General features: G+C 42.8%; 5 protein-coding genes across 5 annotated transcripts; 4 read left to right on the top strand and 1 right to left on the bottom strand.

Moving 5' to 3' along the window:
- Window positions 1-37,100: 37,100 nt before the first annotated feature.
- Window positions 37,101-40,385, top strand: LOC128708150 (conserved oligomeric Golgi complex subunit 1). Its single transcript, XM_053803110.1, has 3 exons — window positions 37,101-37,246; window positions 37,318-39,772; window positions 40,212-40,385. The coding sequence occupies exons 1-3, from the start codon at window positions 37,107-37,109 to the stop codon at window positions 40,383-40,385; spliced, it is 2,769 nt and encodes a 922-aa protein (XP_053659085.1). The 5' UTR covers window positions 37,101-37,106.
- Window positions 40,386-42,651: 2,266 nt separating this feature from the next.
- LOC128716891 (erythroid differentiation-related factor 1) lies at window positions 42,652-46,806 on the bottom strand. Its single transcript, XM_053811393.1, has 4 exons — window positions 45,297-46,806; window positions 43,796-45,230; window positions 43,375-43,707; window positions 42,652-43,303 (listed from the first exon to the last, which is right to left on the bottom strand). The coding sequence occupies exons 1-4, from the start codon at window positions 46,804-46,806 to the stop codon at window positions 42,652-42,654; spliced, it is 3,930 nt and encodes a 1,309-aa protein (XP_053667368.1).
- A 1,171-nt stretch (window positions 46,807-47,977) lies between these two features.
- Window positions 47,978-51,461, top strand: LOC128718867 (peroxiredoxin-5, mitochondrial). The gene is made up of 2 exons (XM_053812483.1): window positions 47,978-48,103; window positions 51,003-51,461. Exons 1-2 carry the CDS (start codon window positions 47,978-47,980, stop codon window positions 51,459-51,461), a joined length of 585 nt encoding a protein of 194 aa, XP_053668458.1.
- Window positions 51,462-52,679: 1,218 nt separating this feature from the next.
- Window positions 52,680-53,361, top strand: LOC128716875 (DNA polymerase zeta subunit 2). The gene is made up of 2 exons (XM_053811391.1): window positions 52,680-52,704; window positions 52,772-53,361. The coding sequence occupies exons 1-2, from the start codon at window positions 52,680-52,682 to the stop codon at window positions 53,359-53,361; spliced, it is 615 nt and encodes a 204-aa protein (XP_053667366.1).
- A 2,357-nt stretch (window positions 53,362-55,718) lies between these two features.
- Window positions 55,719-91,049, top strand: LOC128710407 (E3 ubiquitin-protein ligase TRIM33). The gene is made up of 12 exons (XM_053805461.1): window positions 55,719-55,865; window positions 83,023-83,523; window positions 86,765-87,079; window positions 87,165-87,417; window positions 87,481-87,954; window positions 88,492-88,994; window positions 89,081-89,303; window positions 89,376-89,833; window positions 89,928-90,378; window positions 90,444-90,600; window positions 90,688-90,811; window positions 90,894-91,049. The coding sequence occupies exons 1-12, from the start codon at window positions 55,719-55,721 to the stop codon at window positions 91,047-91,049; spliced, it is 3,762 nt and encodes a 1,253-aa protein (XP_053661436.1).
- The last annotated feature ends 13,548 nt before the right edge of the window (window positions 91,050-104,597 follow it).

Below are 104,597 nucleotides of genomic sequence, written 5' to 3'. Positions count from 1 at the left end.
CAATTCCACTCTTATTGGGCTGCCCAATAACATCCTTATTGGGCCACCCAATAACAGTCCGAATAACACTCTTATTGGGCCACCCAATAACAGTCCCACTAACATCCTTATCGGGCTGCCCAATAACAGTCCGAATAACACCCTTTTTGGGCCACCCAATAACAGTCCGAATAACACTCTTATTGGGCCACCCAATAACAGTCCCAATAACATCCTTATTGGGCTGCCCAATTACAGTCCGAATAACACCCTTATTGGGCCACCCAATAACAGTCCCAATACCACTCTTATTGGGCTGCCCAATAACATCCTTATTAGGCCACCCAATAACAGTCCGAATAACACTCTTATTGGGCCACCCAATAACAGTCCCAATAACATCCTTATCGGGCTGCCCAATAACAGTCCGAATAACACCCTTATTGGGACACCCAATAACAGTCCGAATAACACTCTTATTGGGCCACCCAATAACAATCCCAATAACATCCTTATCGGGCTGCCCAATAACAGTCCGAATAACACCCTTATTGGGCTGCCCAATAACAGTCCGAATAACACTCTTATTGGGCTGCCCAATAACAGTCCGAATAACACTCTTATTGGGCTGCCCAATAACAGTCCGAATAACACTCTTATTGGGCTGCCCAATAACAGTCCGAATAACACCCTTATTGGGCTGCCCAATAACAGTCCCAATAACACTCTTATTAGGCTGCCCAATAACATCCTTATTGGGCTGCCCAATAGCAGTCCCAATAACACTCTTATTGGGCCACCCAATAACAGTCCCAATAACATCCTTATCGGGCTGCCCAATAACAGTCCGAATAACACCCTTATCGGGCTGCCCAATAACAGTCCGAATAACACCCTTATTGGGCCACCCAATAACAGTCCGAATAACACTTTTATTGGGCTGCCCAATAACAGTCCGAATAACTTTCTTATTGGGCTGCCCAATAACAGTCCGAATAACACTCTTATTGGGCTGCCCAATAACAGTCCCAATAACACTCTTATTGGGCCACCGAATGACAGTCCCAATAACACTCTTATTGGGCCACCCAATAACAGTCGCAATAACACTCTTATTGGGCCACCCAATAACAGTCCCAATAACACCCTTATTGGGCCACCCAATAACAGTCCCAATAACATCCTTATCAGACTGCCCAATAACATCCTTATTGGGCCACCCAATAACAGTCCCAATAACACTCTTATTGGGCCACCCAATAACAGTCCCAATAACATCCTTATTGGCCTGCCAAATAACAGTCCGAATAACACTCTTATTGGGCCACCCAATAACAGTCCCAATAACATCCTTATCGGGCTGCCCAATAACAGTCCGAATAACACCCTTATTGGGCCACCCAATAACAGTCCGAATAACACTCTTATTGGGCTGCCCAATAACAGTCCCAATAACACTCTTATTGGGCCATCGAATGATAGTCCCAATAACACTCTTATTGGGCCACCCAATAACAGTCCCAATAACATCCTTATCGGGCTGCCCAATAACAGTCCCAATAACACCCTTATTGGGCCACCCAATAACAGTCCCAATAACAACTTTATCGGGCTGCCCAATAACATCCTTATTGGGCCACCCAACAACAGTCCCAATAACACTCTTATTTTGCCACCCAATAACAGTCCCAATAACATCCTTTTTGGCCTGCCCAATAACAGTCCGAATAACACTCTTATTGGGCCACCCAATAACAGTCCCAATAACATCCTTATCGGGCTGCCCAATAACAGTCCCAATAACACCCTTATTGGGCCACCCAATAACAGTCCCAATAACACTCTTATTGGGCCATCCAATAACATCCTTATCGGGCTGCCCAATAACATTCCCAATAACATCCCTATTGGGAAACCCAATAACAGTCCCAATAACATCCTTATCGGGCTGCCCAATAACAGTCCCAATAACACGCTTATTGGGCCACAAAATAACAGTCCCAATAACAACTTTATCGGGCTAACCAATAACATCCTTATTGGGCCACCCAACAACAGTCCCAATAACACTCTTATTGGGCCACCCAATAACAGTCCCAATAACACTCTTATTGGGCCACCCAATAACAGTCCCAATAACACTCTTATTGGGCCACCCAATAACAGTCCCAATAACATCCTTATCGGGCTGCCCAATAACAGTCCGAATAACACCCTTATTGGGCCACCCAATAACATTCCCAATAACATCCTTATCGGGCTGCCCAATAACAGTCATAATAACATCCTTATTTTGCCACCCAATAACAGTCCCAAAAACATCCTTATCGAGCTGCCCAATAACATCCTTATTGGGCTGCCCAATAACAGTCCGAATAACACCCTTATTGAGCCACCCAATAACAGTCCCAATAACACTCTTATTGGGCCACCCAATAACAGTCCCAATAACACTCTTATTGGGCCACCCAATAACAGTCCCAATAACAGCCTTTTGGGGTGCCCAATAACAGTCCCAATAACATCCTTATTAGGCCACCCAATAACAGTCCCAATAACACCCTTATTGGGCCACCCAATAACAGTCCCAATAACAACCTTTTTGGGCCACCCAATAACAGTCCCAATAACACTCTTATTGGGCCACCTAATAACAGTCCCAATAACATCCTTATCGGGCTGCCCAATAACAGTCCGAATAACACCCTTATTGGGCCACCCAATAACAGTCCCAATAACACCCTTATGGAGCCACCCAATAACAGTCCCAATAACATCCTTATCGGGCTGCCCAATAACAGTCCGTATAACACCCTTATTGGGCCACCCAATAACAGTCCCAATACCATCCTTATCGGGCTGCCCAATAGAAGTCCCAATAACAACCTTATTGGGCTGCCCAATAACAGTCCCAATAACACTCTTATTGGGCTACCCAATAACATCCTTATTGGGCTGCAAAACAACAGTCCCAATAACACTCTTATTGGGCCACCCAATAACAGTCCCAATAACATCCTTATCGGGCTGCCCAATACCAATCCCAATAACACCTTTATTGAACCACCCAATAACAGTCCCAATAACACTCTTATTGGGCCACCCAATAACAGTCGCAATAACACTCTTATTGGGCCACCCAATAACAGTCCGAATAACACTCTTATTTGGCCAATTAATAACAGTCCCAATAACATCCTTATCAGGCTGCCCAATAACAGTCCGAATAACACCCTTATTGGGCCACCCAATAACAGTCCCAATTCCACTCTTATTGGGCTGCCCAATAACATCCTTATTGGGCCACCCAATAACAGTCCGAATAACACTCTTATTGGGCCACCCAATAACAAACCCAATAACATCCTTATTGGGATGCCCAATAACAGTCCGAATAACACCCTTATTGGGCCACCCAATAACAGTCCCAATACCACTCTTATTGGGCTGCCCAATAACATCCTTATTGGGCCACCCAATAACAGTCCGAATAACACTCTTATTGGGCCACCCAATAACAGTCCCAATAACATCCTTATCGGGCTGCCCAATAACAGTCCGAATAACACCCTTATTGGGCCACCCAATAACAGTCCCAATAACACTCTTATTGGGCCACCCAATAACAATCCCAATAACATCCTTATCGGGCTGCCCAATAACAGTCCGAATAACACCCTTATTGGGCCACCCAATAACAGTCCGAATAACACCCTTATTGGGCCACCCAATAACAGTCCCAATACCACTCTTATTGGGCTGCCCAATAACATCCTTATTGGGCCACCCAATAACAGTCCGAATAACACTCTTATTGGGCCACCCAATAACAGTCCCAATAACACCCTTATTGGGCTGCACAATAACAGTCCCAATAACACCCTTATTGGGCCACCCAATAACAGTCCCAATAACATCCTTATCGGGCTGCCCAATAACAGTCCGAATAACACCCTTATTGGGCCACCCAATAACAGTCCGAATAACACTTTTATTGGGCTGCCCAATAACAGTCCGAATAACACTCTTATTGGGCTGCCCAATAACAGTCCGAATAACACTCCTATTGGGCTGCCCAATAACAGTCCGAATAACACTCTTATTGGGCTGCCTAATAACAGTCCCAATAACATCCTTATCGGGCTGCCCAATAACAGTCCGAATAACACCCTTATTGGGCCATCCAATAACAGTCCGAATAACACCCTTATTGAGCCACCCAATAACAGTCCCAATAACACTCTTATTGGGCCACCCAATAACAGTCCCAATAACACTCTTATTGGGCCACCCAATAACAGTCCCAATAACATCCTTTTGGGCTGCCCAATAACAGTCCGAATAACACCCTTATTGGGCCACCCAATAACAGTCCCAATAACACTCTTATTGGGCTGCCCAATAACATCCTTATTGGGCTGCCCAATAACAGTCCCAATAACACTCTTATTGGGCCACCCAATAACAGTCCCAATCACATCCTTATCGGGCTGCCCAATAACAGTCCGAATAACACCCTTATCGGGCTGCCCAATAACAGTCCGAATAACACCCTTATTGGGCCACCCAATTACAGTCCGAATAACACTTTTATTTTGCTGCTAAATAACAGTCCGAATAACACTCTTATTGGGCTGCCCAATAACAGTCCGAATAACACTCTTATTGGGCTGCCCAATAACAGTCCGAATAACACTCTTATTGGGCTGCCCAATAACAGTCCGAATAACACCCTTATTGGGCCACCCAATAACAGTCCCAATAACACTCTTATTGGGCTGCCCAATAACATCCTTATTGGGCTGCCCAATAACAGTCCCAATAACACTCTTATTGGGCCACCCAATAACAGTCCCAATAACATCCTTATCGGGCTACCCAATAACAGTCCGAATAACACCCTTATCGGGCTGCCCAATAACAGTCCGAATAACACCCTTATTGGGCCACCCAATAACAGTCCGAATAACACTTTTATTGGGCTGCCCAATAACAGTCCGAATAACTTTCTTATTGGGCTGCCCAATAACAGTCCGAATAACACTCTTATTGGGCTGCCCAATAACAGTCCGAATAACACTCTTATTGGGCTGCCCAATAACAGTCCGAATAACATCCTTATTGGGCCACCTAATAACGGTCCAAATAACACCCTTATTGGGCCACCCAATAACAGTCCGAATAACACCCTTATTGGGCCACCCAATAACAGTCCCAATAACATCCTTATAGGGCTGCCCAATAACAGTCCGAATAACTTTCTTATTGGTGGCCCATTAAGGGTGTTATTCGGACTATTATTGGGCAACCCAATAAGGATGTTATTGGGACTGATATTGGGTGGCCCAATAAGAATGTTATTCGGACTGTTATTGGGTGGCCCGATAAGGATGTTACTGGGACTGTTATTGGGTGGCCCAATAAGAGTGTTATTCGGACTGTTGTTGGGCAGCCCAATAAGGATGTTATAGGGATTGTTATTGGGTGGCCCAATAAGGGTGTTATTCAGACTGTTATTGGGTGGCCCAATAAGGGTGTTATTGGGACTGTTATTAGGTGGCCCAATAAGGATGTTATTCGGACTGTTATTGGGCAGCCCAATAAGAGTGTTATTCGGACTGTTATTGGGCAGCCCAATAAGAGTGTTATTCGGACTGTTATTGGGCAGCCCAATAAGAGTGTTATTCGGACTGTTATTGGGTGGCCCAATAAGGGTGTTATTCGGACTGTTATTGGGCAGCCCAATAAAAGTGTTATTCGGACTGTTATTGGGTGGCCCAATAAGGGTGTTATTCGGACTGTTATTGGGCAGCCCGATAAGGGTGTTATTCGGACTGTTATTGGGCAGCCCAATAAGGATGTTATTCGGACTGTTATTGGATGGCCCAATAAGGGTGTTATTCGGACTGTTATTGGGTGGCCCAATAAGGGTGTTATTGGGACTTTTATTAGGTGGCCCAATAAGGATGTTATTCGGACTGTTATTGGTCAGCCCAATAAGAGTGTTATTCGGACTGTTATTGGGCAGCCCAATAAGAGTGTTATTCGTACTGTTATTGGGCAGCCCAATAAGAGTGTTATTCGGACTGTTATTGGGCAGCCCAATAAAAGTGTTATTCGGACTGTTATTGGGTGGCCCAATAAGGGTGTTATTCGGACTGTTATTGGGCAGCCCAATAAGAGTGTTATTCGGACTGTTATTGGGCAGCCCAATAAGAAAGTTATTCGGACTTTTATTGGGTGGCCCAATAAGGGTGTTATTCGGACTGTTATTGGGCAGCCCAATAAGAAAGTTATTCGGACTGTTATTGGGCAGCCCGATAAGGATGTTATTGGGACTGTTATTGGGTGGCCCAATAAGAGTGTTATTCGGACTGTTATTGGGCAGCCCTATAAGAATGTTATTTGGAATGTTATTGGGTGGCCCAATAAGGGTGTTATTCGGACTGTTATTGGGTGGCCCAATAAGAGTGTTATTTGGACCGTTATAAGGTGGCCCAATAAGGATGTTATTCGGACTGTTATTGGGCAGCCCAATAAGAGTGTTATTCGGACTGTTATTGGGCAGCCCAATAAGGATGTTATTCGGACTGTTATTGGGCAGCCCAATAAGAGTGTTATTCGGACTGTTATTGGGCAGCCCAATAAGAAAGTTATTCGGACTGTTATTGGGCAGCCCAATAAAAGTGTTATTCGGACTGTTATTGGGTGGCCCAATAAGGGTGTTATTCGGACTGTTATTGGGCAGCCCGATAAGGGTGTTATTTGGACTGTTATTGGGCAGACCGATAAGGATGTTATTGGGACTGTTATTGGGTGGCCCAATAAGAGTGTTATTGGGACTGTTATTAGGTGGCCCAATAAGGATGTTATTCGGACTGTTATTGGGCAGCCCAATAAGAGTGTTATTCGGACTGTTATTGGGCAGCCCAATAAGAGTGTTATTCGGACTGTTATTGGGCAGCCCAATAAGAGTGTTATTCGGACTGTTATTGGGTGGCCCAATAAGGGTGTTATTCGGACTGTTATTGGGCAGCCCAATAAAAGTGTTATTCGGACTGTTATTGGGCAGCCCAATAAGAGTGTTATTCGGACTGTTATTGGGTGGCCCAATAAGGATGTTATTCGGACTGTTATTGGGTGGCCCAATAAGAGTGTTATTCGGACTGTTATTGGGCAGCCCAATAAGGATGTTATTGGGCAGCCCAATAAAAGTGTTATTGGGACTGTTATTGGGTGGCCCAATAAGGGTGTTATTCGGACTGTTATTGGGCAGCCCGATAAGGTTGTTATTTTGACTGTTATTGGGTGGCCCAATAAGGGTGTTATTCGGACTGTTATTGGGTGGCCCAATAAGGGTGTTATTGGGACTGTTATTAGGTGGCCCAATAAGGATGTTATTCGGACTGTTATTGGTCAGCCCAATAAGAGTGTTATTCGGACTGTTATTGGGCAGCCCAATAAGAGTGTTATTCGGACTGTTATTGGGCAGCCCAATAAGAGTGTTATTCGGACTGTTATTGGGCAGCCCAATAAAAGTGTTATTCGGACTGTTATTGGGTGGCCCAATAAGGGTGTTATTCGGACTGTTATTGGGCAGCCCAATAAGAGTGTTATTCGGACTGTTATTGGGCAGCCCAATAAGGGTGTTATTCGGACTGTTATTGGGTGGCCCAATAAGGGTGTTATTCGGACTGTTATTGGGCAGCCCAATAAGAAAGTTATTCGGACTTTTATTGGGCAGCCCGATAAGGATGTTATTGGGACTGTTATTGGGTGGCCCAATAAGAGTGTTATTCGGACTGTTATTGGGCAGCCCTATAAGAATGTTATTTGGAATGTTATTGGGTGGCCCAATAAGGGTGTTATTCGGACTGTTATTGGGTGGCCCAATGAGGGTGTTATTTGGACCGTTATTAGGTGGCCCAATAAGGATGTTATTCGGACTGTTATTGGGCAGCCCAATAAGAGTGTTATTCGGACTGTTATTGGGCAGCCCAATAAGAGTGTTATTCGGACTGTTATTGGGCAGCCCAATAAGAGTGTTATTCGGACTGTTATTGGGCAGCCCAATAAGAAAGTTATTCGGACTGTTATTGGGCAGCCCAATAAAAGTGTTATTCGGACTGTTATTGGGTGGCCCAATAAGGGTGTTATTCGGACTGTTATTGGGCAGCCCGAAAAGGGTGTTATTTGGACTGTTATTGGGCAGCCCAATAAGAGTGTTATTGGGACTGTTATTGGGTGGCCCAATAAGGGTGTTATTCGGACTGTTATTGGGCATCCCAAAAGGATGTTATTGGGACTGTTATTGGGTGGCCCAATAAGAGTGTTATTGGGACTGTTATTGGGTGGCCCAATAAGAGTGTTATTGGGACTGTTATTGGGTGGCTCAATAAGGGTGTTATTCGGACTGTTATTGGGCAGCCGAATAAGGATGTTATTGGGTGGCCCAATAAGGGTGTTATTCGGACTGTTATTGGGCAACCCGATAAGGATGTTATTGGGACTGTTATTAGATGGCCCAATAAGGGTGTTATTCGGACTGTTATTGGGCAGCCCGATAAGGATGTTATTGGGACTGTTATTGGGCAGCCCAATAAGAGTGTTATTCGGACTGTTATTAGGCAGCCCAATAAGAGTGTTATTCGGACTGTTATTGGGCAGCCCAATAAGAGATTTATTCGGACTGTTATTGGGCAGCCCAATAAAAGTGTTATTCGGACTGTTATTGGGTGGCCCAATAAGGGTGTTATTCGGACTGTTATTGGGCAGCCCGATAAGGATGTTATTGGGACTGTTATTGGGTGGCCCAATAAGGGTGTTATTCGGACTGTTATTGGGCAGCTCGATAAGGATGTTATTGGGACTGTTATTGGGTGGCCCAATAAGGGTGTTATTGGGACTGTTATTGGGCAGCCCAATAAGGATGTTATTGGGACTGTTATTGGGTGGCCCAATAAGGGTTTTATTGGGACTGTTATTAGGTGGCCCAATAAGGATGTTATTCAGACTGTTATTGGGCAGCCCAAAAAGGTTGTTATTTTGACTGTTATTGGGTGGCCCAATAAGGGTGTTATTGGGACTGTTACTGGGTGGCCCAATAAGAGTGTTATTGGGACTGTTATTAGTTGGCCCAATAAGAGTTTTATTGGGACTGTTATTGGGTGGCCCAATAAGAGTGTTATTCGGACTGTTATTGGGCAGCCCAATAAGGATGTTATTTGGCAGCCCAATAAAAGTGTTATTGGGACTGTTATTGGGTGGCCCAATAAGGGTGTTATTCGGACTGTTATTGGGCAGCCCGATAAGGATGTTATTGGGACTGTTACTGGGTGGCCCAATAAGAGTGTTATTGGGACTGTTATTGGGTGGCCCAATAAGAGTGTTATAGGGACTGTTATTGGGTGGCCCAATAAGAGTGTTATTCGGACTGTTATTGGGTGGCCCAATAAGAGTGTTATTTGGCAGCCCAATAAAAGTGTTATTGGGACTGTTATTAGGTGGCCCAATAAGAGTGTTATTCGGACTGTTATTGGGCAGCTCAATAAGAGTGTTATTCGGACTGTTATTGGGCAGCCCAATAAGAAAGTTATTCGGACTTTTATTGGGTGGCCCAATAAGGGTGTTATTCGGACTGTTATTGGGCAGCCCAATAAGAAAGTTATTCGGACTGTTATTGGGCAGCCCGATAAGGATGTTATTGGGACTGTTATTGGGTGGCCCAATAAGAGTGTTATTCGGACTGTTATTGGGCAGCCCTATAAGAATGTTATTTGGAATGTTATTGGGTGGCCCAATAAGGGTGTTATTCGGACTGTTATTGGGTGGCCCAATAAGAGTGTTATTTGGACCGTTATAAGGTGGCCCAATAAGGATGTTATTCGGACTGTTATTGGGCAGCCCAATAAGAGTGTTATTCGGACTGTTATTGGGCAGCCCAATAAGGATGTTATTCGGACTGTTATTGGGCAGCCCAATAAGAGTGTTATTCGGACTGTTATTGGGCAGCCCAATAAGAAAGTTATTCGGACTGTTATTGGGCAGCCCAATAAAAGTGTTATTCGGACTGTTATTGGGTGGCCCAATAAGGGTGTTATTCGGACTGTTATTGGGCAGCCCGATAAGGGTGTTATTTGGACTGTTATTGGGCAGACCGATAAGGATGTTATTGGGACTGTTATTGGGTGGCCCAATAAGAGTGTTATTGGGACTGTTATTAGGTGGCCAAATTAGGATGTTATTCGGACTGTTATTGGGCAGCCCAATAAGAGTGTTATTCGGACTGTTATTGGGCAGCCCAATAAGAGTGTTATTCGGACTGTTATTGGGCAGCCCAATAAGAGTGTTATTCGGACTGTTATTGGGTGGCCCAATAAGGGTGTTATTCGGACTGTTATTGGGCAGCCCAATAAAAGTGTTATTCGGACTGTTATTGGGCAGCCCAATAAGAGTGTTATTCGGACTGTTATTGGGTGGCCCAATAAGGATGTTATTCGGACTGTTATTGGGTGGCCCAATAAGAGTGTTATTCGGACTGTTATTGGGCAGCCCAATAAGGATGTTATTGGGCAGCCCAATAAAAGTGTTATTGGGACTGTTATTGGGTGGCCCAATAAGGGTGTTATTCGGACTGTTATTGGGCAGCCCGATAAGGTTGTTATTTTGACTGTTATTGGGTGGCCCAATAAGGGTGTTATTCAGACTGTTATTGGGTGGCCCAATAAGGGTGTTATTGGGACTGTTATTAGGTTTCCAATAAGGATGTTATTCGGACTGTTATTGGGCAGCCCAATAAGAGTGTTATTCGGACTGTTATTGGGCAGCCCAATAAGAGTGTTATTCGGACTGTTATTGGGCAGCCCAATAAGAGTGTTATTCGGACTGTTATTGGGTGGCCCAATAAGGGTGTTATTCGGACTGTTATTGGGCAGCCCAATAAAAGTGTTATTCGGACTGTTATTGGGTGGCCCAATAAGGGTGTTATTCGGACTGTTATTGGGCAGCCCGATAAGGGTGTTATTCGGACTGTTATTGGGCAGCCAAATAAGGATGTTATTCGGACTGTTATTGGGTGGCCCAATAAGGGTGTTATTCGGACTGTTATTGGGTGGCCCAATAAGGGTGTTATTGGGACTGTTATTAGGTGGCCCAATAAGGATGTTATTCGGACTGTTATTGGTCAGCCCAATAAGAGTGTTATTCGGACTGTTATTGGGCAGCCCAATAAGAGTGTTATTCGGACTGTTATTGGGCAGCCCAATAAGAGTGTTATTCGGACTGTTATTGGGCAGCCCAATAAAAGTGTTATTCGGACTGTTATTGGGTGGCCCAATAAGGGTGTTATTCGGACTGTTATTGGGCAGCCCAATAAGAGTGTTATTCGGACTGTTATTGGGCAGCCCAATAAGGGTGTTATTCGGACTGTTATTGGGTGGCCCAATAAGGGTGTTATTCGGACTGTTATTGGGCAGCCCAATAAGAAAGTTATTCGGACTTTTATTGGGCAGCCCGATAAGGATGTTATTGGGACTGTTATTGGGTGGCCCAATAAGAGTGTTATTCGGACTGTTATTGGGCAGCCCTATAAGAATGTTATTTGGAATGTTATTGGGTGGCCCAATAAGGGTGTTATTCGGACTGTTATTGGGTGGCCCAATGAGGGTGTTATTTGGACCGTTATTAGGTGGCCCAATAAGGATGTTATTCGGACTGTTATTGGGCAGCCCAATAAGAGTGTTATTCGGACTGTTATTGGGCAGCCCAATAAGAGTGTTATTCGGACTGTTATTGGGCAGCCCAATAAGAGTGTTATTCGGACTGTTATTGGGCAGCCCAATAAGAAAGTTATTCGGACTGTTATTGGGCAGCCCAATAAAAGTGTTATTCGGACTGTTATTGGGTGGCCCAATAAGGGTGTTATTCGGACTGTTATTGGGCAGCCCGAAAAGGGTGTTATTTGGACTGTTATTGGGCAGCCCAATAAGAGTGTTATTGGGACTGTTATTGGGTGGCCCAATAAGGGTGTTATTCGGACTGTTATTGGGCATCCCAAAAGGATGTTATTGGGACTGTTATTGGGTGGCCCAATAAGAGTGTTATTGGGACTGTTATTGGGTGGCCCAATAAGAGTGTTATTGGGACTGTTATTGGGTGGCTCAATAAGGGTGTTATTCGGACTGTTATTGGGCAGCCGAATAAGGATGTTATTGGGTGGCCCAATAAGGGTGTTATTCGGACTGTTATTGGGCAACCCGATAAGGATGTTAATGGGACTGTTATTAGATGGCCCAATAAGGGTGTTATTCGGACTGTTATTGGGCAGCTCGATAAGGATGTTATTGGGACTGTTATTGGGCAGCCCAATAAGAGTGTTATTCGGACTGTTATTAGGCAGCCCAATAAGAGTGTTATTCGGACTGTTATTGGGCAGCCCAATAAGAGATTTATTCGGACTGTTATTGGGCAGCCCAATAAAAGTGTTATTCGGACTGTTATTGGGTGGCCCAATAAGGGTGTTATTCGGACTGTTATTGGGCAGCCCGATAAGGATGTTATTGGGACTGTTATTGGGTGGCCCAATAAGGGTGTTATTCGGACTGTTATTGGGCAGCTCGATAAGGATGTTATTGGGACTGTTATTGGGTGGCCCAATAAGGGTGTTATTGGGACTGTTATTGGGCAGCCCAATAAGGATGTTATTGGGACTGTTATTGGGTGGCCCAATAAGGGTTTTATTGGGACTGTTATTAGGTGGCCCAATAAGGATGTTATTCAGACTGTTATTGGGCAGCCCAAAAAGGTTGTTATTTTGACTGTTATTGGGTGGCCCAATAAGGGTGTTATTGGGACTGTTACTGGGTGGCCCAATAAGAGTGTTATTGGGACTGTTATTAGTTGGCCCAATAAGAGTTTTATTGGGACTGTTATTGGGTGGCCCAATAAGAGTGTTATTCGGACTGTTATTGGGCAGCCCAATATAAATGTTATTTGGCAGCCCAATAAAAGTGTTATTGGGACTGTTATTGGGTGGCCCAATAAGGGTGTTATTCGGACTGTTATTGGGCAGCCCGATAAGGATGTTATTGGGACTGTTACTGGGTGGCCCAATAAGAGTGTTATTGGGACTGTTATTGGGTGGCCCAATAAGAGTGTTATAGGGACTGTTATTGGGTGGCCCAATAAGAGTGTTATTCGGACTGTTATTGGGTGGCCCAATAAGAGTGTTATTTGGCAGCCCAATAAAAGTGTTATTGGGACTGTTATTAGGTGGCCCAATAAGAGTGTTATTCGGACTGTTATTGGGCAGCTCAATAAGGATGTTATTTTGCAGCCTGATAAGAGTGTTATTGGGTGGCCCAATAAGGGTGTTATTGGGACTATTATTGGGCAGCCCGATAAGGATGTTATTGGGAATGTTATTGGGTGGCCCAATAAGAGTGTTATTCGGACTGTTATTGGGCAGCCCGAAAAGGATGTTATTGGGACTGTTATTGGGTGGCCCAATAAGGTTGTTATTGGGACTGTTATTGGGTGGCCCAATAAGGGTGTTATTGGGTCTGTCATTAGGTGGCCCAATAAGAGTTTTATTGGGACTGTTATTGGGTGGCCCAATAAGAGTGTTATTCGGACTGTTATTGGGTGGCCCAATAAGGATGTTATTGGGCAGCCCAATAAAAGTGTTATTGGGACTGTTATTGGGTGGCCCAATAAGGGTGTTATTCGGACTGTTATTGGGCAGCCCAATAAGGATGTTATTGGGACTGTTATTGGGACTGTTATTGGGTGGCCCAATAAGGGTGTTATTCGGACTATTATTGGGCAGACCAATAAGGATGTTAGTGGGACTGTTATTGGGTGGCCCAATAAGGGTGTTATTGGGACTGTTATTGGGTGGCCCAAAAAGGTTGTTATTGGGACTGTTATTGGGTGGCCCAATAAGGGTGTTATTGGGACTGTTATTGGGTGGCCCAATAAGAGTGTTATTGGGACTGTTATTGGGTGGCCCAATAAGAGTGTTATTCAGACTGTTATTGGGTGGCCCAATTAGGGTGCTATTCGGACTGTTGTTGGGCAGCCCAATAAGGATTTTATTGGGCAGCTCGATAAGGATGTTATTGGGACTGTTATTTTGTGGCCCAATAAGAGTGTTATTTTGACTGTTATTAGGTGGCCCAATAAGGATGTTATTCGGACTGTTATTGGGCAGCCCGATAAGAGTGTTATTCGGACTGTTATTGGGCAGCCCAATAAGAGTGTTATTCGGACTGTTATTGGTTAGCCCAATAAGGATGTTATTGGGACTGTTATTGGGTGGCCCAATAAGGGTGTTATTGGGACTGTTATTGGGTGGCCCAATAAGAGTGTTATTGGGACTGTTATTCGGAGGCCCAATAAGAGTGTTATTGGGACTGTTATTGGGTGGCCTAATAAGAGTGTTATTCAGACTGTTATTGGGTGGCAAAATTAGGGTGTTATTCGGACTGTTATTGGGCAGCCCAATAAGAATTTTATTGGGCAGCTCGATAAGTATGTTATTGGGACTGTAATTGGGTGGCCCAATAAGGGTGTTATTGGGACTGTTATTGGGCATTCCAATAAGGATGTTATTGGGACTGTTATTGGGTGGCCCAATAAGAGTGTTATTGGGACTGTTATTGGGCAGCCCAATAAGGATGTTATTGGGCAGCCCAATAAGAGTGTTATTGGGACTGTTATTGGGTGGCCCAATAAGGGTGTTATTCGGACTGTTATTGGGCATCCCAAAAGGATGTTATTGGGACTGTTATTGGGTGGCCCAATAAGAGTGTTATTGGGACTGTTATTGGGTGGCTCAATAAGGGTGTTATTCGGACTGTTATTGGGCAGCCCAATAAAGATGTTATTGGGAAGCCCAATAAGGGTGTTATTCGGACTGTTATTGGGCAGCCCGATAAGGATGTTATTGGGACTGTTATTGGATGGCCCAATAAGGGTGTTATTCGGACTGTTATTGGGCAGCCCGAAAAGGATGTTATTGGGACTGTTATTGGGCAGCCCAATAAGAGTGTTATTCGGACTGTTATTGGGCAGCCCAATAAGGATGTTATTTGGCAGCCCAATAAAAGTGTTATTGGGACTGTTATTGGGTGGCCCAATAAGGGTGTTATTCGGACTGTTATTGGGCAGCCCAATAAGAAAGTTATTCGGACTGTTATTGGGCAGCCCGATAAGGATGTTATTGGGACTGTTATTGGGTGGCCCAATAAGAGTGTTATTCGGACTGTTATTGGGCAGCCCTATAAGAATGTTGGTTGGAATGTTATTGGGTGGCCCAATAAGGGTGTTATTCGGACTGTTATTGGGTGGCCCAATAAGAGTGTTATTTGGACCGTTATTAGGTGGCCCAATAAGGATGTTATTCGGACTGTTATTGGGCAGCCCAATAAGAGTGTTATTCGGACTGTTATTGGGCAGCCCAATAAGAGTGTTATTCGGACTGTTATTGGGCAGCCCAATAAGAGTGTTATTCGGACTGTTATTGGGCAGCCCAATAAGAAAGTTATTCGGACTGTTATTGGGCAGCCCAATAAAAGTGTTATTCGGACTGTTATTGGGTGGCCCAATAAGGGTGTTATTCGGACTGTTATTGGGCAGCCCGATAAGGGTGTTATTTGGACTGTTATTGGGCAGACCGATAAGGATGTTATTGGGACTGTTATTGGGTGGCCCAATAAGAGTGTTATTGGGACTGTTATTGGGCAGCCCAATAAGGATGTTATTGGGCAGCCCAATAAGAGTGTTATTGGGACTGTTATTGGGTGGCCCAATAAGGGTGTTATTCGGACTGTTATTGGGCATCCCAAAAGGATGTTATTGGGACTGTTATTGGGTGGCCCAATAAGGGTGTTATTGGGACTGTTATTGGGTGGCCCAATAAGAGTGTTATTGGGACTGTTATTGGGTGGCTCAATAAGGGTGTTATTCGGACTGTTATTGGGCAGCCGAATAAGGATGTTATTGGGTGGCCCAATAAGGGTGTTATTCGGACTGTTATTGGGCAACCCGATAAGGATGTTATTGGGACTGTTATTAGATGGCCCAATAAGGGTGTTATTCGGACTGTTATTGGGCAGCCCGATAAGGATGTTATTGGGACTGTTATTGGGCAGCCCAATAAGAGTGTTATTCGGACTGTTATTAGGCAGTCCAATAAGAGTGTTATTCGTACTGTTATTGGGCAGCCCAATAAGAGTGTTATTCGGACTGTTATTGGGCAGCCCAATAAAAGTGTTATTCGGACTGTTATTGGGTGGCCCAATAAGGGTGTTATTCGGACTGTTATTGGGCAGCCCGATAAGGATGTTATTGGGACTGTTATTGGGTGGCCCAATAAGGGTGTTATTCGGACTGTTATTGGGCAGCTCGATAAGGATGTTATTGGGACTGTTATTGGGTGGCTCAATAAGGGTGTTATTGGGACTGTTATTGGGCAGCCCAATAAGGATGTTATTGGGACTGTTATTGGGTGGCCCAATAAGGGTTTTATTGGGACTGTTATTAGGTGGCCCAATAAGGATGTTATTCAGACTGTTATTGGGCAGCCCAAAAAGGTTGTTATTTTGACTGTTATTGGGTGGCCCAATAAGGGTGTTATTGGGACTGTTATTGGGTGGCCCAATAAGAGTGTTATTGGGACTGTTATTAGTTGGCCCAATGAGAGTTTTATTGGGACTGTTATTGGGTGGCCCAATAAGAGTGTTATTCGGACTGTTATTGGGCAGCCCAATAAGGATGTTATTTGGCAGCCCAATAAAAGTGTTATTGGGACTGTTATTGGGTGGCCCAATAAGGGTGTTATTCGGACTGTTATTGGGCAGCCCGATAAGGATGTTATTGGGACTGTTACTGGGTGGCCCAATAAGAGTGTTATTGGGACTGTTATTGGGTGGCCCAATAAGAGTGTTATTGGGACTGTTATTAGGTGGCCCAATAAGGATGTTATTCGGACTGTTATTGGGCAGCCCAATAAGAGTGTTATTCGGACTGTTATTGGGCAGCCCAATAAGAGTGTTATTCGGACTTTTATTGGGCAGCCCAATAAGAGTGTTATTCGGACTGTTATTGGGTGACCCAATAAGGGTGTTATTCGGACTGTTATTGGGCAGCCCAATAAAAGTGTTATTCGGACTGTTATTGGGCAGCCCAATAAGAGTGTTATTCGGACTGTTATTGGGTGGCCCAATAAGGATGTTATTCGGACTGTTATTGGGTGGCCCAATAAGAGTGTTATTCGGACTGTTATTGGGCAGCCCAATAAGGATGTTATTGGGCAGCCCAATAAAAGTGTTATTGGGACTGTTATTGGGTGGCCCAATAAGGGTGTTATTCGGACTGTTATTGGGCAGCCCGATAAGGTTGTTATTTTGACTGTTATTGGGTGGCCCAATAAGGGTGTTATTCAGACTGTTATTGGGTGGCCCAATAAGGGTGTTATTGGGACTGTTATTAGGTGGCCAAATAAGGATGTTATTCGGACTGTTATTGGGCAGCCCAATAAGAGTGTTATTCGGACTGTTATTGGGCAGCCCAATAAGAGTGTTATTCGGACTGTTATTGGGCAGCCCAATAAGAGTGTTATTCGGACTGTTATTGGGTGGCCCAATAAGGGTGTTATTCGGACTGTTATTGGGCAGCCCAATAAAAGTGTTATTCGGACTGTTATTGGGTGGCCCAATAAGGGTGTTATTCGGACTGTTATTGGGCAGCCCGATAAGGGTGTTATTCGGACTGTTATTGGGCAGCCCAATAAGGATGTTATTCGGACTGTTATTGGGTGGCCCAATAAGGGTGTTATTCGGACTGTTATTGGGTGGCCCAATAAGGGTGTTATTGGGACTGTTATTAGGTGGCCCAATAAGGATGTTATTCGGACTGTTATTGGTCAGCCCAATAAGAGTGTTATTCGGACTGTTATTGGGCAGCCCAATAAGAGTGTTATTCGGACTGTTATTGGGCAGCCCAATAAGAGTGTTATTCGGACTGTTATTGGGCAGCCCAATAAAAGTGTTATTCGGACTGTTATTGGGTGGCCCAATAAGGGTGTTATTCGGACTGTTATTGGGCAGCCCAATAAGAGTGTTATTCGGACTGTTATTGGGCAGCCCAATAAGGGTGTTATTCGGACTGTTATTGGGTGGCCCAATAAGGGTGTTATTCGGACTGTTATTGGGCAGCCCAATAAGAAAGTTATTCGGACTTTTATTGGGCAGCCCGATAAGGATGTTATTGGGACTGTTATTGGGTGGCCCAATAAGAGTGTTATTCGGACTGTTATTGGGCAGCCCTATAAGAATGTTATTTGGAATGTTATTGGGTGGCCCAATAAGGGTGTTATTCGGACTGTTATTGGGTGGCCCAATGAGGGTGTTATTTGGACCGTTATTAGGTGGCCCAATAAGGATGTTATTCGGACTGTTATTGGGCAGCCCTATAAGAGTGTTATTCGGACTGTTATTGGGCAGCCCAATAAGAGTGTTATTCGGACTGTTATTGGGCAGCCCAATAAGAGTGTTATTCGGACTGTTATTGGGCAGCCCAATAAGAAAGTTATTCGGACTGTTATTGGGCAGCCCAATAAAAGTGTTATTCGGACTGTTATTGGGTGGCCCAATAAGGGTGTTATTCGGACTGTTATTGGGCAGCCCGAAAAGGGTGTTATTTTGACTGTTATTGGGCAGACCGATAAGGATGTTATTGGGACTGTTATTGGGTGGCCCAATAAGAGTGTTATTGGGACTGTTATTGGGCAGCCCAATAAGGATGTTATTGGGCAGCCCAATAAGAGTGTTATTGGGACTGTTATTGGGTGGCCCAATAAGGGTGTTATTCGGACTGTTATTGGGCATCCCAAAAGGATGTTATTGGGACTGTTATTGGGTGGCCCAATAAGAGTGTTATTGGGACTGTTATTGAGTGGCCCAATAAGAGTGTTATTGGGACTGTTATTGGGTGGCTCAATAAGGGTGTTATTCGGACTGTTATTGGGCAGCCGAATAAGGATGTTATTGGGTGGCCCAATAAGGGTGTTATTCGGACTGTTATTGGGCAACCCGATAAGGATGTTATTGGGACTGTTATTAGATGGCCCAATAAGGGTGTTATTCGGACTGTTATTGGGCAGCCCGATAAGGATGTTATTGGGACTGTTATTGGGCAGCCCAATAAGAGTGTTATTCGGACTGTTATTAGGCAGCCCAATAAGAGTGTTATTCGTACTGTTATTGGGCAGCCCAATAAGAGTGTTATTCGGACTGTTATTGGGCAGCCCAATAAAAGTGTTATTCGGACTGTTATTGGGTGGCCCAATAAGGGTGTTATTCGGACTGTTATTGGGCAGCCCGATAAGGATGTTATTGGGACTGTTATTGGGTGGCCCAATAAGGGTGTTATTCGGACTGTTATTGGGCAGCTCGATAAGGATGTTATTGGGACTGTTATTGGGTGGCCCAATAAGAGTGTTATTGGGACTGTTATTGGGCAGCCCAATAAGGATGTTATTGGGACTGTTATTGGGTGGCCCAATAAGGGTTTTATTGGGACTGTTATTAGGTGGCCCAATAAGGATGTTATTCAGACTGTTATTGGGCAGCCCAAAAAGGTTGTTATTTTGACTGTTATTGGGTGGCCCAATAAGGGTGTTATTGGGACTGTTATTGGGTGGCCCAATAAGAGTGTTATTGGGACTGTTATTAGTTGGCCCAATAAGAGTGTTATTGGGACTGTTATTGGGTGGCCCAATAAGAGTGTTATTCGGACTGTTATTGGGCAGCCCAATAAGGATGTTATTTGGCAGCCCAATAAATGTGTTATTGGGACTGTTATTGGGTGGCCCAATAAGGGTGTTATTCGGACTGTTATTGGGCAGCCCGATAAGGATGTTATTGGGACTGTTACTGGGTGGCCCAATAAGAGTGTTATTGGGACTGTTATTGGGTGGCCCAATAAGAGTGTTATAGGGACTGTTATTGGGTGGCCCAATAAGAGTGTTATTCGGACTGTTATTGGGTGGCCCAATTAGAGTGTTATTTGGCAGCCCAATAAAAGTGTTATTGGGACTGTTATTAGGTGGCCCAATAAGAGTGTTATTCGGACTGTTATTGGGCAGCTCAATAAGGATGTTATTTTGCAGCCTGATAAGAGTGTTATTGGGACTGTTATTGGGTGGCCCAATAAGGGTGTTATTGGGACTATTATTGGGCAGCCCGATAAGGATGTTATTGGGAATGTTATTGGGTGGCCCAATAAGAGTGTTATTTGGACTGTTATTGGGCAGCCCGAAAAGGATGTTATTGGGACTGTTATTGGGTGGCCCAATAAGGTTGTTATTGGGACTGTTATTGGGTGGCCCAATAAGGGTGTTATTGGGTCTGTCATTAGGTGGCCCAATAAGAGTTTTATTGGGACTGTTATTGGGTGGCCCAATAAGAGAGTTATTCGGACTGTTATTGGGTGGCCCAATAAGGATGTTATTGGGCAGCCCAATAAAAGTGTTATTGGGACTGTTATTGGGTGGCCCAATAAGGGTGTTATTCGGACTGTTATTGGGCAGCCCAATAAGGATGTTATTGGGACTGTTATTGGGACTGTTATTGGGTGGCCCAATAAGGGTGTTATTCGGACTATTATTGGGCAGACCAATAAGGATGTTAGTGGGACTGTTATTGGGTGGCCCAATAAGGGTGTTATTGGGACTGTTATTGGGTGGCCCAAAAAGGTTGTTATTGGGACTGTTATTGGGTGGCCCAATAAGGGTGTTATTGGGACTGTTATTGGGTGGCCCAATAAGAGTGTTATTGGGACTGTTATTGGGTGGCCCAATAAGAGTGTTATTCAGACTGTTATTGGGTGGCCCAATTAGGGTGTTATTCGGACTGTTATTGGGCAGCCCAATAAGGATTTTATTGGGCAGCTCGATAAGGATGTTATTGGAACTGTTATTTTGTGGCCCAATAAGAGTGTTATTTTGACTGTTATTAGGTGGCCCAATAAGGATGTTATTCGGACTGTTATTGGGCAGCCCGATAAGAGTGTTATTCGGACTGTTATTGGGCAGCCCAATAAGAGTGTTATTCGGACTGTTATTGGTTAGCCCAATAAGGATGTTATTGGGACTGTTATTGGGTGGCCCAATAAGGGTGTTATTGGGACTGTTATTGGGTGGCCCAATAAGAGTGTTATTGGGACTGTTATTCGGAGGCCCAATAAGAGTGTTATTGGGACTGTTATTGGGTGGCCTAATAAGAGTGTTATTCAGACTGTTATTGGGTGGCAAAATTAGGGTGTTATTCGGACTGTTATTGGGCAGCCCAATAAGAATTTTATTGGGCAGCTCGATAAGTATGTTATTGGGACTGTTATTGGGTGGCCCAATAAGGGTGTTATTGGGACTGTTATTGGGCAGCCCAATAAGGATGTTATTGGGACTGTTATTGGGTGGCCCAATAAGAGTGTTATTGGGACTGTTATTGGGCAGCCCAATAAGGATGTTATTGGGCAGCCCAATAAGAGTGTTATTGGGACTGTTATTGGGTGGCCCAATAAGGGTGTTATTCGGACTGTTATTGGGCATCCCAAAAGGATGTTATTGGGACTGTTATTGGGTGGCCCAATAAGAGTGTTATTGGGACTGTTATTGGGTGGCTCAATAAGGGTGTTATTCGGACTGTTATTGGGCAGCCCAATAAGGATGTTATTGGGTGGCCCAATAAGGGTGTTATTCGGACTGTTATTGGGCAGCCCGATAAGGATGTTATTGGGACTGTTATTGGATGGCCCAATAAGGGTGTTATTCGGACTGTTATTGGGCAGCCCGAAAAGGATGTTATTGGGACTGTTATTGGGCAGCCCAATAAGAGTGTTATTCGGACTGTTATTGGGCAGCCCAATAAAAGTGTTATTCGGACTGTTATTGGGTGGCCCAATAAGGGTGTTATTCGGACTGTTATTGGGCAGCCCGATAAGGATGTTATTGGGACTGTTATTGGGTGGCCCAATAAGGGTGTTATTCGGACTGTTATTGGGCAGCTCGATAAGGATGTTATTGGGACTGTTATTGGGTGGCCCAATAAGGGTGTTATTGGGACTGTTATTGGGTGGCCCAATAAGGATGTTATTGGGACTGTTATTGGGTGGCCCAATAAGGGTTTTATTGGGACTGTTATTAGGTGGCCCAATAAGGATGTTATTCAGACTGTTATTGGGCAGCCCAAAAAGGTTGTTATTTTGACTGTTATTGGGTGGCCCAATAAGGGTGTTATTGGGACTGTTATTTGGTGGCCCAATAAGAGTGTTATTGGGACTGTTATTAGTTGGCCCAATAAGAGTTTTATTGGGACTGTTATTGGGTGGCCCAATAAGAGTGTTATTCGGACTGTTATTGGGCAGCCCAATAAGGATGTTATTTGGCAGCCCAATAAAAGTGTTATTGGGACTGTTATTGGGTGGCCCAATAAGGGTGTTATTCGGACTGTTATTGGGCAGCCCGATAAGGATGTTATTGGGACTGTTACTGGGTGGCCCAATAAGAGTGTTATTGGGACTGTTATTGGGTGGCCCAATAAGAGTGTTATAGGGACTGTTATTGGGTGGCCCAATAAGAGTGTTATTCGGACTGTTATTGGGTGGCCCAATAAGAGTGTTATTTGGCAGCCCAATAAAAGTGTTATTGGGACTGTTATTAGGTGGCCCAATAAGAGTGTTATTCGGACTGTTATTGGGCAGCTCAATAAGGATGTTATTTTGCAGCCTGATAAGAGTGTTATTGGGTGGCCCAATAAGGGTGTTATTGGGACTATTATTGGGCAGCCCGATAAGGATGTTATTGGGAATGTTATTGGGTGGCCCAATAAGAGTGTTATTCGGACTGTTATTGGGCAGCCCGAAAAGGATGTTATTGGGACTGTTATTGGGTGGCCCAATAAGGTTGTTATTGGGACTGTTATTGGGTGGCCCAATAAGGGTGTTATTGGGTCTGTCATTAGGTGGCCCAATAAGAGTTTTATTGGGACTGTTATTGGGTGGCCCAATAAGAGTGTTATTCGGACTGTTATTGGGTGGCCCAATAAGGATGTTATTGGGCAGCCCAATAAAAGTGTTATTGGGACTGTTATTGGGTGGCCCAATAAGGGTGTTATTCGGACTGTTATTGGGCAGCCCAATAAGGATGTTATTGGGACTGTTATTGGGACTGTTATTGGGTGGCCCAATAAGGGTGTTATTCGGACTATTATTGGGCAGACCAATAAGGATGTTAGTGGGACTGTTATTGGGTGGCCCAATAAGGGTGTTATTGGGACTGTTATTGGGTGGCCCGAAAAGGTTGTTATTGGGACTGTTATTGGGTGGCCCAATAAGGGTGTTATTGGGACTGTTATTGGGTGGCCCAATAAGAGTGTTATTGGGACTGTTATTGGGTGGCCCAATAAGAGTGTTATTCAGACTGTTATTGGGTGGCCCAATTAGGGTGCTATTCGGACTGTTATTGGGCAGCCCAATAAGGATTTTATTGGGCAGCTCGATAAGGATGTTATTGGGACTGTTATTTTGTGGCCCAATAAGAGTGTTATTTTGACTGTTATTAGGTGGCCCAATAAGGATGTTATTCGGACTGTTATTGGGCAGCCCGATAAGAGTGTTATTCGGACTGTTATTGGGCAGCCCAATAAGAGTGTTATTCGGACTGTTATTGGTTAGCCCAATAAGGATGTTATTGGGACTGTTATTGGGTGGCCCAATAAGGGTGTTATTGGGACTGTTATTGGGTGGCCCAATAAGAGTGTTATTGGGACTGTTATTCGGAGGCCCAATAAGAGTGTTATTGGGACTGTTATTGGGTGGCCTAATAAGAGTGTTATTCAGACTGTTATTGGGTGGCAAAATTAGGGTGTTATTCGGACTGTTATTGGGCAGCCCAATAAGAATTTTATTGGGCAGCTCGATAAGTAAGTTATTGGGACTGTAATTGGGTGGCCCAATAAGGGTGTTATTGGGACTGTTATTGGGCAGCCCAATAAGGATGTTATTGGGACTGTTATTGGGTGGCCCAATAAGAGTGTTATTGGGACTGTTATTGGGCAGCCCAATAAGGATGTTATTGGGCAGCCCAATAAGAGTGTTATTGGGACTGTTATTGGGTGGCCCAATAAGGGTGTTATTCGGACTGTTATTGGGCATCCCAAAAGGATGTTATTGGGACTGTTATTGGGTGGCCCAATAAGAGTGTTATTGGGACTGTTATTGGGTGGCTCAATAAGGGTGTTATTCGGACTGTTATTGGGCAGCCCAATAAGGATGTTATTGGGTGGCCCAATAAGGGTGTTATTCGGACTGTTATTGGGCAGCCCGATAAGGATGTTATTGGGACTGTTATTGGATGGCCCAATAAGGGTGTTATTCGGACTGTTATTGGGCAGCCCGAAAAGGATGTTATTGGGACTGTTATTGGGCAGCCCAATAAGAGTGTTATTCGGACTGTTATTGGGCAGCCCAATAAGGATGTTATTTGGCAGCCCAATAAAAGTGTTATTGGGACTGTTATTGGGTGGCCCAATAAGGGTGTTATTCGGACTGTTATTGGGCAGCCCAATAAGAAAGTTATTCGGACTGTTATTGGGCAGCCCGATAAGGATGTTATTGGGACTGTTATTGGGTGGCCCAATAAGAGTGTTATTCGGACTGTTATTGGGCAGCCCTATAAGAATGTTATTTGGAATGTTATTGGGTGGCCCAATAAGGGTGTTATTCGGACTGTTATTGGGTGGCCCAATAAGAGTGTTATTTGGACCGTTATTAGGTGGCCCAATAAGGATGTTATTCGGACTGTTATTGGGCAGCCCAATAAGAGTGTTATTCGGACTGTTATTGGGCAGCCCAATAAGAGTGTTATTCGGACTGTTATTGGGCAGCCCAATAAGAGTGTTATTCGGACTGTTATTGGGCAGCCCAATAAGAAAGTTATTCGGACTGTTATTGGGCAGCCCAATAAAAGTGTTATTCGGACTGTTATTGGGTGGCCCAATAAGGGTGTTATTCGGACTGTTATTGGGCAGCCCGATAAGGGTGTTATTTGGACTGTTATTGGGCAGACCGATAAGGATGTTATTGGGACTGTTATTGGGTGGCCCAATAAGAGTGTTATTGGGACTGTTATTGGGCAGCCCAATAAGGATGTTATTGGGCAGCCCAATAAGAGTGTTATTGGGACTGTTATTGGGTGGCCCAATAAGGGTGTTATTCGGACTGTTATTGGGCATCCCAAAAGGATGTTATTGGGACTGTTATTGGGTGGCCCAATAAGGGTGTTATTGGGACTGTTATTGGGTGGCCCAATAAGAGTGTTATTGGGACTGTTATTGGGTGGCTCAATAAGGGTGTTATTCGGACTGTTATTGGGCAGCCGAATAAGGATGTTATTGGGTGGCCCAATAAGGGTGTTATTCGGACTGTTATTGGGCAACCCGATAAGGATGTTATTGGGACTGTTATTAGATGGCCCAATAAGGGTGTTATTCGGACTGTTATTGGGCAGCCCGATAAGGATGTTATTGGGACTGTTATTGGGCAGCCCAATAAGAGTGTTATTCGGACTGTTATTAGGCAGTCCAATAAGAGTGTTATTCGTACTGTTATTGGGCAGCCCAATAAGAGTGTTATTCGGACTGTTATTGGGCAGCCCAATAAAAGTGTTATTCGGACTGTTATTGGGTGGCCCAATAAGGGTGTTATTCGGACTGTTATTGGGCAGCCCGATAAGGATGTTATTGGGACTGTTATTGGGTGGCCCAATAAGGGTGTTATTCGGACTGTTATTGGGCAGCTCGATAAGGATGTTATTGGGACTGTTATTGGGTGGCCCAATAAGGGTGTTATTGGGACTGTTATTGGGCAGCCCAATAAGGATGTTATTGGGACTGTTATTGGGTGGCCCAATAAGGGTTTTATTGGGACTGTTATTAGGTGGCCCAATAAGGATGTTATTCAGACTGTTATTGGGCAGCCCAAAAAGGTTGTTATTTTGACTGTTATTGGGTGGCCCAATAAGGGTGTTATTGGGACTGTTATTGGGTGGCCCAATAAGAGTGTTATTGGGACTGTTATTAGTTGGCCCAATGAGAGTTTTATTGGGACTGTTATTGGGTGGCCCAATAAGAGTGTTATTCGGACTGTTATTGGGCAGCCCAATAAGGATGTTATTTGGCAGCCCAATAAAAGTGTTATTGGGACTGTTATTGGGTGGCCCAATAAGGGTGTTATTCGGACTGTTATTGGGCAGCCCGATAAGGATGTTATTGGGACTGTTACTGGGTGGCCCAATAAGAGTGTTATTGGGACTGTTATTGGGTGGCCCAATAAGAGTGTTATTGGGACTGTTATTAGGTGGCCCAATAAGGATGTTATTCGGACTGTTATTGGGCAGCCCAATAAGAGTGTTATTCGGACTGTTATTGGGCAGCCCAATAAGAGTGTTATTGGGACTTTTATTGGGCAGCCCAATAAGAGTGTTATTCGGACTGTTATTGGGTGGCCCAATAAGGGTGTTATTCGGACTGTTATTGGGCAGCCCAATAAAAGTGTTATTCGGACTGTTATTGGGCAGCCCAATAAGAGTGTTATTCGGACTGTTATTGGGTGGCCCAATAAGGATGTTATTCGGACTGTTATTGGGTGGCCCAATAAGAGTGTTATTCGGACTGTTATTGGGCAGCCCAATAAGGATGTTATTGGGCAGCCCAATAAAAGTGTTATTGGGACTGTTATTGGGTGGCCCAATAAGGGTGTTATTCGGACTGTTATTGGGCAGCCCGATAAGGTTGTTATTTTGACTGTTATTGGGTGGCCCAATAAGGGTGTTATTCAGACTGTTATTGGGTGGCCCAATAAGGGTGTTATTGGGACTGTTATTAGGTGGCCAAATAAGGATGTTATTCGGACTGTTATTGGGCAGCCCAATAAGAGTGTTATTCGGACTGTTATTGGGCAGCCCAATAAGAGTGTTATTCGGACTGTTATTGGGCAGCCCAATAAGAGTGTTATTCGGACTGTTATTGGGTGGCCCAATAAGGGTGTTATTCGGACTGTTATTGGGCAGCCCAATAAAAGTGTTATTCGGACTGTTATTGGGTGGCCCAATAAGGGTGTTATTCGGACTGTTATTGGGCAGCCCGATAAGGGTGTTATTCGGACTGTTATTGGGCAGCCCAATAAGGATGTTATTCGGACTGTTATTGGGTGGCCCAATAAGGGTGTTATTCGGACTGTTATTGGGTGGCCCAATAAGGGTGTTATTGGGACTGTTATTAGGTGGCCCAATTAGGATGTTATTCGGACTGTTATTGGTCAGCCCAATAAGAGTGTTATTCGGACTGTTATTGGGCAGCCCAATAAGAGTGTTATTCGGACTGTTATTGGGCAGCCCAATAAGAGTGTTATTCGGACTGTTATTGGGCAGCCCAATAAAAGTGTTATTCGGACTGTTATTGGGTGGCCCAATAAGGGTGTTATTCGGACTGTTATTGGGCAGCCCAATAAGAGTGTTATTCGGACTGTTATTGGGCAGCCCAATAAGGGTGTTATTCGGACTGTTATTGGGTGGCCCAATAAGGGTGTTATTCGGACTGTTATTGGGCAGCCCAATAAGAAAGTTATTCGGACTTTTATTGGGCAGCCCGATAAGTATGTTATTGGGACTGTTATTGGGTGGCCCAATAAGAGTGTTATTCGGACTGTTATTGGGCAGCCCTATAAGAATGTTATTTGGAATGTTATTGGGTGGCCCAATAAGGGTGTTATTCGGACTGTTATTGGGTGGCCCAATGAGGGTGTTATTTGGACCGTTATTAGGTGGCCCAATAAGGATGTTATTCGGACTGTTATTGGGCAGCCCTATAAGAGTGTTATTCGGACTGTTATTGGGCAGCCCAATAAGAGTGTTATTCGGACTGTTATTGGGCAGCCCAATAAGAGTGTTATTCGGACTGTTATTTGGCAGCCCAATAAGAAAGTTATTCGGACTGTTATTGGGCAGCCCAATAAAAGTGTTATTCGGACTGTTATTGGGTGGCCCAATAAGGGTGTTATTCGGACTGTTATTGGGCAGCCCGAAAAGGGTGTTATTTTGACTGTTATTGGGCAGACCGATAAGGATGTTATTGGGACTGTTATTGGGTGGCCCAATAAGAGTGTTATTGGGACTGTTATTGGGCAGCCCAATAAGGATGTTATTGGGCAGCCCAATAAGAGTGTTATTGGGACTGTTATTGGGTGGCCCAATAAGGGTGTTATTCGGACTGTTATTGTGCATCCCAAAAGGATGTTATTGGGACTGTTATTGGGTGGCCCAATAAGAGTGTTATTGGGACTGTTATTGAGTGGCCCAATAAGAGTGTTATTGGGACTGTTATTGGGTGGCTCAATAAGGGTGTTATTCGGACTGTTATTGGGCAGCCGAATAAGGATGTTATTGGGTGGCCCAATAAGGGTGTTATTCGGACTGTTATTGGGCAACCCGATAAGGATGTTATTGGGACTGTTATTAGATGGCCCAATAAGGGTGTTATTCGGACTGTTATTGGGCAGCCCGATAAGGATGTTATTGGGACTGTTATTGGGCAGCCCAATAAGAGTGTTATTCGGACTGTTATTAGGCAGCCCAATAAGAGTGTTATTCGGACTGTTATTGGGCAGCCCAATAAGAGTGTTATTCGGACTGTTATTGGGCAGCCCAATAAAAGTGTTATTCGGACTGTTATTGGGTGGCCCAATAAGGGTGTTATTCGGACTGTTATTGGGCAGCCCGATAAGGATGTTATTGGGACTGTTATTGGGTGGCCTAATAAGGGTGTTATTCGGACTGTTATTGGGCAGCTCGATAAGGATGTTATTGGGACTGTTATTGGGTGGCCCAATAAGGGTGTTATTGGGACTGTTATTGGGCAGCCCAATAAGGATGTTATTGGGACTGTTATTGGGTGGCCCAATAAGGGTTTTATTGGGACTGTTATTAGGTGGCCCAATAAGGATGTTATTCAGACTGTTATTGGGCAGCCCAAAAAGGTTGTTATTTTGACTGTTATTGGGTGGCCCAATAAGGGTGTTATTGGGACTGTTATTGGGTGGCCCAATAAGAGTGTTATTGGGACTGTTATTAGTTGGCCCAATAAGAGTTTTATTGGGACTGTTATTGGGTGGCCCAATAAGAGTGTTATTCGGACTGTTATTGGGCAGCCCAATAAGGATGTTATTTGGCAGCCCAATAAATGTGTTATTGGGACTGTTATTGGGTGGCCCAATAAGGGTGTTATTCGGACTGTTATTGGGCAGCCCGATAAGGATGTTATTGGGACTGTTACTGGGTGGCCCAATAAGAGTGTTATTGGGACTGTTATTGGGTGGCCCAATAAGAGTGTTATAGGGACTGTTATTGGGTGGCCCAATAAGAGTGTTATTCGGACTGTTATTGGGTGGCCCAATAAGAGTGTTATTTGGCAGCCCAATAAAAGTGTTATTGGGACTGTTATTAGGTGGCCCAATAAGAGTGTTATTCGGACTGTTATTGGGCAGCTCAATAAGGATGTTATTTTGCAGCCTGATAAGAGTGTTATTGGGACTGTTATTGGGTGGCCCAATAAGGGTGTTATTGGGACTATTATTGGGCAGCCCGATAAGGATGTTATTTAGAATGTTATTGGGTGGCCCAATAAGAGTGTTATTCGGACTGTTATTGGGCAGCCCGAAAAGGATGTTATTGGGACTGTTATTGGGTGGCCCAATAAGGTTGTTATTGGGACTGTTATTGGGTGGCCCAATAAGGGTGTTATTGGGTCTGTCATTAGGTGGCCCAATAAGAGTTTTATTGGGACTGTTATTGGGTGGCCCAATAAGAGAGTTATTCGGACTGTTATTGGGTGGCCCAATAAGGATGTTATTGGGCAGCCCAATAAAAGTGTTATTGGGACTGTTATTGGGTGGCCCAATAAGGGTGTTATTCGGACTGTTATTGGGCAGCCCAATAAGGATGTTATTGGGACTGTTATTGGGACTGTTATTGGGTGGCCCAATAAGGGTGTTATTCGGACTATTATTGGGCAGACCAATAAGGATGTTAGTGGGACTGTTATTGGGTGGCCCAATAAGGGTGTTATTGGGACTGTTATTGGGTGGCCCAAAAAGGTTGTTATTGGGACTGTTATTGGGTGGCCCAATAAGGGTGTTATTGGGACTGTTATTGGGTGGCCCAATAAGAGTGTTATTGGGACTGTTATTGGGTGGCCCAATAAGAGTGTTATTCAGACTGTTATTGGGTGGCCCAATTAGGGTGTTATTCGGACTGTTATTGGGCAGCCCAATAAGGATTTTATTGGGCAGCTCGATAAGGATGTTATTGGGACTGTTATTTTGTGGCCCAATAAGAGTGTTATTTTGACTGTTATTAGGTGGCCCAATAAGGATTTTATTCGGACTGTTATTGGGCAGCCCGATAAGAGTGTTATTCGGACTGTTATTGGGCAGCCCAATAAGAGTGTTATTCGGACTGTTGTTGGTTAGCCCAATAAGGATGTTATTGGGACTGTTATTGGGTGGCCCAATAAGGGTGTTATTGGGACTGTTATTGGGTGGCCCAATAAGAGTGTTATTGGGACTGTTATTCGGAGGCCCAATAAGAGTGTTATTGGGACTGTTATTGGGTGGCCTAATAAGAGTGTTATTCAGACTGTTATTGGGTGGCAAAATTAGGGTGTTATTCGGACTGTTATTGGGCAGCCCAATAAGAATTTTATTGGGCAGCTCGATAAGTATGTTATTGGGACTGTTATTGGGTGGCCCAATAAGGGTGTTATTGGGACTGTTATTGGGCAGCCCAATAAGGATGTTATTGGGACTGTTATTGGGTGGCCCAATAAGAGTGTTATTGGGACTGTTATTGGGCAGCCCAATAAGGATGTTATTGGGCAGCCCAATAAGAGTGTTATTGGGACTGTTATTGGGTGGCCCAATAAGGGTGTTATTCGGACTGTTATTGGGCATCCCAAAAGGATGTTATTGGGACTGTTATTGGGTGGCCCAATAAGAGTGTTATTGGGACTGTTATTGGGTGGCTCAATAAGGGTGTTATTCGGACTGTTATTGGGCAGCCCAATAAGGATGTTATTGGGTGGCCCAATAAGGGTGTTATTCGGACTGTTATTGGGCAGCCCGATAAGGATGTTATTGGGACTGTTATTGGATGGCCCAATAAGGGTGTTATTCGGACTGTTATTGGGCAGCCCGAAAAGGATGTTATTGGGACTGTTATTGGGCAGCCCAATAAGAGTGTTATTCGGACTGTTATTGGGCAGCCCAATAAGAGTGTTATTCGGACTGTTATTGGGCAGCCCAATAAGAGTGTTATTCGGACTGTTATTGGGCAGCCCAATAAAAGTGTTATTCGGACTGTTATTGGGTGGCCCAATAAGGGTGTTATTCGGACTGTTATTGGGCAGCCCGATAAGGATGTTATTGGGACTGTTATTGGGTGGCCCAATAGGGGTGTTATTCGGACTGTTATTGGGCAGCTCGATAAGGATGTTATTGGGACTGTTATTGGGTGGCCCAATAAGGGTGTTATTGGGACTGTTATTGGGCAGCCCAATAAGGATGTTATTGGGACTGTTATTGGGTGGCCCGATAAGGGTTTTATTGGGACTGTTATTAGGTGGCCCAATAAGGATGTTATTCAGACTGTTATTGGGTAGCCCAAAAAGGTTGTTATTGGGACTGTTATTGGGTGGCCCAATAAGGGTGTTATTGGGACTGTTATTGGGTGGCCCAATATGAGTGTGATTGGGACTGTTATTAGTTGGCCCAATAAGAGTTTTATTGGGACTGTTATTGGGTGGCCCAATAAGAGTGTTATTCGGACTGTTATTGGGCAGCCTAATAAGGATGTTATTTGGCAGCCCAATAAAAGTGTTATTGGGACTGTTATTGGGTGGCCCAATAAGGGTGTTATTCGGACTGTTATTGGGCAGCCCGATAAGGATGTTATTGGGACTGTTACTGGGTGGCGCAATAAGAGTGTTATTGGGTGGCCCAATAAGAGTGTTATAGGGACTGTTATTGGGTGGCCCAATAAGAGTGTTATTCGGACTGTTATTGGGTGGCCCAATAAGAGTGTTATTGGGCAGCCCAATAAAAGTGTTATTGGGACTGTTATTAGGTGGCCCAATAAGAGTGTTATTCGGACTGTTATTGGGCAGCTCAATAAGGATGTTATTTTGCAGCCCGATAAGAGTGTTATTGGGACTGTTATTGGGTGGCCCAATAAGGGTGTTATTCGGACAGTTATTGGGCAGCCCGATAAGGATGTTATTGGGAATGTTATTGGGTGGCCCAATAAGGGTGTTATTGGGACTGTTATTGGGCAGCCCGAAAAGGATGTTATTGGGACTGTTATTGGGTGGCCCAATAAGGTTGTTATTGGGACTGTTATTGGGTGGCCCAATAAGGGTGTTATTGGGACTGTTATTAGGTGGCCCAATAAGAGTTTTATTGGGACTGTTATTGGGTGGCCCAATAAGAGTGTTATTCGGACTGTTATTGGGTGGCCCAATAAGGATGTTATTGGGCAGCCCAATAAAAGTGTTATTGGGACTGTTATTGGGTGGCCCAATAAGGGTGTTATTCGGACTGTTATTGGGCAGCCCGATAAGGATGTTATTGGGACTGTTATTGGGACTGTTATTGGGTGGCCCAATAAGGGTGTTATTCGGAATATTATTGGGCAGACCAATAAGGATGTTAGTGGGACTGTTATTGGGTGGCCCAATAAGGGTGTTATTGGGACTGTTATTGGGTGGCCCAAAAAGGTTGTTATTGGGACTGTTATTGGGTGGCTCAATAAGGGTGTTATTGGGACTGTTATTGGGTGGCCCAATAAGAGTGTTATTGGGACTGTTATTGGGTGGCCCAATAAGAGTGTTATTCAGACTGTTATTGGGTGGCCCAATTAGGGTGTTATTCGGACTGTTATTGGGCAGCCCAATAAGGATTTTATTGGGCAGCTCGATAAGGATGTTATTGGGACTGTTATTGGGTGGCCCAATAAGAGTGTTATTGGGACTGTTATTAGGTGGCCCAATAAGGATGTTATTCGGACTGTTATTGGGCAGCCCAATAAGAGTGTTATTCGGACTGTTATTGGGCAGCCCAATAAGAGTGTTATTCGGACTGTTATTGGTTAGCCCAATAAGGATGTTATTGGGACTGTTATTGGGTGGCCCAATAAGGGTGTTATTGGGACTGTTATTGGGTGGCCCAATAAGAGTGTTATTGGGACTGTTATTCGGAGGCCCAATAAGAGTGTTATTGGGACTGTTATTGGGTGGCCTAATAAGAGTGTTATTCAGACTGTTATTGGGTGGCAAAATTAGGGTGTTATTCGGACTGTTATTGGTTAGCCCAATAAGGATTTTATTGGGCAGCTCGATAAGGATGTTATTGGGACTGTTATTGGGTGGCCCAATAAGGGTGTTATTGGGACTGTTATTGGGCAGCCCAATAAGGATGTTATTGGGACTGTTATTGGGTGGCCCAATAAGAGTGTTATTGGGACTGTTATTAGGTGGCCCAATAAGGATGTTATTCGGACTGTTATTGGGCAGCCCAATAAGAGTGTTATTGGGACTGTTATTGGGTGGCCCAATAAGAGTGTTATTCGGACTGTTATTGGGCAGCCCGATAAGGATGTTATTGGGACTGTTATTGGGTGGCCCAATAAGGGTGTTATTGGGACTGTTATTGGGTGGCCCAATAAGAGTGTTATTGGGACTGTTATTCGGAGGCCCAATAAGAGTGTTATTGGAACTGTTATTGGGTGGCCCAAAAAGGTTGTTATTGGGACTGTTATTGGGTGGCCCAATAAGGGTGTTATTGGGACTGTTATTGGGCAGCTCGATAAGGATGTTATTGGGAATGTTATTGGGTGGCCCAATAAGGGTGTTATTGGGACTGTTATTGGGTGGCCCAATAAGAGTGTTATTGGGACTGTTATTAGTTGGCCCAATAAGACTTTTATTGGGACTGTTATTGGGTGGCCCAATAAGAGTGTTATTCGGACTGTTATTGGGCAGCCCGATAAGGATGTTATTGGGACTGTGTGCTTCCAATTAATATGTTTGGTTTATTTTCAATCATTACAATATTTATTTTATGCTTTGTTCTATTTGTTTTGTATTTGTCGTGCAATTGTTGTCGTACTGACACGCACGCCGTATTGGTTAAACACCATGTCCGCCAACACTTTCAATGTTAATGTGCAGTCGTTATCTATCCACAAGCGAATGCTATTTACTGCATCATCTGGCAAGAGCTTAGGACGTTTACCTCCACGTTTTGCAGCTGCAACCTCCCAAGTCTTTTGGTACTTCTTTATAATATGGTACACTGTTCCTCGATTAATATTGAGTATTTCTGCTATTTCTTTGCCAGATGCACCATTCTCGTACGCTGTAACAACACGGTTTCTATCTACGTCAGACGTAGTTTTGTTACGGCGTCGAGGTACAGCCTCCGATGTATCCATGTTTGCTGTAGGATTATCATGTAAACAGAATTATTTCCTTGTTGTATTGCAAGGATAAAATATACAGTACCTCTTTTGAATGCGTAGCTTCATGTGTTGCAAAAGTGTAACACGTTTTGATACCTGTGTGATACCTGTAAACAAGATCGTGGGTGAACCGATTCTCTAAGTTTCGAACGAACAATTACGTACCTGTCTAATTACACACAACACTATTGTTAGCAGCAGCAGTATTATGTGTGAATATATTCAGTTTTGCGAAATTTTTACACCGTTGTCCGTGAATAACTCTCGAGAAGATTATAAATCTGCCGCGATTCTGTCGGTTAGCACAATTTGGCAGCTAGGTTGAACCAATCCCATTGACATAGGTTTATCTCCAAGGATCCACCACTGCACATTTAAACAAATCTGTTGCATACATACAATTTGAGGGATTTGGGCATAATACTTCAAATACGTAACCCAATATATGTTTTATAAATTTTCTCATAATTTATTAAATATATTTTGCCCAAAAAATTATCAAGTAACGAAAAAAACAAACAATTTCGCATATAAACAAGTGCTTCAAACTCAAACCAATCTTTCACAAGGGGGTTATAAACATGCGGCCTAAAAGCTTTCAAGAATCGGGCTGATAAAATTAAATGCTCCCGTTCAAAAATTCGGTGCTTGTAATCAAAAATATGCGCCGGCGACAAGAAATTGAGTGCGGCGCGTCAAAAAATGTGTGCTGCTAGTCAAAACTAAAGTGTAAAACCCTGTATTTGGTGGCCCGATAAGGATGTTATTGGGACTGTTATTGGGTGTTTTTCGGACTGTTTTCGGGCAGCCCGATAAGGATGTTATTCATATACTATTTTAGTAACCGTGTACTAAATTAGTAGTAATATAACTACTAGTTATATCTTGTTATATATGCTCTCAAACGATTCCACAGTTATGTTCATGGTATTCCGAAAAAATAAACACTGATTGAAATTCTCTCGTAGAAACTTAGAAAAATCGTAATGCTTCCGCAAAAATAGCACGTTGGTCTCTCTTCCTTGAAAATTATAATTACACTAGGCAACATCGTCCGGGAACTGCAATGTGCCATGTGGATGCTCTAAGTCATTCATTTTCTGTGAATATAATAAAAGAGCTAGAGCTAGCTAGAACCACTTTATCTGTGTGGAACAATAATCGAAATCTACATAACATCATCAAAATAGCAACTTCATTTGATACAATACACATTGACCACTTGGGCCCCCTATCATGAATTCAGGCAAAGAAAAAAATTGTATATTTTTTTTTTCGTTAGAACGGCCTGGCCGAATGAAGTTTGCAATGCGCTTTCACAATATATGGCTTATTATAGTCGACCTAGTCATGTTATTAGCGATCGAGCCACGTGTTTCACATCTGCAATATTTGAAAAGTTTTTAAATGAACGAGGAATTTGTCATGTTCTAAATGCAACTAGTTCGCCATAAGCAAATGGGCAAGTAAGGCGAGTTAATGGGGTTTTACGACCAATTTTAAGTAAACTTTCCAACTCCATAGACCACGGAAATTGGAGCTTTCAATAAACCAAAGCAGAGTATCCCTGAATTATAAAGTTCATGCGCCAACTGAATTTACACCTTCAGTTATGCTTTTCGGAGTCGATCAACGTGGTCCTATAGTCGATCAACTGACTGAATTTTTGGAAATGAAAAATGATACACATTCTAGAGACTTTGATACCATACGTCGTCAAGCTTCTGAAAACATCGTTAAATCTAAAAAAACAAACGAACTACAATTTCTTAAGAAAAATAATCCCGCACCAGTATACAACATCCGTCCGTATATTATCCGCAAAATCCTACCAAATGATCGCTATGTAGTACGTGATATTGACGGTTATCAAGTAACCCAATTACCATTCGACGGAGTCTTAGAATCAGACAAATTAAAACACTGGGTGCAACCAAACGCGTTTCAAAATATCGAAAACTCTCCAGGCAACACGTTGCCGTTACAAATTCAGGCCGTAATATAAATTAAGAGAATTGAGGTCAATTCATTTGTCAGGTTGGCCGAGTTGTGGACGGTTTAAAATTATAAACCTTGACCACTTTATCCACCTTATGTATATAGGCCTTGACAGCTGACATAATGACAGCTCAACATACGCACTGAAAATCACAGCATCACGGCACTGAAAATAAACCACCTTCACCTTCAAAATTAATACACCTTGGGTCCAGACCTACTGTATTCTACAAACTCTCGCGTCTTATTATTTTGCATATTAATATATATTAACATCATATCATATTAATATCATGTGATAACGGTGATGAATACAACAACGGTATCAAAAATCAAACTTTAAAATGTTTTCCAGCACCCTACCAACCTTGGTTCTAAAACGGCCAATGACAGCGGTCTGTTTGTTGTGATTATGCTATTCGTAACACCTAGTAGTGACCAGTTGGCAGTAGCAAAGACTTCCAATCGAGCAGCGATCGGATTATCTTTGTAGAATTACACAAAAATGGCGAAAACTGTTGATTTATTGAATATTGACGTGGATCTACTGTTTAAGCAGCACAATGTAGCCGAAATTGATCTGGTGCATAAGCGGTTGCTAAATGAAATTGAGCTAAAGCGCGAAGAACTACGAACGATGGTCGGGTAAGTCGGTCGTCAAGAAAATGTACAATACAGTGTTATTTTCCTAATTACGGTATCTTTCCATCTTCCAGTGAACGCTATCGTGATCTGCTAAAGGCTGCCGATACCATCGGTGATATGAAGGACACGGCTGGTTCAATAATCGGCAATATTGATCGCATCACGGCTCGCTGTCAGCAGCTGAACGATCACAATTTGATTGGATTTCGCACCGGAATCGACTACAAGCGCTTGCAGAAGAAAAACCGTGACCATAACTTCCATGGTGTAATCGTACAGATTAAACTACTGACCAGTTTGCCTGAGATGATTTGGAGCCGCATCGATAGAGAGGATTACTTTGTGGCCACGCAACTGTTCATCTTTGCACGGCACATCTCGACGGGGCTCAGCTTGGACACGGAACGGGAAACCATGCGCAAATTTCCTGTAGCCGCCAAACAGTGGCAAGTGCTGAGCCAGTTCTTCTTCACAATTGAGTCCGCTTGTCGCGAATCGCTGGGCCGTGAGGAACTTTCTGTTGCTGTGGCTTCGAAAAGTTTGGCGAGTTGGCTGCTGTTGGAATCGTGTCCAGTGGAGCAAACGCTTGCCATGTTCACGGAACGACGCTCGAAAGCTTACCTTGACGTGTTGGATGAAAACGAAACTGTATATGAGAAGGTAAAGGATAAATTGCTAGCAAGCCTGAAGGTACTGAACGGTACGGTGCGATTGTTTTATGAGTGTTTCGTGGACGATGGAACGGCGGACGATGGCGTTGGCGGCTTTCAACGAGAGCTGCAGCACATTACCGGAGATAAGGCAGCTTCAACCATAGGGCTGATACGGTCGGAAGATCCTATGATCATGCAAATGATACCAGAAATGATTGCAAAGTTTCGTCCCCGTCTGGAACGGATCACCCTGGAAGAGGAGCAAGTTCGTGTGGCCGTTGGTACATTTCTAGCAAACATCGAAACAGCGGTTGTGGGTCGTTTGAAACGGTTGGTCAGTTTGGTACCGTCCATTAAAACGTTACACGACATTAAGATGCAAGCAATCGCTTTGGAAAAACCTTCCCATTGGGGAATCATTACCGGGAGGTTAGGACTACCAGAAGGAACGGATTTTTATGCAACATTTTACCAACGGCTCATAAACGATCGTATGCAAAGCATAATCAAATCAGCATGGAGCGAAACAGTACAGCAAACACGTGTGGACGTATTGCATTTATTGCTCCAAAAACCGGCTGACTTGAAGGCATTTGTTTGGAAAGAATCGCTCGATGATGTTCCGATGAATTTGAAGGCTGCGCTGGATCGATCCGTGCCATCTAACCGCAAACTGCTCATGAAGGCCAGAGGATACACGCCAGCGTTAGTCGCACTAAGTGGTTCACTGAATGGACGATTACAATCGTTAACGAGTGACGTTGAATCGTTCCTTTCGTCCTCCAGTCTTTCCGAGGTTGGCGAAATGCTGGCATACTTTCGACAATGCTGCGTGGAAGGTGTGGCTGAGCTGATCACTGTCATAAAATCGGCCGCGTTTGAACCCACCGTTGAACGGTATGCACTGATGGCCAGGTTTCTTTCGGCTGTGCGTGAACTGTGTCCTGCGCTGCGAGAATGCTTTATACCAACGACAATAGGGCTAGCTGAGAGCTGGCAATCAGGAAGAAAATCATCGTCCACCATGGCAGTGTCACAGGAGGATTCAGAACGGTGGACAAAAGTAGCCGGATTACTCGAGGAAGAAAGCCTGAACTGCTGGACACTATGGGTGGAACGGTTCCAGCAACTCTGGCCATTGCTACCGGCTGCCGTTGGGTATGGTACGCTGTTGAACGATTTCCCCGTCTGGGAGACGGTTACGATCGAAGAGAATGATGAAAATAATCAACCGATCCAATCTACAATCCGTGTGCCGTCGCAACCAAGCTTTCCGGTACAAAAATGTCTGCATCACGTGCACGAACTGCTAAACGAAACCATTCCGCAAACCATTCCACGTCCGATTATGCTGCACATAGTAGAACGGCTTGCAGGTTTACTGCTGAAACATTATGCTGCCCTGGCCGAGGATGAGTTCGTCAAGCAGAATCAAACCGTGGCCTTACAGTTTTATCTAGATCTACGGTTCCTGCAGCTTATGCTGATCGGACGCGAGCAGAAGCAGCTAAATGAGAGTTTCAATGAACTAATCGGTCGCTTTAAATCCTGCATCGATCCATTCGATTTTGACGTGTTTTATGCGCACCTGAATGCGAATGTTAAGCGGTCCGCATTAAAATTACAACACTTCCTTGGCGCACTCATATGCCACAGTGAGCAACTGGCCACGATCGTGGGCAGTGGACCGGAGGTAGACTTATCCAGTTCTATGGCATCGGACAAAAACCCCAACATCCTTGCACTCAGCTCTAACAGTTTAAACATGGTGTGGTTTCCGCTACTTCCGGTCGTGAGTAAGGACACTGCCGCATCAACGGTGGACTCGCTCGGGTTAAGTTCTTCATTGCGAAGTGAAAACTACACTGCTAAGGTATGCATCTGCTTTAAATCGTTCCATTTAATCATGGTGGAAAGAATTCTCCACCGGTACCCTTAAGATGATTATTTTTATTTCAGAATATTACTATTTCCTCTTAGTACGCTTAGGTCATCTCGTTCCAAGGTCACTTACCCAAAGGTTAAGGTGTTTAGCTATTGTGTGAAAGTTGTTGTTTTATTGCACTACGTTGCATATTTGGTGTGCTTTATCAACAGCGCATTTTGACTAACCTTACCACACTGCGACCATACCCGTGGTTTTACAAAGCTTCTCCGAATAACAATGAAATTGCCGCGTTAGTTTAATTCTCCTGTGTTGGCTCAATGACAAACTCGTTCGCTAACGTGCATGAAGGAATGCTTCTATATATAAACAAATGTGATTGAAAGAGCAAACACATCAAACTTATGCAACTTATTTCTTGTTACAGGTTCAGAAACATACAACCGCCGGTGATGGTGAAACGGGAAAGGGTGCTTTCGGTGGTGCAAGTGGCGCTATAAAACAGTCTACCAGTAAAGAGACGACATCAGCAGGTACAGCGCAACAATACGCCAAAGGTGCTGCCGCTTTCTTCGGCTTGGATAAGGATTGGTTCCGATGAACGTCGTCGTATGTGACGATGTGGTAGAACTTGCTATAGGTAAGATGTATTTAAAAAAAAAACGCTACTGTTCCAACATAATAGTTATTTTAATTGCTTGTTTATTTTATTTCCGTTGAAAGTTTAAATGTGCATTCAATCGCAAGGAAAACAATATAAAACAATCTTACAGATAAACAGAGGGTGTGTACTAAATGATGAGGTGGAAAAACAGTGTAACGAATGGAGTATGTGGGGTTGAGTGGCGAAAGAGATGGAAAATACTACAGCAGCGGATTGGTTATGTTTCTATTACATATACGGTATGGTAGTTTTTGAACAGTTTTCTTAATTGCTTTTTGCCATTTGATTCGGTTTGAAGACACATCCCGCCGGTACGGGTATGTCTTAAATAATGTAGGAAAAGCCAACAATAAATACATCAGTAAACGCTGAAATAGTCACAGTCCAAATCACATTCGAATTCTTTGGGCTCCCTTTCGCTGGATGGCCAAATCCGCCGCTGCTATCGCTTCCGGAAGTAGGTCGGGGTGATCGGTTGTCCGAGGAATGGATCGAACGATCCATCACTTTTTACCACCCTTCTTTCCTCCTTTGTCTCCTGCCTTGCCACCGCCAGCACCACTTTTAGCGTCATTTCCACCTTTGGCGGGACCGCCACCTGCAGGGCCTTTTTTCTGAAACAATGTCCGAACTAGAGAATCCGCGAATCTGCCAAGAGCTGCTGTTGCTGAACGATTATCTGCTGTAATCTCTACTTACACCACCACCAGCACTCTGGCCACCGCCACCACCGGAACCGCCACCTTTACCTTTACCCATATCAAGAAGATGCCACTAACCGGAAGAAGTGTTCACTACAATGCCCACAGTAACAGTGTTTACGGGGTTGCGTTTGTGGTCGCTTTTTACGATGTGTACTCGATGAAGGATCCGGTGAAACTGTGCAATGGAAAGCGTTCTGGCCATAAGCGGGCCACCAACTGCACTGAACGTTTTGTGGAGGGGATGAAGAGCAATTCTACCAAATAATTTCAAGTCGTCATCCCTCGCGTAAAACCCGACGCTATTCTTAATGGATTGACCATCAACATTGGTTTTCAAGTAAAAATAGCAGCCCAGTCAGAGTACGGTAGATTATCTTAATCCCGTGTCTTTCCTCTTCCAAGCCAGCAGCTTACCCATTCAACATTATCCCTGTTTCGGTTACAACGACAGTGGTTGGTTCCCTTTCATTGAAGGAATTCAAAAATAGTGACGCGTTCGACATTGAGATGTCCCGTGTGTGTATACGGTCGCAAGGTAGCCTAGAACACGGTCTTGAACTTGAAAATTTGTCTACAAGTGAAGCAGTCAGTAAGACAAAAGGTGCTTCACTTTGGGACCATTGCCAAAGGCCATTAACCGCGCTAAAGGCTAACGGAATGACCTTGTGAGACTAGCTAGAGGAAGCATCTTAGCACACAGACTAGACGCCACTATTTAACATTAAAACATTCAGCTAACGATTAGTGTATGAAACGAAAGCGATCCTAATTTCACCACATTAGAAAATCCTTTGTCGGTTATTGTAATAATTGTGTGCATTTTTTTTTCCTAAAAATTTATGTATTTTTTTTTTCTTATACTTAACACGATACAACAGCAGTACAAAACAAAAATATCAGTACATTAGTTGATAAACCCAGTGAAATTATAGCTTTCTCGGGAAAAAGCGTCATATGCTAATAATAGTTGACCAAAAACCCCCATCGAATACAACCTTGTGAATAATGGCAATCAAACTAAAAGTACGTGTTTGTTTTCCTAGTGAAAACGCGAAATTTGTCACGAAAAACGAAACGATATTGTTGAGTACGGCTCGTTAGAAACAGACAATGCGCCAAAATGAAAAATATGCTTGTCGGGGCGACAGATTCCTATTCGAGCGATCTAGGCATACGGGATGATAAACGATTTGTTGTCGTGTTTAATTTGGTTCCCATTCGCACGAGCCATGTACCTATTTTTGTCCACGTTTATTAGAAATCGTTTTCAGTAGTGTAGCGATAGAGTACATGAAGACAGGCAAACCACAACAAATGTGGGTCACCAAGGACGATTTCATGACGTTGTTTACGATTGCGGTTGTTTGTTTAACGGGATAATCAAGAGTTTATTTCTATGTTAGAGAAAGCAAAACGACAAACCTATATCGTACTTCCACATGCGACGAAGATAAAAGCGTTTCATTTACAACAATTTAACTATACTCCTCCAAAGAGGTTTATCGCGATGACGCTGCCTCATGTTGGCGATCCAGATCACATACTTGACGCAAAATGTTGGACAGATGCAAGGCATACTCTTTAATCAGTGTACCGGTTTCATCAGCCTTTAGTTTCGGAGCATCTTCCGTTTGCATGATTGGACGTTTCTGCAATGCTAACGCGTATAAAGCCTTATAATGGTTGGCCGTTTGTTCCTTAAGGTTCCCTGCACCTTGCAGCGAAAGCTTTGTGAGCGTTAGCAGTATCACTTGAAGCCGTTTTTCAAATAATTCTAACAGTTTCTGGAGTTCATCGTAGCCACCAACACCGTCACCGCTTCCAGCGACCGATGTTGTGCCGCCCGGCGAATCATCAGTAGCATGCGGCTTCACATTGGCGATATGTTGTATGAGCGGATATGCCTGCTTGCAGAGTGTCAGCGCAACCAGCAGATGGTGCGTTTTAGCGGTCGATGCGGAAGCCTGCTCGCACTGGTACTCTTGCAGTGCGATGCGTTCCATCTGGATCTGTAGAAATTCTTGCGGTTCCGAGAGGTTTTCGAAAATACTCGCCGCTTTTTCGTAGTGGAGTTTTGTGAGCCGCAGGCACGTTTTGCGACGATGCTCGTCAACCGTGTAGCGGTAAGACATGTGGTGATACGATGCAATCCTGTAGGCGGAAAGAGAGCAATGCCATGAATGAATTTCCATACAAGGCCGAATGGATCGTGCCACACCTACCTGTGGTGTATGAGACCAGCTCGGAAGGAGTACAACACCTGTTTCGGTCCGCTGTTGTCTTGATCACACAATTTGAGCGCCCGCTGAAGCATATCGACCACCTCCTGTTCGATTTCTTCCTGTGACTGTGTTTGTCCTCCTTGTCCGTCGACTGAAATCACGTTGTGATCTTGGAGTTGCTTTGCCAAGTTAAACGTGGCGGTCGATAGCTCCCACGTTACCAGTGACCACAATTCCGGATTTTCCTTACGCGTGCCGAGTGTGCTTAGAGCGTGCTGATAGTAACCGAAGGCTTCGTGGTAGAATTTTTTCTGGACATTCACATTGTTCGGTCTACAAATACAAAGGATAACAAATGAATTAAATTAAAAAAAAAAACAACCCTAATGATTCAGGGTCTTGTGGTACGCCCCAATCTTACCGTTCGCCGACGAGATGGATGTGTGCCCGGAAGCGCATAAATCGTCCCATGTTGCAAAGCAGAAATGCAAGATTTGTCGTGTCGTTAACTGCCTCGAACAAAGCGACACCTTTCTTCAACGAATCGTAGGATTTTTTCGTTAACAGTTGGTACAACGGTTCCGCCGAATCGGTTGCTTCATCTTTCGGTCGTTCCACATCCCAATACTTTTGATACTCCTCCTGTGCCCAGTGCATATACTTTACGCCAAGTTCGTTCCGGACGCTTCCCAACCGTCGCCGTAACTCGTCCTGCGAGTCCTTTGCCGCTCCGTCGATGGCCGTCTCATAGCAGCTGCAGCTAGTAATCATCAGCTGTTCGATATTTTCCGTCGGAACTGGAAGAGTGTTTTCCACCTCGCTACCAATATCCTTCACAAGCTCCTCCATAATCAACTGGTCGAGATGATGTGGGTCGGAGAATTGTGCCAGATGCTCACCGATTCGGTTCCAATCTTTAACCAGCTGAAAAAAACAATCGCCCGCCCGACCCAACAGCAAACTGCGTTGTGAGGATACGCACGAGATGTACTTCGTCACGACCTGCTGGCAGCGGATGGCCGAGTATAGATACCGAAGGGTGGCACCGTACCGTTGCTGTGCGTAATCCTGCTCGGCCATGGTAGCGTACACTAGGCACGCTTTCTCGAACAGCAAAATCTTCAAGTGAACGTTCCACGATTTTATCACACCTATCTGTCCCTTAAGTAATAGTGCCCGTGGGTCAACTTCTTGTGCGCGATCTACTCCGTCGTCTTGCTTACTGTTCGCTGGTTTCTGTTGCTTTTCCGCGTGTTTGCCTTTCGAACGCTTTTTGCCAACCTTTCTAGCATCGGAGTCTTTCCCTTCCCGTGCATTTTCCTCTCCAGTTGGTTTCCAACCCATCGGGATTACCTTCTCTGGGTCGACTGGGCGTGCTTCGGGTCGGAGCGGCTGATATGGCAGCGGGATGGGATTATCCGATTTCGCCATGTTCGGATGTGATTCCTCGTGTACGATCTTCTGCCGTTCGGCTTCCTTTTCCTTCTCACGTTGCTTTTGCTCCTCATAGTTGTCGAAATACTGCAAGCACTGTAGCCCGTCGACAATATGCTGCAATGCAGTGATGCATCGTTCCGTGGTTTCGCACAGCAATGGAGCAGGGTGAGAGTTGTGATGTTTGCCCAATCGCTCCTCCACCTTGTACTCTTTTAGCGTATCTTTGATGCTTTTGATTGCTGCCTCCAGTTTTGCTTCATTCCCTGTCTGTGCTTTTTGCTCTTCCTGCTCGTCAGCAGTGGGTGCCTCGTCTTCCGTCTCATCCAAACCGTTTTCTGACGGGGTGGAATTACGTTCTCCACACAAATATCCCGCTTCATCATCCTCTTCCTCGAGTGTAGTGTTGAATTTGGGTGAACCTGTAAAAACGAGAGAACGGTGTATGTCGGATAACGTACGGAAAAGTGCCACAATTTTCATCTTACCTGGATCTGTGTCGGCCGGAATATGCAAATCGGATAGAATGTAATGCGACGACGTAACAATTTGTGGATACTTTTCTTTGGGCAGTAGTTTGATGCAATTGTTTAGCAGTGTCCGAATGGCTCCCGCCTTCGATGCCGATAAATTACCACTTTCAACGGAATTTTTCATGTTTCTTGCTACGGTGTAAAGCAACATCGCTACTGGCACGGTAAAAGGATTCTGACCACCCGACGGTCTACTGGTGGGACAATTTTCTTCCCCTGCCTCATCTCCCGATTGTCCTGATTCCTTTGGAGGTAGCTTCTCCTTAGAATGTGCATCAGTTTCATCTTCTGTCGCGGAATCTCCCCCATGAGCTTTGCATAGCGTGGTTAAATCGTACAGCTTTACAACATCGTCATTACGAGCTTTAAACAACCAATACGTGTGTCCGGCCTTCGTAACGTTTGCCTTCAGAAAGGCTAGAATGTTTTGTGCTACATTGCGTATAAGCTGTGGAGAAAACTCAGAGTTCTCCAGCCGGGGTAGATCTTCCGTTTTAATCAGTTCGTAGCGCTGCACGATTCCATCTAGATGGTAACACATAACCACCTCCGGTACATTGGACATCAAATTATCCAGCCAGTAATCGATACCCGTCAGTACGTTGATCGGTTTAGATTCATCTCGTAACCGTAAACTGATGCACGGTCGATTTGCCCCACCAAAAATCGGCATATCAGTACCAATTAACATGCGTATATCTTCGAAGGTCCAAATCACGTTGCGATTGAACGTGTGATTCGTTTGCTGTGCATCGGGAAAATGTTCTTCCTTCGTCGGTTCCGGCAGCACTGGCCCTGCAAGTGGCAGTGGTGTATACGGTGCGCAATCGTTCAGAATCACGGGATCATGGGGTTCTTCGTTCTGCTCGCCTGACTGCAAACTGTGATAAAGAAACTTCGAGGTAAGATACTTTTGCTGAAAAGCTTCTCGAGATGTTGGATGCAGGAACAACTTCCGCTCGCCATCGTTCAGGCTTTTCACTATGTTTTCGGAAATGAACGACCGCAACCAATGCCAATCCGCTTCCCTCTGCAGCAACAGATACTTGGCTACATCAAACTCGTCGATCAGCAACGTATTTTCGATGCGGTGCACGATCATTGAGATGACGCTTTTGCGTGAGTACGGCAGTTTGAGCAATCGCTTTATATTCTCCGCGTCTGAAACCACATCCACTCCGCCAACGCAATCGGGAAACATGTTGGCCATACGGAAGCTGCTGAAACCAGCCTGGTGAGATAGAAATTGTCCCAATCCGTATGAGTTTGCCGAATTGTTTAGCCAGTTCGAGGGAGGCATATTCAGGTTGGTGTTGCACTTTAAACGACCAAACGGTACCGTACTCTGTACAATCGAGAATCGTACGATTGCGTTCGATTTTACTTGCTGGCCCGGGTCTTCCGCATGGCCATCTTTCGACACCGTGGTGATGCGCGGGCACAGTTGTATTTCTGTGTCATCCATCTGGTAGAGGAAACAGATGATAAAGCAATAACTGGCACATTCGGTAGAGAAATGCTGGTCTGTTTTTAACTTACCGTATGTAATATCACGCCAACCAAATGGCATTAGTTCAGGAACTATTCCAGTCGTGGTATTCGGTGTTTTTCCTGTAAATTCTAGAATGTGTGAGAGCGATCCAGAAAAAGGAAAACAATGCGTTGACAGTTGAGCTATACCGGCTGTTTTGTTGGACTATGTTTACTTTAGCAGCACAGACGGAACCTATCGGTCAGAACTACTGACAGCTGGAAAAAGTAATGGTTTTTATTGAAATCCAAAAAGAATTCGTTCATTTATTTGCTAGAAAATTAAATTAGAAATATACATACCAAGCACTCGTCGAATAATCCTGTTCCCAACAAGTTCCCGCCGCTCAATTGCTACTCACGAAAAAGTTTTTTCAACAATCGTTTGAATAAATGTTTTGACCATTCCATCAATCGGCTCACTGTTCTCAACTGTCAAGCATCGTTTTGCCGTGAATAACATTGTGCAGGTGTTGTGCAACAATAGTGGAAAACACAATCAATCGGTGTAAAAACAGGTGAATTTCCTTTTTCATTTTTCTTAGTTGCTTTATTTTACGTTCCCTGTAGTACAGCAGGAGTGGAATCGAAAGCGCTATAATTCTTCACTTCCGTCTGCTCCGGGAAATATTCATCACCCCTAGTTAATGTAGCTTTTCGCTATTCGTTTACGGCGAGCTGCGGTGTGTTTTCACGAAAAGATCTCTCATTTTGAACAGCTGTAAATAATGATCATTGAAACGGAAAAGTGGTGCTCCCGTTACGGGCTATCCCTTCCAATGATCAGCCGTTTCATGGCCGATTTACAACAGCTCCGTTGATTAAACATTGATTAGAATCCAACCAAAAAAAAAAAACAACTTTACGCTACGCATACACACGTACCCACCATTAGGGTGGAAGCATATAAATGTTCGCTACATGAATATCCTTCGTTTCCTTCGCTACAGAACCGAACCTGCAGGTGTGTTGTTTGGCACGCAGATAAGGACCCAACGCGTTGCCTTTTCCAGCACGTGCTATCTCATCCTCGTCACCGTTCCACGCTTCTCCGGTTCCGGTTTGTTGCTTCTGCTTGCGGGTGTGTGTGCGCGCGCGATAACTCGATGCATTCGTTCGTGCGTTCGTCGTGTGCCGTCGTCAAAAATTCCTTTGTGCTGAACCAGTGCGGACGTCCCGTGTTGCTGAACGCTGCTGCTACATTCCACACGTCGAAGATGGTGCAAATTAAGGTATGCAAAACCCGGTGTAAGAACGGGGTACGGTTTTGTGTGGTCCTTGGTCATGGTGTGTTTATAGGCGAACATAAATTACATAACGCTTTCAGACGCTCGATCGACTCCTGATTGGCATTTCCTCTGCAGTGACGATGGCACGAGCGTCATAGAATGTTTGAGATCGCGAGATAAACCCGCGTCAAGCCACTGTCATGTGTAATTGTCGGTGGGAAGGATTTCAAGCGATTGAATAATGCCACGCAAAAACCGGTAAAGCAATAGTCGGCACGGAATCGAGTTAAATGCGTGAATTGGTGGCGAAATGTGAGGTTAAGCTGACCGTGAACTTGATTTCGAGCGTCCATGAATTCTTTCTCATTTGAACGCAAAATTCAAATCTGTACTGCTGTTAGTGTTTTGAGAAAACGATAGATAAGGTGAAATTTTAATGGCAACAAAAGGCCACATTTATATTTTATTACGACTGCATATAAACTGTTCCATTGAAGTAGCCAAATTTAGCTTTAAACAACACCGTTCTAAAAATCGTTCCATGAGTGCATTTACATTTATGCTCTCTGATGCATACGAGCTTATTTACTGTTTGCAGTGCCATTAGGTAGATGCAAATATGCCTTCTGGCAGCAGGGATGGGTGTTTTTTTATGCACTCTTCATTTTCCAACTGAGTGTATGCTCATGGTAGGGATGCGAAAGACGAACAGAAGGTGTCCTACTAACCAGGATGGTCCCGTATGATTCGCACGTACGCCTGCGATCGATACTAACGAGCAGGCACCGCGTGAGTATCGTTTTTTGTCGTTATTTATGATGACTCGCTGTGTTTAGCTGTGTGGCAACATGTTGTGAACACGCTTTGGGCCATGTCGCCGTCCGTTGCCGCACACGCTGATAGCACGTATAAAAAGGATCAGGCTACTAGGACCATCCTTCGTCAAATTCAAGCTGTTTTTCGTGCAATTTGTGCAATTTGTACGTGTTTGTTGTACGGTCTTATGTTATTGTTGTGCAGATGGTTCAAGCGCGAAGTACCATTGGGAACCACTTGTAAGCAGCAAACCACAGCATATAATACACTCGCGGCTCAATTTTCTACTACGTTGAACCTAGTTGTGATGATGGGAAATTTCCACCGAGCCTTGCGAGCAATGGGTGGGTGGTCGCGCGCTTGGATAAAGTTATGCTACGTATCCTTTGAGGTTGAATATTGTATGCTTTGGTTTTTATGTTTTCACTCCCACGCCTTGCACCTAGTCTCTGGCTCAATTTGTACAAAATCTCCCAAACCGAAAGTTTATACGAAATGGATGAATATTATCTTAAGCCAACAGAATACCCATCCTACCTCCCCCCTCTCGTACATCTGTTCGAGTTTTCGGTTATTTAACCTTCATTCCGGTTGTTGAATCGGTAAATAGAATCTACGTTGTGTTCTTTTTATGTCTCCCTGATGGGCCACTCCAATGTTCCGCCCCAACCGTCCGTAGAACGAAAGTTCTTGTTGAACTTCAAACTTTGGGACGCTATTTGTTGATTCAGGGCGTGCTAGTGTGTAGGCAACGGTGTGGGAAGGATTTTGGCTAGTAAGGGTTGATCCTAACGCTAACTTGTCTAGGCATATAACTTTACCTTTCACCGAACAACCACAGTGGAATGTATATTTCGTCGAATGGCTTTTAATTGAGTTCTGGATGAACGCAGGAGTCGATGCACAGATACGCAAGTTAAGGATGATATTGACGGTATTCTGTGCATGCTTCGATGAATTACGTAGCAGAAAGATACTTTCATGTTGCGAGCATTTTTGTACCGAAATATTTGAAGATGGGACTTTTTTATCTGACAATACACACTTCTTGCGATGGGAAGGTAAAGGTGTTGCGTAAACTGCGTACCAGAAGAAAACACCTTCACGTAATCACATTCTTCAATAAAAGTGGTGACTTGCAGAATGTAGGAAGAAGGTAAAGTGTCTTCTCATCGGTTATTGAATAGCTTTGCCAAAAGTTTCACTTCAACCATCGTTGAAGTGGTTTAGCAAAAGGTAGGCCGGAGAACAGGACCCTCGAGAAGAGTGCCAAAAAGGAAAAAAAAGTTATATGAGACATTAAATTGATCATGAAGTTTAATACTCGGTCCGAAAGGGAAACCTTAAATCGTTAAATTAATTATTCACCTTGGTTTTAAGTGTAACCTCTGTACCCAATAGGCTGTGTGTAACGGTGTTACCATAGCAACGAATCAACGAACGAAAGCAATAGATTGATTAGATTAGTAATTTCGAATGGACTCGTGGGGAATTGATAGCGATTCGATTGGATCCTTTTTTTTTTGGGGAGAGCGAGGACATTACCCGTCCTTGAATATGCAATAGGTTATATGAAGGCATAATCGATGTAACAAGCCGAACTCACAAAATAATTCAGAAAAAAAATCTTTCGATGCGTAACGAGAAAGGGAAACATTCTGTAGTGACGTTAAATTGGGTGAACGCGAAGATCTGGTCCGCATGAAATATGTATTACCCTCATTTGCGTTCTTCGGGCTTGTTTGGTGACCTGAAGTAAGGATACGGAAGATTATCCCGAGCTGGTTAACATGGTGAGCACCATGGCTTATTGTGTGCAGTGCAGAGGACAGCAATCTATATTTCATAGGCACGATTTCCCCAGCACGTTCCTTTTTGTGGTGAAATGATATAATGGCACTGGGGTAAATGGTCCATAATAAATCGATATTCCGACCTCTCTTCCTCCGTCGTGGTTTATTTTCTTGTATTTGCGATGATTTTAGTCTGTGTGTGTTACCGACGGCTTTTAACTTACGCTTGTGTTCTCTTTCTTCTTTCATGCACCATCAACTTGTGCAAACGATGACGATGAGCGCACCATCAGGAAGGGGACAAGATACCTTCAATCGATCTGTTTGAGGATTCGCCCGCCAACAAGGTAAACATTGCGGACCTGTGCTCAGGCAAGAAGGTGATCCTGTTTGCCGTCCCTGGAGCCTTCACGCCCGGCTGCTCCAAGACTCACCTGCCCGGATATGTCGACAAAGCGGGAGATCTAAAATCATCCGGTGCGACCGAGATCGTGTGTGTATCGGTGAATGATCCGTTCGTGATGTCGGCCTGGGGCAAACAGCACAACGCCAGCGGCAAGGTACGCATGCTGGCCGACCCGGCAGCGGCATTCACGAAGGCGCTCGAGCTCGGTGCCGATCTGCCACCGCTGGGTGGGCTACGATCGAAACGCTACTCGATGGTGCTGGAGGATGGCGTGGTTAAGTCGCTCAACGTCGAGCCGGACGGTACCGGTCTATCGTGTTCGCTGGCTGACAAGATCAAGCTGTAAACCCCGTCGAATCGTATCGTCATAAACCGCCAGCACGCCTTCACCGGCTCTTCGCACTGTTTTCTCACAACTCATAGCAATAATGTGTATGGTTCAATAATTCAATGGTTGTACCTTTTACTCTCAATCTCTCGATAATAATTATCAATTAGGACACAGTACACACTCACACAAACATAAATAGTCCAGATTCGGCACTATTAACACAATCTAACCTTCCTCCTTTCCTTATTTGGCCAGGACGGATGGACACGCTAGGATAGAAATACGGGATGAATGGATTATAATCGAAATTCTAAAACATTTGATACACTTATCGTACCGTCGAATGCCTCTCGATCTTCGATTTATTTCTTCGTTCGTTAGTAACGATGGTCATAAACGTATCCATCTGTCCTTCATGGAGTGATTGCATGGAGTAGTGACCAAATGGACATGAAGAGAAGAAATATACCAAAACCTGCACCCGGAGAACAATAATTAGTGGGATACCATGATAGGAATAGGGATTAGTGCCACATACACCCATCATTCGCGTCAAAGCTTTGCCGCTTGAATATATCTCTCTCTTTACATCGATGTTCCTTACGTGCACATTCAAACGAGAGCAAGATGTATGCTTTATGATGTCAATTCCAACACAAATCAATCAGCGACCGTATAAAACGATGATGGGCCAATTTTGGGGTGGGTCGTACCGCATAAAGGTGAAGAACGTGAATGTGTTGGGCGAGATTCGTTGAATTTAAAAATTGATGGAATAAAATTCAAACTGCATGCAATTTTTTAGAAATACGATTTGCTATGCGATATAGGTACAACTATTAACAAAAAACGGGATGTATTTTTTAATTTTTCGATGAAATTATCTGAAAGGCGCTTTAAATTCTAAATCTTTTCCAAGCTACCGTTTATAGACGGTTACTTTATACCGAAAAACTGCATTATGTTTCAAATTTGTTTAAAAGTTTATACTAAAGAATGGGGTAAGTAAAAGCCATCCATCAACTACGGTAAAAATGTACCCAAAATAAAACGCACCAGCCAAAATGACCGGTCCGGCAGGGCAAGTGTTAAGCATTTGTAAATAACCTGTTGTAAATGAGCTTGTTTATTTCTGTGTAGCATAATCGCGCATATGCTTTCCGCGCGCCCACCACCAACGGCACTAAACGTCATTCGAAGCGTCGGCATCATAACAACAATTACAGCGCCAAAATGTCGTCCGCTACCGAAAAACGAGGTAAATTCTACGTTTCTATTAAATGCTCTAAACAAACGCAAGTTAATTAACCATTTTTCTTCTCTAGAGATCGACGTCATCATTGAGATGATGGAAATATACATCAATTCAATCTTGTACAAGCGCAAGCTCTATCCAGAGGCAATATTTCGCATCCGCAAGGCGTACAATATACCCGTGTACATATCCATCTACACGGCGCTGAACGATTACATTGCACAAACGTTGAAGGCCGCCCGGGAGTTGATAAGAAATGGCAAGATGCGCCGTCTGGAGGTGGTTATTTTTAAGGAGCAAGACAATCCCTTGGAAAGCTACGTGTTTGATCTGAATTACGGTGGGACAGTGTCGGAGAAAGATGAAAACATGAGCGTTTTCGAGGAGGAGCTTCGTAAATCGTTGCTAGCCCTAGATGCGCGCATGAAGGATTTAAAAAGCGTGTCGGACAACGCGGTCCTAAAGTTTAAAATACTGCTGCACACAACGAAATTGGCGTATGTGAAGATAGGAAATAATCCCCGGTTGCAGAGTTTTCCGTTCGTGCAGGAGACGGTAGTTCAGGAAGCGGACGAAAAGTGCAAAATAGAGCTGCTGCCGGTTTTACAAACTTCCCGCGTTGGTATTAATGTGTTCGTTGAGCAGTACAGTGCAGTATGAATAAGTTAAATGTTTCAATAAATGTTTAATGTTTGTTTGATACGGGTTGAATGTTTCCTCTTGCAAATGAATATGGCGAACGAATGCAGCAATGGGATGAAGCACCTACAAGCAGTTGGGGTGGGAATTTTAATCACTAGTTGCTAATGCAATTGAACTACCAACAAATTTTCTATTTTGTTCAATATTGTTCTGGCCTTTTTTTTAAATTCACCAAAGCAAAATAACAATGTCATCCCACCATGTAAACCTTGTGCGGATTTTCTGTTGTTTGACAGCTGTTTCGTTAAAAAATCCGAGACTTGTTCAAGGTATATTCACAATATTCAACAGACCTCAATTGGGACCTATTTTCCGAAAAAAAAACACAAATTTTAGTTTAATTTAAGAAAATCCTTTTGGAAATATTCGATAAAAAACCTCCCTTGCAATGTGCATCGTTCAATATTATTAAAATCCCGCCCTTGGTTGATGAACATCGGAGACATTTTCGTGTTTTAGCTGCTGTCAAATAGAAAAACAACATGGCGCCCGACGAAGCAACCTGAGCGAGTCATCGTTGCCGTTGTGTTTCACATCAACTTCATCTCGCGCAGACACAAAACGCATACGTGAAACGGGATTCGCTACAACAAAATCGGAGTGCGAGCATCTGGAATTTAGTAAAAAAAAAATTACTGTTGTCAATAGTGTAGAAGCAAAGTGTATAAATGCAGTGAATTAGTGCAGTTTGCAAGTGCTTGTGGGTGTGCCGCATGAAAATTGTAAGGATAACATCCAGTTTTCCGGTGTAATTCATGCGAAGAGTTTGTTAATTCAGCGTAACAAGAAGTGCGTCCTGGCCCTGTCGTGTGTTTGTTATATTGCATGTCGTGAAGCGTAGTTTTTGGCCATTCGTCTGCATTCCGGTTCCGTGTATTCCAATCAGCTCATAAAAGCATTCGAATGGAAGTATCCGCTTCGAAAGGATAGAAGAAGCAGTTCGAAATTTGTGCTGCCACCTCCGTCACGAGATACATCCAGCAGAATGTTCTTCTGATCAAAATGGTTCAATAGATTCGTTCTGCATATCTGCAACGCAAGTGTACGCGGTGCGTCTAAATTCATGGTCCCAGCCGCCAGCGGAGCTCGTCCCATTCGTTTTCTGGTCCCCAAGGTCATGCGGTTCGGTACTGCTAGCAGCAGCTTTTTAGTGGTTTGCCCCGTTGCCATCCGGAACAATCAATTCGCCCGTCGGCCAAAAGTCGGCCATTTTCCCTGGACGGTTTCTCTCTCACCGGTCGTGTGCTTTTGCGTGCGTTGTGCTGGTGTGCGTGCCTGAGGTGTTGTTCGGGTTTGTGCTCCCAACGCATCCGTTTTTTTTTGTGGGGGGTAAAGTGTGCAAACGCATTTTTGGCTGCATTCAAACAAGCGGCTGATAAACGTCCCCAGTCGGCCGATTAGCCGGTGCGATGCGATGCACAACAATCGAATCCATCATTGACGCGTAGGAAGCATGTTGTGTTGCGAGTTGCGTGCCTTGTTGCCGTGATGCTGTCAGAGGAAAAACGCGTATATGATTGTGTTCGCGAGTGTGTGTGCGTGTGTGTATGTGGGTAACAACAAACGGCAACGTAGCGTGCGGTTTGCTGCGTGCGTTATCGGTTACTCCGTTCTGATGCTTTCTTTTCTCTGCAGCCAGCGCTGTAGCAAATGCAACGCACGCTGTTTTATGACAACAAACACTAGGGCAAACTTTCCGTGCGTGAGGTCTTTTCTAGTGGCGTGTGTTTGTGTGTGTGCGTGCGTGTAAAGCAATGGCTGCTAAGGATCAACGCGTTGGAAAGTGACGAGAGGCAGGTCTGTTACATTGCGGGTGCAACGGATTCAGTTTTTCCCATTATGCGCTTGATGTGAAATCCCGGTGGAAAGTGTGTATAATCCGTGTATCTACCATTCCACGTTTGAAAGTAAATTTACCGGCTTGGCGTCGGTGTTTGTGTGAGTGTGTGCGTTTGTACGTCACGCATTTGTAAAAGTTCCCCAGTGTATGAGTTCTTTTCCCCGTTTTTTTTCTCTAGTCAAAGCATACGAGTACTGGGAATGAGTGTGTCGTAGGTTAAGTGGCAAGTGAAAGTATGGTTTATGTGTAACATCTGGTTTCTTTTTTTTCTTTCTCTCTCCGTTTTATGGTTGGTAAAAGGGTGAAAGGCTCAAGGGCTTTGAATATTACAGCAACAAAAAAGTCCCATTCGTGTGAACCCGTGTAGTGGCCAAGGTCGGCCGAATTTGCATTTCATCCCAAAGTGTGCCAGAAGTGAATGCAAAAGTGGTGAAATTCCGATAACATCGTTGCAGTAGACACAGTTGAATGTCTTATGGCAGCATCAGTAGGCGGCAACATGGAATCGGACGATCTTTCCGATACAATGAACGATTTTCTACCGCTGTTGCCGGAAAACATCAAGCAGGAGCTGTTTGATGCCACCGAAAAGGGCAATCTGTGTGACAGTGTTGAGAATAAGGTAAGGTAGAATAAACATCCACACACCATTTGGTTAAATTGTATTATATTCTATTTTCTTACTTGATAATTCGGCTAAGAGCCGTTATAATTATATGACATAAATAAACGATTTTCTAACTTAGACCAGGCGTATTGTTAAGGTGTTCTATCGGTCGCATATTTGTGGCAATTCCACCACATTTTCCCCCCGTTTTCGGTAGTCGTGATACATTTTCCCATTAAAATAATTGATTAATAGTGCGAATGTCTGTTGCTGAAACGAATTTATTTCAATTGTTAAACGGAATGCCTCTTTTTCCATATATTTCATACATACCGTTCTGATTCATATTACAAATTTGTTCTTATCGAGACTGTAAACATGTCGCTAATTATTTTTATATGATTGCCTTGATATACAGAAATTGATATTAAAAGTCAGTGGCATGTAGCTGGCCCTGGTTTTACGATAAATAAATATTATTACGTTTGTCAGTTCACCACCGGTGGGTCATTTGGCAACTTTGTTTCAATTCGAGTACAGTGTAAATTCGTCGTTAATTTACTTTTATCCGGGAATGGGTAATTACAAAGGCATAATTATTAACGTGAAAAGTATGGTGTTTTATCATACTGAATTTTTACACAACATCTCTTATGGTAATTTCTATCCGGAGTTGGAAACATAATTTCTTACCTTGTTCGGTATTATGGGGTGCAATACCAACACAGTAGGCGTAGAAATGTCTCACCGAGGTGTTTTGCCTTGTTTACAAGATTGAGCTACTTTCGAGAACAATCGCGGGCAGAAATGTCCGTCTGTGTCTATTTAAACGGTACACAGTAAGAAACTAAATATTTGCTGTTTTAGTATAGAAAGTGCGTAGGGGCGGTCCGGTGGCATGATGGTAGCGGCGCCGGTCTTCACACGAACGGACCGGACCAAAATCCCATCCAGACCAATCCCCCGTAGGCTATCCGGCTATGTGGTAAAATAAGTCGATAGTCTGTAGACGAAGTTTCGAAGCTGGCCAGTATTAAATTCTAACCCCCGTCCGTTATTTGACGTCGCAAAAGTTCGGAGTTTGAGTCAAAACAACGTTGTGCAATTACGTGATGTTTTCAAATGCTCCAAACTGGAATAGAACGTAATAATGTTAATTTTGAAGCATTTGTACAAATTCACCATAAGCCAATCGTCAGTTTGCTTAATCATGAATATCCACGCATCAATGTGTTGTAGTACGGGAGAGAAAAACGTAGAATACGACATATTTTGAACAATGTAATTATTTTTAATGAGACATTTTATTGCACCCAATTTAGCAACATTTTGTCAAACCGAGCTGTGGAAGCACGGTGCACAACAATGTTCAGAATGGATGGATGGCAAAGCAGAAATTGCAGATAATTTAAACAGTCTCTTGTGTTTGTTTCTGTTACCGCCTTGACGGAGGCTTCACCATTGGGAGATTTTGGAAAATGGCCCAGTTTCATGACAGAAGCGTAGCATGGCGAATGGCGCGCGCAGTTAAATAATATCACAACAGCATATTCATAAGCTCATTTGTATGTCTACTCAACGAGTTTTACGTATTAATTTAATTATTCTACTTCTTGCCATACTACAACCCAAATCGGTGTGGCCACCATATTCGATAGTATACATCAAATTTACCCAATAACTTACTAAAAGGATTGATCCACCATTTTTCATTACCAATTGCATTGAATTAAATTGCTGCAATTGTTGTACTTAAGATTGCTTTCTTTGCAATCGATCACAGTTCTGCGTTCATTCCTCAGTGGAGGCGCCTAGTCTTGGATTAGAGATGGAAAAGGTGTCTCCGAATCTTGAAACCAGGGATGCCACTAACACAGTGAAGCAGTATTTATTTGTGATTATTAAATTATGTAAAAGTTATACAGTGAACCTTTGAAGTAGACCTTTGAACTGTTAAGAATTTTATGAATGTGTTTTATTGTTAACACACTTATCTTAACTTTGTAGCTTAGTTAAACCGTTTAGAGACGGATTATTTTGTACATCCAATCCAATTGCAGTGAAAATTACTGAAACAAGTGAAGCTATTTGTACTCACGGAGTTGCGGATACATTTCCATTGAAGGTACGGCTATTGTATGTCGGACACTGGGAAGGGATTTTCTATCACAAATTGAGAAAATGCCCTCTCAAAAGCATTTCTTTTGTCTTGCTTGCTCTCTTTGCGAAGATCTTTTCTATGATTGCACGTTATTTTCCTGTCCTGTTTATCCTTGCTCACTTCGTGCGGTAATGGCTCTCCCTTTCCAACTAAAACCACGCGCTTCTATGTTTGGTGTTGTTTTCCTGGGCAAGAAATGGGGCAACATTCCGCTAGAGCAAACATCGGGAGGCTTGTTGGTGTAAACCACACCGCCACAAACACGCGTGGCGTGGGAACATTTGCAGGAAAGGAAATGTGCCCGGGAAAGGGAGGCCCGAGGGTAGATACATAGTCAAAGCATACGAGTTCGGGCTGTACACACTGTTACATACGGTGGCATTGTCATCGTCAGCTGATCGGCCACAACAACCTTGAAGCCCTCCGGCTGGGACTCATTACAGTTTCCGGCAAGATGAAAACAGATGTTGTATGTGTGTGTGTGTTGCATTGGGTTGATTTCATTTTTCCACGATTTGCTATATTGGTGTGGAATTTAAACTTTAGGCGAAGTTAAAAGCAAGAGTCAGTTGTTTCGAGGTGTTAGGTTTGTTTAAACCATTTATTATTTAGTTTGTTTAAAGGCATGTGGAATAACATAATTTTTTTATTGGCCTACAAATGTCTGACTGGTATTTGAAGGTGGAAAAACTATTTGTCAACCAAAAGCTATTTGTAGTTATTATATAATTTGTATGTACAGAATGAAATGCATATTAAAATTACTTTGGTGCTTTGCTTCTTCACCTGGATTTTATGCAATTGTAACTGGTTTTCGATTACGTTAATGATGCATATCCACCGTTAGCGTCCCTGCTAATCAATACTAACATACGCAGGGGTGGCGCGCAGATAGGTAATTGCATCTTTGAAGTCGTCCAAAATTTCACCTTACTTGGGTGGAAGGACAACAAAACACCAGATATTGAAGTGGTGTGATATGAGTGGTGTGAAAATTCAAACACCTGTCGAAGTATTTTTAACCCATTTCTGGTCTACTCATCATTGTCCTTACATTTAAAATATGTAATTAAAGTAATTTAGACAAACTTTGATAGTAATTGCTATGGACACTTCTTGTTATGTTATAAGTTTTGTAATTTCGGTACTAGAACAATCGAAACTCCCTATCTTTTATTTCGCTCCTATATTCACTACACTTTAGTTTTATTCATCATGTGCAACATTTCATTAGCATGCATGGAATAGATGTTTTCAAACTCGTTTTTCTCGCGTGATTAACAAATGGGCGACAAATTAACACCAAAACGTGATGTTTATTCGATACATTATGTGGTTTGTTCGCGTCGATCAAGTAGTATTGCTTGATCGGGGGATGTTTGAACATTGAACCGGATTTCTGGAAGTTTATATGTACTTTGCGCTATGATTGCTGTTGAAAGTGTGAGCACCTTTATTGTTTCCCCAACACTACCCAAATTAGACTCCATTGCTTTGCAAATTTCGCTTCATTATCGATCACCGATAGGAGGACGATCGGTATGTTTGGCGGTCTATTAGAGGGTTTTGCAATTTTCGGGTCTGTTTTCATAGAAAAAATCGCGACATTCGAGCTGGCCGTCAATAAAACATTCAACAGCATGCGCATATTCAGCTTCCCTTCATTGCATATTGATGTGCACTTTGTAGCGATAGATTTTGAGCTGTTTAATGAAGCGTGAACTGCTGTTTGTTTGGTCCGAAAAATGGCAGCGAATCACAATCGGTGCATCAGCTAGGAATAAAATTTCCTTCAAATACCACCGTTAAATTTGACAATGTAGAATCAGCAAATAATTACGAAAAAGGCTGACTGCTCACAAAAAGATGCTCCATCGAATGATGCCTGCAAAGGGCGGCTACTGTTTCCTCCCTTGTGTGTATCTGCGCCGAAATGGTGCCGGTTTGTTGTAATTTGTGGCCATTCTCGAGACGGACAATTTGAGCGCACATTATCGCAAAGCTTAACGAGCTTTTGCATGGGATATGGGCTGATTGTAACAAAAAAATAACAGAGCACAGCTAGAAACGAAGGTGCAAGATATATCCGCAAAACGGCCAATTTGTATGCAGCGTCACGAAACCAACCATTCCACCAGTTGTAGCTGTAGCTGGGCGTCATGAACATCACGTTAAATGTAATATGACGATATTTGTTTAACGATAATATCATCAATAGTCCTTTTTTTCCACACGTTGCATTTAGTTGCCTGTTCGGTCACAGACACTGTGGGGTGTCTTTCGTTGATGGAACAGGATGCAGAGGGTTATCTTTTATCATTCCATACCTTACAGTGGCGATAAGAGAATGGATAAATTTTCCTCATGTTATCCTTCTCTATCGGTTGTGTGTGTGTGTTATAGCTACCCTAGGTCAGCTATATTATTATAATTTTCGGGTCTTAAATATATGCTAGAAACGCAATATATTTCGATCGTTTACCACTGGGAGATAAGATGGTCTATGTATGATTCAATGTAAGTGTATTTATATTGATAAAGCATTAAACAAATACATGTATCATTATTATCTTACCATTCAACTTTATTCTCTCATTTGCTTTAGCTTCGTCTGGTAAGGACTGATAGTGTTTTACATGTAAATTTTAACCAAAATTCCACTGATGGTGTGAACATTGTGGCCATTGCTTAGTTTCCTATCGTAAAATTAACATTTTGTGTGGTTGTGCTGTATAAGTGCAATATTAATAGTTCCCAAACAAAACAATCTGGTGTTGGTATTTAAATTGGTACTTGGATATAAATTAAAATGCGCATATGAGCCGAAGGAATGGTCCCTGTTATCGGTTTGGTATTATTTATACACAATAAATGCGAAATTCGCCATAAATCCATTTACGGCCGAGCTTGGAGGGAGAATGGTCTCTTTGGCGTACCGTGTACCGTGCGTGCAATTTTGCTGTTGTGGTCCATTCTTCTTTTGCACGGTTCATTTCATTTGACATATGTGAAACGATAATATTCCAAATTAAAATTTACCGCTGCAGATGTAATAACGTTAGCGCGACAAACAACAGGCGCAAAACCATGGTGTGCTGTATGAGCTGCCCGAGAGAGAGATTACTGTGCAACGAAGGATAGTTTTTGCTGTTCCCGTTTTGTTGCAACAACTCCACTGTTGGTATCTTTGGGAAGGGTATCACGCATATGCATACGCGTATGGGATATTGGAACCCTATTCTCTGGCACCTTTTAAGGTGGAGAATAATGTTTTGCGCATGCATAAATTATCTAAATGTAGAGTTCCGTGTGTAAAAGCTACACATATTTATCATTTACTCAAAGCTCGTCTGATATTGGTATTACGAATATTGAGAAGGCAAGCACATTCGCAACAACAGCGTAATGCTCTAGTTTGTTAGTGGTTTATTATGTTGCCTTTTTTCGTTAGAACAGCCTGGATAGCCACGTAGCCGGTTAGTCAGTCCTGCGTACGGGGGATTGGTCCGGATGAGATGTTGGTCTGGTCCGTTCGTGTGAAGACTGGCGCCGCTACCATCATGTCATCTGCCTGCCGCAAAGTTTGAGTTGCTAAAATGCTCTTAAATTGTGAGTTGCTTGCTGAGCTGCTAAAATGCACTTAAATTCGTTTGTTAACAAACAGCAAGACTATATTATATTAGTTATATCGGAGATTCATTGAAGAAAGGCTTTACGTGAAAGTCCGTTTCAATCCTGATAAAAATATGAACTAGCATTGACTCCAATCGCTCGTCTACTCGAAAATTTCCAACACATGCAAACAAGGCTGTCAAAATTTAGGACCCGTATCTGTGGTGTCATGAAGAATTTGGGACCGGTTTCAGGTACGACGGTGCATACAATCTTCTTTGCTTCGGCATATCGATAGAATGCTAGGGTATTCAACAGCCGAATCGAAAATTGATGAACCATTGAAGCGTGATCAACGCATTCTGATGCGTTAACGCATGTTTTGGTTCGGTAAGTTGGACGGCAATAGAGAGAAGTGAAAATCGATTTGAAATAAGACTTGAATTGTAGCTTAAGTAATGATCTTAGGTACATGAACTTTGATGTGAATTTATTTATATTAAACAATACCATGTTGTATCTTATTGTCTGAAACAAAAAAATGTTCCACCGCAACTCCAAATTACTCTCTTAGGATCGCAAAATGAATGTTTATCCCAATTGTTTACCTTTCATTTAATAACCAGTTCCACCGTGCACTGGCTGTGGTGGTGCTGCCGTTGGCGTCACACAACTGCAACTGTGCCACGCTTTTGTGTGTCATGGTAATCCTTTGCTCGACGTTGTTACATTCTCCATTTGCTGCTCCTCTTGCTGCTGCTACTGGTTGTACCTGGTGGACTGTGGCAACAGCTGCTCGTTTTCCCGTAAGACTTAATGGGACATCAGCATTACACTAACACTGCACAACAACACACTACCCACAGAAACAGCACTACAGCAGCAGCAGCAGCCACGGATTATGATTGTCTTTTGCACGGTGCGGTGTGCCGGTATGCGGTATCTGTAAATACAAAAATGCACAAGAACAAATAGAGCAGCCGTCGGTGTGTGGGGCAAAAGCAGGAGCAAAACAAAAAAGACGGACTTGAAAACCGATTATTAATGGACCATTGATAGCAGCGGGGATGTTTGTTGGTGCACTGCACGCTACCGGAAGGTAGCTTGCATTTATGTTGCCATTTTGATGTCATTTTTTATACTCCATTACTCACCCAAATGAGAATGGGGAAATGATGTGCTGAATGATGCGATGTTAGTCCTTTATTTTCTGGATGAAGGATGCCTCCTAATAACGCCATTCCGCCCCGTAGTTTAGAGTGTACTTGCATCGTTTAATGTAAACATTCGTTTTAACCCAATTCTTTCGTCAGCTTAAAACTTTAAACAAACTACTGTGTATTTCTTTTTACAAAACCCCTTTTTGCTATCGTAAGCAGTACAATTTTCCGATTGAGTTTAATTTGTTTTCGAAAAATAAAAATACTCAACCATCCACTTCAAAGCTTCTGGTAGGATTAATGGATGGCATGGCCAGGCAAATCAATCACTGTCAGACGGAATAAGAGCTGTACCATAATACTCTACTTTATCCCCAAACAAGGACAGCGAAGGGCTTGGTTTGCGTGGGATAGTGTGCACGATGCGAAATTACGCTCCATCATTCTATCAATCATGCTGTGTATATGCTGCAAGCGCAAAATAATGCTGATAGATGTGTACGTGGCAGATGACTTGTTTTAGATATTTTAACTGACACAATATTTAGCAAAAAAAATGATATGCCCCGTACGAAATAGTGCTGCAAAAGCTTTTCAATGTGCAAACAAATAATAGATAAGAGCTTAAAGATGGAAAAAAACGTCAGCCGCTGTCAGAAAGACAGGGTCACAATTGAAATTTTTAGATGTCCTAACGTACTTGACAACGTATTCAGATCAATTCAGTGCATGTAGTGTAATTTGCTTAAAATTATTTCACTATTTGTAAGCTCATGCAAGAGATAAACAAAAAGAATGTCACAAGCAAATGAAAAAAGCTTTCCTCTTTTCTTTATTGATAACATCTGAAATGATTGTGATACAAGTCCAGCTTTAATCGGACTCGGAACAGTGTGTGCTTGAGGAGCGCAGCTTCCGCACAGTTTCCAACGATAAGAGAGATACGATTGTTTGAGGCCGGAAGCCGTAAAGGAAACTTGGCGCTTCGAATTCACAATGAAACACAAAGTTCATCAGTTGATAAGAAAATATTATCTTCTCCGGAAACCTCTGAAAATTTATTATATTTCCTTTTCCTAGATCGTGTTACGCTGTGCTGTTGTGAGCGTAGTGCAAAAGGCGTTCTGAGGCTTTGGAGCACTTTTGTCATAGTGTCATGGTTATTTCGCCATTTTTTCTTACTGTCGGAATTTTTGTAATAAATAATTTATGGAGGATTTAAATTCTATAACCCAAATTGTTTTATACAATACTGAACTTTATTTTTTTTTGTAGAAGAAGCAAAAAAGAAGGAAGTAAATCAGACGTTTAAAATTAGGAATATTAAGAAAAGAAACGGCAAGTGTCTATACAGAATCTCTTGTATCGCTTAAGTTGAAAAATTGACGCAAAAGACTTCACCCGAATCTTCAAATTCGTTGGTACTTGCAATGCTTCGACCAATGTGCTTTAGCTCAGCACTTAGGCTTTGCGTAAGTTTATCGACTTGCGTACCTGCCGAAGCTTGAGTTTTCAAGTGTAACTTCGAGTGAACTTGGTTGAAGTGAAACAAACACACTTTAGGGTGGGCGCTCCAAATACCCACGACCGGATGCCTCTTACTGGATTGGATTATATTTTTTTGTCCGACTCTTAATTGCACTCTGGATATTTAGCTATCGGTTTGAATCTTATTATACGACCTCGTTCTAGGGAAACCTCAAAGAATACTGAGTTTGATTCAGAGTGACGGTAATAATGGTTTTTCGCTTTCAAAATACTTAACATTCGGGATAGAATAACTCGTGAAAAATATACACTTAAATCCTTAATTCATTTACTCACTATTTAATTTATTTATTTTAAATTTATTTTAAATATTCATTCCCAAACAAGGCTCTGGTTCTGGTATTCTGTGTAGACAACCAGAACATTCAAGCTGTTTGACAGTTTTTAAGTTTGTGCTCCGGAAGAGAGTGGTATGTTTTATGATGGTTGTATAAAATATTGCACCTACAGTGGTCGTAGTAGTGTGGAGAGGTTGAAGTATAGAATCACAATAATACGTTCGTTACAATAATGTTAATGGCTTCCGGGTCCGATCGTCGCCACAGTTTTGCTACTTATGCGTTCTCTGGTTTGACTATCCATTTGACCATCCAAACAGCTATCACAGCAGCAGCAGCAGCAGCAGCAGCATGATGGTGGGGATGGTAGATGCCCCCAAAACAGCCAAGTCAACACGGAACTGGTTCATTAAATTTATGTTTTTACTACCCGCCGTTGCTTCCGCCTTGCTCTTGTGGAAATATTTTCACAACATCCGGCAAAGTAAATGTTATTTATTTAATATTAATTGCTGTTTATATTACGTGGAAAATAATCAATTCTTTATATTTTGCTATTTCAGGTAAGATCCTGTCGCTGAAAATCGACGAATTTGGAAAGTACCTCGGAGATCATGGAATGCATCTCATTAGGATCTGCCCTGGGTAGTATTAAACCAACGTTGCAACCTTACTTCAATAAATCTACAACACAATATTTATTCATATTAATAATAGGCGTAAAACGAAATATAACAGCTGCTTTAGGATGTTCCGTTACCGAATCTCGTCTAGAGCGAGGTAGTGAAACTCTCACGTTTCGTTTTAATTACATTTTGACGATGATATTTGGTCAGATGCTAAAAATACACTCAACAGGTCAAAGTCATCAAAGCGCAAAAGGAAAATGGGGGGTTGAAAAAAAAAACTTCAAGGGAGTAGCGTAGATTGCGTTTTTGACGAGTTGTTGCTTTTTTTATTACTATTTTCGTTCATGTTGCTTTGGAAAGAAGAATAACCATGCCTAATGGGATTTTTTCTTCGTTGTTTGTAATTTTTATATTTTTTTGTTAGCTCGTTTGTCGTTTCTGTTGGAATGGAACAAATGCGTTTATGAACTAAGAAATGGAATGGTTATAAATTTCATTTATTGCGTTCGTTGTTTGCTTTTTTTTATTTAAGCAGAATGACCAGGTTTTATTGCTTCTTTGTTGTGAGCGGCTATTTTTTTTCAATATTTTTTTTACATTTCATTATTATAAAAGAAACCCAGTGGTGTATTGATAGCGGCATCGATCTCCACACGACAGAACCGGTCCAAAATCCCAACCCACCCGTAGCAAGGATTGTCTTTCCGGTTACGTGGTGTAATAAATAAGTCCAGTAAGCCAGAAATGGCAGGCATGACCTAGCCTAGTCGTTACGCCAAGAAGAGAGAGAAAGAGATATAAAAACACATAAAAGCATAAGGTCACGGTTTACTGGTTTGGGTCGTACCATTTTGAAGGGCGTTTCATATCGATGATATCGTTTGTATGCATTGGAATATGACTTTAAGAGGCAAGTAAAACTAATTTAAAAATCATTTAGAACAGAGGAAAAATTATATAAACTATATATATTCAATACAATGCCATGTAGACGAAGGATAGAGGAAGTCTTAGGTTTCTAAGACCCTTACCTTCTAACCTTTCCACCCTAGCAAAAACTGAATTGCCAAGCTAGGTAATATAGTCTAAGTCTCTCGAAAGTCTGGCAACGACGTTGTTCTCAGGGTCTGATAGAAGTCTGTCAGTATTGAACTCAGGTATCTCAACATGGTGGCCGTCCATTAATCGCTCCAAAGGTGCCCAACCTACACAGGAAAAATCTTCACTCCGAAAAATAGGACCAAGGTGGAGTGCAATTTGTTACACATACCCGGTCCTTCAGATAGGTCACTACCTAAGACATGCTTGGCGTTTTTCCTAGTGACAGCGGACAGATTGATTTCATGCGTAACTTGGGGCGAGGAGTATACTGCGGCGAATCTTGACACCTCGGTGGCTAAACGTACTTCAGCAGCGATGGCTTCCAACGTTGTGTTGTTTGAGTTAGGTTAAAGCGTAACTCTCGTCTAACGGCAATAGTTAACCTTCCTCTTCGGTGAATGGAACCTCGATTATCTAGACGTACAAAACGAATGTGCAAAATTTAAATCCAGATTACAGGTATATCTGAGCAATGAGACCGAAATCGATAGCTTGTCGTCGACGATACTAAGCAGAGAGCCTTGTACGACAACAGATTGGTGGAAATTGGCGATGATTGGTGAAGAACAGTCCACAGTGTCATCACCGGCTGAACAAATGTGCGTTGACTCTATGGAAAAACTCGAGGTCCTTGGCTACACGTTCTGCATCACAATTTGCACACCGTCCAGCGTTTTTAGTAGCTTGACTCATGAGCAGAATACCTACAGCTTTGTTTCACCTGATCGTGTCTTAAAGCTTGGCACTCTGTCTATGGGGTCGGTGTATTTTTTAGGGCTTCCTATGTAATAGTGCCGCTCTCAAAATATAGTAGGTACAGGCAAAATGAGATGATGTCCTTAATGCGAAAGACTCCAATAGAATTGCAAGCTATTGCGATCACGCAGTTCCTCGCTGTTAACTTTTTCGTCGATTAGCAGGAACCTGTGAAGGACAACAGTGAATGAATTTTCCTTAAGGCGAATAATGCTCTGCATCCTGTGGTTCTTCGAGGAGTTTGTAAGGAAGCGCTATAGCTCTTATTGCAAAGCTTTATTTCCAGCTCATCCTTTAACGGACTTACGGATGCTTGTTTGGCAAGCGCAGATAGTGGTCGTAATGCTGTAGGCAAAGTATCTTCCCAGCATTTAACGTTACACGGCGACTTTAAATTCTTCATCCTCGTGAACAGCATCAGCAACGACCTTGGCACTTACACCCACAAGCGTCTCTTTTTCTTTTTTGCCCCCCCCAAGGTTCTTCGAGTCCTTCGGGCTGCAAGAGTGGGAATGCAATGGCTCTATCTTTTAACGCTTCCTCGTAAAAATAACACTGCCTCGCACTTCAGATAATAAACAAGAGTAAACATATCGACTAGCACAAACAAACACGCGAACACTGACGCAAACGCAAAAAAAACATCATTTTTTACCGCGGGAAAACATGGCAACGTTGCAAATGTGACCGTTGACCGTTGTTGACCGGTCAATTCTTCAAATGAGTTTCTCAAACATTTCGAAGCAAGCACTGCACCAACACTAACTCGAGCGGCTTTGGTGCGTGTGTGTGTGTGTGTTGGTAGACTTAAGTCGATGAGAAAAAGACAATTGTGTGTATGGGAGTCGTGGGGAAAGATGCGAATGTTGGTGCACTTTTGGGTGGGGTGGGGGGGATTTGAAGTTGAACACAAGACTTAAACAGCTAAAGCGTGGCAACACGGCTGTTCATAAGAAAATGAAGGAAGTTCTTTGGGTGTGTGAGGATGATGAAGCTGTTGATCGTGAGGCAACGTTGCCATGATTTTAGCGTCCGCCTTGTCTTCCTTTCTACTCACACGATACGATATTGAAATTGTCGGATCACGTCGGAGGTGGAGGTGGAGGTGGTAGTTTCACTCTGTTTCGACGGTTTTGAAAGTATGTGTCGAGGGTGTCTTAACGCCGCAAGAGAAAGGAGTAGCAAATAGAGTGGCTTTCTTTTGAACATTGGCTGAGGTCTACTGGAAGTAAGACCGCTTATTTCTATCGTTATAGACTTTGAAATTTGAAGACAATTTCATGTCCAGTGTTACAGGAATTGTGTTCCTAGTGTGATCGTCCGTTACGGCACCGTAATATTAAATTTGATTCGAGTGGCGTACTAGAATGTAGAATGAAATTTCTCCCCTCGCGCGTTGGCCACTGTGCTGAGTTTGTTTAAAATAAAACCACGCAAAGAACTACGGCGTAAAAGGGAATGCCAAAATGAAAATCACACCGAACTTTCCTACTGCAGCCGATGGGCATGGCTTGATACTTCCCTCCGCGGGAGCGTAGGGTGTGCGCCGGTAATTAACTATGCCCCGCAGCGCTGTGCGCTCTATACAATTTGCTGAATAATGGGGAAAACGACCGTTACCGGGCACCAAAACTGGGCAGCACACAATTCCAGCAGTGAAACAGAATGAAGGAAAAATAATAAAAAAACACAACGAAAACCCATGGTTCGAACGTTGTTCAGCGCGTTGTTGGTAGTGTATTGGTGTGCTGAGTAAGCGAACCACGACCATCGCCGCCATCTCGTCCCCACCGCCACACACCATGCGCTGGCTTGAGTTCCAATGAAAAATATAGCAGCATAAAAAACAAACCACAGCTTTAGGAAAAGAAGAATCACATTCCATGAAATTCCCCGGAAAGGCAAACGTTCCATTTCCTCCAGCCAGCAGACAGGCCATAGGGTTAACTCCTGCTGTAGCTCTCGTTGCCTCTCGCTTTCTCTCTCTTACACGCCACTTGCGGATCGTTAATGCAGTGAGAAAGCCGCTTAACGAATTCATTTCCGCGCTTCACGGGGGGGAAAGCCTGCTGTGTTTGTATGAGTTTCCTGCACCTCAGCTGCGCGTGGGCATCCATCTTGCACTGTTGCCACATTTGAGCCACCCCGAACGCTGTGCTTTTGGGAACGAAATGCGAGCTTTTTTAAGGAGGTTTTGTGCTTTCGTGTTCTCCTGTTGTCCCCGGTCTGTACACCACCTTGAAACCGGTTTTCGGAACTTTGTGGGGGCATACGTTTCGAAGGATGGAATGTTTCATTGGACGGGAACGGTTCAAACTTGGCAACGTTGTTGCCCGAACCGAGTCACGGCGGTTTATTGAGCTGTTTTTTTTCTTCTTTTTTATGGTGATTTGCACATGAAGAGATTTTCCAAAAGAGGAGGACAGCTGCGGAACTGCAGGGTTCACCGGGAGGGTAGTATTTAGGTAATTTAGGCTTTGAAGGTTGATAGTTTAGTATATCTTCATTTGAATAAGTTTGTGCACAATCTCGGATATAACTACTGCTGCTACTCGTGCGATTCGTGTGATATTAGTTCAAGTTTGTAGTTTGATTGGATGTTCTTGTTTTATTTCTTTTAGTGATCAGATTTTATCATCTTTTCAATTCTTTTTTCATCATCTTTTTAACTTTTTCTTGTTTAGTACTAAAATTTCTGTTAGTCTGTTCTGTTGTTTTTTCCTTTGTAGAACTTTTATGTTCCATCTTCTAGCTTTTGTTTGTCTTAATACAGGGTTTTCGAGGAAGACATCCCATTGTGTTTGTTTCCCAAAGCTGCAACTCCCTCTAAGATAGATAGCGGTCGCTTCAGCTTGTAGGCTAGAGAAACTTGACAGTATAAACAAAAAGCATAGAATCTTCAAAAGTGAATACAAACTTAAACACATTAGCTACCAAAAATTACATCCCATTTCGCTGCTTTGAAAATAAAAACCGTATTAAGCTAATGCTACAGTATTCGCCTGTTGTAGCTGGACGCTGGTGCAGCTGTAATGGTCTGTGGCGATGATTTATAGCTGGCTGGCTGTTAAGTTGTATTACTGCACACGCTTACTGCTGCTCTGCCGTTTACAGCGAGCATCTATTTTCCCCGTTCGTCGTTGTGTGTTGACCTTTATCTACATAAAAATGATGCTCTGCAGGATCGACGGCGTGCACGAAACCGGCATTACTCAATCATCGTCGTTTCCTTTTTCCTGTTTTACTTCTCTCCATTTCGTTTATTTATTTTTTTTTCTGTTCACATCGCATGACACACACGACGCGAGTGGCGTCGGGCGCTACGCATCAGTAAACTGCGCGCAACATTCTCCGTTTTCAGACCTCATGCTGCGATGATATGGGAGGTTTGGTGAAAATCTGGCAACGTCGCACCGATGTGAGCCGGGTTGCGTGTGTGTGTGTGCGCGATTTTTTTTTTGTCCATTTTACGTTGTGGCGTGTTTGTGGATCATGGTCGATGGTGGCGTTTCACTTGTTCCATACGGGATGCTGCCGTTTGAATGTGTTCGAAAACCGCACAGTGCGATACTTATGTTTTGGTGTGACGATGTGTGCGCAAATATATGTGTGGTTTCGTCCAATTAGTCTGCTTCCAAGTGCGACAGCTCGGTACGCCACATTTTGTTTTTCCGCTCGCCGACACGCATGGCTTACCTTTTCACAGTTACCCGTGCGCGAAGATCGGCTTTCCTGAACGCGCCCGTTTGGTCCCTTCCCGCGCCTGCAAGCGTGCAATGGATCGTGCACTGTTGCCAAGTGGATCTGACACGCCGTGTTCCTTGAGCGAAAATGGCCAGGGGATGAGAACGTGTGCCACAAAACAGAATGCGTGATGAGCCGTCACCGGGGGTCCGCCTATACCTGCGGTTAAAACGATTTACGTTCTCCCGAAAGGTTTTAGCCAGCAGAAAGGGCATGACACGGGACCTAGTTCGATAGGACCGTGCAGCTGCCGTCGTTTTTCCAACAGTTTCTGCGTTTGGTCGCCGTACATGCAGGTGAAAGGAAAAATTATGACTGCGGTTGGTCCCGGATGGAGGCGCGTCGGTGGCAGTTGATGCCATGCTGTATAAAACCGTTGGGGTCGTTTCGGATGTTTTCCTAGTGTGTGGCAAGCGATCGCCAGGTGAGCCCTTCATGCTAATTAAAGTACTATGAATAATTCGCAACAGCTTCATGGTTAACCAATATTATATGCTTTCTAAGTTATCTGGCAAAGCAGGGATTTGTTGGGCAAACGGTAAACTTGAGTTTCAATGATTCAAACCAAACATTCAAGCCGTCAAGCCGTAAATCGTCGTTGTTGATAAATTACTACGAATTGGAAAGAACTCTGAATAACGTTTACAAGCACATCGAGATAAGCGTTGATTCATTACTAAAGCTGCTAATTGGTTGCAGCGTTTCGAAATCCATTTTTTATGGTGATTTCCTTGGATCAAGTGATGGAAATCCGCATTCCTGATTTGTTTCTTCCGTTACCTTGTTGTAATTGTTCTGCAACTGAAAACAAACCAACAACGACTAAGCACACACCCCAGTCATTCAGTCAGTCAACCATTTCCGCTTCCATATTCATCAACAGGCCAGGTGTGTTTGTGCAGATAGTGACACGTCCCACGGTGGTCTGCATGTTGTTGTTGTTGTTGTTGTTTGAATGATTCCCATCCCCAATTGAGGGATTGAGTTTTACTCTAAAAAACCCCAATTCTACCTTTATGCAACAGATTTGTTTTCTCGTATCGTTATTTTATATTTCAAGTACAGCTGCTAACCTTGTCGTATTTTCTTGGAAACTTTAAAGAAAACAAAATATTGTATACATACGATTAGAATATTCGTCATGGAATATGGAATGCAAAATAGTTGCCCGTTTCTTTTGATGTCAGTTCAATATGCAGAGACATTGTGTCTGACGTAAGTCTTTCTCCTGCAAGGTTGTTACAAGCAGCTTCACTGTGATTGAGCGTAGAAATGCAAATCACGCTCTGCTCATACTTGTCTTGTTTTGCATTAATTTCCATGTTTTATGCTATGACGGTGTTCCATTCCATTCGCACTTCCTGCTTCGTAAATTATTTAAATAACTTTTGCAAACTTCCTTTTTGATGCAGCGTGAAGTAATAAATTAATTTATGTTGAACGTTAAATGTCATGGTAAAATTTCTGAACAGTTTTATTACAGCAAAACTTTAAATATTTCACTAAAAGTGTAATAGTTTGATGTAACAGTTTGGTGTAACGTTGTAAGACAGCTTTTGGCGGCACACGATGTGCCATCTACCACTCTTACGCAATAAAAAATAACTTTACACTCGGTCGGCTCTCATAAAAAAGCAGAAGTTATGAATTGCTTTTTGGAGTGTTCCATAGGATTGAACGAAGACCCTTATCGTTGGTTACGGAAATTCAATTTCTGTATCCAACTCCAAAAAAAAAAAAACATTACGTTTCTTCCGTGCCCGTTTAATGAATTCTTGACTTGATGTTTGTGAAGCCGAGGAGGATTTACGCTCCGACTATTGCCCTTGGAGTGTCCCGGCGTAACGTAATTCTAACTGACAGGACGAGCATTAATGTTTTAAGTTACTTATTCTCGCTTTTTACGGTCGAGTTTGTTTTACGCCGATGTGATGCTTAAAGGTTACCATTTATTACATTGGCTGAATGTTCTATCGCATGCATGTATAGGTTTTTCTTCCTGTGTAAATTGACTACCTTTTTTGTAAAGGTTTGACTTTTCATTGAATGCGATAAAATATGTACCCATAACAAAACTAAGAACGTAGTGGAATATTCTTGTTATTAGCTAATCCTAGGAACTATAGTCGCAGTATAGACTATATAATAAAGTATAGTATAGTATAAGCTACGCTGCCTTTGTGCTATCATCTCAAAACCCCTGTAACTCCCTTGGGAACGTTGTTTTCATTCTAAAGAAAGCAATTAGAAAATTGTGGAGAAAACATATTTCAGACGAAGGTTGTTTTTCTTAACCTCGTTGTAAGTTTTGTTGCGATCCATCGCGATCTCATTTGTTGCCAATTTTTCGATATGGCAAATATCAGGAACATAATTCACTTAATTTAATGAATACGTTGGACGTTCTGCACCTAGCGAAGAGCGATACTGACAAATGTCCCGAATGATAATCGTGCCTGATGAATAATAATGAAAAGTACGTTATTTTATTTTGAAAATTTAAATTTCAGTATCATTATTGTGAAAACGATGACCGCGTTTCGCAACACTAGCAAACATAAGTACGTAGCACTTGCTCACAACCGATTCATATCGGCCGTAATATCCGGTTCAATTCAAATATATGTAGCTTAATATTTTATTTGCTGAATAATTTAATGCTAACTAACAAATCACACCACCATTCGCTCGTAGCTCCTATAGCGTGGCACTGATCATTCCGACCAGTCAGCTTCTCTCCGGCAGCTGAGCCAATTTAAAATGATAGCTTTTGGTGCTGCCCCAATCAGGGAGGAATGAATTATTTATGTATGGTACATGGAATGAATTATTTATTGTTGAATGGTGAATTCATTTATCCTGGCTCAGCGTCTGAATTGTGCAGTGAGCATTAAAATACGGTACTCGGTTGAACTTTTGTACTGACAGTTAAATATTCCTTGAAGTCCTTAAATATGTTTATAAATTGCACACACGTGCAATAATTCACACCCTGACTCACTTAAGGGAAGTTTGAGTTGAACGCTAAGAGGAACCAAGTTATTGTAGATCAACGACGATCAGTTTCTTACAACTCAAATGTGAATTTCATAGTTAAGTGAAAGTTACATTCATTTAGAAACAGGCTTAGATCATGACAATCAGTGGCAAGATTAATTCGTTTGTTGCTGCAACGATCGTAACGATCGCTTAGATCGGCTCTTAATTGTGTTACCTTTTGTTGCTTTTTCATCAACTTGCATTGGCTGGGACGATTGATTTCGTTGGAATGGAAGGAAATCAGCGAGCTTTCATAGCTGTGAATTTGTGTCACGGCTGGGCACAGTTAATTTTAGTGTTTTCTTTAAAGGATCTCTTGAAAAGAGTCATCCATATGAATCTCTAGTGAGGAGTCAATCAAACCTGGAGTCGTCTCTCAAAAGATTCATGAATCGTGCAGATTTCTTCATTGAATATTTGGCGATTCATTATTGTTAGGAATTGAGATTCATTCATTCCGATGAATCATAATAAATCTTGTAAGATCTGAATCATGAATCTGAATCAGATTCACAATGAACGCTAGGTAATGTTGATGATGAAATAATTTGTTAAGACTATTTAATGTACAATAAATGTAATTATATTTTATTTTTAATACAATTATTTACAAATATATATATATAATAATTGAAGAGATATGGTACAAAATACTTTCATGGACTTTCAAAATGTTTCATTACATGTGAGAAATACACGCACAACGACAGTAGGTTTAAGGAGATAAACGACTATACAGTGCTCTGTTACCATCGTCAATTCGCCTAAAAGACGGAGCTTAAAACATGGCAACGTTGCGATCCTTAAATAAAGTGGCACGACTGCGTCGCGTTTTGCTGTCATACGAGAGCGAGTCTGAGTGAACGAAAGCACACGCATACAACCGCACGCACCGTAGAATGGGTTTCGCTACTCATAGCACCACACACGGCGCAAGAGCAAGCCAATCTGCGATCGTTTGTAATATCTTTCAACTTTGCCCAATATCATTAACGTATCGCCTCGGCATGTGAGATTACGACACGTCAAATAACTGCGCCCACGTTTAAGATGCGCACTTGAAAGTGTACGGCAGAATAGGGGAAACACGGCGGGGAGCGTAGCGCATATTGGGTTGGTTCTGACTTCTGCCGCACGGAAACCGCATTTAGTCACGCCAGCAGTGTGTGAATGCAGGTGAAGCTGCTGGCGCGTGTGTTTGAAGCAAAAAAAAAACCCAAAAAAGCACACAAAAAGAAAACTCTCGCTTTTTTTGAGGTTAATGCTTGTCATTTATTATTATGGCTAGTGTTATTTATTTTTACTGCTTGCAGGGTTTCTGCTTGCGGCTATTCTATTTCTCGGTTCGTTTCTACGGATGACGACGTCTACTACCCGGTGGACGAGAACTGAGACGTTTTCCTTACGTGCGGCGACACTCTGTACTCCCTGGTTGCCTTCACCTTGAAATGACATTAGAGAGGGAAAATGAATTGACAGCTCCCCTTTGGACAAAACTCGCCTCACTGCAACTGGGTCGTAAAGGACCGATTCTCATGTTCGATACTACTGCTCGTTAACGTGTTCTTGCGTAGTTTGAATGAAGCATATGCATTGATAGTAGATCATTTTTTCTTTGCTCCTGTTTACGACTTATGTACGGAAGTATTCTTCATCGTTTCGATACCGAATTGATCGTAAATCTAATGAGCAGTATCCTCTTAATGGATTGCGGAGTCCGTCATCTTTATTGCAGGAATAAAATCTTGCAAGTAGGCAAACCATAATGTGATTGGTTTTTAGTGACTCAACGGATTTAGCCATATTTGCTTTTACTCCAGAACATCCTGATTACGAATATCTACAGATATTTACCCTCACGATTCACATTCACTGACGATGTGGCTATTTAATTTCATGCATGATAGGCCAATGAGATTTTGCTAATGGAAAACTAAAACAAGTTGCATTAACGACTCAGACACTGTTTCTGATGTTCTGACGAGGTGCTGATGTAGATGGAAAGGATTAACAGAATACAATAAAAGTTACTTGTATCCGTGCTCCGTAAGTGCAAATGCTCCGAGAGAAGTTTCGGAATTGGCTTTAACTCACATTAGCAAAAGATCTACAATTTATTCTTTCTGATTCCTTCCCTTACTGATGTGCAAGTTGTGAAGTTTGTACAAAGTCTTTGTGTGTCTTAAAACGTTACGTACAAAGCTTTGTACTCGTAACTATTTATACACACTGCTCTGCTGCAAGCATTTGAGTGTCGTTTTTGTACGTCGATTGGAAACAAATCATTGCCTTTGTAAAAAACCTTAACCAAAGTATAGCTTTTCCATAGAAACGAACGAACAAAAACGATGCAAACTAGCAGCTTCATGGTATGCATGTCGTTGGTGCGGGTTTAAAGCAGCGAAAGTTATGTTTTGTAATTAAACTGGACGCTGATTTCATTATAATTGTGCATGCATTTGCCGCTTTATTGGCTCCAACTCATTTATCTTTCTATATCGCTCCCTCACTCACCTAATCCCGATGGAAATTGGTCTACTCTCGGGCCTGCTCAGTGTTGCTCATCCTTTCATACGAATGTGTGCACATTCAGCATCTCGTTAATTACGCAGGGATAGACGATGAATTGATTACGCCATTCGTCGAAGCAGAAAATGTCGCTACTTCCATCGTTGCCCGCTTGGTAAAATTTCTTGTTTAAAATCTCCATAATCCGGCTATTTTATGACTGCAATCTGGTAAAAAGCGGCACTTTCCGGCGATGATAGGAATTCCGACAGCATATTCCGAGAGGATAAAAATCCACTGAAAAGATACGATGACGATCGTGCCGTGTACAGAATGCGAAAATCCAAACTGAAGCCCTATACACCAACCCGTTTTTTTTTCTTCTCCGTTTTGTATAATGCTTCAGGAGATCCTGGCATATATTATCCTGTTAAAAATGTTCCTCCAGTAAGAAGTGAAAATTACTCCACGACGGATTTGGTTACGAAATCATTCCATTTTTCTTTGCACTGCTCCATGAAATTGGGAAAAATTTCACCCCAAGAAATGAATAAAATATGGAAAAAGATTTCTTCTTCAAGTATGATGACTATATAATTTGGTAACTATTGTCCTGACCGCGTTGCGAGTTCGAGTTTAGCTCTGCGTAAATCCTTGCTTCTCCATCACTTGCTCCTACTTACGTGATTGTTCCACTTTAACATCAAAGTAATTTCAAATTCGTTAAACAATTCTTGAGCTCTTCTACGGTGCTCTATTTTTCCTATGCTTTGCAATATGGCAACGAACAAAGAAAATAACAAACAAACTTTTCCCGAAAAAAGAACAAACTTTGCGCGGAAATCCTGAAGACTGAAAATTTATTGCCGTTTGCAAAATGTGGAGCGGAACTTTTGCACAATTGTCATGCGTTGTTCTTTTGTGTGTCATTTTGCTGACATTTTGCAGCTGGTAAGTGAATCAGTGTGAGTTTTCTGAAGGTTCTTCTTCAGCTAATTCTTAGAAAAATGTTGATTAAAATGTACTCTCCACAAGCAACGACTGAACAAGTTTTCACATGTGTAAGGCATGGACCTGGAGCGAAACAATGCAAGATCATTCAATTTGTAAGAAATGTTATAAAGCCAATCAGAACGCTCACTAGTAATCATTTTCAGAAGGTAATCTCTTAAACGTGCCCAGAAAATTGTAAAAGTACAGTATAATCTTGTGTATTAAAAAAAAAAATGATTGGCCCACAATGTTCCAGTACGCCGATGCATCGTGAAAAGATTTCAAGACAATAACAAATCGTGCACCATTTGTATCATGTAATGAATGGTACGAGAAATTGTCAACCGGATCATACCATGTACAAATAGAGGGCTCTGTCAATATGGCGCGATCGTGTATTTATATGAGGAAGGTCGTGGTCGTATTTTATTGAGGTTGATGCTACTTGGCGATCAGTAGCAACTTTTTCTATTACAGCACGTACCCATTCGTAACAAACGAATGTCAACCTGTATGTGTGTGAAGAAATTATACTGAAATTTGGAGTCAAGAAGTAGATAAAACGGACATCTTTTTTGGGGACTGCAGATCTTACGATCAGATTATGTTTCTGTCAAGCAATATCCTCAATGCTTTCCGTGTGTTATCATTTTCTTTTAAACTGTTCAATCTCCTGTTGGCTTGTTGTAAATAGCTTTTACAAACCGAAGATGCACTGACCGTGTCACAATCAGAGACGGATCTTCCTATAGGCGGGGTTTACCAGTGCAACCAACCCACCCGTTGTATAAGGGCTGAGATATTTGGCGGGCCACACAAAAATAAATGATCTTTTCATATGTATTTCTTGTAAATTAATATGCTTATTTCATAAAGATATATTAGTTCATACACCAGCCACCCAGATACAGTATGGATAATTTATGGGTGTGGTTTTAATGAAATCTTATTTAATCTATTTTTTATTTATATTTTTTTTTATGAATAATATTCATGAAAGTTGGCAACACGAATATGACATTGCTATATAACCGAACTGATTTGTCTAATAACTCAATGCCCATCTTTGGGGTGACCCGTTGGTATGTTTGGTAGCGACGCAGATCGCTTCACACGAGAATATCTGTTCAAAATCCCATCCGGCACGATCCTCCCTATGCAGGATTGATTATGCAACTGCTGGCAAACAAAGGTAAAGAAATAAAGGTAAAGTCGGCCTAAACCTCTTGAGGTTGTTGTGGCGATAAAGAAGAAAGTTCATTTTTAATGTGGCAGAAATACGGTCATTGTTTACAACTAAAAGAATTCTGAAAAATTTGAGACATTAAACAACATTAGACCAAATATTCTTTTGAGGATCCTCATAAACTGAAATTATTTATTTTATTTTCAAGCACTACTGATATTAAAATTGCTTATATTGTGGGAGATGGTTGGGGGGCACCATTAGGTATCACCGCGTGGGGTCCAGAAAAGTGTAAATCCGCCTCTGGTCACAATAGACTGTTTCAGCAGTATGCGGTAAGAACTAGTCGACTACAGCTGAGTCGCTTGAGTGGGGGAGTAGTGGAATTAAAAATAACTATTAACAACACGGGGAAATTGTACACTGACGATCAAGATACTACGTTGGAAAGTACGAATAATTAACAATCTTAGTGATTCCCATCTTGTTATACGTTCGTCATCATTCAAGTTTAGATTATCTCATTAATATTGTAATTGCACTGTGCATCGTGTGCATCGCATGCACGTGAAGTGAATGAACTTTTGTAACGCATTCGCGGTGTAGTGTGTGAGCACGCCTAATACAGCTAACCTTTCCTTTTTTTTTGTACACACATTAGTATTCAGCAAATTTTGCACGGCACAGGCGTTGACATTTCACGCCTCTGCGGTTGCGTTTCGGAGTGGAATATTTAAGATCCACTCCCCATTTGCACAAAGCCCACCGGTATCGTTGCATTTTAGTTGCTGCCGTATGGTTCAAATTTGGTAGGCAGGTAGGCGTTTTGGTATTGCGATGTTGGGTGGAGTTTTTGTAGATTATTTGTGATTTGTGAGCTCTTAAACCACAAGATAACCGTGGTTTGATTAGCAGATCCTGAGTCGGGCGAAGAAAAAAAAATCACATTAGCGCGAAGATGCAAATGAACGTTTATCAACTTTGCGTTTGCATTATGAGTGATGAGTGTAAGCAGTGCGCGAAGGAAGTAGTGTGATTTGTTTAAAAAAAAAATCTTTTTCGTTCATTTTACCTCTGCACTGTGTGAACAGCGCGAACCGCGTACAAACACTGAAAGAGGGGGTGGTTTGATTAAGATAAATGAAGATTGATGAAAACGAGTTTGAGAAGCTATTGTTCATTGTGTTTTGAAGAATGTCAGTAAGATGATCGATGAAGATCGAAGAAAAAAAAGGTACATACAGAGGGTAATTCTTTGTGTGCTAGTGTTAGTTTGTGTTTGAAAATTAAATTTATTTTTGAATTCGCAATCAAAGAAGGCTTTTTTTTCTTTTTGGAGGCGGCTGAGCAAACGAATAAGACAAATAAAACTAAAGACAACAAACTTTTTGGCAACTACCGAGGGTAAAACGACGATTTGTGGTGGGCTATTTGTTCGTAAAGAGCAATTTGCTTTGCTTAATATATTTTTTTGTACGTTAAAAATAGCAAAACAAGAATGCAATTAAAATTCGAAAACAAAAATGTTTCTGTGTTCAAGTAGAGCCTGATTTGATGACCACTTCGAATCGAAACTAGCTTTACATTTTAGCACTGTTTTCTCTTTTTTGAAATGCATCTTTTCGTCGGTGTATAGAGGTATGTTTTGTGTTTTTTTTCCCTCCCCCTCGATCCGTGTTACATCCCACGTACACCCTTATTGGGAAGGCCTCCGCCGTCTCCGTCGCCGCGCGCTGAAACACGTGCTGCGCAACCGATGGCGACGTTGCCAAACTTCAAGCGGGCAAACCACACTTTCTCACCAACACTCCACACAACCACTCAACAACCCCGCGAACGCCAAGAGTATCGTTTGAAAATAGGCGCATAAGGGAATGGCGAAGTTGTGTGTGCGTTTTTATTGTATACATTTACCCATGCGCTGATTAACTTTTACGACATTCCACCAAAACACGGACTCTTCGGTTGAGTATGTCGTGGAGTAAAACGCGAATACGCCACGCCGTAAACACATACTTTCACCGTTTTTTTTTTTTAAATTCCGTTGCTGCTCAAACTAATCCTTCTCCAATCGGAAGCTTCGTCCGCGGGTTGTGCGGGTTAGATCTAGGAGCACAACTTGCACTGCTGGAAACATGTTTAATGTTTCATCAGTTATCATGTACCCTTATCTTATCGCTCGTTTATAGCCCTTTTTATGGCATCTAAGTCGACCCGGCGGTTGATGTACCCGCAGCTGACTCTGACAATGAATCTAAGGAAAATACTCCAAAGTTTTTGATCTCCTAGACTCTCCTAACAAATATTTTAAAAAAAGCAGACCGATTTTATTGACGCACACCACTCGAAAGCGATAATCGAAAAGCAAACCAGAAGCTTTGCTGTTTGGATTGTTCGGCTTATCAGCTTCAACCTTATCAGTAGACTTTAGCTGCCTTAAAGGATATGAGTTTCATTGATTCATTTTGATACTATTATACTGTTTTTCGTTCAATTATTTTTGCAACCCCTCTTTGCAAAACTTTATCCCTTGTTTGGTCGGTGGACAAACGCATCCCAGTTGTTATGAGTTCTGTGCTAATCCAGCCGTTCCTAAACCACCCCTCCCCAATTTAGCCATCTTCCTTAAAGGTTGAGTTTTCCTTCTATCTTTCGAGGTGTTGACTTAAATACTTGGAGAGACGTGTTACCGTTCTGTACGTTGTGGACGTATTGAGCGGGTTTAGGGAATGGAGAACCTATCCTCCTAGAGGGTCCATTCCCGGAGCACGAGATCCTCACTTATCACCAATTCATCAACTCTACGATAAGAGAGTGAGAGTTCCGAACATGCTGTCGGAACCGTAAGAATCTCTCCGGGGACTGAGGCAAGATTCTGAGGCTGAGATTTTTCCTATATAGCCACATAGCGTTGGATGGTCTCAATTCCTTGGCCTTGCTGATGGCATCAGCAACATCGAACGTACATCTGCGAAGCGTACACCCGACTGAATCACGAGACCTTAAAGATTCGACTGAGGACCAAAGTGACGAAGACAAATTACCTTGTATGTACGGAGTACCATGATATGACTCACTCGGCGAGCAGAGTATCAGATGACAGTTATGATATCGAGGTAACCAGTGAGGAGTTTTGCCTCTAGAGGAGTTCTGCTACCTTGCTACGATCGTAACTTCTGACAAAACTGAGTCTGCGATCAACCGCAAACGCAAGACGTATTGTTATAGGAAATCGTGCTCTACAAACTCATACTATCCAGAATACTCCACCAAGACACGAATTGCATCATATATCGCATCCTGGTACGCCCGGTACACCTTCTTGGCTATGAACCTTGGACGACAGAGGCGGAGGACGCCAACGCTCTCGCAATTTTCAAGCGGAGTCCGCATCAGCCGGAGTAATATTCTACCAGTGAGTAGCTCGGCAACGATCTGTAAAGGAGGCACGACGGGCTCGATCTTACGATACCTTTGATCGAGTAGGAGTGGTAGAGCTGAGGTCATTTCTAGACCCTTTTCATGGTAATGTGGAAGATGTTGAGGTAGATGTGCCCTCTATCAAATCTTATGCAAAGTGGAATTAATTCCGTACAACATTGTCTCTGCCAATTCTTTAATTTGGAGCTGATGTTTTATCCCTTAATCCCCCAAGTTTGTTGAGAAAAATTCAATTATTTATTTATTATTTAATTGTTTATATTCTAATTATTAGTCAATTATTCGCGTTTTCTTACCGTCATATCTATAGTAGGAGTCGGATATGCCAGATTAGGGAAGAATCGTATATTAATACGATATCGCATCATGGATTCAAATAAAATGTTGTTACCATTATTTTTAATAGAGGTTTTAAGTTGGTTGTAAATGTGACGTGGCTCTAAATGGTTTGTCCACGTTCAAGTAGCCGACTCCATTGTAGACAACGTGTTCGTACTCAACAGGTTTGTTAGGGGCTGGGTATTTTTTCTAGCCAAAGGAACTATAATTGTACAGGATACAGTTTTCAATGCAGTCGGTAGGTTGATTGGACCAACAGCTGTAACCTTTCCCTCGCATACGCAGTCGTGAATGGTAGTTGAGTTCAGCTTGCAGCGTGGTCAGTAAAGAAGGTCGAGTCCAGTTCTATTCTGTTTGACCCGAGGAAAGGGTTCGAAATTGAATTGCAAATCGGTTACGCGGTTTTTTTTTTAAATCAAGGTTGAACCTTATCGAAACAGCATTTCTAATACAGTGTAAAGGCTACACAAAACTAACTCACACGAAAGCACCGATGAGTTTGCCGATAAAAATACCTTTGGGGGAGTTGTCTAAGGGCATAAACATCGCGCTCTTGGCGGTATACTAAAAGAAACTAAATGTTTTACTTATTCTCTTTGTACGATTATTATTATCATTATTTATTTCATTACATTTCTAACGATCGTTTTCCTATCTTTTTTCTCTGATGCCGACAGAATGATGAAGCGGAAACAGCTAATGATCCACCAGCGCCGTCAAAGTGTGTCTGGTGCCAGCAAACTCTCTCACCCAGCGATCATCCGAAGTTGCTCGAATGTCTGCACATTGCCTGCCACGCGTGCGTCAAGCAGAAGATTACGGATCTGTCGCACAACTCGCCCCTCATTTGTCCGGTGTGCAAGATGGAGAGCCGGCTCGAGTACATCATCGACAACGTGTTTCTGAGCGAAACGTCATCGTCGAGCGGCGAGGATAACCCGGGCAGTGTGGAGTCCACGAAGGATCAGATCAAGTGCAGCAGCTGCAGTGACGATGCGAACGCGACATCCTGGTGCGTGGAATGTGCCGAATTCATATGCGACGGCTGTGTGCAGGCCCATCAGCGACTAAAGATCACGAAGGAGCACACAATCAAGCCGAAGGATGCAGCGTGCAGTGAGCAGACAAGCAGCAATGGGTTGGCCGGGAAGAATATCATGTGTCACATGCATCCGCAGGTAGGCCACAATAAGTGGTAGTGCGTTTGATCAACTGATTGCACTACAAGCCACCAAAAATGTTTGCCAAGAAGTGTTCTGGTTTATGTCATACTTGAGCTATAAGGACCGCTACGGAAGGAAACAAAACAATTCATTATGTAGGGGTTATTTCGCTTCGAGACAACTCTGCATTCTGATAATGATGTGCGTAATTTTACATTTGCCAAGCAAAGAACCAATCACGCTAATGTACAGCTTTTGTAATAGTAGTTGTTGTTGTACATTCCTCTCAAGCACAATGGTTGGCCATTGTTCATATGCTGGACTGTTTAGCACCGTATCCGTTTTAACTGCATCGTATGCCGGGCTTTGTTGTGGTTCCCTCCGATAGCTGACGTCTGTTGTTCAGTTTCGGTTCATTAGATCGAGTTCGAGTTCATTTGTGTAACGTGTTATGGAATCATACAATGGGTGGATTATGTGAGTGAGTTGTCGGTACATCGCATATCTCTGTTTGAACAAGCTCCCGTCAAAGCCACGTCAAGAGCCAACCGTATGGTATGGGCGGTCAACGAGAAAACTCAAGCTTTTCGACTGAGGAAAAAACGGGAAATGGATGTGCGTCTTGTGTAAAAGTGGAATAACTAATGTTTGAATATAAGTTATTTATATTTCGTCTCAAGTGTGAACACAATGGATCAAGTCGTATTAGCCAGTTCTCACGACAACCTTTTGGAAGAGAATACTCTTACACACATCTGACGATCGCCGGTTAAACCTCAGATAGATTTATAATTTCCGGCAGCTTATAAAACTTCATCTACAATTAATGTCAACTATGAGAAGACAAAATGACCTTTTCCTATCATCATGTATCATAATTTTGTGTAATATTTATGCTAAAAATTAAGTAACGTCTTGTTTTATCTGTTCTCTATTCTATTCTCGCAAGCACATTCAATCATTTAAATAGGAGCGCAACAGGAACAAACAGTAACAATCCTCGTAGCAGCCTCGATAATTAATCTGCGGTGTTACAATGCTATCAGCATACACACTCACCTTGATGAGAGTCAGTGTACGATGTTGAAATAAAAAAAGATTGATTGTACGACAATTTGCATGACTCACAATCAAATATGACAATATTGATTGAAGATAAAAATGAAAGTGCTTTTGCTAAAGTTTTGTGTGTGTTTTTTTTTGTTGACCAAATGATGTTTCATGATCTTCACGATCACACTTTGCAATAAAGCTTGTTGACCTTTATCACGCTAACTCAAAGACCGTTTGCAGGGAATGATGTAATGTCCAACAATTTCGCCATGTTTTGAGCGTGTATTGTATAAGAAAACATTCCATGTTAGTGTACATGTAAAAAGGTGCCACTGCTTTACCGAACCCCGAAGGATTTAAATCGATATTTGATTTGGCCTGTAGCGTTTATGGCCAAAAATTAAATGCGGAAATGTTACGGAATGCTCATGGTAGCCTTTCAGGCGATTGCAACCATTGCGACTGCATGGCAACATGGCTTCCCAATCACGCACTTCCAGTTTTGGATGATTCGGTAGATTTAGCGCGGATAAGATGGGCTGGAATATTCGCCAAGCTTGCATTAAACCACTGCAACACTGCGGGCGCGATCGATGTTGTTGTTTGTGTACGCTCTTCTGTGCGCATTAAATCAAACGTTATTGGAGTCGCCATTAAAAAGCTTCCCAATCGTCCCAATCAAACGATTCATTTACATGGGCAACACGATATTGCTGATTGCAAGAGATTCTGATGTTTGTTATTCGTGATCGATTGATGTGGGCCAATAGTTGTGTCTAGTTGAATGGACAACCCCCACCACGGACGAGCGTGTAGGCAGGCAGGTGGAGAAACTTGGCTGGGAGGCCCAATGCCACGAATACCGTATTATTTCTAATTCAGTTCTCGAAAATATGAAACATGACTGCTCGGCTAATGCGCGCCTGTTGTTCATTGAACTCTACGAACGAAGCGCGATATTGAACGAAATGTGTTTGTCTACGTTCACTGAAAGCTTTATTAATGTGTATTTGTTGTTTCTCGCAATCGTAATTAGTTTGTACTCAAATTGACGATGGCTGTGTGCAACGATAAACATCTGTTTTATTTATCTGGTATTGCATAAACATCATTGCGAACGTAATTTGCAATGGAACGATAGCGGGAGCGACATGCAATATAATTTAAAGTAAACATATTTGCTCTTTTGTCGTCAGTTTTAATATACGCAATTTTGACCTAAAATATCCTGTTTTTGCTGCGATCAAAAAGCGTTGTGGTTCGATCAAAGAAAAGAAAACTCTTCCTAAGAACTGTAACAATAATTCATTTATGAAATCGATTCGCGGTCACTTCCGTAGTTCGCTAGACTAACATTTGATTTATGACATTAAGAAATGGAGGTGACTTCCATATCTCTGTTCGATGTTTCTATTTTTCATCCATCTTCCAAAAATACTCTTATCATGCTTTTGGAACGTGCAATTGCAAATGCACCAGCTGCGTAATGCTCGTTGCAGTAGGTTCGGTACATGTGGACAACGAACGTGGAACAGCTTAATATGTACGATAGCACCTGCTACACAGCATCGTGGACAGAGCGCGGAGAAGGGCAGAGTGTTGTCGGTGGTTTGGAATAAATTGGATTTCAATGAAATTTATGTGCTACAACAGATGGTGTGCACGCACTCATGGCTTTGCTGCACGAGCTGCGGGCCGAGCCAATAATCCTTTATGGTTGGATAAGGATTCACACACGCTGTGATGCTGTGATGCGCTAGGTTAATCATTTTGATGCTATACGCTTCCTACCGTTTCGTTTGATTCGAAACGCGAAACGGATTGGACCGGTATAGAGCAGCAAAAGGAAGCCATCTTGTACGACATAGACCGGACGAATTGCGAACAATGCAGACTGATCCGGTCCCAGACAATCAGCCATTCACTGTCAGTTATTGTGGAAAGTATTATGAGGGAACAATGGAAGTGAGTGTTAATGTATGTGCAATGCCCAGTTGATATGCTGTCGATGCAGCGATGCAGGACTTCATAGCCAGGACTATCAAAAAACTATTTTTATACCCCGCCTGTTTTGCGTTAAACCTTTCATTAAACCATGGTTCGCTAGAGCTAATTTACTTGGTTAACAAATATATTTCTTGTTTTTTTTTGGTTTCTGAATCAAATTCTTCTTATTAAATTATTTCTTTTACTTTCGCCGTAGGAAAAATTATCTCTCTATTGTGAAACCTGTGATCGGTTGACCTGTCGCGATTGTCAACTACTGGATCACCGAGACCACAAGTACAAGTTCGCCAACGAAATTGCCAGCGAAACGAGAAGCAGTTTGAGCGCGTTGCTGAGCGAGATTAGCTACAAGAAGGTGCTGCTATCGAGCGCTATGAAAGTGATCGATGATCGACAGGCGCAAATCACCGAGAAAAAGAAAGAATTGTCCAAAGAGATCGCTGATTTGGTGGTAAAACTTACGAACGCGGTCAACACCCGTGGCAAGCTGCTGGTGTATCGATTAAATCAGGTATAGGTCGGCCCCGGTAATACTGCACTAACGCAGTAACACAAGAAACTCAATAATTGATCTTTTATTATTCCTTTTCTTGCAGGTTTGTGACACTAAGCTTCAAGTATTGAACGAGAAAAAGAATGCGCTTCAACTGCTCTCAGGACACACGGATCATTGTATCGAATTTGTGCAAACCGCTCTTGATAAGGGTAGTGACAGTGCCGTTCTGTACAGCAAGAAAACACTTGCTCGGCATCTGCAAAAAGTAAAAAGCCAACGGGCTGATATTCCCAACCCAGAAATACCGGTTCGTGTCCAGTTATATCTTTCTAACGTACCGGAACTGCAAAGTGGTAAGCGACTGTTTGATCACTAAACATACAGCGTTATGGCTACATTATTTTCGTTTCTTCCAGTGATTGCACGCATTGGTACGATACTAGTCGATGGGAAAGTATACCCATCATCACCAGGACCGAACAATGCACCACAAGGACCCTCGGGAGCTAGTGGGCCGAGTCCGGTTGCACCTCAAAGTAGAAGTAAGCAACCAAGCCCGAATATTACACCACCTTTGAGGCCCGGTATGCCAGGTCCGGGTATGACACTTTCCTCCAATGGCCCAGGTGGTAGTGGCCCCGGAGGAGGAAGTGGTGGCGGCGGCGGCGGCGGAGGGGGCGGGTTCTCCCAGGTGCCTCCCATGTACAATGGAAGCGGTGGTGTACCGGTAGGCCCTCCATTCCCTCCCAATCATCCGATGAACAGATCGTTCTCACAAGAGAACGGCCCGGGACCAGGGCCGGGCTTTGGCCGGTTTGGTCAAATGGGACCACCGATGGGTATGCCACCGCAACAGCATGTTAGCTCCTCGACCCACCCACAAAATATGGGTAAGTGGATTAAGGTTATAGCTAGTGCACATAGTTAATGCTCTATATTAGTGACGTAATGACTTAAGCGCTGCTCATGAAAATAATTGTTTGCAACATTATTCTAACACACGACTATTACTGCCATTATTTCCATCTGTTAATTAACCTCTAGTATGTAATTTATGAAAGTAAGTGGAGAATGGAACAAATATTGAAAAAGGAAAAAAACACAAATGCTTATGAGAAATTTTCTTTTGATTCCTTATCTTTTTTTTTTTAATTTTAAGTATTTTTAGTTAATTTCGGTAGATGGGTTTGTTTCTTGGGGGGGTTATTAACTTGTTTTTATTTTCGTTATTTTCTTTTTTTCTTTTATTTCCGCCTTAACAACCACCACCTCATCGCCACCATTGTTCGTAATTACTGTCTTATTTTTTCTGGTACCTTTTCCTTGCCTCACGGTCGATGCCTGATCCAATCATTCCATTATGATTTCTGCACTACACTATCAATTAATAATGACTATGTTAAACTTAACTATTGCATAACGATCAGACATTAGTTTGCGTAATTTATTGAATCAAAAATCGAATGGACCTCCGCTTCCACCGGGCGGTGCAGTCGGCCTATCGGCAGGCAGTGGGTCCATGCTTAACAGTCCTAGCAACGGGTCTGGTGGTGGGAGTGGTAGTGGCGGTAGCGGTGGTTGTGGAAATGCTGGGGGACATTTAGGCAATGCTGGCAATAACGCTCTGGCTAATAATCAATTTACTGCCACAGCAAACTTCATGGGCAGCGGAGTTTCACCAGGCGGATCGGGCGGAGGACCACCACCGCACCATCGCGGTCAGATGGGTGGTCCGGCAAATTTTATGGGTGGCCCGGGTGGCGGACACCAGAACTTCAATCAACCTCCGTCTGGCGGACCGCCAAATAACGGTGGGATGGGCATGGGAGGGGGAGGATCGGCCGCGGCAGCAGCTGCTGTAGCTGCGGCACGTTTTCAATCTTTTCCACGGTTTCCCATGCCGCCTTCCATGCGGCATATAATGGGTAATGTAAGTATATATCTCATCCTCTGAGATGCGTTGGGGATGTAAAATTGTTTTTTTATTTTTTCTCTTTGTCCTCGTTTTGCTTCTAGCAGAACTCTTCCACTTTACTGACACCGAAGCAGCAGTCTTTACGCTATCCGGGACAACAAACGCCACCAGGATATAATACGAACTCTCCGCAACCACCTCAGATGCCGCCACAACTTTCCGGAGCACCTGTTCCCGGACCTGGTGGATCAGGTGGTGGAGGAGGTAACAGTGGGGGTGCTAAATGGCATATTCCACAAAACATGCAAGCGCAACAGAACAACGGTATGTTATGTCGTGTTACAATTATCTTATTGCAACAGCTTATTTGATTGTTGTTATATTTTTTGATTTCAGGGTTTTGTGGTCCATCAGGATTACATCTGTTTGGAAGTGGACCAAATGAATCGTTCAAAATTCCATTAAAATCGCCGGATACTATGCGCAACGCGATGCTTCTTAATGGGAGTGGTTCTTCCGGAGGTACCATTTCCCTCGGTGGACACGGTGGCGGTGGCAGTGGGGGAAACTCATCCAGCTCTGTTGGTAGTTCATTACACCATCATCACCATCACCATCCTCATAATCAGCAACAAAATCAACAACAACAACAACATCAACAACATCAACAACAGCAACATCAACAACAACAGCAGCAGCAGCAGCAGCAACAACAGCAGCAGCAACAGCAACAGCAGCAGCAACAGCAGTTACACAGTCAGCAACAATTACAAAATCATCTGCAGCAACTACAAAATGCTCTTCCAAATGTTTCCTCCACCAACCCGAAAACACCGAGTCCCAGTACGAATGAGGTTGGTAGAAAAGAAAATCGTTCTTCAGGACCCTAGTTATTTGGTCAACATTTATGAATATTAATCCCGCCTTACCTTCTATTCTTCCTTGCAGCCGGGGAAGGATTTCGCAGAATCAATTGATAAGACATGCGAGGATTCGGTAAACGATCTGATGGCGACAATTGCCAAGCTAGATTCAAACGGGGTGCAGGTTCTACCGGAAGGGCACCGTGGAAAGACAACGTCCCCGCAGGTTCACAGTTCCACTGATGTGAACACCAGTGGGAGTACGGTGGTTAGTGGATCGAGCTCGGGTCCTGGTTCTGCCGGTGGTTCTAACAACAGTGCGACAATCGTGCTGGATGATAAAAACTTACCGAAGGATCTCGATCCAAACGAGGACTGGTGTGCGGTGTGCATGGACGGTGGTGAGCTGATGTGCTGTGATAAGTGCCCGAAGGTCTTCCATCAAACTTGCCACATACCGGTAATTGATTCCCTGCCGGACGAGAGTGAAACATGGCAGTGTTTGCTCTGTTACAACTTTGCGGATTTACCGCCTGGTAAGGCTTCTTTAGTACTGCTAGATATTAAATTGCATCTCTAATCTGTGTAATTGTTCCAACAGAACCTACGGGGGAAAAGCGTAACGTAGGCATAACGCCACTGGAGCTAAAGATTCTGCAAAGAATTGTGCTGGAATTGTTCTGCCAATATGAAACCAGCATGCCCTTCCGTCAACTCGAGCCGGAAACAAACAAAGCATATTATGATATTGTACGAAAGTAAGTCATTAGCATTTTAATATCCATTGGGAAAGAATACTGATGAAGGTTTTGTGTGTGTGTTTGTGTTTTTTTTTATTTTAACAGTCCGATTTCGTTAACGACTATTCGCGAAAAGCTAGAAATGAGCAATAATGACCATTACACTGACATTGTTTCCTTTATCGCTGATGTGAAGCGATTGTTCGACAATGTGTATCTTTACTACCAGGTATGTAAGAAGCGTGTGACTGATTGCATTTATCGAAATGAGCTTTTCAATCTAATCGGCCTCTGTATCTTTCGATTACTAGGAGGATAGCATGACGTACAAAAATGCACGAAAGCTGGAAAAGTTCTTCGAACAGCAACTTTCGAAGTGGTTACCAAAGTATCTTGAAATCGAATGCTATTCCGACGAATATCTACAGAACGCATCGAAACGTCTCAAGACCCATCAAGAGGACTAACAGTCCCTGCAACCCGTGAGCGGTGCAGCAATGCTGCAACACAGGACCCTCTCGGACTTGCAGGAACTATGTCCCGATGTGCAGCAGCAGCTGTGCGATTTACAACCGGAAGATCTTTCGCTTCATTCCAACAGTGGCGATGATCGTGCAGCGATACACGAAAAAAAGTGTACCACGGACAAACCATCCTCCGAACAAAAAGGTGCAGAAATCAGCCAAGAGCTAGATAATCAACTGTGGAAATCGGAACATTCGTCTATCGATGATGATGAAGAAGCGAACTATTCGATAATCGATAAGAACGTAAGAGAACAGTGTAAAGTGTCGGATCAACCGTCAGGTGGGAGGACTGCGTCACGAGAGCAAGAAACGCCGGCGACGTCAGCAGGAGGGATTGCAAAAATATTGGGATCTACTGGTAATGTTACCTCCATCACCACCGTCCAAGACACGGCAGCGGCAACAGCACCAACGACGACGGCGTCGCCCGGGACAATAGTAAAGCATTTGGATGAAGTAATTGCACCATCTGGCACGGAAGAGAATCCGTAATGGCGAAAGGCATGTAAAAAGAAGTGCTTTGTGACCAGGAGGCCAAGCAGCATTCAAGTGGAAGTAATATTTTTTTAAACCCTACTTCGATGTACATAATTCACAGCAGATATAACATTACTAGTTGAATGCTGCATATCCAGCTCGGTAGTATTTTCACCGGGGCTTTACTGATGACGGGTAGTTTGCTGTTGTCAGTTGACCACCAGCCTCTCCCTGCTCTTCTCGCCAGCCAGTCTTCTTAAGTAAGAAAGACTTGATTCAACGGAGGGGGAAATGTAGAACGCATAACTTATACATAGCATCTAATATCCGCTGAAAAAAAACTAGGAGCGAAATATGAAAAGCTGAAACGAAAATGATATTGACATTGGAATCAATCTTGCATGACAACATGATAATATCTTTAGTATTTGTACAAAACAAAAGAAAGAGTGTGCATTTCTCCATGGTTGAAACAATGAAACGGTTTTATAATTTTGCATTAGGAAGACGAATCGTAACCAAATGCAATGAAGGGATATCCCGGGTCGTTCGGTTTGTTGTTGAAAACCGACACAGTTTCATATTATTTATTAATAATTTCTAATACCGATTTGTTTTGTCGTTCGTCTGGGATACAATAGTTTTGCAAACGATGATACTTTTTTTCTGTAGCGGTTTTGATTTGATAATAACAGTTTTATCAGTCATTGTTTAGGGAACCCTTTTAAAATTTGCAATGAAATCTGAAGTATGATAGCCTTGTAGAAATCAGTATAAAATTCATGAATTCACAAACATTATTCGTACATCACCGCCAGCAGTAACATCTAAAGTTGGAAGCTAAATCCTAGGAACCGATGCCAGTTTGTCGTAGATCGTTACCCTTCTTACCGATTACAATCTTTCGTAGTCATTCTTTCCAGCCGAACATTTTTCCATATTTCAACATTAGTCAGGTCAAAGTGCAACAGTATACGAATGTTAAAAGTTTGAAAGTGACACATGCTTTGGGGAATTGATTTCTTTATCTTTTGAGATTGCCCCGAAAAATTCACACACATGCATGTGCATAAAAATTATGCTCTAAAGTTTGGGAAATAGTGGAAAGGTCTAGGAGTTCGAATTCGTTTGCAATAGATGATTCGCTAGCGAGCGAATGATAAATAAAAACAAAAGTTAGGGCTAAACGTAAGCAGGAATGAACGATCGTAAACACATTCATATAGGCTGGATTATGTGTACCTCTATACATATTTACCGCATACTTCCATACATTGATAGCGTACGATCATTTGTAGGTTCTAAAAACGTTAATATGTAAGCAATCATTGAACTTTCTCAATGCTCGTAAGACACGCGTACATAAAGATACTTGATGCAAGTAACTCGAACAAAACGCTCTACGAAGACGGTAGGTTTTACAGTATAGTATACATTGTAAACGACAATGAAAATGAAGGTTACATTATAAATACTGCAGTGAAATGAACACAGTGGGAATTGTAATTCTTATGAAAAAAGGGTTGTTCTTCTTATGCATCCGAAAAACTATTCGAAATTGATAGTTGCGTTGTTTACAAGCTTAAGTTACCAATTTACTTTATGTTTTCGTGTTTTTTGTAATAGAAGTCATCGGACACATGTTGACTAACGGACAACAGCAAAAGCTGAATTGTTCAAACCAAATGCGTAGTTGATAAAATTTCCGCTAGAGGACTAATTGATTTGTTCCATTGCAAAGCGCAAGAAAAGATTTTCTTGCTTACAAAACAGTTGTGCACACATTGGTAGTAGAAAATGTCTAATGCACATTTAAATAACGTCGGATTTACATTAACGACACAAAGAATTAACGGTTTTCATTGACATGCTGGATGAAATTAAGCTTAAATTGTATAGAAAATCATCATGTAAGTGTTCTGTGAAATTGATAAACTTGAAGAATCCGTCAAAAATAACGCTATCTCTAGAGTTGTAGGCCAGTTTATCTGGAAGCAAAGTATGCAAACCTGTTTATTTTTGAATATATATTTGAATAATCTTCAATAAACTTTACCGAACCCCGAGATGCACGGTACTCGAGTATCGCGGATGTTAACAATTCAACACTTGTTGGAATTTTGTCTGCAGAATTCTATTTATAATCAGTGGAATTTCAAATATTCCCTGGAACACGTTACATATGTACAAAATAAATGTAAAAGTTGGTAACTTTTTCCTCTGATTGTCGAAATAAAGGTCAACATATTAATTTTATATGTGCTTCGTTATGTGAAAATAAAAATTCCATTATTTATTACGGAAACCTAAACGATGTGCTAATGGAAATTCAAGTTACATTCAACTATTGGGAATACTTTATTGAAAATGTTCTAAAAAAATAAAAATAATACTTTCGACAATCTATTTATCTGCAATACTCACAGAACTTTTCTATCCATGGTTTGGAGCGAACCGGTACGCACTCACTACGTTTTGATGAAGCAGCGAAAAAGAAACAACCATAGACAACACAGCTAGCTAGCTCCTTTTCGCACGTGCGCGATGGAATGAATTTCAAGTGAATTCGAACGATTGCATTCGGCAGCTCTAAATCAGGCGGTTTTGACGATGTTTACTTCAGCAATCGCCACTCACGCACACTTTCTTCCGACGCTTTCAAGGAAGCAGACGTGTCGCTCGTGGTTCGTCGGTGTGATCTTGAAAGAAAAAATAAACAGAAAAGGATATTCTGTACTGGGGGCAGTGTGTTGTTCCAACAATTTTCGAACGCGTCCCCCTCCGCGTGGAAGTTAAATTCCAATCAAAAAGGTAAACAAATCCGTTGCTGCCGCAATGCAAATCGTGTTCAGTGGAATGTTTTGTTTGTGCTAAAATATTTGGCAGTACAACAGTGGCTATTGCGCGTGAATTGAAGGTGATCTTTCCATCAGCTGTCTTGTGCGAACGTCACACGCCTCCCAGATCAAATCGGAGCTTCGGAAAGAAAAACGGTCCGCCTGTGCGTTGTGCGGTGGTAGCGTGGCATGCGGTTCCGTATTGTGCCGATTGTTGTTGATGTTCTTTGTGAAACCTTTGCGATGTGTGCGTGTTTGTGCGACTAACGCAAAGTGCGTGCAGTTGATCCGGGCCATTGTAATAGCACAGGGCTGATGCGTTTAAGCGTACAGGTGTGCGTGTGTGTCTTGAAAAGCAGGAATAGCAGGAATAGCAAGTGAATAGTAAATCAAAGCACCCATCGCAAAGTCCCGTTGTCGCGATCGCTGACCTGATCTTAGTTCGAGCGAGTGCTGCTTTATTCTTTGTTGAGAACGTTCGCTCACGGTAGTTCAACGATGGTTCAAAGTAAGATCGTAGTTTAAATAGGCGGAAGTGTCGAAACATTCAACATAATCTCAAGACTGATCTATGTCACAAGACGGACAAAAGATCACCGTGGTAAAGATACCTGTACGAGTGTGTGCTGTATTATGCTCTTGCTGGTGCATACTTTCTCTGCGTACGTAAATCGCAAAGCAAGGCTACTTTGACTGTTACGAAGCCTTCAGAGATTCGGTACGGGTTCAATTTCCGGAACGATAGCGACACACACCAAGGGCTGCTTTTTTTCGTGATCTCTTTTCTTCTTTCATTGGCATTTTGGCCTGGTCGTCGGTCTGGTGGCGCCTGGCGCCATGATGAGATGCTGGGTGTGTGCGTGTTTTTTTTTCTCCTTTGCTCTTCGTATCCAAAGCTAGACGACGGCGTGGTTCTAGAGTTCTGTTTGCACGTGACGGTGTGTGTGCGTGTGTGTATGTGCTTCCGTAGTTGTAACAAGAGCTGTAAAACTTGCAAGATTACTATGATAATCCGATGTTCGTGAAACGAGTCATTGCGGAGAGAAAGTGTACAACGAATGTTTTATTTTTCGTATTTTTGTCGTGCAAAAGTGGTCAGAAAGTGGTGAGCGATTGCTTTTGACCTACTTTGCTTTCACAGGCAAAGCAAAGCAAAGCGAAATTAATATGCATGTAACCGAACGCACATTTCTTTTAAATCCATCGTTCAATTCATCTTTGGATAAGCAACCTAAATGTGTGTGGAGCCTGGGTCAGTGTGGTAGTGTGTTGTTGTGGTCGATCCAAACAATTCAAGGCAAACGACAACATCCGGCTGAGTGTGTGAAAAGGCGATGGTCCGCCAAGCGAGAAAGAGCATCACGGTTTGTGTGCGTGTGTGTGTGTGCGTGCTGAGATTGATCTGTCACTTGGATGACATTCCTGAGCCTAGAATAGCGAATGGATCCCCTATCTTTCGAAAGTTAAACAAAACTGCGTTTAAGCAAACAATTTCTACATGTTGTTGAATTACAATACTATTTGTTTGAAAAGGGTCAATTTGTGCAGTTCAATAGGTAGCTTGTGTGTTCACTTGGGTACTCCTTCCATCAGTGGTGCCTTCCTTCTCTTTCTGTCGTCAGCCACTTGACGCGCTCGTTGTTGAGTGTATGCGTGAACCTTCGGTTTTCGGGTGAGTGCCCGTTTGGTGACTACACGCACACATATAGCAGAGGGTTTTGCAGCGAAGGAATTTGGTGCCGTGTGTAAACAAGTATGGTATGATGGTGTTAGTGGGAGCACCGTTCAGGCGAAACCGAACGTGTGCGAAAGCCAGAGAACAAGTAATACGCGTACTCCAGCGTGCGCCAATATCTCTTCTTCTTAATCACGATAAGCGCCGACAATCCGGCATGGGAACAATTATCAGTCCACTTAGAAGTCCGGTTCCTCTATTATTTTTTTTGTTTAGGATGGGGCAAGATGCCTACACCTAAATATTACCGTTTCTGCTTGTACCTATTCAGTCGTTAAAAGTATTGCATATTCTTGGGTCAACATCGATAACAGCATTGATGGTGCAATACGCGTTAGGGAGATGGCTACAATCCCGTCTTTCTACAATCAAAACACCTGTCTTGACGAACGTAGCTAGAAGAATGGAACTTATATGGTTCCAGTGCTCACATACGCTTCTGAGACATGGAACCGAAGAAATTCCTCTTAGCTGCAGTTGCACAATAATGCAGGAACCGCTACGATGACGAGTTGTCGTACAGTGAATCCGACTCACTAGGCTAGATTGGTGGGTGGTCATGTCATGGTCATGTCACTAGAATGACACAGGACGACCCAACCCGTAAAGTCCTTTTTGGGTTGTGGACATGGACGTGTCGAAGAGGTGTGGAAGGTCTAAATTGAGATGGATTGATGGCGTTGATGCGTCCGCACGAAAAGCCGAGATATTTGATTGTCCGATTGTGAGCTGATTAGAGGAGTTCTGCAGCAATTTCCTGTCTAAATCTCATACTCGTATGTTTATTATTTTATGTGAGATATCTTGTTTCACGTTACGACTAGTGGGTATTCCTGGTTAATATATGTGCAGATAAAATACATAGCATGAATACGATAACATGACTTCGATCTAGATCAAATTTGGAAGCTAGATTATGGAAGCAAAAGTAGAAACTTGTTCGCATCGAACATCGCAGCTCAAGTTAACGGGATGAAACAGCACAGGCGGGGAAAAGTAGCACAAGTTAATAGCAAAATCCAAGTGGTGGTAAAGCAGGCTGGGTAAATTTTCTTCTCCCAAGTACGCGCGTTGACGGTGCTGTGTGTTAGTATGTATGGTGCGACTAGTAGCAACAAACACCACGTCCCAAGTCATCCACCTCCGGGTAGTGTTGGAGTTTGTCAGGGCTTCGAAATGGAATAAAAAACCAGCGCCATAGTAGAACGAAATAAACGAAGATGGGGTGGCGAAAACACAATAAAAGAAAGCGATGGAAACGGTTGCACCAACAGACAACTTGTGCCGTGTAGCCAGGGAAGGAAAAAAGCAAGCCAGGCAAGCGAAACAAGTCTTCGAGTGTTTGCCGTGGGTCCGTCAGCAAACGTCGCGGCATTCAAGAAGGGAAGCAAAGCGGTCGAAACAATCGCAATACCAAAGATAACGATGACAATCAAAACGGGAAGAATCAATGCAATCGAAGCAGCCCAAACAGTGTGTGTGGGGGGTGGAAAAGGGTCTGGTTGCTAGTTGTGCTGGAACATTAACTCTTTGATATATTTTTGGGGGGCAATCCGTTCCTACCATCTTCAACATTACGGTACGGCCTGTGACCCATTTCGTTAGTGAATTGTTTGCGTTATGAAAAGAAAAGTGTTCCGAATAGCGAAAAGCAAGCGCTATCGACCACCCAGCAAAGATGGAAGTTGCGTGTTGGATGAGCTAAGAATGTGTGTGGTGGTGTGATGCGTCTATCGATTCCTGCTTAGTGATTGACCAATATCTACGGCTAATGGAATTCCACAACTGAAGTGTTTAAGCAACACCCACGGCACATGATGGACCGATCTTTGATTGTCCGATTGTCGACTGACGCTTATCATCGACGGCAACAATAAAATTCTTCAATTACTAAGCCAGGTGAGTGTTTGCATTGTAACAAAGCCCCAACTTCAATGAATCAATTTGCCAATCGTTTAATCATCAGCACGGCGGAATATATATTTTTAATCTCCTAGTATCGTAACTTTGCACCAATGCGTTACTCAGACGCAACGGCAACGAAACTGCAATGAATATGCATTATTGCATTGTTCTACTCGCGCAATACGCTGTAATTCAATTATAATTCGCGTACCGCAACCAAATCGCGTGTCAGTTTCAGCTAAATGCATAATCGGCTTTGCGTCGTAGTGGCTGTCCCGGCTGGTCAACCACACACCACCACATATATACTCCGCCGGTGGAAAAAGAAACATATTTCATCAAATTTGCAAAATAATCCCACGTCCAGTGGTGCAAAACCGATCAAAATCCCATTTTCAGTGGTTGGCGCGTGCAGCATTAATGCAGCGCGCAATCGATGCGAATTGTCAATGCAGAATTATTGTTTATTTTTGTTCTGTTTTGTTATATTTTATTTCGTTTAAATATGCATTCAATCGTTTCAAATCCAATTCCGGTTACCGGATACGCGTGATGGAAAGCCATTGCGAACGGGATTTTTTTTTGTTTTGCGTCCCTTAGCTTTGGTGTGAAATGTGATGGAGGTAGGCTTTGGCTTTTATTGCATATTGTCACGAGTTTTTATGAATGATTTTTATTTAAAACTCAAACAGAATCGATTTATTTGACCAGCTGTAAAGATGCTGTAGGCTGGGAGTTTCAGTTTACAGTTGGTTAAAACAGAATTAGCGGTTAATCACTGTTTACACTCTGACTTGGCAGACCGGTGGCATGATGGTAGCGGCGCCGGTCTCCACACAACAGGATTCGGTCCAAAACCACATCCGGACTAATCCTCCGCACGCTGAACTGGCTATCCGGCTACAGATAAATCATGTCAAAGAAAGCCAGATATGGCAGGCCTAGCCCTCTTGAGATTGTTGTGCCGGTAAAAAGAGGAACACTCGCAAGAATTTCTGTCAGCTGCATTTTGAAACCATTTTTAAAACTAAAATATTTCATTATTTGTTTCATTATTTTTAAAACAGAAATATCATGATAACTCAAGATGTTCAACTCATATTTTAACCAATCAACCTACTTCGAAGGTCTAAATGACTTATAGATGTCAAATTCATAAAGTGAAGTGTCCGGTAGAGTGATGTTACCAGCTCAAAGCTCATTTATTCTTAGTAATTCATGTAATAATGATTATAAAAATAAAAATATCTATCTTCGTAAAATTTCAATTAAGTATCAAGAAACGGTTGTCCATACAGTTATGGTACGCGCTGTCTATATATTTTTTCAGTATTTGTACAAAATTTTATGATTCATTTCTATTAGTATTTTGTATTAAAAACATTCTGTTTACGTGAGAAAATGAATCGGAATATCACATCTTAAATTTGACCAAGCATTTCGCAGTGACGCTTCCCAAATACCGGAATTTTTAGTGTTAAAACCAATTTTATGCTTTGATGATTTTTCTTGTCAATTCGAGGTCATTTTAAGCCCGGATATATATAATTTGACTGTTTTTTAGTGTGAGCATTCACACGTTCGGGCCGTTATGAAGTTCATTGTCGCGTACCAAGTACTGATTATCTTAACATCATGTGGGAGAAGTTGCATTTTTTTGTTAAAATACTTAACGTAAGTTGTCGTGCAATGTTCTTTTTTATGCGAATTCGCTTGACGCAACATAGCAGAGCACAAAAGAGTTTCAACCGTTTATTGGTGACTCCGTGGTAGCTGTCGTTTATCAGCTTCTTTACTGCAAACAAATCCTTTGTTTTGTAAAAGATCATGTTACTGAGTTCACCAACACACCATGCGGGTGGAGTTTGCCGAATCATGTGTACGACATCCATATCATCATAGCCGCAAACGTGCTCCAAGTGATAAGACAGATAAAAGACACGGTGTTCTGAAATTGTCTATCCATGCAAGTTCTGAACTTTTCATTCATGTTCCACTGCGTGTAAACGCGTTTGTCATCGAATACGTGTCGTGTGAGGGATTTATCGCATTATTTGCACAGATTAGCTAAGAACTTCGTTACCGTTCCGGCGGGTTGCGTATTTCATTCATAAAGCGTGTGTATTTTAGCTGATTGATATGGGTGCACGTTTCATATTCGGTGCGTGCCTTAGTATATCTCCGTTTATAAATCCTCCAGGCAGGGTTTTAAATTGCTAAAACTTGGAACAAAATAAAAAAAAATTATTCGAATTAGAACATAAGACAAACAAAACAACAAATAATATGTCCCCCAGGAGAGCCTAAGGTGTCTAACTTTAATGTGTTCTAAACGACTGTAAGATGCATACATTGTATGCGTTTGTACATTGTTTCGCATTTGCTTAAGGGTTACATTACCCGTCCTGCCAGATGTACACACGCATCGGAATCACACCAAATCTCGGGCCGCTTACATAACTCGGCAAAGCATAAATCAAACTCCTCTATCCACCGAAGTCAAGATGAATTTGTTGAACCTACTTCGTTGTCGGACTAACGTCGTTACACGCCGTGTGTGTGAGTTATGATCGTACAGCCGACAGCCGGTTGCGGCCCACGGGCAGAAGTGGAGTGTTCCGAGGATCCGTGCACATGGGATCCATGGGTTTGAACGAGCGCGCAAGCCTGATGTGTGTAACAGTTTTCTAAACATGGACCACCTGCTGCGTATCCCCCCTCCCCCCCCCCCCCCTCGGACACACACACACACACACACACACACACACACAAATACACGCTGCCGATTCTTAATGCGCTAACCGCGAAGACACGTACAAGCGACGCGGATTAAATCTTCCCGAGAAGCAAGAAAAAAGCACAGTGAGAGAAGATTCTGCCGCCGTTGCATCGGCTTGCTTTCATTTTTAGGGTTTTTTTTTTGTTTAGCGATTATAGCACGGTGCTCTACATGTTGATAAAGGCGTTTTTTTACCAAGCAGAGCAAACGTCGCGACGCAACTCACTTCCAGGCATAATCAAACACGGCTGAAGAGACGAGCAACTGCAGCGAAACGATGATGCTGATCATCGGTGGTGCCCTTGTGCTGCTATTTGTTTGTTCTTGTTTGCGCTGCAGTATCTCACTCATTCGCTCGGTGTTTACGTGATTTTTCATCTCGCTTTTCGTCTGTTTCCTTTATTTGCTCTAACTTCATGCGTCCCCTGCCAGCGCGGGACCGTCCAGAAAAGGGTGCAAAACTTGGGAGGTTACGTTCTGTACCTCTGCAGTTACTAACACCCCTGCCGGCGGTATGCTGCTGATGCCGCCGCCGCCGTTGTTGCCAATGCCCGACCAGCAAGAAACGCAAATAAACAGGCATGCAGGCAGGCATCGTGTACGGTTGTGTTTGGTGCCGTGACACCACCGAACCGAAAGGTCATCGGAGATTCCTTTCGATAATAGGCGGCGTGGCGCATTCGGACGATAGGGTTGCGATCTAATAGCGAGTGCAAAATGATTAAAAAAAAAAGGCGGTGGATTTAGCGTAAAATGTAACTGTTCTGATCATTCGCAACTTTTCCACCGCTCGGCAAAGGGCAACGACGCGCGGGGTTGTGAATGTGCGTTAAGTCACTCTAGGGGCATGCACGCGCAACTGCGGCGCGAAGGTTCTTCCGATGGGGCCTGCGGGGGCATAACGCTCGGGCCCGCACGAGATTTCCCCGGCTCCAAAGAAATGGGCCAATCCGTGTAGAAGAAAACCGACTAGAGAGAGAGAGCAACGTAGAGTTGAATGATCTTTGACGTTTGTGCGGTTCGCATACCGATTGTGAGCTCCACTTTCAAACTCGGCGGCAATCCAACTGGTACAGTTGACGTGCTTCTGAAGGCAAAGCGAATGAAATAGGGGTGTAGAACTCATTCTGTCAATCTTTAGAGGTGATCGAGTGATTATAAGCACGCGTCACTAGCTAATCGCACAGTTTTTTTTTGACGAAGATCGCCTTCCGGCGAGTTCACTCACCTTTCGAAAAGTTGATTTTGTTTTGTAAATATTTGATAAAAATTAAGAGAAATGACGGATTGCATTAGCACTTATTGCTATTTGCATTGGTAAAATGGCTGACCACATCACTGGCAATCGTAAATGCAAAAGGCGAAGAGAAATGTGACGGATGATGATGGTTGCCACTAGTGACAGACAAACTGTAGTCGGTGACTATTTCGAGACCGAGAGAGTCGTTTGCAGTGTAGTGCGATCTTATGATGCCGCTGTTACGTGATCGTGTCTCCACGACTGCGGGTTGGGCGTTGGGGCCTGCACTTTCTTCATAATACTGTCATCATTAGGCAGCGTTTCCATTCCGCTGACTGCATCTCGGGGAAAGGCCAGGTTTCGGCCATGTTGGTTTGTTCGTTCGCGATAAGACCATTGTTGACATTAGCGTTGAATCATCTCATACAAACACAACGCACACCACCGTACGGGGTGGCATCAGTCAATCAGCCACGGTGAAATAACGAACTCTTCACACAAAGACGTTTAACCGGTTGCCAGTGATTTATGATTGTGGTATACGCTTAATACTTAAAAGGTAATTAAAAAGTGTGTTTATCGTTGTTAAAATTCATTGGTGGCTTCCGATCGACAAAAAAATCGCCTTTCAGTTAACACCACTTTATTATGGGCTTCGTGAAGTTAGTTTGTAAATGATCTTAAACAGTTTAGAAATACAATTTAACCGTTGTTCAATTGTTTCTTAACTATACTTACTTGCCTGCACTTCACGGATTGTTGTCTACATTTGCGTTTTACGTCTTTTGTCTGGTGGTTCGAAAAAAAAATCCTTTTATTGTCTGCTGCGTATGTTGTCACAAGCTGCATATGGTTAAGAAAAGACCTTATTGCGTTCCACAAAACATCCCATTGCCGTGCGGCGCTTGTCACAGGTGGATGCGGTATAAACTGATTTAAAGGCCGCTTTGGATCGTGTTAATCACTGCTTACTGCTGGCTACAGTCCCTCGTTAGCAGACGTGATAATGCCCAACGTTTGTTCAAGCGCAATCTGCTTGCTGGAGAGAAAGACTCACCTGAACTGTTAGCCCTTATAAAGATCTTTGTGCCACCTAGAGCGTTCCGAAATTACCGACTACTTAGAACTGACCAACTGACGTGCATATAGCGATAATGAACCCATGACTGCTATGGCAGTTTTAGCGTATATTATGACGGTTTTGACTGGCACCTTTCGACGTATGGTTTAACCAGGAACACTCTCTACCCTGTGTGATTGTATCCCTTAGGCAAATTTTTAAGCCAATTGATAGAATTGATTTGTTTACAACAAACAGACAATTAGAACAATCAAATACAAAGATAAATATTATTACATGCATATGAAATCTATGTAAAGTATGTTGCTTGAGCGCTTGCATATGTGATATGCACTTCGCATTTTTAAAAACTGGTTTCGGGATAAAAGACAACATTTTTGTTGAATGAAGCGAACGTTTTACAGGTCTGGTGCCTGTTTCGGTCTGGTATCAGCAATCAACAGCATTGTTATGATATGACGGTGTCAAGTATTGGAGCTCTTCCAGAGCTAGCAATGCAATACATTACAACAATACAAAGATAAGATTGCAGAAAAAGAGAATAGCAATGTACAGTGAGGATTAAACCGACAAACTGGTATGCGTTTAAACCATTGGCGTAAAACTCATATCTACGCTAGCTACAAATTCGTAATATTTCGCACAATCGTTTTGCTCGATAAAGCGCACCGTTCCTTCTAAATAAAATTGTATGATTCAAGCCCTGTTTTGATTTACTTATTTCCCACATACTATTTCCAATGATTGCGTTTACCCTTGTCTTTTATTTACAATGGTTTGCAAATGTTATGAACAGTACAGTGTTTTTTCCTTGTTTTCATCACTATTTAAGTTAGTAAAAATTGCTTATACGAAACTTGCCTTGCTTGCCACTAGATAAGTTGACAAATTGAATTAGGCTAAATCAGTTTTATTCGTTCTGGTGCGCTCGGTTTCCAGACTTTCTGGTACAATTATACCGTGCTGTTAGGGATACGGCATTAGGGATATTGAATTTGGCTACAAGTCCGCACCAATGCTCAAGCTGCTGCTGCCACGGGAGATGAAGAAAAGTCATCGTATCGTCTGAAAAGCGAACCCCCCCCCCCCCCCCCTTCCACCCCCTCCTCCCCCCGTACCGATGGTCTAGTAGTGGCGCAACTTATTTGAATAATTTGCCTGATTGCATTTATAAATTGGATCGATCGAGTGAAATTTTTCGAGAATGAAATAACTTTTTTCACACTTTCCGGCTGGCCACCTTCGTTGCTTTGTCTGGCTTCAACTTTTACCGCCCTGAACACGGGAACCCTCGTGACATTAATGGAAGGTAAAATGTGTGCGTGTGTGTATGTATATTTTTGAATGAAAACTTTTTTCGATTCGGTTCGGCGTTTTTTTTTTGTAGTTTTTTCTTTCATCCCATTCTGTGGCGGCATTTGTATAAAAGCAAAG

Source organism: Anopheles marshallii, chromosome 2, assembly GCF_943734725.1.
Source record: "Anopheles marshallii chromosome 2, idAnoMarsDA_429_01, whole genome shotgun sequence".
Classification (NCBI taxonomy): domain Eukaryota; kingdom Metazoa; phylum Arthropoda; class Insecta; order Diptera; family Culicidae; genus Anopheles; species Anopheles marshallii.
This window is presented reverse-complemented; position numbering and strand designations above follow the sequence as displayed.

Bases quoted from the DNA above. Each gene is read 5' to 3' on its own strand.
- LOC128708150 (XM_053803110.1), top strand. From the start codon at position 37,107: ATGGCGAAAACTGTTGATTTATTGAATATTGACGTGGATCTACTGTTT. The intron at 37,247-37,317 runs GTAAGTCGGTCG...TCCATCTTCCAG, and splicing joins GAACTACGAACGATGGTCGG to TGAACGCTATCGTGATCTGC. The intron at 39,773-40,211 runs GTATGCATCTGC...TTCTTGTTACAG, and splicing joins GTGAAAACTACACTGCTAAG to GTTCAGAAACATACAACCGC.
- LOC128716891 (XM_053811393.1), bottom strand. From the start codon at position 46,806: ATGGATGACACAGAAATACAACTGTGCCCGCGCATCACCACGGTGTCG. The intron at 45,231-45,296 runs GTAAGATGAAAA...TCGTTTTTACAG, and splicing joins TCCGGCCGACACAGATCCAG to GTTCACCCAAATTCAACACT. The intron at 43,304-43,374 runs GTAGGTGTGGCA...TTCCGCCTACAG, and splicing joins GCTGGTCTCATACACCACAG to GATTGCATCGTATCACCACA.
- LOC128718867 (XM_053812483.1), top strand. From the start codon at position 47,978: ATGCATTCGTTCGTGCGTTCGTCGTGTGCCGTCGTCAAAAATTCCTTT. The intron at 48,104-51,002 runs GTATGCAAAACC...GCGCACCATCAG, and splicing joins CGAAGATGGTGCAAATTAAG to GAAGGGGACAAGATACCTTC.
- LOC128716875 (XM_053811391.1), top strand. From the start codon at position 52,680: ATGTCGTCCGCTACCGAAAAACGAG. The intron at 52,705-52,771 runs GTAAATTCTACG...TTTCTTCTCTAG, and splicing joins GTCCGCTACCGAAAAACGAG to AGATCGACGTCATCATTGAG.
- LOC128710407 (XM_053805461.1), top strand. From the start codon at position 55,719: ATGGCAGCATCAGTAGGCGGCAACATGGAATCGGACGATCTTTCCGAT. The intron at 83,524-86,764 runs GTAGGCCACAAT...CTTTCGCCGTAG, and splicing joins TGTGTCACATGCATCCGCAG to GAAAAATTATCTCTCTATTG. The intron at 87,080-87,164 runs GTATAGGTCGGC...CTTTTCTTGCAG, and splicing joins TGGTGTATCGATTAAATCAG to GTTTGTGACACTAAGCTTCA.